At 44.3% G+C, this 144179-nt stretch overlaps 1 protein-coding gene across 2 annotated transcripts; it reads left to right on the plus strand.

The window, feature by feature from the left end:
• The first annotated feature begins 3544 nt into the window (after positions 1 to 3544).
• LOC135876770 (centromere protein F-like) lies at positions 3545 to 95268 on the plus strand. Of its 2 annotated transcripts, XM_065402105.1 has the most exons (5): positions 3545 to 3626; positions 8440 to 8575; positions 84748 to 84951; positions 91166 to 91267; positions 95182 to 95268. In XM_065402105.1, exons 1-3 carry the CDS (start codon positions 3558 to 3560, stop codon positions 84900 to 84902), a joined length of 360 nt encoding a protein of 119 aa, XP_065258177.1. In that variant the 5' UTR covers positions 3545 to 3557; the 3' UTR covers positions 84903 to 84951; positions 91166 to 91267; positions 95182 to 95268. The 2 variants fall into 2 exon arrangements, 1 of the variants encoding a protein (XP_065258177.1); XR_010561312.1 differs by lacking the exon at positions 8440 to 8575 and having other exon boundaries at positions 3548 to 3626.
• The last annotated feature ends 48911 nt before the right edge of the window (positions 95269 to 144179 follow it).

Here is a 144179-nt window from a genome sequence, read left to right on the forward strand (position 1 = left end):
GGAACAGGCTGTGGGGGTACTTGAGGACATGGGATGGAGCAGGTGTCTTGCTGGAGGATAGGAGGGTGCTTAGGAGAAAGCAGAGGGGAAGCACTAGCACTTCACTACCTTCTCCATCTGACAAACCTGCTGTGATTTGTTAGAGGGGAGTCCTGCAACTGCTGCCAAGAGAAGTTTGGCAGAGAGGTTTGTTGCCAGGAGACGCCACTAGTGCTTTCCCTTCCCTATCTTCCTCCACTTTCTGCTCCCCCACTTAGCTCTCTCTTTTCCTTACCAACCTCAACACCCTCTACTAAAAGTCCTGTGCCCCTCATAGCCCTATTCCCCCACATAAATCCCCTCTCAAATTCATGTAGAGCCCCAACCATAAGGACCGTGGGGCTGGGAAGAAGCCTCAAAAACTAATTATACCTGGATGGATATCTACTTTGCATCTCCTAAAGATTGCAGGAGATGGGCTAGATTCCTAAGGATCTTAGGAGGTGTGCATTAGTGAAGTTCTGCTCCCCCAGAACTGAGGCGGGAGGAGTGAATGCCCCTCTACCAAGCTTCTGTTGCTACTCAGTCTTATGGTAAGTCAAAATGAAAAAAACTAAGGCAGTTTCCTCACAAAAAACATTTTTACAGCAGTAAGTTAAACATGTAATCATAGCAAAGAAGGGAATTTTTTCCCCCAAAGGATCATGATTATTGGGGATTAGTCTGGTTGCTTAGTTGTAATGCTCAATGTTGTTATGGAGATCTACTTTTGAATTGATATATAAGCTTCATTCCATTATTTGCTAGTATTTTTTTGATCCACCTGTATTGGTGTAACAGATTCAGTAGGCTACTCTGATTGGCCAAACTGAGTCATGGCCATTAGTGGCCATAACAGAATTTATGCTTTACTTAAAAATGGTTTTTAAACTCTTTTTGCTTCTGTAAGAGAGGGCTTTAGTGTAATTAGTAACTATTTACAGAGACTATTTACAGTCCCTCCCCCATGTTTTCCAGTGTTAATAGTTATAGTAACTTGACTAGAAACATGTAACAGGAGTGTGTTTCTCTCCCCTCCTCCCTCCCCCTCCCCCATCTTCTACATTTCTAGGAAGTATTACGTCAGCTCCGTGCCTTAGAGACAGTGGCTCAGCAGGCCAAGGAGATCATACTGAACCAGGACTTGCAGCAAGCCAAGCATGAGTACCGTGGTCTACGGGCAGAATTTGACAACGTAGGATTTTTAATATCTGAACTATTCAAATGGAAGTGGTGATGCTGAGTTTTTATTTTATGTAAAATTTTAACTGTCCTCTTTTTTGTGTTTAAAGCTCTAGACATGACTAATATTTAAGTGCAACTAAATACATCCCAGGTCAGAGCAAGCTGCGATATGTTCCTGTCACAGGGTGAGCTGGTCCATTAAAAGACTGGGGCACAGCTGCACTTTTTCTCAGGTTTAGCCCATCTCCCTGTATGATGGGAATGAATACAAGGGTCATGTGACAGAAGCATGCATCTAAACCAGGCCTGCTGGTTTAGATGCATGGCAGCCTGTAGTCATTCAAGAGAGAGACCCCTCCCCCCCCACGCCCCAAAAGTTCAGAGAGACACTCTCTCTCTCCTTAGTTCCCAGGCAGAGAGCCTGTGAAGAGGACAGGTGACAATTTTCCAGAACTCTAAGGCAGAAGACTTTTGGGGGAAGAGATTTACAAGGAACTGGAAACTGTGCAGGGATAAGCCTCCATTGATGGACCTGCAGGATGCAGAAATCCCAGCTAGGAGAGGGGCTGGACTGCAGGGATGGGCATGTTCTGATAAAGACCTGGAAAAACTTGAGGCATTAGAAATGGAAAGGAATAATTGAGGCTGGTAAGGGTATGTTTGAGTGTTGTGTTATGATAATAAACCAAACTGGAAGAGAGCACTACTGTAAAATCGCCACATGTGATAGCTGGTTTGATGCAAGATTGAAGGTAAACTGAGGTAGCAGATGGGCCCAAAGGCAGTTTGGGGGTAATGCCCTGGAACCGTTCCCTTTAGCCTTGTTCGGATTTGAGCACTGCTTCTTTTCTACCCACACTCTCTAATAGAAAACTGCTTTTTTATTTTTGATACACATGGTTTACACTGACTTAATACAGAGGTTCTAAATTTGTCCACGATAGCTGTCCGGCATAGCTATGTGTCATCCTAGCTGTGTGAGCACATTAATCAAACATTTTCTACAGAGGAGAAAATACTAACCACTACACATACTCTTCTTTCCATGTTTACTCTTGAAACACTCGATTCATACTGAAACTTGGACGTCTAAAGGTTTTTATCCAGAAAAGCGTACTCCTTTCTAGAATGGAACTAAATTATTTCATTCTCATTTTTTTCTCTCTTGATGTTGGTAATAAATTTACTTCCTTTTTAATTTGGAGTACTATAGAGCTCTTATGACAGATATAAAACAGATTAAAAAGGTTGAAAACCAGTTAGAATTTGGTGGTGTTACAGTTATGGTCTTGTTAACTTCCTGGTTTAGATAGTGATATAAAGTCAGGTGATATATTTAAGATTGAGCATAGCACTACACTAATTTCCCTTACCCCCGAAGAATGTAGTTCTGGAGACAGAGGTGCAAGCTGAATGTCTTTGTTGGTCCATAAATACGGGGAATTACGGTGTACCAATACTGGTTTTTAAGAACATGTAACCTATTCCTTGAATATATAGTAAGTGGAAAAGGTAGAGTAATTTGTCAATCTCTTGATATTTGGATTGTATAGAATTGAGTCTAGTTTGGTATTGATCCTTTCTGTTTGTTGGCTGTTCAATGGCATATTTGGTGATAGCTGATCATCAGTCCAACAGCTAAATGTTACCTCTCAAATGAGCAGTTGAGGACTGAGTGGGAATGGGGAAGCATCTTCTAAACCTAATAGGTGCTTGCTTTGACAAAATATGTTACGTTAAAAAAAATTGAGAGCAAGTGTTAAATCTGCTGCCCTTATGATTGAACTTAAAAGAAAGCTCTGGTTAGGATTCCCAATGATTAACAGACTGTACTATAAATATTGCTTAAATTATGAATATATTTATACATTACAACTATATACTTGAAAATGTGCCTGAAAATATTTTTCATAACCTTGCCCAGTCTTGAGTTAAAGATTTGTGTTACCTTAACATGTACTGTTTTTGGTATGATACAGAATCTAGAACCCGGGACTGGACAGTGAAAGGAGGATGGATTTTTCAGATATCTGGGCTATTTTTAATTGTCCTTTTTTAAAGCCATCATGCTGAGTTTCAAGGATTAGGGCCAAATTCTGCTCTTAGTTATACAACGCAGAAGTCAACAGTTACTCCAAAGTTCTCTTTCTGTAAGAGGAAGCAGAACATAGCTTATTCTTTTTGCTTTGTTTTATAACATATCTTTGGAGCTCATCATTTAAAGGGACATCAGGAATTTTTAATTTTTTCAAATAGATTAAATATGACTACAAATAAAATGTGATGTGTTTTCCTCATAGGCAATAGCCGAGAAACACGATTTGGAAAACAACTCCAATGAGCTGACACAGAAGATGTGCAGAGCAGCACGGGCTTTACTGGCAAGCCAGTCAAAGGAAAATGAGCTGAGGAGAAACTTTGAGGTAAAGAAATCAGAGGGGCAACTGGAATAATTAATAAATTAAACTGGAAATCAGTAAGAACTGGTGCCATTTAGGCCTTACTGACTCACAGGGGAACTCTGCAAGCTGTGTGTTGGAGAATAGTGTATTTCCACCAGAAGTTGTGTTTCGATACTGTCTTAATCTGGCTGTCCTTTTTTGGACCATCTTAAGACTGTGACAATGTTCCTCCTCTGCCTTGGTGGGCCCTGCGCTTATTGGCGGATTTGCTCACCTCAGAGATTCACGGCAGCCCTCAGTTTGGACACTTTTGTGGCTCAAACCTGCCGTTCATTCAACTAACCTCATCACTGGCCAGCATGGGGAAAAGGAAGGAGAACAATCCCCGCAGTCTCTGCTGACCCACCTTGGGTCAGGGGGACAGGCCAGGGACCTTCCCCTCTGGTGGGACTCACAGTCCAAGTCAACTCCTCTTAGGGTGACCAGATGTCCCGATTTTATAGGGACAGTCCCGATTTTTGGGTCTTTTTCTTATATAGGCTCCTATTACTCCCCACCCCCTGTCCCGATTTTTCACACTTGCTGTCTGGTCACCCTGACTCCTCTTATATCCAATAGGGGGGAGGGGGAAGGGGGGAACCTGGGCCTGCCCTCTACTCTGGGTTTCAGCCCAGGGCCCTGTGGATCGCAGCTGTCTACAGTGTTTCATGTAACACCTGTGTGACAGCTACAACTCCCTGGGCTACTTCTCCATAGCCTCCTCCCAACACCTTCTTTATCCTCACTACAGGACCTTCCTCCTGATGCCAGATAGCATTTGTACTCCTCAGTCTTCCAGCGGCACGCCCTCTCACTCTCAGCTCCTTGCGCACCCTTCACTGACTGAAGTGAGGTCCTTTTTAAACCAGGTGCCCTGATTAGCCTGCCTATCTTAATTGATTCTAGCAGCTTCTTAATTGGCTCCAGGTGTCCTAATTAGCCTGCCTGCCTTAATTGGTTCCAGAAAATTCCTGATTTTTCTGGAACTGCCCCTGTTATCTTACCCAGGGAAAAGGGACCTGCTTAATCTGGGGCTAATATATCTGCCTTCTCTCACTCTCCTGTAGCGGGCCCCTGCCCTGTGGACCCAACCGGCCTCCCCACCCTTTCACCGTAAGCCGGCTACACGACTTGAAGCCGGTTCGTTTCCAGACTGCGCCAAGGAAACATCTATACACGCTCGTGCTCCACACCCTGCACTTCCTCACTCTCGCGTCACACCCCGACACAAAGTGGCGGGACCTCCTGCCACTTCTAGAGGGCGAGGAGCCCCGGTGGGCCAGCCTATACTCCACCCTGCTCCCAAGGCCTGCCGGGGATGTCAGTTGGCAGCTCCTTCATGGGGCCGTGAGCATGGGCATGTACTTGGCGTGGTTCACCCCTGTCCCGGGACACCTGCCTCTTCTGCGGCGTGAGGGAGACCCTGGCGCACGTTTACCTGGAGTACGCCAGGCTGCAGCCCCTATTCCGGGTCTTCACAGATATCCTGTTGCGTTTCTGGCTGCACTTTTCCCCTCACCTCCTTATTGATGCACTCTCTATCCGTGGCCCCACAAAGTCATGGGACCTCCTGGTCAACCTCCTCCTGGCCCTGGCTAAAATGCCATCTATAAAACCAGGGAGAGGAGGTTGGCCAATGGAGTCTCCTGTGACTGTGGGGCCTCTTTCTGATCCTCCGTCCATTCATGCATCCGGGCAGAGTTCCTCTGGGCGGCATCCACTGACTCCCTTGACGCCTTCGAGGAGCAGTGGGCGCTGTCCGGGGTTCTCTGCTCAGTGTCCCATTCAGGTTCCCTTCGGACCCTTTGACCGCACTCCTGTCCCTGTTATTTCATTAGTTGTCCCCCAAAATCACTTGGTTTCCAGGTCTTGTGGATCCCCCGCTAAGGCTGGGGGGATCTTTTAGCAGTGGGCGGGCTTTGGCCGGCTTTGGCCCGCCCACTTCCTGGATCCCAATAGGATCACTCTCCTGTAGCCCTCTGGCCCGACCCTGTCACAAGACCTATAGATGTGATACAAAATAAGGCCCTGATCTTGTAGTTTTTGCAATTGATTCCATGTGGACTGACCCCAGGCACAAAATTGGTTGTATGGTCAGGGTTTAAAAAAATTATTTTGCACCAGCATACTACAGATAGGGTTACAGTTCATATGGAATTATTTGTCTAATCTAATTATGTCGTATGGTTCAAAAGACTCTTTGTTTAGTCCTAAAAATAAAATATATTAAATATCTGTTTGAGTTCATTTGGAAATTCTAGAATCATTAGCTGCTTCCTAAGTATAAGTGTGTTTTGCCTAATTCCAAGATTTCGTGGAGGAATGGGTACTTTTTTGGTCACACAATCAATTTAAAGCAAGAGAAAATCCCCAAAATGATTTGTACATTTTTACTTTTTCAAGCACTATAGACTAGCATTATCATCAAAATTCTAACTATGAAGCCAGATCCTGACCTGGAATATATCAGCATAGCTCCATTGAAATCAATAAAGTTATTCCAATTTACACTAAAAGTATTTGGCTGTAAATTTTGATTTAAAAAAAACCTTGATTGTAGATTAAAAGATTTTCCTTTTAATTTGGAATTAGAAGGAAAATGAAAGGGAAGAGAAGTCAGAATAGTCATAGAAGCAAGATCAGAGTTTTTTTTTTTTTAAGTTCTTATATTGTGCCAGTTGCTGTTGTATCGGAATGCTTTCCAGAGTTAAGAATAATTAAGGTGACTAGCATCTGTTATTTGAGGTTTCTATTTCTCCCATATCCCCCAGAGCAGTGGTTTTCAACCTCTGGTCCACAGACCCCTGGGAGTTTGCAGACTGTCTAAGGGGTCCTCGAAAGGTTGTCGTTACAACAGAACAGTGGTTTTCAACCCGTGGTCTGTGGGGATCCACAGACTATGTCTAAGATTTCCAAAGAGGTCTGCGCCTCCATTTGAAATTTTCTAGGGTCCGCAAATGGAAAAGAGGTTGAAAGCCATTGTCCCAGAGGGTAAAGGGTGTGTGTGTGGGGTGGGGTGGCGGGAGTATAAATATGAAAAATGGTGATGTTAGTTGTCATTCTAAGTTTTTGCAGGAGTGAATTTCATAGTATTGGGCCAGCTCCTGAAAAAGCCCTGTCTCCTGCATATGCTAGTTTTACTTCTGATGTGTAGACAGTTGTTCCTGAGGAACACAGCTACTGAAGTCGGAGAGAGTAAGATGGTATTTTGGGCCCATGGTCTTTATAACTTCGAAAATAAAGACTGAGATTTGATTGAGTGTTCTGTTGGGGAATCAGCGGAGTGAGTGAAACATAGGACTGATGTACTCAAGTGAACCTGTATTACCGAGGGGGTGTGCTGCTGTGTTCTGTAACTGTTGCAGATTTTTCAGGGCAGATGCATTTGAGTCTAAATACATTGGATTTTGATTATTCAAGCAAGAGTTAATGATGGCCTATGTGATTGAGGCCAAATTGTAATTGCAAAGGATGGGATGGGATGTACGTTAAGGTGGGAGAATGCATGTCTTGTAAATGGTTTTGTGAAAGTCCAGCATCAGAGCATGGGATTTTTTTGCAGCTATGTTAGGTTGTTGGTTCCAGATTTTTGTTGAATGCTTCTTAATCAGAGCCACTTGTGCTGAGTCACAGCAAGAGGGGCGGGCCTTTCAGCCATTTAAACCCCTTGAATTTCATTGGTATTTTGAACACAGGAAGCTCAGAATTCATGCAGCTTTGAGACATTTGTCATCCATCAGCACTGTCTAAAAATTTTGTCTCTTGACAACTGTGTATTTTAGAATGATTGATGATAGAGTGTGTGTGTGTGTGTGTGTGTGTGTGTGTGTGTGTGTGTTTCGGTATAACAGTTGGATATTTTGGACTAGGAGGTTGTGAAACAAAAGGAAAATAACTAGAAGCAGCAACGGTTTTATTCATGTTCTTTGGGTGACTTGTTTAAATAGCTGAAAATACAGACGTGCTGTGCCAGCAAGGATTTAAGTTGTTTTCCATCCAGACCCTCCCTTTTCTTGAATTTGGCTTCTGTGCACTGGTGCCCATCTGCTAGTAGTAAGTAGATGAATAAATGATGGCTTGCTTCCAAGAGAGTCCCACCAGTGCCATGCCATCTGTTACCCAGCAATGCAGGAGTTTGGGTGGAAGGAGTTAGTTTCTTAGAAATAACTTTTATTTTAAGTTCCCAGGTAGGACATAGTTGTATGGGGTATTTTAACTTTTCTTAACTTATTTGGAAAAAAGATGCTTAGAAAATTTTCTATCCCGAACCCCCAGGTATTACTGAGTAATAATACTTTGCATCTAATGCTATCTTGCTAACAAGAGCAACTTCATATATTTGAATCATCCACACAGAGATGGGTGGTCTGAGAACAGGAGCTGGAACTGGAAACTTCTCCTGTGTTCTGATCCTGGCAGTGAAATTGACTCCCCTCTGTGGCTTTGGGCAAGTCACTTAACTTCACTGACTCTGTTTTTGTGGGCTGGATTCCATCCTGTGTCAAGATCTGCTATGGGCAGGCAACAGAGAACTGGTTGCAGCTCCCTGGTTCCATATCCTGAGCCAGCTAAGTACTGCTGTGATCTGTGCCAGCTGGGAGATGTCCCAAAAGGATTGTCTGCCCTCTGAGGATTGCCAAGAGTGCAGTTTGTGTTCCTAAGTCATGTAAGTGCTTAGAAACCAAGGCCCAACTTTCCAGAGTCTTCATGGGACTCAGAGGGGTAGTATGCCACATCACACTACTCTCAGTTTATTGACTTAATTGACTGTTTTGTAACTAATGTTTTGTTGTAGGAAATGAAGAAGGAAAAAAACCACCTGTGCCGCCAGTCTGATGAAAAATCAGAAAAAATCCATCAGCTGGAAGAAGCACTAAAAATAACCCAACACCTTCTGAAGGAGACCCAGAAGAATTCTGAAGAGATGAAAAGTGAGTGACACATTTCTACCTATTTAAATCCCGTTACAAAGTATTACTTCAGTGTGGGGGATCTGTAAACTTTATTATAAATGGTGATTTGAAGCATCCCCAAGAAATAAAAAGTTCCCACTGTGTGATATAGTTAAATTAACTTTCAGCTAATACACGCAATTCTCTTTCCAAACTGAGATGGAACTTCTTTATACAAATATACTAACTCATAAAATTATATGGTTTTAAAGCGATTTAAAATGAGGAATAAATACGTCCCAAACAAAACTATATGGTCAGCAAATTAAATACTACAATGTGCTCCTGTGTTTTAAAATCCCAAGCAAACCAATATACCTCAAACTATTATCCTTTAGCTTGTATATGGACTCCATCAAGCTAAAACGTGATGAAATGTTACCCGCCGAGCCCTAATTTGACTTTTCCCTACATTTGTCTATCTGGTTGGGAAAATGCATTTTGCAGACTGAGGTTTAAGAGAACAGGTCATTCTGCTAAATAGCCATTGTAAAGAAGGAGACTGCTCCCACTTATCGCTGTAGAAGTCTAACCTCACTTAATGAGATTTCAAAATTAAATTTATGGACCTAGTCCTGCTCCCATTTTAATCAGTATTTCTGCACTCTCCAATCCACGAGGCCATCCAAATAACTGCTTTGCGTTTTGATCTTATTCTTGGCAAGTGGCAGCACTTTCGGCTAGCTAATAAAATGTAATGCCTTCGAAGTCCATTTTCTTGCTTTCGCTATCTTTTATCTGTGGTTCTTAAGGTGTCAAATGGGAGCATTATCTCAGTTTTCTGGAGGGACTAATTATGAACAAAAAAATAAGTCAGAAGATGTTTGTGCTGTAGCTCTTCACTGCAACCAACAATAACTTGTCCTAATTGAAACATAACTGAATGTGGGTGCCCAGAGTCCTAGGCTGTCACCCTTAACCCCCGGACGGTTCTTCCTCTCTAAGAAGTCTCTGATTATCCTCTCTAGTTATACCTTTTCCCCCTTGTAACGGTGTGGGACTCACCCCTGCGGCGCCTCCTTCTGGTCATCCAGGGACTTAGCTCATTTCTAGCCAGAGCACCCTCTGATGGTCACCATCCTGCTCGACATTAGCCCCCGTGTCCCTCCCGGACCCTGGTGTCCTCCCCTGTCAGGGTCCTGCCCGCAGCAGTAACCCACTATCTGGGGATTCCCACCCAGGGGAATCCCCACCCCCTATCCTCCACCTTGCCTCAGTGGCTACTGCCAGTCACCATCTAGCCCTGTTTCACTGGGGCCGACTGCAGTCTGTAATGGCCACTCATCATTGGCAGGGGACTTTGGACCTGCTGCCTTTCCCTACAACTCAGTACCTCTCTGGGCCTTGGACAAGGCCCTGCAGCCTGGGGAGTTGCCAGCCTGGAGCTCCCCAGCTCCTCTGGCCTTTCCCTAGCCCTGCTTCACTCCAGTACCCTTAGATCCCCAGCAGCTAGGTCCCTCTCCCTTCAGAGCTAGAGGAAGATTGACTGAGTGTTTGGCTCACAGCCCTTTTATAAGGGCCAGCTGTGGCCTGATGGGGGCGTGGCCCAGCTGTAGTTGCCTCCCCAATCAACCCAGGCTTGCTGCTTTCCCCAGCCACAGCCCTCTGCAGGGTTGTTCCAACCCCTTCAGGGCTAGAGCGGGCAACCGCCCCGCTACACTCCCCTTTGAATCACCACCCTAAATAATCCTTCTCCATCCTATGTGTTGACATATTTCAAATAACTGTTGATTGCGATCATTTCCCTTCCCCTCTCTGTGCCCCTCTTTCTCACCAAGTTCTGGGTCTTGGAGACATTGAATTTTCCTTGTCCTGTAGGAAGGGAATGCGTAGTCTTGTTTTATATGGTAAGTTGGTGTTATTCAATAGAATTCTCTTTGCAATACGGGAAATCTCTTGTATTGTCTGTGTCTCTTAATTTTACTCCATACATCAGTCCATCAAACACCTTGATCATTTTTATATATTCTGGATTTTGAAGATAGGAAAATGGACAAATAGGGCACCAAAATTCTTTATCTAGCCATTGATACTGTTACCTGTCAACCATGAGTTTCAGAGTACAAGCCATCAGACCTCAGTGAAGATGGGCTGAAGAAACAGAGTTACAATTGTGAAGCATAGAGCGGTTTGACTAGCAGTATGTTCTTTCAGCAAAACTGAATTCTGGCAATGCTAAAATTGTCTCAGCTATACAATTTCATGGTTTGGGAATAAAGGCAGTTTTAGAACACATACGTAATTATATTCTGAAATACTAAGAAAATTTATTGCTAGGTGAAAAATTGAAAATTGTCAATATTGCCATTTTATAGTGTTACCCATAAAAGCTAATATTGCATATTTGACATAGTTTGCTTTCACAAATTAACCACTTAATTTTTTTTATTACTATAGATAAGAGTTTGTCTCAGAAACTAGAATTGGAAGCACTACAAGCCGAGCTTCAGCATTTAAAAAGCGACAATAAATTGCTCCAGGATTCAGTCCAGGAGCTACAACTTGAAAATGGAACCCTTAAGAATCTGAACAAGGCTTTAGAAGAAGAAAAAGTAGACTTACTAGAAACAAGCATAAGTTTTTCATATAGTTTAATAAGGCATTTTATACTTAAGCTTTTAAGAGCCAAAATATTTATTTGTGTCCTTTTTAATATCTAGTCTCTATTCTAATATAACATGTGCTATAACTTCTCCATTAGTAGCATGGAAATCTCATTAAATCTGTTATCTTATAAACTTCTGGCTATCAAAGATACAGGAGGTCTTTAGCGGGACACCTGAAAACATGATAAAATGTGCACGTTTGGCTGTTCTGTGGCCCAGCTTTTCTCCTCATTCGGAACAAAGAGGTGATTCCTCTCACCTGTAGAACTGGGAGGTGGACCAGTGTTGTTGCTGAAGGCTCCAGGACTAAGCTCCATCCTTCACCTCAGGCCACCAGAAATTGTGTCCACCAGCAGAACAAGTTGGCGGTTCAGTTTCTCCCAACAACTTTGTTTTATCATTAATTTTTGTTCATTTTTATGCAATATTGATTTCATTTCAACTTCTTGCACCTCTTTCTCTCTCCTCAAGTAAGTTCTCTGGATCCGCAAACCCAGCACTTCTCAGTAACTCCCTTTGACCACTAGTGCAGTGGTAGAAAAGCCCTGCAAGATCAAGCTAAGTCCAAGTAGTTCAGTGGGCAGCTTTTTAGGGGTCTTAGAGGGTAACCTACGTCTTGCTGCTACAAGCCACCAACCCTTGCTGTGTGAGGGGATGGGGCTTTGTTGGACCAGCGCACTAGTGCCCTGCATGCGCACGTAAACACACCCATTTGAAGCCCTGACTCCATTGTGAGAAGGCTTGATCAGGAGCATGAGGATTCTCAAGGAGATGAGAACCCCACATAGTCTGCTCAGGAATAACACTTGGAAACTCCATATGCTCTGGGTCCCAAAAAGACAAACGGAATTGTCCCCTTTGTAAGGAAGTAATATGTATAATTAATGAGCAGGTCGTATAAACATCAGGCTTTAAATCTTTTCTCTTGCCTTCCCACTCTTAGGATGTGTTTGCTGGGGTTTTCTCCGATATGCGGGTCTCCTGGAGTGCTCTGTATCAGACTCACTGCCCCCTCCCACCCTGGAGTATATCTGGGTGTGCAGAGACACGTGTTACTTCTGTGAAGCCCTGTCTCAGGTGGCAGGGTAATGTAAATTGTTCATCTCTGCTTTTCAACCTGGGATCCTCTTTCAACCAGGGAAGGGGGCCCAAATTTGAGGTCACAATGGAGTGGGAATTGTCCCTGTCCGTTTATCAGGTCAAGGACCCAGGCTTTACCAGGGAAAGGAGTTTGGAGTCTCCTCCCCCTCTCCATAGGCTTGCTCAGCGTTGAAGGATTAAAGAGCACTTTAGACAGTGTGTGCCCAGAACAGAGGCACATAAGAATTCCATTCCTTATGTAGCTGCACCATCAGGGGATTACAGAGGCATCAAGGAGAAATCCCTTCCCATGTTCAAAATGGCTCCCGCTTTACTGAGTAAAAAGCCCCAAGTGGTACTAATTCTCTTCGGAAAGGTGTAGACAGACACCCTTTCAGGCACCTGGGGCCATCTAGCAAGCTATTCCAACAATCAGCATTTGTCTCAGTACCCCTACTTAGTTGAGCGATGCCCAGAGCAGGGTGATTAGCGTGCTACCTCACTTCTGTAAACAATCGGGGGAAGTACCCCATGTACACAACCACACAAAAAACAAATCCCAAACCCACATGACTCTCTCAGCACTGGAAGCCAGTGTCTTGAAAAAAACCTCAATAATAATAAACTATCTAGTTTCTCATGCTTTCCTCCTTTGAGATCATCATTTCCGGTTAAAAGTAGATGTTAAACTAAAATGTAAGGAAAATTTGAAAGTTTGGGGAACCTAAGTGCAGCAGTAGTCCTACCAGAGAGAGACATCGCCATGCCTCCACTTATGGTGCAAAGGAAACAATACCTTACTTGCCAGGGTCTGTACTTCCAAATTAGACCGTGTTTAAACATGTCTTTTCACTCTGCCCCTAAGGTTAACCATAACTGACTGATGTGATATTAAACATAACAGTGCAGTGTCTACACTGCATGTTGTAACATCATGTTAATGAACACATTAATTAATACCTTGTGAAACTTCCCACTGTAGACGTGCCCCTATTGTCTTGAAACTGCTTCTACTACCTCATTATGTCACACTCAACTTGTGAGAGCATATCAGTTCTGATGTATGCAGAATTTCCATCTAAATTATTAATTAAGTGATTCTTCTTATGACAGCACTATTTTTGCTAATAATTTAGATAGGCGTTTTTAGTTTTTAAACCTGTCCATCCAGGTGAATTTTTTCTTATCAATTCCCTCTGCATTTTCTAGCCTGCAGTCTTTTTCTACTTCCATTTGTGGTGAATGACGGACTGTAGTTCTGTGCTCTCGCTTCAGAAATAAACACATGAAAAAGCAATCATGTAGCACAGTGTGGAGCCCGTATTGTGGCAAGCAGGCACTGAGTTACAGTGCTCACTCCATGCCCAGCTAATGGAGCACTGTGCTTGATATTTACGTTCTCCTGAAGTGTGTTTTATAAGGCTGCCAGATATCCACCATCCATTTCTTTTGGCATTCCAATGCACATAGGGTGGACAAACATGCCTGGACCACATGCTTTTCAGCTGGGTTTTGTCATTGGGTTATTTTGAATATTCTATTTAGATTATTATTTCTCTATCAAGGAAATCTACACACATGTAGCTTTCCAATAAACATGACTTTAATGTTTCTCTGTTGGAATTAGAAGCTGCTATAATTCAATTGTATATTACTAAGTGAATCTACTATACAAATGCATATTATAACTTTTGTCTGGTTTTTTAGTTGCACTGAACTTTTAATGACAGGTGAGATGCCATTTGTGATAGTATAATGCTTATACAGAAGAATGAAGTTTCCTATTAGCAACTAAAAACAATTTTTTATTTTATAGTTGGACAATCTGAAGTCTACAGTTCAACAGAAGAAGCAAAATGGATTTGCTCACAGTAAAATGAAGACGTGGATGAAATCCTGTAAGCAGCTAGAGAAGGAAAAAAAAATGTTGCAGAAACAAATTGCTGAACACGGTGCTCCATTAAAGGAGCAAAAGCCAAGTATGGGGTAGTTTAAGAAGGAAATGCTATACTAGAATGTTATTATAAGGCTGCAAATCATTCATGGAAGTCACGGTTTCCGTGACCTCTGTGAATTTTGCAGTGCTGGTGCAGCTGATCCCAGGACCACCCCATCAGCTGGGGAAGCCCAGGAGCCAGCCGCACTGGCCGTTGCTCCGGCAGCACTAGGCATGGTCCCTGGTGCTGCCCTGGAGCAGCAGTCTGGGACTAGTGGCAGCGGGGTCCTGGGCATCCCCCCAGCAACAGCGTCGCCCTGTTCTCTCTCCCCCACTCCCCAGCAGTCTTCAGGAGCGTCCCCCCTCCCAGTAGGTAAGATTTAGTCACGAGTATTTTTAGTAAAAGTCATGAACAGGTCATGGGGCCGTGACTTTTTGTTTATTGCCCGTGACCTGTCCATGACTTTTACTAAAAATACCCGAGACTAAAACATAGCCTTAATCATGATCCTGTTTCTAACCTTAATGCATTTATTTATACAGTATGTTTTCAAAACATGCATTATTACGTTTGATTCAGATGAGGCGCCAGATCCTCAGCTGGTGTAAATCAGTATAGTTTCTGAAGCTCTGCCATTCACACCAGCTGAGAATTTGGCCCAAGATCTGTCTCCTCAAATTTCAGAGTCTCCTTATATGTTATGAATATAGATTTCCAATGCCTATGTTTTGAAATCAAAAATGACCTTAGGATGAAGGGGAGGCTATTTTTTAAAGAACATTAGAGTGCTGTGTATAACTTCTTACAATGCTTTGTTTGAGACATGAGAGTGTAAAATGTTGGAGTGTGTCTGTTCTTTCCGTTGCTGGCCATCACAACAAAGAAAATTCACATTCTGGGTATAGATGGCTGATAGTTCAGCATCCACCATGGAGAAATTGACATCTTTTAGAGTTTATACATATGTCCTTCCAAACAGCTCTTGGTGTCCTTCTGGATTGTAGACAGGGAGAGAGGAGCAGCTCTTAAAGTGTTATGCTTCAGACAAGTATCAGAGGGGTAGCCGTGTTAGTCTGAATCTGTAAAAAGCAACAGAGGGTCCTGTGGCACCTTTAAGACTAACAGAAGTATTGGGAGCATGGGTAAGAACCTCACTTCTTCAGATGCAAGTAATGGAAATTTCCAGAGGCAGGTATAAATCAGTATGGAGATAACGAGGTTAGTTCAATCAGGGAGGGTGAAGTGCTCTGCTAGCAGTTGAGGTGTGAACACCCAGGGAGGAGAAACTGCTTCTGTAGTTGGATAGCCATTCACAGTCTTTGTTTAATCCTGATCTGATGATGTCAAATTTGCAAATGAACTGGAGCTCAGCAGTTTCTCTTTGGAGTCTGGTCCTGAAGTTTTTTTGCTGTAAGATGGCTACCTTTACATCTGCTATTGTGTGGCCAGGGAGGTTGAAGTGATCATCAGTGATCTACAACCCATCCTGGACAATGATCCCTCACTTTCACAGACCTTGGGAGGCAGGCCAGTCCTCGCCCACAGACAACCAGCCAACCTTAAGCATATTCTCACCAGCAACCACGCACCGCACCATAACAACTCTAACTCAGGAACCAACCCATGCAACAAACCTCGATGCCAACTCTGCCCACATATCTACACCAGCAACACCATCACAGGACCTAACCAGATCAGCTACAACATCACCGGCTCATTCACCTGCACGTCCACCAATGTTATATATGCCATCATGTGCCAGCAGTGCCCCTCTGCTATGTACATTGGCCAAACTGGACAGTCACTACGCAAGAGGATAAATGGACACAAATCAGATATCAGGAATGGCAATATACAAAAACCTGTAGGAGAACACTTCAACCTCCCTGGCCACACAATAGCAGATGTAAAGGTAGCCATCTTACAGCAAAAAAAACTTCAGGACCAGACTCCAAAGAGAAACTGCTGAGCTCCAGTTCATTTGCAAATTTGACACCATCAGATCAGGATTAAACAAAGACTGTGAATGGCTATCCAACTACAGAAGCAGTTTCTCCTCCCTGGGTGTTCACACCTCAACTGCTAGCAGAGCACCTCACCCTCCCTGATTGAACTAGCCTCGTTATCTCCATACTGATTTATACCTGCCTCTGGAAATTTCCATTACTTGCATCTGAAGAAACATGCTTCAGACAGTTCCTCCATTTTCTAACTATCATCAGCCTGGTACTAGTTGCAGCTTTCTGGGACCAGGAAGTGCTGGGGTTGATTAACTTTAACAAATATTTTTTAAGACACATACATTGGGGTTTTATTGATCACAAGCTTCAGTCATTTCAAGAGTTGTCAGGGGCTAAGTATAGAGCTAATAGGACAACCGTTTAAAGTGGTCACCACAGTGTGTAAAATATACTACAACTTGTCTGCCATTAGCTAGGGTAAGTTAGGCTAGCAAATATTCATGAGTGTCCAATAAGCAGAATCACTAGCGGTATAAAAAGAGATCCATATTTCTGAGACGAGCTATATTCAATTATATACACAACAATTGTTAAAATAATGGTAAGGTGGTAATGTTAAGCACTTCAAAGTTAGGAAATGCCAGAATTAATGTTGCCCATGCATTGTGTGTCCAGGGGCAGATTCCAAAGAATCGGGGTACCTGGCACCCTGACAGTAAATATGGTATCAACAGAGATCTCTTCTGTAAAGTAACCTTTACATGATGTCTGTTTTGTTTTATTTGGTATAGTTTACTGTGGTTGCACAAGCACACATCTTATGTACTTAATTAACAAATGAATGATTGAGATCATTGCATTCTAAACTCATCTTTCCAAAGTCTCCTTAAAGTTATTTGTACAGGTAATGACTCTTTCCTTTGGTCAGGTGCTGATGAGGTTGCCATCTCCCTACATGAGAATGAGCCAGAGTATCATCCAGACGGACACCCAGAGGTGGTGAAAAAAGGTAATTGTTACCTCTTTAGAGGAGAACAGACCACATTGGTGGGGAGTGTGTGCGCACACGCTTATCTAGAGAATCGTGTTGTCATATGTGTGACTTGGAAGCATTGTAAAAACTTGGACATCATCGGCCAGATTCAGCCCTCGTATAGGTTGCATAAGTCCATTTAACTCAACTGCTTGTCAGAGCTGAGTTTAGCCGCATGTGCTTTAAAAAAAAGCCCTAGTATACAATTGAGGCTATAGGGGGCTAGTATATTTTGTTGTAGATGTATGTAATTTCTAGTGGTTTTGGTTTTTGGTCTGTGTGATGTCTTCCCATCTGTACAGTTTTGTAGTATTTGATGACAAAAGCAAAACAGCCAAAAATTCTGAAATCCAGAATCCTAATATCAGGTTGTAGTTTTGAAAATCAGTCTAGATACATGCTGTTGACTTTGGGACTCCTCCAAAAACTTTGCAAAAGACCTCTGGCAAAAAGAGAGGGATTCTAGGCCCAGCCATTCCCAGTATAAAACACCTTTTTCTTCTGGTTGAGAGGAAGGGGGGAAATTTTTGCTTAAACATTTTTAACTAAATGTTTTTTCATTGAAATGTGCTGCATTGTCAAAGCCGAAATGTTTCACGGAGATGTATTGATTCAGACCAAGTTTTTGCTGGGAAGGTTTCTGAGGTGCAAAGTGGACTCTTGCAAGGAGGAAGGCCCCCAAATTGAAAACCTGATGTTTTTGATTCAATTTCATTTTGTGAAAGCCTTTGAAAGGCTTATGTTTTCATTCCAATCTAGAATAAAAACAAATTTTGAAACCTCGAAAGGTGTCGCAAAACAGAATTGTCGCCCTCTGGCCAGCTCCACTTAGAACAGTAGAAGAGACATCATTTTCAGATGGAAATGATTTTCCAGTTAATGGTGTTCCTTTAAAGGAAAAAGAGAACATTTTCTTGGGGAAAACGCTTTTTGCCATTTTAGTAGAGCTGCTGTTGCACAGATCCACACCCTTGCCTGAGTTCACCTATAAAATTCTAGGAACGCAAGATAGTCCTAATAATTCCCCCATTATATTTTATTCAGTGAGTAAATGCCATTTTACTTTCTTAAATTATTACCAGTTGTCATCTCCATCTTGAAATGAGCAAGATCAGATTGATTAGAACAATAAAGTAATTTAAGCAACTGTGGTTAATAGAAGCTGTTTATTTTTTAGGGTTTGCTGATATTCCTATTGGGAAAACCGACCCTTACATTTTGTGCAGAACATCTCTACACCTAAGGACCAGTCCCCGTCTTGCTGCCCAAAGGCAAAAATTGTCACCATGTTCCCAACTTTTACAAAAAGGCAGGTCAGATAATCTTGGGGAGATCTGTAAACCGACCGCTGGTGGCAGCAAATCACAAAAGGTAACTGATCTTAAAAATGTATCTGAATGTGCAGGGCATGGGCAATCCACATAATGTATTTATCTCTCCAAGTGAGTTTGAAGATATGCCATGTTATTCATACCTCCTTTATATCTGCCCTGAATATAGTGAAGACAAGGTCATCAATGTAAATACAATCAATAAAGCGTGGCATATAACAAAGATCTGGACATAATGGTAAACTTTAAATTGTTGGTATGATCAAATCTGTGATCTCATGCCAAGTGCTCATTAACTTGGTAAATAGAAATGAGGTAAATCTTCCCACTTGAATGCTCATCACAAATATTTGATTATTTCTTGAAAGACCTGGCTGCCTAGAGCAGGGGGTGCGTGTGTGCGTGCATAGATGGATTACACACAAAAGCACTCAAAAGTTCGGATATGCTGGAATGAAGGCTCCTTGTCCCAATCTCTCTGTTCAGCCAGCCCCAGTTCTCTTCTCCTCCTCCTCTTAGCTCTGTGTCTTCTCTCAGTGTCTCCTACACATTCCTTTCCCCCTACCCCCACCTTCTCTCATAGTCTTCTAGTCCTAGCCTCGCCTACTGGCTCCCTGTCCTTGGCCCCCTCCCGTCACCCCCGTTCCAGTCCCAATCTTGGCATACTCCTTGTCCCAGTCTGCCCTCCCACCCCCACCCCCACATTTGCCTTTTGTCCCCTCTGCATTTGAGTCCAGTATCTTCCTCCACCACCGTGCATGTGCACCAGCTTGGAGGGGTCATTGGGAGTACAGGAAAGAAAGGTTCCTGTCTCAGTTCTGGTGCTTGGCCCAAAGCAGCTGGGAAGGACCGTTGCAGGGAAACTCTGGCGTTGACCCCTGTAGGCCTGGGTTGGAGCATATCAGTTGCTCTGTGAGGATGGCTCAGTGCTGTGTTTTCATATCCAGGAGCTGTGGGGAAATGGCACATGTGCAGTCACTCTGTGGGGAATAGCTCATGCGCAGTTTGGTTAGCACTAAGAGCTGTGCGAGATCCAAGTATACGCAGCGAGGATGAAATCTTCAGAGATTTTAGCTGCTAAAAATCGAAGAATTCTCTCTACTGAGCGTCTGTGAACTGTGATTTTTTTCAAAGGCTTCTAATTTGGCCAAATTTGGGCAGGTTTTCCTGGGGATGGCAAAAAGCACATTCTCTGACACAAAGGCCACTCCCTGCCAAATTGCAAGTCCCTGCTCCAACACATGGAGCTTTTCAAAGAAAAGTTGCCAGAATATTTTAATATGAGAAAAATGTAGATTTCCCTAGCCTTGCTCTTGGGAATAGCTTAACCATTTTGGCTGAAATTCTGCCTCTGTCCCCCACCCCCGAAGAAAAAGAGCATGAGGCAGACATACAGCATGGAAAATTTCAGCCCAAGCAATTAAAGTTTGTAAAGTTATAAGCAGCAGAAAACAGGGTCTTGTAATGGGAGGAGACAGGTAACCTTAATAATAAATGATCCTACTAGCTTTCCCAGTAATATATGTTGGTAACAATTTTGTTTTTGCTGTCGCATTGCTGTGAACTTAGCCAATTTAAACAACACACAAAATCATTCTTTAAATAACAATCTCTACAAAAACAATCATGCTTCAACAAATTGTTTAAAGAGATATTCTGTTCCCAGAGTTTTCATTTTTTAGGGCCAGACCCTGAAGTCGTTTCTCAGTCCTTATGCAAACTTGATCTGATTTTTTTCCTTTGCTTTTAATTATTGAGGACACTGGAATGAAAATTGATCTCATTCTTTAGAAGTTCTGGTACTGAACTTTGTCTTAATGCTTGTATTGTGATAGCCTCAACCAGACACTGGTAACTGCATGTCCACAATCGGAGATTTTGCCCATTGCTAGAAAAACACTGTTAGAGTGAAGGAACAATTAGAGAGGTGGCACACTATCTCCACAACTCTTAGGTCTAAAAAGGAATGCTTCCACAGTCTCTGCTTTCAGTGGTAAAAATCATTTATTTTTAGACGTAGCCTTATATTTCTCAAGCTACTATTACAATTACGGAACTGTAAGGACTGTCTTCCCTTTTTCCACTTGACATCAACATTTTAACAGCTTTTATTTTGATAAGTATTGGTGCTAGAAGGATAAGCCCTGATGCTCATCTCTCACACAGGACCCACATCAGTGTAAGTGGGATGAGAATTGAGACCAATTACCTACACTATCAGAAGCTGTGGCATTTGGGATTTCAATTGTCGTGAAGCACACATTTATAACTACTTAAGTTTTAACTAATTGATGCTAAAATCATGTCAGAATTTGGTGGGAAGTGCAGGAGAGACAAGGATGATTGTAATAGCAGTGGGGACTGGAATTTGAGATAACCCCAAAGGTATAAATATTGTGAAATTTTTCAACAGTTTTACAAAGCTAGTGTTGAACAGCAGAACATCTGGACAAGATATCCTCTGCAGGCCAGTGTAAATGCTTCAGGACAAAACAACTTTTTCAAGTGCTAATATAGTTACAGAATAAACTATAGGACATTTACAAATTCATTATGAAATATCAGTAATTAAACTTAAATTACATATCTCAAAATACAGTTCTGCAGATTAGTGATTGAGCAAGAATAGACTAGAAAAGGAATTACTGTGTACTACTCCTTAGCTTTGCCTATACCTTGTTATATTATGTGACTTGCGATTTGTAAAACTTGAACGTGGTGAGGAGTAGGTAGTTGCTGTAAAGCATTCTGCATAGCACTGTTGTATTTTCAAAGTGATAAATATAAACACTGAAGATTCTTGCATTTAGCGGGTGTCTGCTAATTCATGGTATTCGGTTGCTTGGAATGCGTCTCTCACTTCCTGCTGCTACTTAACAAGACTATTGTTTGTTGTGTTGCAGGTAGATGATTCTCAAGAGGGCCAAGCAGAAACAGCTATTGAACCCAAGGAAACTAGTTCAAGATCTCTTGGCATAAATGAGCAACCCACAAAAACTGTTGCTGAGACCTCTAGGGAGAATCTTAACATCATTGAAGAAGGCAAAACCTGTATAATCCTGTAAACCTGAGTAGTATAAGGGCCCTACCGTCAATAAAACCCTAACCCTGCCTCTTGACCCCTTAACCCTGCCCCTTGACCCCTTAAACCCCACCCACCTGTCACAGGAAGTCCCGCCCCAGGGGGTGTTACTTCCGGGGTCAAGGCGGCCACATGACTAGAAGCAAGGTGCCTTATGTGACCCCTCTAAGAACTCCTCCCACCGTCCTCTACCAATCAGGAGGGGTTTCAGCTGCTGGGGACCACCCTGAGAGGAGCTTTGACCAATCAGGGCGAGATCTGGGACGGTGTGAGCCATCTGGAAGTGGCTTTAAGAATTCCTCCCACTTCCCTCTACCAATCAGGATGGGTTTTGCCCTGATAGGACCTCCCAGAGAGGAGATTTGACCAGTCAGGGTGAGTGATGGGGCGGGGTGACCTGTTCGGAAGTGGGTCGTGTGACCCCTCTAAGAACTCCTCCCAACACCCTCTGCCAGTCAGAGTGCATCACCATTACCCCATAAGTCCCAGCTCTGGGCAGAGGAGGCCATCTCTTACCAAGGACACGTGTTTTAGAAATTGTGGAAAGGCTGCTGAGAGGAAACGTGGACTCCTTTACCACCCGTGTGAGAACTTCAGATTTTGTTTTAGCCCCGAGCACCTTTGGACTTGAGTGGAGAAAGCGCTATATCAGTGACAGTCCTGAGGAGGACCCTTTGACTCAACCGTTGATGGATATGTTGGAATCCGACCCCGAAACCCTTGTGAGGCACCCCAATGAGTGTGACGGCCTCTCATTGTTCAACCCCCTAGAGGTGGAAGGCGATCATGGCTTAGGGGAGTCACCAGCTGACAAGGTGAACGGAAAAGACGTCACTCAGGTAAATGAATGATTAAGAAGCGACGGTCGAGGATGGGGTATAATGGGGCTAGGAACCAGGGATTGCGTAAATTAACAACAAGCAGTGGGGTGCTTACACTGTTTCTTTTCTGAAAATCTCTCAACAGCTCGACGATGCTGTGACGGTACCTCCCATAAGGCTTTATGGAAATATGCTTAGAATGTGATTTATGGAAATATGCTTAGAATGTTTTTTTTCTACATATTCCATGTAACATATCTCTGTAAAGCTTATGATCTACTGAATGTATTAATCCTATTTGTATGCATGTATCATTTTTGTATTCGAAGTTATGAATGTTGACTGTGTACTGGCTTGATTTCTAAATAACCTTAGTAGAGCATTTGGTCAGTTCCTGGAGAAAGGAATGTTGAAATTAAGTACGTAATCAAGAAACACTTAAAGGACAATGGATCTTGGAATGCTCCAATCTACATAAGAAGTCTACTTGAGGACGTTCAAGGTAGCATGTAAACAATGGATGCTCCCTGTAAAAACTGAGTCATGCATGGACATGTGACTTGCCCAGGTGACTCCAAAACTCCATCTTGGAGCTGGATTTTGCATAGGAGTGAGGAGGGGGTCTCCACCCACAAGAGAAAGTCGGTTTAAACCCCTGGGAGACCCCTCCATTTTGTCTTCAACTGGCTAAAGAGAGAGCCTCTCCACCCCCACCCCCTCCCAGGATACCTGAAAGAAAGTGGAACAAAGGACAGTGACTGCAAGGGGTGTGAGTGATTGCTGGACCCAGGCTAAAAGGAGACTAATCTGTTAAAGGGAGCATTCTGGAACTGGTGAGGATCTTATCTGTATTCAGTTTGATTAGATATAGATTTGCACATTTTATTTTATTTTGCTTGGTGACTTACTTTGTTCTGTCTGTTACTACTTGGATCCACTTAAATCCTACTTTCTGTATTTAATGAAATCACTTTTTACTTATTAACTCGGAGTTTGTATTAATACCTGGGGGAGCAAACAACTGTGCATCTCTCTCTGTCGGTGTTATAGAGGGTGAACGATTTATACAGGGTAAAACGGATTTATTTGGGTTTAGACCCCATTGGGAGTTGGGCATCTGAGTGTTAAAGACAGGAACACTTCTGTTAGCTGCTTTCAGGTAAACCTACAGCTTTGGGGCAAGTAATTCAGACCCTGGGTCTGTGTTGGAGCAGACGGGAGTGTCTGGCTCAGCAAGACAGGGTGCTGGAGTCCTAAGCTGGCAAGGAAAGCAGGGGTAGAAGTAGTCTGGGCATATCAGGTGGCAGTTCCCAGGAGGTTTCTGTGATCCAACCTGTCACAGTGGCGTAGTCGACAGGATCTGTGCACAGCTGATTGCTTTGAGGTACTGCTAGTGATTTTAAGTGAGTTTTAAATGTGGTGGCTGGAGAACAGACAAAGTGGTTATTGGTTTGTTATTTTCTGTTTGCTTATTTTGGGTAAGGGAAGTAGGGACAGAAAAGGAAGCAAAATAAGTAAGAAGGAAGATCTGAAGAAGCTAAAACTGCACAGGGTGCAAATTGCCCAGAAAGGCTGAACACTGGGCACTGTGAAAGTCTCTGTTAACTAAAAATCCCCTGAGCTGAGTGCATCCCAGTTTCAGTGAACTGCAGAGGGGGTGTGGCCCAGAAGAAGAAAGCAGGAAAAGGACTACCAGTGAAGCAGCTAACAAACTAGAGCTGGCTAGACTGGAAGCAAAAGAGAAAGACAATGAACATAAAAGACTGAGGGAGAGGGAGGAGGCTGCCCACAAGAGAGCTACGTAGGCAGAGACAGCAAGGGTGGAGGCAGAGGCAGCTTCCCACAAGAGAGCTATGGAGGCAGAGACAGCAAGGGTGGGTGCAGAAAAAGCCAGGGAAGAGGCTGCCCACGAGAGAGCTGTGGAGGCCCAGAAGCATGAACTGGCTGTAATGGAGTCGAAGAGACAAAACCTTCCACCTGCTGGCTCCACTTCCCCAAAAATCCGTAAATAGGAGCGACTGCGTCTACAGTATGTGGAATCCAGCAATATTGCTGAATATTTCATCACCTTCGAGAGGCTGTGCACCCTCCATGCCATCCCTGAAGATCAAAAGATGACCACATTGATAGCAAAATTGGCACGGCACGTCGCTCGGAGGGGGGCGCGGCGCTTGGAGGAGGCGGGGCTTCGGGCGGTGCGGCGCTGGGGGGGCGGGGGCTTGCTCGGGGGTGGGGCTTCGAGCGACGTGGTGCTGGGGGGGCGAGGATTTCGGTGGCGCTGGTGGGGGCAGGTTCAGCTGTGCGGCTCTCACGGGGGGGGTACGGCGGGGCGGCGCTCTTCTTTTTTGCCTGGGGCGGCAAAAAAGTTAGAGCCGGCCCTGCTTGTAACAGGGGGGCCACCACAGCTGCTGACTGCCAGGAAGTTGCAGGTCAGCAGGGGGCAGGGCCTGCCCTGGAGTGCACCGAGGGGTCTGTCCCAAAGGTGGAAGTTGGGGTCCTGGTGAACACTGTGGTGGAAACAGGCCCCAAGATCTCTTTAGCTGGAAGCAAACCCAACCTGAGTGAAAAGGGGGGAATTTTGCTGGCCAGTGAAGAGTCTGCCCTAGCTGGTAGCTGTGAGCCCACAGCTGGACCAGGGTCACCTTCCCTTTCGGGGGACACAGGAGTGTCTGACCCAGAGGGGAGCCCAGAGAGGGAAGCCCAGATGGAAGGTGAGGTGGGGGGCAGAGAGTCCGCCCACCTTTTGTAGGAAGGGACTTTCCCAGGAGGAGGGTGAAAAGTCTGCATTTAAAATGCCAGCCCCTTCTCCTGTGGATCAGGTTTTAAGGGAAACCTGGGGGTCAGGTCTCCTGGAGGGGGGAGTCCATCCAGCTGACTGTTGGGAACAGAAAGTGGGGTGCCCACAGGGGTCCAGAGCACCCCATTGAAAGATGTTGTTCTTGCTAGACTTGTAAGAGATAAAACTCTCTCTCCAAGATAGGGATGGGGGGGAATCTCTGCATGGGTGGAACTTCACAAGGGAGTGGGGTCCAGCCCAGAGAAATTCCAGAGGGAGGGGCAGGCATGATTGCAGTACACCCGCTCCTTGCCAAAGCCTCAAACACATGCCTGAATTAAAAGTCTTCTCCAAAGAGGCAGAAGAATCTGCATCAGAGGGCCTACCAGAGGGTACAGAGAACTGGGAAAATGCAATAGACACTAAACGAGTCAAATTGAGGGAACGAAGCCTGTCCACCGTAGATTTGCTGTTAACCTTGTGTCTTTTGCTAATTTACCTATGGGATAAAACAAAGGAATTCATACTAGTGGTAAACCCTTTAAAGATGTGGGACATAACTGCTTCGTGGAAGAAACTGTTGTACATGCTAGGGATGGTGACAGGACAGCCCCACAAGCATGTTACTTTTCAGCCTATACCTGTAAACAGACTGGAAGCTTGGCACAGCAGCAAAAGCATAAAGGGGAAACTGAGGCACACCGCCTCATGGCATTGGTGGCTAAATGCCCAAACACCTCCACTTTAACAGATATTGCTGTCTGCATTCTGGTAACAATATTACACCCCAACCTGTTTTCAGACATCTGGGGACCAGGAACCCCAAAACTGGCTAGGACCCTTAGGAATGACATCATATGGTTTAAAGGTACTGAAAAGGAGTATGACCAAAGACAAACAGGGATTTTACATGTACTGCCTCTGCCTGCACAGTGTCCAAGTCTCTGGCAGTAAGCTCAGGGGGAGGGTGTGACACTACCTCCCATAAGGCTTTATGGAAATATGCTGAGAAAGTGTTTTATGGAAATATGCTTAGAATGTATTTTATGCTACATATGCCATGTAACATATCTCCGTAAAGCTTATGATCTACTGAATGTATTAATCCTATTTGTATGCATGTATCATTTTTGTATTCGAAGTTATGAATGTTATGAATGTTGGCTGTGTACTGGCTTGATTTCTAAATAACCTTAGTAGAGCATTTGGTCAGTTCCTGGAGAAAGGACTGTTGAAATTAAGTACGTAATCAAGAAACACTTAAAGGACAATGGATCTTGGAATGCTCCAATCCACATAAGAAGTCTACTTGAGGACGTTCAAGGTAGCATGTAAACAATGGATGCTCCCTGTAAAAACTGTGAGTCATGCATGGACATGTGACTTGCCCAGGTGACTCCAAAACTCCATCTTGGAACTGGATTTTGCATAGGAGTGAGGAGGGGGTCTCCACCCACAAGAGAAAGTCTGTTTAAACCCCTGGGAGACCCCTCCATTTTGTCTTCAGCTGGCTAAAGAGAGAGCCTCTCCACCCTCCCAGGATTATTGAAAGAAATTGGAACAAAGGACAGTGACTGCAAGGGGTGTGAGTTATTGCTGGACCCAGGCTAAAAGGAGATTAGTCTTTAAAAGGGACCATTCTGGAACTGGTGAGGATCTTATCTGTATTCAGTTTGATTAGATATAGATTTGCACATTTTAAGCTTTATACAGGGTAAAATGGATTTATTTGGGTTTAGATCCCATTGGGAGTTGGGCATCTGAGTGTTAAAGACAGGAACACTTCTGTTAGCAGCTTTCAGGTAAACCTGCAGCTTTGGGGCACGTAATTCAGACCCTGGGTCTGTGTTGGAGCAGACGGGAGTGTCTGGCTCAGCAAGACAGGGTGCTGGAGTCCTGAGCTGGCAGGGAAAGCAGGGATAGAAGTAGTCTGGGCACATCAGGTGGCAGCGCCCAGGGGGTTTCTGTGATCCAACCTGTCACAGATGCCTTTCTAGAGGCCTTTGAGAACTTACACATCGGTATCCCCATGGGAGTAAGCATATCATGCATCAGCTGTTTTTGCTCATGTCTGAGTCACAGATCTCAAGAGGAAAATCTGGAAAAGGACAAAATGGAAGAATGAACCAGCTCAGACTTCCTTACGGTAGGCGTCATGGCGTCCATTTTTACAGGCGGCTGTAAAGGGTTGTGTTAAACCAGGCGATTCATAAAACTTATTTAAATGTGTCAATATGAATGTGTCCCCCTCCATACTTGTGTTAGTAAACGACGGTACATGATATGTCTCCACAGATGGCTCTGTTAAATAAATATATTACATCCCCGGGGAAGTTGGGAGCTTTGGCGGGGTTGCCCCTTTTTCTAAAGCTCCTTTGGTTTTAGATACTCTCACGTGGTCGCCTTTTCTGAAAGGGGCAACAACCGGTTTTATTTTAAAACCATCTCCGTAAACCGTTTTCCATACCTTCAGAGAATTTGAAGGTTTAACATCAGCGGGTCTGGTACGTATAGTTCTGTGAAAACTCTGGTTGTAACTCTTTATAAAGTCAGGTATCATGTCGATGTAGCGAAAGGTGTTATGGGCTGTAAAATATCTCCACATCCTAGTTTTTAAAGTTCTGTTAAATCGCTCCACAACCCCTGCTTTGACTTCATTATTAGTAACAAAATGGTGAACGCCGTGCCGCTTTAACAATCTGCTTGAAGGTTTGTTTAAAAATTCTTTCCCCCAATCGGTTTGTAATTTTTGAGGCACGCGCCCTTTGCTAAAAATAGCTTTAAAGGCCTTGGATACCTCACCACTTGTCTTTTCTTTTAGGCCTAAGGCCCAGGCATATTTGGATAGAATGTCTATCACTGTTAAGATGTACTTAAAACCGCTGTTGTGTTTGGAGAACCGGTGCATATCCACCAAATCTGTCTGCCATTGCGCATCTACATCTGAAACAACGGTCTTGTTTTATAACGTATTCGAGGCAATTTGTGTAAAGTGTAAGCATCCTGGTCTGAAAACCAAGCTGTTACCTGTCTTCTATTTAAAGTTTTACTATGCTTTTTGGCCACTTGAAAAAGAGGGTTCACCCCGCCGAAGCTCCCAACTTCCCCGGGGGTGTAATATATTTTCTTTAACAGAGCCATCTGTGGAGACATGTCATGTACCGTCTTTTACTAACACAAGTATGGAGGGGGACACATTCATATTGACACATTTAAATAAGTTTTATTAATCGCCTGGTTTAACACAACCTTTTACAGCCGCCTGTAAAAATGGACGCCGTGACCCATACCATAACGGAGTCTGAGCTGGTTCATGTTGTCAGTAGCTACCGGTGTGGTGCTCTTCTCTTGTTCAATGATTATAAAAGTCGGCTGCGTGCGTATTCCCTGTGTGTGCTGCCCGGGCTCTGCACAGATAGCTGACACAGCAGACCCGAGAGAACCCCCAAAGACCACAGACTCTAGTAAGGTTCGAAGGCACCCGGCCAGGTTTATTGTTGAACAAAACACAGTCTCTAGCTTTAGCTGGATTAGATATCGACGGGTCTGCTAGTACATATGTGCTCCCTGACAATGGACACAGCTCAGTCAGTGGCGGGGCTTTCCACTGCCCCCTAGGCCAGACAAAGATGTGCTCTCCGGGACGTATTCTTATACACAGATGCAGAACAGATTACTCATCACTCCTGACACATTGAGGTGCAGCCCCTTTACGCATTACTGCCATTCTCCTGGCACAGGTGGTTTCGAACAAATCTATCCATTATACTATCTATCCATCCATCATACTGTCCTTTCATATTGTCTATCCATCATATTGTCTATTCATCATATTGTCCTTTTATACTGTCATTAGGCTGGGTCTGCCTGTTCCTTGTTATCTGTGTGGGATGTGTTCGTACCCAGCTGTTCTGGTGCCGTCTTGGCACACGTTCCTCTTCTAGCAGCCCTCTTCTTGACAATTTCTGTGAGCAGGGCCTGCCTCTGGCTCGCAGCCTAATTTGCTTAGCAACAGCTTGACCCTTACTTCAGATCAGGCCTCATCTTACTACAGTTCATTCTTCCATTTTGTCCTTTTCCAGATTTTCCTCTTTTGATCTGTGTTTCAGACATGAGCAAAAACAGCTGATGCACGATATATTTACTCCCACAGGGCTACCGATGTGTAAGTACTCAAAGGCCTCTAGAAAGGCATCGTCGAGCTGTTGAGAGATTTTCAGTAAAGAAACAGTGTAAGCACCCCACTGCTTGTTGTTAATTTACGCAATCCCTGGTTCCTAGCCCCATTACACCCCATCCTCGACCCAGGGCCGGCTCCAGGCACCAGCCGACCAAGCAAGTGCTTGGGGCGGCACCTTAGAGCGAGGCGGCGCTAGGATTTTTATTTATTTATTTATTTTGGTTCGGCGGCGGGGCGCTCGGGGGGCTTGGCGCGGCGCTCGGAGGGGGAGCAGGGTCTTGGCATGGCGTGTCGCTCAGAGGGGGGCGGGGGCGCATTGCTCGGAGGGGGGCGGGGGCTTCGGGCGGCGCGGCGCTTGGAGTGGGCGGGGCTTCGGGTGGCGCGGTGCCGAGGGGGCGGGGGCTTGCGCGGCGCACGGGGGGTGGGGCTTCGGGCAGCACAGCGCTCGGAGGAGGGGCGGGGGCTTGGCGCGGCGCTCGGAGGGGGGGGCGGGGGCGCGGCGCTTGGAGGGGGCGGGGCTTCGGGCGGCGCGGCGCTCGGGGAGCGGGGGCTTGTGTGGCGCTCCGGGGGTGGGGCTTTGGGCAGCATGGCGCTTGCAGGGGCGGGGGCTTGGTGCGTCGCTCGGAGGGGGGGCACGGTGCGGCGCTTGGAGGGGGCGGGGCTTCGGGCGGTGCAGCTCTGGGGGGCGGGGGCTTGCTCGGGGGGTGGGGCTTCGGGCGGCGTGGTGCTGGGGGGGCGGGGATTTTGGCGGCGCTGGTGGGGGCGGGTTCAGCTGTGCGTCACTCACGGGGGGTATGGTGGGGCGGCGCTCTTCTTTTTTGCCTGGGGCGGCAAAAAAGTTAGAGCTGGCCCTGCCTCGACCGTCGCTTCTTAATCATTCATTTACCTGAGCAACGTCTTTTCCGTTCACCTTGTCCGCCGGTGACTCCTCCAAGCCATGATCACCTTCCACCTCTAGGGGGTTGAACAATGAGAGGCCGTCACACTCATCGGGGTGCCTCACAAGGGTTTTGGGGTTGGATTCCAACGTATCCATCAACGGTTGAGTCAAAGGGTCCTTCTTGGAACTGTCACTGATGTAGCGCTTTCTCCACACACGTCCAAAGGTGCTCGGGTCTAAAACAAAGTCTGAAGTTCTCACAGGGGTGGTAAAGGAGTCCACGTTTCCTCTCAGCAGCCTTTCCACAATTTCTAAAACACGTGTCCTTGGTAAGAGATGGCCTCTTCTGCCCGGAGGTGGGACTTCTGGGGTAATGGTGCTGCACTCTGACTGGCAGAGGGTGTTGGGAGGAGTTCTTAGAGGGGTCACACGACCCACTTCCGAACAGGTCACCCTGCCCCAGCACTCACCCTAATTGGTCAAATCTCCTCTATGGGAGGTCCTATCAGGGCGAAACCCATCCTGATTGGTAGAGGGAAGTGGGAGGAATTCTTAAAGCCACTTCCAGATGGCTCACACCGTCCCAGATCTCGCCCTGATTGGTCAAAGCTCCTCTCAGGGTGGTCCCCAGCAGCTGAAACCCCTCCTGATTGGTAGAGGACGGTGGGAGGAGTTCTTAGAGGGGTCACATAAGGCACCTTGCTTCTAGTCATGTGGCCGCCTTGACCCCGGAAGTAATACCCTCTGGGGCGGGACTTCCTGTGACAGGTGGGTGGGGTTTGAGGGGTTAAGGGGTGGGGCTTAATGGGTCAAGGGGCGGGGTTAGGGTTGGATTGACGGTAGGACCCTTATGCTACTAGCCTGCATGTAGTGACTCGGTGTGGCTCCCCTCCTGCCCAGCAGAGGGAGAGCCCTTAGAGACACCCAAGTGGGCAGAGTCACCGACGCCTGTTCCCGCCCCCCGTAAGTCAAGGGGCGGTACAGGAAGTATAAAAGCTGGTCGCCAGAGCTCAGTGAGGCCCCAGCCACCGCAGGGAGCAGACGTGCGGCCGGGAGCTCCCGGCCGGGAGACCTCCGAGGCCTGAAGCTGTTGCCCTAACTGGCTGGAGCTACCCCGAGCACACTATGAGGAGGAGCCGCCGGAGCCCGTCCGCTCCCGTCATTGGGAGGAGCCGTCGGACCTGCCCCGCGCCAACTACGAAGGCGAGGAGCCCCCAGAGCCCCTCCGCCCCTGCTGTTACCCGGAGGAGCCGCGGGAGCCTCAGTGGCCGGATTTCCCCGAGGAGCTGCCACACCTGCCCCCCAAGCCCCGGACCAGAGGAACCGATGTTGCTGGACTGGCCCGAGCCCGGCGTCACCAACGAGATAGGCCCCGAGGGGGAACACGGAAGTAGCCCGGGGGTAGCCGACCCCGGTCAGGCTGCAGATGCATGTGAGCCGATGTCAGTGTGTTTCGGGCAGGATACCCCACTGACCAGCAGCTGTGATAGCCGCTGCTAGGGCCCCGGGCTGGGACGCAGTGGAGTGGATGGTCCTGCGTCCCCACCTGCCACCCCCGCTCACGGGTGGTAGGCTTCCCCCTCACCCAACGCTCAGGTGTAGGAGCCTGCGCTTACCTCAACTGGGATATTGTTTGCTCAGCCCCTGCACCAAAGGGCCTGAGCTGTGACTGTTTGTGCCCCGCCCTGCTCCAGGGCCTGGGCCCTACCTGAACTTGCTGCTTGTTTGCTCAGCCCCTGCACCAGAGGGCCTGAGCTACCAAACTGATTGTTGCTCAGCCCCTGCACCAAAGGGGTCTGAGTTGTGACTATTTGTGCCCCGCCCTGCTCCAGGGCCTGGGCCTACCTGTTGTGTAATGTTTGCTCAGCCCCTGCACCAGAGGGCCTGAGCCCTGAACTAACTGTTTGTTTGCTCAGCCCCTGCCTGAGGGCCTGAGCCCCTGAACTAACTGGTTGTTTGTTCCACCAGTAGTGAGTCGGTGTGGCTCCCCTCCTGCCCAGGAGGGTCGAGCCCCGGCACGAACCTTCTACACTGCAGTTATGTCACTTCAGATCAAGATAGCCTTTGGAAGATAAATAGTTTTCATGACTAGGTGTGAAAACTATATGCTCACTATTTTTTGTCAAAATAATTTGTATAATACTTTGAACACTAAATCATTTTTACAGGTCTTGTTGTTAAACATTTCCTGATAACTATGTCAGGAAAGCTATGTTGAAAGAATGGTCATATCCATTTTTATTTCACAACATGTTGGTAATATAGTTGATCGTTGTACAATGTTCTGTAAATAATTCTGTGGAAACTTGTTTGAGATAAAATTTAATAGAAATGCAGTTAAATACCAAACCACACATTACATTTGCAGTATTCCTTCTGTATATAGATGTTTCATTAAATTTCCAAAACACATTTCTGAGACTATTCATTACTAGAAGTTCACCTTGATCGATTGGTCCTTCAGCCCTCGTCTCGATTGCACCAATCACAACACGTCTTCCATTCTTCTTGTATCATGGCCTTCCTTCTCCATGTGCGACCATGTGTTTTCATGGTAACATCTCCCCATCTCTTTGGAGTTTGGCCGAGTGCAGCTGCTAGTCCATCGATTGTCAGTGAGCCTCACTATATGCCCGGCCTATCGCATTTTACTATGCCTGCTCTCAACAACGACGTTCAGCGCTCCACTCTGCTGTCTGATCTCTTCATTAGGGACTCGGTCGTGGATTGAAATTCCCAGAATTCTTCTTTCCATCGCCCTCTCCATGACAGACAGTTGCTGCTCCTCTGTCAGCACCCATGTTTCACTACCATACAATATTGCAGTACAGTAATTCCTCGCTTAACGTTGTAGTTATGTTCCTGAAAAATATGACTTTACGCGAAACATTGTTAAGCAAAACCAATTTCCCCATAAGAATTAATATAAATGGGTGGGGTTAGGTTCCAGGGAAATTTTTTTCAACAGAGAAAAAACTATACACACACACACACACCACATTTTAAACAAACACTTTAATACTGTACACAGCGATGACAATTGTGAAGCTTGGTTGAGGGGGTGGAAGAGAGTGAGATATTTCCCCAGGGAATGCCTTACTGCTAAATGATGAACTAGCTTTTGGCTGAGCCTTCAAGGGTTAAAATGTTGTTAATGTAGCATCACATTCTACAAGGCAGCACCAATGGGGGGAGACAGCATGGCAAACAGAGACACACACCCTGTGTGTGGGAGAGAGAGAGAGAGAGAGAGAGATGCACATTGCCCCTTTAAGTATGCTGAACCCACTCGTAAGTACATTGTCTTTTTAAGTCTATTGGGAGTTGAGACAGCAGCTGCTGCCCCAAGCTCTCTCTGTCTCTCTCCATCAGTGTCCCCACCCTGCTCTATATGGAGAAGGGGTAAGTGGGGTTCAGGAGCAGGGGAGAGGGGGAAACTCTGACATTAGTACCCCCCCCCTTGCACAGCAAGCAGGAGGCTCCCAAGAGCAGCTCCAAGGCAGCGGGCAGGAGCAGCACATGGCAGTGGGCGGAGGGACAGCTGAACTGCCCGCAATTGATAGCCTGCTGGGCAGCTGCTGCACAGGAAACTTAGGGGAGCGGGGAGCTGAAAGGGGGGGGCTGCTGGTCCACCCAGATTCTAAGCCCCCAACAGCTAGCTGCAACAGGCTGCTCTTCCTGCAAGCAGTGGACAAAGCAGGCGGCTGCCAAACGACGTTATAAGGTGTCATAAGTTTCATCCCCACTCTGGACTTTAGAGTACAGATATGGGGGCCTGCATGTGAACCTCTAAACTGAATTACCAGCTTAGATCTGGTTTTGCTGCCACCACTCCCAAGTGCTAACTCCCTTCCTGGGTACCCTTGAGAGACTTCTTCACCAATTCCCTGGTGAACACCGATCCAAACCCTTGGATCTTAAAACAAGGAGAAATTAACCATTCTCCCTCCTTTCCCCCCACCAATTCCTGGTGAGTCCAGATCCAACCCCCTTGGATCTTAAAACAAGGAGAAATTAACCATTCCCCCTCCTTTCCCCCCACCAATTCCTGGTGAGTCCAGATCCAACCCCCTTGGATCTTAAAACAAGGAAAAATCAATCAGGTTCTTAAAAAGAAGGCTTTTAATTAAAGAAAAGAAAGGTAAAAGAAAACCCTTTGGGAGAGATTAGCATACCAGCTACTCTCACAGACAACAGATTCAAAACACAGAGGATGTTCCCCTGGGCAAAAACTTAGTTACACAAAAAATACCCAATTTGATTATTCCCTAATGCCCAAGACAAGTTACAAAGAAAATAAACATAAACCTATTTATTTCCTTCACTAATACTCACTACTTGATAAGAGGCTGAATTCTGGAGCTTGCCCACTCCGGTCAAAACTGAAACTAAACAATGGAAACTTCCCTCCTTCCTTTTGAAACATCTTATCCCCCCATTGGTTGCTCTGGTCAGGTGTCAGCTAGGCTAGGTGAACTTCTTAACCCTTTACAGGTAAAAGAGGCATTAACCCTTAACTATCTGTTATGACATAAGGCAGCATTGCACAACTTTAAACGAGCGTGTTCTGTAATTGATCAGCAACGTAACAATGAAACACTGTTAACAGGGATGACTTTAAGTGAGGAGTTACTGTACTGTTTAGTTGAAGAGGCTGGCACGTGTTGCCTTGTTGATTTTTCCTTGGAGGACATCCTTGATAGAACTGAATGCACACCAATGTGCGTTCTTTCTTCGCGAGAGTTCAGCTTCCTGATCGTGGCGCATGTTAATTCCTTGGCCCAAATAGACATATTGCTCAACTTCTATTTGTTCTCCCTTCATTGTTATTTGGGCTTTTGGCAAGGTATCAGATCGTATAAATTTTGTTTTGGAGCGGTTAATTTTCAGTCCGACTTGGCTGCTTTTTGTGTTGAGTTCTCGCAGCATTTTCTGTAGTTTGGTAGTATTTTTGGCAATCAACACAATATAGCCCACGAATCCAAGATGGTAAAACTGCTCTCTGTTGATGTTGATTCCACCCTTCCAATTCATCTGCCTCATTACTATTTCGAGGCAGGCTGTGAAGAGTTTCGGTGAAACCATGTCGCCTTGTTTCACACCGTTCTTAACTGGGATGGGGAGTATCAAATAAGGTTGTATCAGTTGTGCCGTCAATTTGCTTCCTTTAATAGTTTGATATAGTTTGTGTCAATGCCCTGCTCTGCAAGAGCATTCAACACTGTATTGATCTCTATGCTGTCCAACGCTTTTTCATAGTCGACAAAGGCAATACATAAAGGGAATATAGTGAAAATAGGGTCCATGTGAATGACTTTTCCCAAAGCAGTGCTGATCATGTTTCCCTATCCAGGCCATGTATTAGAAAAATCAGATCGGCTATGACACTAATATTAACACTGTAAGACTGTAACTAGCATAATCTATATAGATGATTTCATTTTTTCATTTTTTCTTTGTATCTTCTACTTTTTACAGTCTCTTCTTCAGTTGTTACTGATCTGAGTTGGAAGAAAAAAATCGATCTTTCAAGAGCTTTATTAACTAAGCAAACAGTACAATTTTGCTCTAAGCTAAACTGGTGTTAATGGTTCATTTGTTCAGTTATCATGAAGGTACTAGTATTGACAGCATAATTAAGGTTGAGCTTTAGACTCAAATAAGGATTCAACGTCTTTTATGTATGGAAAACACAGCATTATCCTGCCTGCTCAAACTTACAGTACTTTCCTTTTGAGCACAGAATGAATTTTCTGAGAATTACAAGAAAATAAATTAATTAGTTAAATTAATTGAAAACTGGGACCCTTAAGAAATTTAGCATTTGTATCACTCTTTTCTATGTCCCAAATGATCTTAACACAAACTCTTCAAATGTTTTATATAGTTAAAATTAATTGAAAACTTGTGTGTAGGCTATATTGCAAGAAATTAGGTTGCAATTAAGCTATCTTAAGGATTTTTTAATCTAATTGTTCTATAGACTACACACAGGGTCAGTTCAACCGGTCAGATAACTTTTAATTGGGACCATTGTGACATCAGATGCAATTTCACCAATCCCACCCCCCTTTCTCTCAAGTTATTTTTCATGCAATAGTTCTATGGGGTGTAATGACTCTGGATGAAGGAGACTGGACATGAGTGGAGTGCTCATTGGTAGATTAGTTGGCCCAATTTCACAGCTCTTTGAAGGTTCCATGCTGGCACACTAGCTTGGGTATCAATGCCTGAAAGGCTCCCGATGACACTGCTCCCTTAGCTCTATTGTGCACCCAGGCAGCCCCTGCAGGGAAACTGAGGTGCATAGGAGGAGTCTTTAAATTTCACAGATATTGAGACTTGCAGACTGTGCTTTACCCACCCCCTTTTCACATAGCATGAATCTCAATAATACCGCTCTCTAAAGCAACAAGTCAATTGCAAATTAAGAGACAGATTCACCAGTACACTTTATCAGCTTTGTGTTGTTCTAGTGATGCCAATTAGCATTAAGTTTAAATGGCCAATGCGTCCTGGCTGCTTTAGGCTGTTCTGGTATACCAGCAAATCTGACCTTGAAAGTTAAAATTAAAATGAAATGATTAAAGATTGACACTGCATATCTTCTAATAATTAGAAATATCAGAGTAGCATTTTCTTTTGATTCCTTGTTTGGTGATCATGTGTGAAATTTTCGGTAATTAAAAATTAACGAAACTCATACAAAATGTACATTAAGATGAAGTTATGGTTGTGAGTATATATCAGTAATGTAAGGGTAAAAAAGATTATAGGGGTTTTATAATTTTTCCCAACCCATCTTGACTTTGTAGTGACGACATGAGGGAGACAAGTTTGGAAAAAAGTCTTTAAAAAAATCAGTTCTAGCTGAACTGAGGTCACAAAAACTAAAACATTTATTGTCCTTCGGTTATTGCATGGTGTCACTCCAGGGAAGAGTTAAGGTTGTGTTAACTGTGTATTTTCATTTCTTAACCTATTTGTACTACTTTTTAAATGTAACTTTAATGTTGAATTTCCTGCATTTGTGGTGCTTAGTTTTGGGAAAATTTAAAGCATTCCTGTAATGTGTTTTAGTGCTATGGACTCTCTACCTTAACTCCCTCTAAACTTAATTTTTTTGTATGATAAAATTTTCAAAGGCTCCTAAATTGCTTAGGAGCTTAAGTCTCTGGAAATAAACGGGACATGATCTCCTGAGTTGTTTAGGTGATTTTGAACATTTTACCCTCAGTTCTTAATTTCTAATCTATCTATAATCAGGTGTGTGGTACATAAAACAAGAAGAATTCCTAGAGTAAATTCCTGGTAAGATGGTTGTATAAATTAAGGCAACTTTCTGAGCCAGGGCTGATAAATCATCAGTGAAAGCACACTTGTCCTTAGCACTCCATTTTGATTTATGAAAGTCTCCATACAAATGCTGTCATTGGCACTCCAGTATTGTTCTGTGCACAGTAACCTGACTATTACAACAGTGATATTAAACAATTGTATATTCTGTTGCAGAGAATGCATTGGCTGGATTTTTCCTTTTTGTGCAAGGCTCGCAGTACAATTCATGCTAATATAGTCTAGTTTGCTGTCTTTCTATGTTTGTCTCCTGAAGTGTCTGGAAATGGAAAAAAAATCAATGTGACTTGATAGTAATACGCTAAAAACATGTTTTAAAGGTGCTGGTATCACTATGCTGTATGCCAGTGTAGCTGATGGAAGGGTCTAGTTGATAAGTGCGGTTCAGCTCATCCTTCAGGTCTTGAAATAGTCTTCTCATTTTTACCTAGTAATGAAAGAAAAAGCACAAAACTGAGAGTTGTTTGGCTGCTGCTCCTTTGTAGGATTATTACCAAGGATGAATGTTTTGAGTTAGATTCTAGTACTTTGGATTTTTAAAGTTCACTAGGCTGCTCTACTCTGACTTCTTTGCAACCCATTCGACACCATTGATTTCAATGGGATTCCAAACTAGAAAAGCACTAGGAACCCTCTGTCACAAAACTTCCATAGGGTTACACGTACTCCAAGGGCAATGTGTCAGTGACCACACTGTAAAGGCACTCAAGGCTAGCTCAGTGGACCTCTTGTGAGATACCCTGGTGACCTAGTGCTTGGGTAATACAGGACAACTGCATAAAGAAAAGGAGACAAAGTTGTTGCATATGGGGATGAAAGAACCCTTGATGTACAGTGAGGACCTGACCTGTTCCCATTGAAATCAATAGAAGATTTGTCCCAGGATTGAGCAATAGTGAAGTAATTAGGTTTTGCCATGATTAGTGAGTTGACCTATCATAAGAACGGCCATAGTGGGTCAAAACCAATGGTCCATCTAGACCAATATCTGGTCTTCTGACATGGCCAATGCTCCCAGCTTTTGGAAGTTAGTGGCTAGGAACACCCAGAGCTTGGGGTTGCATGCCTGACCATCCTCGGTAATAGCCTATCTTCCATGACCTTATCGAATTCTTTTTTGAACACCTTTATAGTTTTGGACTTCAACATCCCTTGCCAATGAGTTCCATAGGTTGACTCTTCACTGGGTGAAGAAGTATTTCCTTTCATTTGTTTTAAACCAACTGCCTATTAATTTCATTGGGTGATCCCTGGTTCTTGTGTTAGGTGAAGGAATAAATAACTCTTCCTTATTCACTTTCTCCACATATCATGATTTCTCAACATTTGCCATGACAGCTACAGTCCACCTAGCAACTCAGTTCATTCATGTCCAACAGTATACATATTTAGCTCTCAACTGAACTAGCCGCATTTACCAAACCTCATCCTATGCTGCTTTTTGAAGCGCCGGTGTTCAAAGGGAACACTGGGCTGCCCTGTTGTGTACACCACTGCAGTAGTTAATGCTAGCTATACATCACACTGTTCACAAGAATTTACTAGTCCTGTAAGGATTTTTCTTGAGAAGGGGAAGAAATGCCTCAACACCATCCATCTTGTTGCTTTTTCTGCTTCTCTCTGTTGTCTGCTGCTGGTATTGATTGCACACAATTGTGTCACATGTTAAGGAGAAAATGTTAATAACATATTAGGTGGAGCTGCTATCTATATCCAAATCAGATTCAGACATGTACATTGGAATATAATTCCACATAGTCCTACAATTCTTAGAAGAAGATCAGAGAGGGAACTAGAACATGTGTACTAAACTGGATTTTCTTTGCATTATGAATTACAAATGTGCTCATTTTACAAATGAAATCTTGACAAACTAAGGTAAATGTGCCCTGTCCTGAAGAAAAACATTGGCCCTTGGTGTAGATTACAGCCCTTCTCTATAGATTTGCCCCTGTGACTGGTTTTGCCTGGCTGCTTCATGTTCCTGTTCATAAGGATTTAGGCCAACTTGACCCATGTAATGGCTTTAATTTCCATCACCACTCTGAAGGAAAACATGTCCTACCTAGCATCAGCCTTATTAAGCAAGATATACTAAGACTTTCAATCCTCTGTGGAGAGTTCAGTTGTTCAAAACAATTTTTAAAACTTTCTGGCAATGCTGATGAGTATTTATTTGGTTGTCTTCTATAAAATGTGGATTACAATATAATCTCAACCACGATAGTACTGAAATTGATTTTATAAACCCATGGTAAATTCCTGGATTTGCATCAAAATGGAACTGGTAAGACTGCAGTTCCAAAGATGGTATGGTTATATATAAACCTTTTTTCAATGTGTAATGTGCTCAGAAACTGAACAGCACTTTGAAAAGCTAGAGGGTAGCTTGAAAACAATTCAGTGTCCTCAAATATATTTGCATTGTTTTGTCTTCTTTGAATGCCTGACAAATCAGTCTATATTCATAATACAAGCTTTCAGATGTTTATGTGAATGCTTCTGAGATTGATCTGTGCACTGCAAAATCCGCAGCCCTCAATGTTCTCTCTGTGTCCCATTTTATAAATTAAATAGAAAAATGACAGATTAGTGAGAGTCTGTTTTCAATATTCCATACTGTCTTCTGAGAGTTGAGAGTTCCTTGAAGGGAGTCACTTAGAGTAGGTGTGGAACATGATGTATATGCTTCTAATAACATTGCTGAAAAGACAAACATTTAATTTACAGACATTTAGGCAATCAATCCAGACCAGATTAACATGTTCTACATTCTGGGTTTCATTGTCCTACATCTTTTAGAGGCAAATGAGGCAGAATTGTTTTTTTCCATTGATTTGCACTGAAATAAGTATTTGTTTTTATTCTTTCAGCCTTGTGCTAAGTAACTCTCAATACACTGTGCTACTACTGATTTTTAAAAGTATGAATGGCCTGGATTTATTATATAATTGAGAAATAACCTATCAGTAGTTTCGGTCAGCAGCGATCAATTAGGGTCCTCAATTCTTCTGAGAAAGTCAAAAAGAAATGTAAGCAAAACACAAGAAGTAATTCTACCACTCTATTCAGCACTGATAAGACCCAACTGGAGTATTGTGGCAAGTTATAGACACCACACTTTGGCAACGAAGTGAACAAATTGGAGAAAGTGCCGAGGAGAGCAACAAAAATGATTCAAGGTCTAGAAAACGTGACCTATGAGGAAAAATTGAAAAAATTGGGTTTGTTTAGTCTGGAGAAGAGAAGACTCCCATGGAGGCGCCACTCCAGGGGTCATTGGGGCGCTCCTCCCTACAGGTATTGCTAGGAGGAAAACTTCCGGTGCACGTGGCGAGCACGCACACCTATTGTAGAATAGACATGAGCAACACATCTCGAAGAACATCAGTTACGGAAAAGGTAACTGTCTTTTCCCCTCTATTCGGCATTGGTGAGGCCTCATCTGGAATACTGTGTCCAGTTTTCGGCCCCACACTACAAGGAGGATGTGGAAAAATGGGAAAGAGTCCAGCGGAGGGCAACAAAAATGATTAGGGGGCTGGAGCACATGACTTATGTGGAGAGGCTGAGGGAACTGGGATTGTTTAGTCTGCAGAAGAGAAGAATGAGGGGGAATTTGATAGCTGCTTTCAACTACCTGAAAGGGGGTTCCAAAGAGGATGGATCTAGACTGTTCTCAGTGATACCAGACGACAGAACAAGGAGTAATAGTCTCAAGTTGCAGTGGGGAGGTTTAGATTGGATAGTAGGAAAAACTTTTTCACTAGGAGGGTGGTGAAGCACTGGAACGGGTTACCTAGGGAGGTGGTGGAATCTCCATCCTTAGAGGTTTTTAAGGTCAGGCTTGACAAAGCCCTGGCTGGGATGATTTAGTTGGGAATTGGTTCTGCTTTGAGCAGGGGACTGGACTAAATGACTTCCTGAGGTCCCTTCCAACCCTGATATTCTAGGATTTCCCATTTATGTGTGTGCAACTGTTTGTTCCTTCATAAATGGAGTACTTTGCATTTGTCCTTATTGAATTTCATCCTATTTACTTCAGATCATTTCTCTAGTTTGTTCAGATCATTTTGAATTTTAATCCTAACTTCCAAAGCACTTGCAAACTGTGACGCCCCTAGGACAAGGGCAGCACAGCCCAATGGTGAGAGTTTATTAAGCAGTCCTTAGTGCAGGGCAGCACAGCCTAATGACCAGAGTCTATTGAGCAGCCCTTAGTGCAGGGCAGTGAGGCCTATTGGCCAGAGTCTATCAAGGGTGGAGTGCCCACCAAGGGGTGCGGTGGCCCCGGTATGGGGGCCCAGGCCTACCCGACTCCACCAGGCCCCTAACCTAACAGCTGTGTAGCATCCTGCCACTGACTCAGCAGGGGGTGCTACCGAAACATGCTGAGTTTTCCCGGGCGGGAGGTACCACTCCATCACCCTCCCTGGGTCACTTCCTACTGATCTCTGTGTTGGTCTCCCATGAGCCTTCGGAGTCTCCCTGGACAGCTGGGCTGGCCGCCTTCTCTGGCTCCTCCAGTTGCCCGAGTTCAATCGGGCCCGGGGAGGCTCTGATTCCCGGTGCAGTCAGGGGCTGTGGCTGGCCTACTGCAGAAGCTTCCCAGACAGGTCCTTCCTCTGCAGCTGCCAGCCCAGAATGAGCCGGGCTTCCTCCCTTTACACTACTAGAGCATTTCGAGCATGCCCAGTCCCGCCGAGGAGGCGGGACTTCCGCTGTCAATAATATGGGCCTAACCCTGTCTGGGCTAGTGCGGGGGTAAGCAGACTCTGTCACACAACCCCTCCCAGCTTGGTATCATCTACATACTTTATAAGTGAATTCTCTATGCCATTATCTAAATTATTGATGAAGATATTGAACAGAATTGGACCCAGAACTGATCCAGCTTGACTATGAACTGATAACTACTCTCTGGGAATGGTTTTCCAACCATATACACCCACCTTATAGTAGCTCCACCTAGGTTGTATTTCCCTAGTTTGTTTATGAGAAGATCATGCAAGATAGTACCAAAAGCCTTACTAAAGTCAAGATATACCACATCTACTGCTTCCCCCCATCCAAAAGGCTTGTTACCCTGTCAAAGAAAGCTATTAGGTTGGTTTGACGTGATTTGTTCTTGATAATTCCATGCTGACTGTTGCTTATCACCTTATTATCTTCTAGCTGTTTGCAAATTAGTTCCCCCATTATCTTTCTAGGTACTGAAGTTAAGCTAACTGGCCTGTAATTCCCTGGGTTGTCCTTACTTCCCTTTTTATAGACAGGCACTATATTTTCCCTTTTCCAGTCTTCTGGAATCGCTCCCATCTTCCATGACTTTTCAAAGCTAACCAAAGATATGTTCCAACATGTTCTGAAGGGCAGTCACAAACAAGTCCCCCAGAGACAAAAGGCTAGCCAATGGCTCAGCCAGCTGTTAATGAGCGCAAATGGACCACCACCTGTGTAAGTGGCCACTCTTTGGCAGAAGAGAGGTATGGGGAAAAACATCTACATTTTGACAACGAAGTAGTTTGTTTCCTGGCCAGACATCAGCTGGAGATGATACTTGAGCAAGAGACAGGGCTATAAGAGGAGAGGGTCGATGCCTCAAATCATCTCTCCCTTGCTCTCTGCCCCGGCATCATCCACCGCTGAAGAACAAAGGAAGTAGCACTGGACTGGGGGAGAGATCCTGACTGAAAGAGGTTCACCCAGTAAGACTGCTGGAACATGTGGTGAGAGAGAGATCTTTGCTTTGTATTCACTTAGCTTGTTAAAAGGTAAAGCAACCAATTCCTAACTTGTAACCAATTCTGATTTAGATGCCTCATTACTTGTAGTAATTTAAAATTTATCTTTCTGTTGTCAGTACATTAGTTTTGTTGTTTTATCTAAGCCAGTGTGTTTAGACTGAAGTATTTGGGAAGCTACCTAATCAAAATGTTTAGGATTTCTTCACAAAAAAACCCAGCAGTTCTCTTCTCCTTATGATTTGCTGGGGACAAGAGGGTTTAATATACTCGCTTTTCATGACTGCTGAGCTGGGGAATTTGGAGAAGTAAGTTTCTCACTTCAATTGGACATGATTGGCAGTCTGTGCATAGGGGGCCCAAAACTGAAACTGCAAGTCAGGATGGAGGTGTACTGCTAGAACAGTCTGGGGAAGCTTACACAGCAGCTGGCTGGTGCCTTGTATGAAAAGCATATTTTTCAGTTATTAAAGTCACATGAAAATAGAAAGGCTACTGAATTGACTAGAATGAGGTTATGTCCTTAGCATGGCTGCGAGAGTCTCTAAATGTAAACGTGGCTTTGGGTCGAGCTCCTTTGTATTTGGGTAAGCTGAATTTTGGGAGGCAGCATTCTGAGACTGACTCTGCATAAACATCTGGCAAGTCATTATGCCTGTTTATCCTGTGCTACAACTGAGATTGATACCAGTACTCTCCTGTCTCTGAGGGTGGAGAGAGGCTCAACTTGTCAGAAGCTTTGAGCTGCTAAAATGAAAGATGCTGTAACTGTGAAATTTCATTGGGCATTTCCTTCCTTTTTGTTTTCGAGCACATATACTTTACTGTGAGTGGAAATGATTTGATTACAGCCTGCCTAGGAACTAATAGACCATTTACTGTCACTTAAATATCTTAGAAACAGTAGCCAATCAGTTGTTTTAATTGTCATATTTGACATCAGCACATCAAAATACATAATAAATAGCACATTTTATCTCTGAAGCAGACGACTTCTCAAAAATTGTAGACCAGTGTAACGCAGTAAGATTTTTTGGCTCCCAAGGACAACGTTTTATCGGGGTAGAGGTGTACTATTTTTGCCCTCACCATCTCATTAATTTATATCTTTTAGCTCATTAAAAGGCGACTCAGTGATTGATATCTTTCTTTTTATTCAGCACCTTTCATCTACAAGCCTCCCAAAGAGATTTGCACCCCACTATTCAGACTACATAGCCCAGGATCACTTCAATCAGTAACAAAATGCAGCCAGTGCTGGGGTGAAATATAATAGCCGTTTAACAGAGTACAGCAGCGCTATGCAATAGCGTGGTGTGGAAAGTGAAAAGTTCTACCGTATCAAGTTGAAACTGCAGAGTGAGTTTAAGTAAGCCAAATGTAACTACTTGTGGCTGAAGACTGTCCTCATGGCGTTTTCTAACCAGAGAATAACCGCAGCATGGTGATGAAAGAATTGCAGGACATTCTGTGATTGTTCTGGGGGAACCAATTTTAACAGTCTATCAGCACCAATGTGCTTTCTATCTACACTAGAATGGCAACACGGCTAGCAGCAAGAATTCCTTTAAAGAGGTGTAATTGTAACTGCTGGCATCGCTTGTGAACCACTTCAAGCATTTTTTTTTTTTTTTTTTTGTGCACAGACGCATGGTTTCTTACAAGCATGGCAGATGTTTGCAATTCCAAAATTCTCTAGTGTAATCAGATTTTTCTGTGCTATCCTGTGACCGACTTTCATCCACTGCAACCTTACAAGTTATGGGATATGTGCTAAATGCATCTGTGATCCAGCATAATAGGTGAGCAAGAGAAAAGATTGATTTGAAGACGTGTCAACAGAAGGTTAGATTCCTTCTAGTAAGTGGACCCATCAATAGGTTATTCTTACAGACTAGTAAGGAGCCCTACTCATAGCACTATTCCGTATTTAAATAGTGCCTTTCATCACACAGGCATTCACATATCGAGCTGATCAGTGCTATTTTAAATACATAGAGTGACAGATTCCCAGAGAATCAGAAAGTGCTCTGCAAATGTAGAGTCTGATCCTACAACCTTTACTCAACGTGCAGGGCACTACTTGCATGAACTCATGTGGAGAGAAGGGTTGCAGGATTGGGCCTGCAGGGCCTGATCCCACTGAAGTCAATGGGAAAACTGACTGCAATAGTAATTGAATGACAGAGAGGGATCACTACGTCCACCAACAAAATGGTATGCTGTACTTACAAACATATTGCAGCAGCTAGCTTAGGGCTAAGAGTGACATTTTCCACCTTGTTGAATTCCTAGAAGCACTTTTTTTTTACTCCTAACGTGAGAAGATACGTTTTTTTAAAGAAAATTTCCCATGGAATTTATGGCTTCTTGAATTGAATCTGAGCATGGAACAGATTTTGAGAATGATCTTCTGCATCACTAATGTACTTCTAAGGGTTAATGGACTCCCAGATTTATTTTTTGATCGGGGGAAAGGTAAGCAGCCCTTAAGGCAGTAATCTCCAATCAGGATGATCCTTACTGCAGAAAATGGAGACAATGTCTCTCCATAAAAGGCTGTCAGAAAACTCCTGAATTCCTTAATGTTAAAGATAAAAGGCTGTGATAAAGCCCAAGGAAATATTTATGAACGTCCAGGGTTGGATAGGTGCAAATAGCTTGGAGTTATGCGTTCCTCATGCAAGAACATTAATTCCAAATGCAAACAAAATTGCTCCTCTGAAGTATTTGGCTGAGCCTGGGATGAAAGTGATGTCAGGGTGGAGACTAGTGAAGGGACTGAACTCCACCAGAGAGAGTACTTCCCTCTGTGCCTCCACTTGCCACTGATAAATACATATTCTATATAAATCAGCCACTATGGCACTATTCGTGGGTGTTTTATTTTAACACTTCTTAAATATTATAACTTCCTGTTGCTCCAGTGTTTCTCCTTCCTTCACTTTCCTTCCCAGGGTACCTTGTAGTGCATCGTTCCCTGTGTCATTCTACACACGTTCCCTCCCTCCCAGCTTTCCCATTCTCCTCTTTCTTTTCTAACCTATCTGTTCAAACTCTCATCTCCCCAACATCCACTCAAGCACATAATCTCCTTCCCTAACGTGCTATGATTCTGCTCTATCTTGCCTCTTCTCCAGAGATTGGGAGGAGGCTACTGCTGCTGCAGATGCTTGTTTCCTCATATAATATGGCTCCACTCACCACACTGGTGGCTGATGCTGTTATATTGGGGATTAGCTCCGCAGATCAGTACGCCCACTCCTGGTGGTTCCTCGCCTGCCATCACTTCTGCTCTCAGACGCACATTACTCCAAGGACTACAGCGTTGTCTTCATAACACAGCCCTCCAGTCGCGTCATGATCTGTGTTACCCCAATCCAAGGGCAGGGGTTGCAGTCCAACTGTCCCGCCGTTTCCGCAGTGGTGACTTCAGCCAATTGTTCAGCCACTTCCTTGTGGCCCCAGCACCCTCTTCACCCTTGCCTCAGCCTGCAAACCCCAGCAACCAGCCAGGAGTTCTTCTCTAGCTCCCCTGGTCCTTGCTAGGAGCACTGCTCTGTCCAGGGTGATCGCTTCCTTCTGCCTGCCAGGCACTTAGTTCTCCCTCCGTGAGCTCCAGGGAGTAGCTGATCCTGCTCTGCCCTGCAGCTCTTCTTATATGGGCCTGCTGTGCCCAGATTGGCTGATCCTTGCAGCTCCTCTTGCACGCTACTGTGGGGTGGATGCCCTATCACACCTAGTAAATAAGAGGAAGAGCTTCAAGCCAAATTGGGTGGCACATGAGGCTCAGCAGAGGCAAGTTAAAAGAACAGTGGGCAAGGCCACCCAATTCACCTTAGCTCCCTGGTGATGCACACTTAGCAAGGGTCCATAGTAGGTGCTGTTTCTATGTTTAGGTCTGAGGCGTTGTGCTGTACATTCAGCTGCCATCAGGAATAGAGAGATCAACACTGACTTTGGAGAGTATCAGGGCTGGCTCTAGGTTTTTTGCCGCCCCAAGCAAAAAAAATTTTGGCTGCCCCCCACCTCCTCCTGATGCCCCAGCCCTGGGCTCACCCCCCCCCCCCCCGCACCCCCCTGCCGCCCCAGCTCTGGGTCACCAGTAACTCACTCCCAGTGCGGGTCATTCAGCAGGAATTTTGGTTGTGCACAGAACACAGACAGGATTGGTTCCCATATGGTTACAGAACTGCCATAAAGTGGAACAATTTTCAGCTTGTGTGATTGAAGTATATCTGGATGCATATTATAAGACTGTCCTACATAAATGAGGAAAAGTTGAGGTGCCTTTACTATTTTTTTGTTCCACTCTTTGTTTCTATGGGGAATTTGCCAAGGCAATATCACTGTCTTCCTTTTAAACAAATGAAACGAAAAAAAAAGAAAAAAATGGCAGTGGCTATTGAAAATAGCAATTCCAGTCCTAATAACCACTGGGAAGCATTTCTTGCTCAATTTTATCCTACTTTTTCTACAGCACATTACAGTGGATCAGTATATTTGATTTGGGAGAAATGAAGTAACAGTTGCCCAAATTGAGCTTGAGCACTCCTGAATTTTGAGGGTGTTCAACTCTGGAAGGCAGGTGCTAGATTCCCTTTCTGAATATTAGCTAAATCTGGACAGGAAAAGTCAATTTATGCATCCATGGCTCAGAAGTGGAAAGCCTCCTACATGCCTGGTACTGTATCTAAAGCTGCCCGGGTCCTAGTAGATCCTCCTCTCTATTACGTTTCATTTTAAATTCTAGTGGGATCCACATACCTCCCTTGCTAGGCTTCAGATAGAGAGGCGCACTGTCCATTTAGTGCACCCAATTCTTTCTTTTGGGGCTGCAAGGTGGGGTCACACCAGTATCCCTAATCCAGTCTGGGGATGTCTTCTGAAGGAGATATCTGGGCCAAAGCTGCCTACTCCTTGGGCATACTTGTTCCCCGTTCCAGGGTTACTTACCATACAGCCGTATTTTCATGGACACGTCCGGCTTTTTGGGTTTTAAATAGCCGTCCGGGAGGAATTTGTAAAACTCTCAAAAGGTCCGGGATTTCCCTCCCAATGCAGAGCGCGGCACGGCTGACAGGGCGGCCCGGCCAGATTGAGCCACTCGCATCGGGGCCTCCAGCAGCCAGAGCCCCTCCCCTGCTCCCCCCACTCCTCCCCTGCAGCGTCAGCGTGCCGCGCCGCGCCGGCAGCACTCTGGGGGGACGGGGCTGTGCACTCCACAGAGGAGCGCAGCAGCGTGTCTGTGGCAGAGTGTCTGGCTCCGTGTGGAGCCAGACACACTGGTCTGAGTGGCACGGTAAGGGGACCGGGGGGTTGGAGAAGGGTCATGGGATCCCGGGGGGGTAGTCAAGGGACAGGGAGCACGGGGGGTTGGATGAGTCAGGGGTTTGGGGGGGCTGTCAGGGGGTGTGTGTGGAGAGGGGTCAGGGCAGTCAAGGGACAGGGAGCAGGGGAGTTTGGATGGGTTGGGGGTTCTGCGGGGGCTGTCAGGGGACTGGGGTGTGGAGAGGGGTCAGGGCAGTCAGGGGACAGGTAGGGGGTAGGGTCCTGGGGGGCAGTTAGGGTGTGTGTGGGGGTCTCAGGAGGGGGAAGTCGGGAGAAGGAGAAGAGAGGCTTAGATAGGGGGTGGGGTCCCGGGGGGCGATTAGGGTGTAACGATGCGGTTCTGGCGGGACCCAACTGAGAGTGCCAATGCAGGACAAATCGCTTAAAACAGGGCAGTTTCAGCCCAACGCTAGGGGTTTTCCACCTCTAAGCCAAACCAAACCAGCCAGACAGTGAAGACTTTGGTCTCACCCCACTGGCTAACCACAAGTCACACAAGCAATTCCCTTAGACACTCCAGTTTCCCAGTATCACTACCAATGCCACTCGTTATGGGGACAAATGGTTATGAAAACCATTTACCCCAGTAAAGGAAAAAGGTTCTCTCGATCCCAAAGGACCAAGCCCCAGACCCAGGTCAATATACAAATTACATCTTACCCACAAATCACGCTGTTGCCAATCCTTTAGAATCTAAAATCTAAAGATTTATTCATAAAAGGAAAAAGATATAGATGAGAGCTAGAATTGGTTAAATGGAATCAATTACATACAGTAATGGCAAAGTTCTTAGTTCAGGCTTGTAGCAGTGATAGAATAAACTGCAGGTTCAACTCAAGTCTCTGGAGTACATCCACAGCTTGGATGGGTTATTCAGTCCTTTGTGTAGAGCTTCCATTTGTAGCAAAGTCCCTCCAGAGGTAAGAAGCAGGATTGAAGACAAGATGGAGACGAGGCATCAACCTTATATAGTCTCTTCCAGGTGTAAGAACACCTCTTTGTTCTTACTGTGGAAAATTACAGGAAAATGGAGTCTGGAGTCACATGGGCAAGTTCCTGCATACTTTGCTGAGTTACAAGCCGTATTTGCCTTCTCTCCATGGGTCAACTGTATAGCTGATGGTCCTTAATGGGCCATCAAGCAGGCTAGGCAGAGATAACACCAACTTGTCTGGGACGTCAGCCAGAAGCATAGCATAAGTTTGAAATACAGACAGTATAGAGCCAATATTCACAACTTCAACTACAAAATTGAGACACACATATAGACAGCATAATTATAACTAGCAAACCCTAACCTTGTCTAAGACACCTCATTTGACCCCCTTTATACAAGATTTGGTGCCACTACAGGATTTGGTTGCAACCATGTTCTATATGGTCCCAGATTATATCAATAACGTCACATAGGGGCAGGGGTCCCGGGAGGGGGTGATCAGGGGACAAGGAGCAGGGGGCTTGGAGGGGTTGGGGGTTCTGTGGGGGGCAGGCAGGGGGTGGGAGGGAGTGGATAGGGGGTGGGGCTAACCCCCCCCCAGTGGAGTGTCCTCTTTTTTGAGTGTTAAAATATGGTATCCCTACCATTCACAGTGCCACCATGAGCTCTCCATTCACAGCAAGCTGCACCATGAGGTCTCAGCTACCTCACTCCCTCCCCCTCCCTTTCCTGTTGATAGCTGCCAAGGGAATGCTGGGAAATGTAGTTCTTTCCCTGCTCCAGGGCTGGCTCTATAGGCAGGGAGCTAACCAAGGAACTACAGCTCCCAGGGCCCCCTGTTGGTTCTCAGCTCCCATGCTGGATCCCTGCCACCCCTGCAAATGTGCCACCCCAAGCACCTGCTTGCTTTGCTAGTGCCTAGAGTCGGCCCTGGAGAGTATGTGTATGGGAAGAACAGATCAGCCTTGCAGCTCAAAGAAGTAACCACCCCCACCCTACTAGTCAAATGTCTAGTTGCCCAGAAGTCCAACTGGGCTTGCAAACATCCTCTGGAAAGGGTTGTGTGTTATTTTCATCCTACTGCTTTGTGTACCCAGGTCTAAAAGAAGATGTTAAGTGAAAACAAATGCTTTGTTTTAAAGACAAATAGAAACTAGAAGTGGAGAAGATCTAGTAGATCATCCAGGCCCTGCCAATGCAGGATTCTTCTATAAAGAGCTGATAGGGACAATGCATTAAAGTCTCAAATTATTTGGGCTTCCATCACCTCCCTTGTGTGGGGATGGAGAATAAGGGAAACTATTCTCCAATCTTACCTGTGTCAGCAAGTTTCTGACAATCAGAGTCATTTCTCATTTATTTAACCTAATCCTTATTTATACCTCTTTGTACCCTTCTATATGATACCTCTCCCTCCTTAGTGTTTACACTTTTCAAACTCATCTAGATGATCTTGCCGTGCCCCAGCAATCGCTGCTTAGCCAACCTCAGTTATATCTGGCATTTTAAAAACTCTTCCTTATAAATCGATTCCTCCTCTGCTCTAATCATTTTTGTTGTTTTCTGAATTCACTCTAGTTAGTTAATAATTTTGACTGGAATATGCCCAGATCTCAAATTTTTAGTCCTGGGGACAGTACAGTAAATTCTTGGGTAACAAATAGAGTGCAGTGGCATAGAATAAAAATATCCACTACCATTTAAGGACCCTATCTTTAGAAGTGCTGAGTGCCTCCTGTGAGGAATAAAGCCCCCTCCAGCTCCCATTGGAGTTGAGGGCGCACAGTACCACAACATATGGCATTCAGGATCCGGTAGGATTAGACCTTAAGCAGTATACACTCAACATTGTCTAGTCAAGACTAAATTACAGATCCTTTCAATTTAATGCATCACTTCAGAAAGTTCCTTTGGGCTGGTCTACACTGGGGGGGCGGGGGATTGATCCAAGATACGCAACTTCAGCTACGCAAATAGTGGAGCTGAAGTTGAAGTACCTTGGATCGAATTACCTGGGGTCCACATGGCGCGGGATCGACGGCCGCGGCTTCCCCGTCGACTGCGCTACCGCCGCTCGCTCTGGTGGAGTTCCGGAGTCGACGGTGAGCGCGTTCGGGGATCGATATATCGCGTCTTAACGAGACGCGATATATCGATCCCGGATAAATCAATTGCTACCCGCCGATACGGTGGGTAGTGAAGACGTACCCTGAGTCTATGAAATTAACCTAGAATTCACTAACTTCAGCTTTGATTGTTCTTCAATAGATTTTCACCTGCCTACTGACTGTCACTCAGACTAATGTCTAAACTGCTACCAAAAACACCCATTCTAGCTGAATTGAGGCATTTCAAAAGACACAAAATCACGTTTTGCATTCCAATTACTTTGTAAATATCTAGATTGCTATTTAATCTTCATGCAAGTCACATGGTTTAACTCCCACAAAACCTACTGCTTAAGAGAGTACACCAGACAGCACTCCTACGTTATGGAAACAAGTAAGCAAAGACAGCCCTCAGTTTTAAAGGACATTTCATGCCAATTCCTCAAAAACTGATTCTACCTGAATCTATTGCAGCAGTGTGAGTTTTAAACAGCAATGTCCTAAGCCTCACGCAATTAACTCCTGTTGATCATTAAACCCTAGGAAATTCCCTGTAGTAAGGTCTTAGTCATTATAAATCACACATTGTTGGTTTGTGTGACACTCAGTTTAGCTCTGTTGTGTATATATATTCTTATAACATACCCAGTATTTCTGAAGAATGAATGCCCGGTGCATCAATAATAAATACTGTTAATTTATATGTCTCTCTCTTCCTTTCATCTAAAAAGATGCCAAAGCACAGTACATAAAGTCATACTGAAGAGGGCACACTACACACTGAACTATAAGGGACTTTGAGGGTGTAGAGTGTTGGTCAAGGATACAGTGACTAATCTTTTCTCCTGTGAAAGGAGCCATGAAGTCTTAGTTGTCCACTCAAAAGAGAAAGAAACTCAATTTTTAAATTTCTCACCCAAGGGAACCCCATGCAGTGAGCTGTATAAATACCCTGTTATATTTTACTACTTTGTGCCTAGCAAAACAGGGCCCTATTAATTGACTGGCAACCTCCAGATGCTACCAGAATGCAAATAATAATACCTATATATCAATGATGGAAAGATACAGAAAGCCAGTCTGACTCTGCTAATCATTTAGGACCTGGGCATCCTGACCACTAATGCAAGTGCAGAGGACACAGATTAGAGGAGATGGGCCTAGGGGAATGCGGTCTCTTTGACATTCTCCCTTTTCATTCCCCCCACACACCTCTCCCAGCCCCTCTATATCGGTACTGTCTCTCTGACTGAGCAAGTGGTGCGCTACATGCAGTGCCCCTCTCACATTGTATTCATGGGGCTGACTGGTGGAAATTAACAGTACAAGGTGCAGGACAATAGTGAACCAGACCCTTAGTGAGCATGCTGGTAGCTTACAGAAGGAAATCCAATTACTCATCCAGAATAATGCTTTAACAAGCAACAGATTTGAGTCTCATTGGAAAGCTGTTTCTTCCAGGGGCAGAGAATTGAATACTAAAATATTTCACGTCTGTGAGAAAGTTTCTAACGCAAATGTTTCAGTGGCGTAATGTGAGCGACATGGATCTCCTGGGTCAGATATATGCACGAAGGAAAACAAAAAAAGCTGAAGTTAGTGTGCAGCAGTCAGCAGTACCGCCGACGAGAAGGACCCAGAACTTTGATTTCCATAAAGGTAAGTACCACAAGCTAGTGCAAGAGAAGCAAATGACAGCTGCTTTTCTCTAAATGTGACGTTCACCAGTTTAGTAAGGATCCAGGTGTTTTGGGGGGTCCCAGGCCCAAGTTTTAGTCAGGGGTATATAGTACAAGTCCTGGACAGGTCACTGGCTATGAATTTTTGTTTACTGCCTGGACTTGTTCATAACTTGCACTAAAATGTAGTGACTAAAATGTAGCCTTAATAATAGTTCCCTGAAGGGTGATGTGTAAGGTGTCCGCCAAGAGCCAGAAGCCGACTGGTTGTCAAAATCATTGTGAAATGTACGTACGGATAATATTTAAGGAGGTATGTATCTCTACTGAAAATTATGTACTTAAGGTCTTGGAGTTAAGGCAGGTCACCAGGAGGTGACATACCTTGGAGATGATCCTTTCAGGCCGGAGGTAACAGACACCTATCTCCCTGACTGGCCGTTTGTGTACTGTATGCCTCATAATGTATGACTATCTGCATACTGAGCCAGCTGCCAAATAAGAGACAGTGAAATCTACAGGATGGAACAAACAGAGGGAGGGAGGTACCCTCTTTATGAATAAAGACAAAGGACTGATCTGATCTATCATGGCGTGCAGAGTGACATACTAAATCCTTCACCGAGGAAGCAAGCTGATGGGATGCTTGTCTTGTGAAAGGAGGGTCATAGCCAGCCTGGTTGTAAAGTGCTGCAAGGATTTTGGACGAGCAATACTTTACACGACATGAGAATATCTTGTTAATTAAGTCTAGGCTCTCAAATGCCTGTTATGATTTTATTTTATATGTGACCATTTGTTTCCAGTCCTTCTACTTGCTACAACTTGAGTCTCTCCGCTATGTTTTGCCAAATAAACTTAGAATTGATTTCACTATATACACATCTAAGTGCTGTGTGTTGAGCAGAGGTGGAACTGGTAAGGTGGGGTGTACTGTTTCTTAAAACATATTTAGGTTTTCCTCTTCGCTGCTGCTGCTGAAGGCAGATGTCCCGGCTCCCTTATCCTGAAATCAGATATAAATCAAGTGCAGTGTGCATTAGAGGCCTACAGTATGCTCCTGTGCATTCTTCTCTTTGTAACGGTTTTCTTCCTGAGGTGATGTGATAGGTCAGTACGTTGGTTCCAGGGCGTTGTAACCTGATGTAACTTGTGTGCCAGGAAAAGCTGTAGGCTAGAGGAAGTTATAATATTACAGCAATTACTAGAGGGCTCATCAGGGATGGGGGGCCCATTGTCCTAAACATTGTACAAACATAGTGAGAGACAGCGCTGCCCAGAGATCTTACTATATAGACTAGAGTGACCGAGGAGGTGTTCTCCCCATTTTTCAGCTAGCCAGCTATGGAATGAATGAGTTATTTGTTCAAGGGTCACATGGGAAGCCTGTGGTAAAGCTGAAAATTGAACCCAGATTTTTTGAGTTCCCATTCAGGGACTTTACCTCAAGACCATCCATCTGTTCTAACTTATTTTGTTGTGTATGTAGCTATGAAAGGGTGATGCCTTCTGTTTGCTGTGTACTGCATCTTTCATTCTCTAAAATTTGTCTGTATGCAGAACTTGCCTCTATTTTGTTCTCCTGAATTTCTGCAGTCCATACAGGAGAGACCTTACTTGTCTTCCTTCTTGTTGTTCTCCTGAATCTAAGTCATTCAGTGTCAGATTGTGGCTACCCCTAACACAGCTACATGCATAGTGGCACCAGGAGTAAGAATACTCCTCTCTCCCCTTGTATGGCACTCCCTGAATCTTGAGTCTAGACCTGTGGAGGCGCGGTCTAGAGTCTGTGTTGGTGGCTATTACCCTCCTCTTACCAGCAGGTAGGCAGGGACGGTCTATAGTATCTGCTTTGCTCCCCCAAATACCAGCCAGCAGAGCTAAGATGGTCTAAGGTGGGGAGAAATTAACATTGTCCTTCATAGCCCAAATAATCTTCATATATGAACCAAATCTCCTGAAATGCTGGATCCAAGTCCTTCTAAATCAATGGAAAAACTGCGCAGTTTGCAGCAGCTCTAATTTACCTTAGGGATTGGCTACACTTACATTTTATAGCGCTCTAACTTGCTGGCTCAGGGGGGTGAAATATCACCCCCTGCGCGCAGCAAGTTTGAGCGCTTTAAAGCGCTAGTGTGGACAGGCTCTGGGTGCTAATCCCCTCATGGAGGTGGATTACTAGGATTAAACCAGGTGGATTACCACGCTCGCACTTCAAAGCGCTGCTGCGGGAGCATTCCTGCAACAGCGCTTTAAAGTTTTCAGTGTAGCCAAGCCCTTAGATGCTTTGAGCAAGTCCGGCACAAAATTAACCAGGCTCACACTTTAGGGCTCAGTTTATCAAGTCTATATAGCAGTGACTGGAAATTGTATGCTGTTTACTCCTCCCTTATGTCTGCTGGTAAAGACTGTAATAGGTCTGGGACAAAGACTCTAATGCCTCTTGTTTAATTGCCAAGGAGCAAGTTCTGACACTTTTGGATATTGAGTGCTAATCCCAATGTAGGCAAATAAAGCAACAATTTCACATATATATATCAAGAAGGAATATCGGCCAGGTCATTCCCCTAATCACTTTGGACTGTCCCATGGGATACTTGCATTTCTTCAGAGAGAGGTAAATGGGATGCTCTTCACAATACCACGGAGTACTGAAATCTATGGGAGAGTTCCTATTAACATCAGTAAGGTGAGGATTTCAGTCAAGGTGCCTAGGACTTTAACAAGAATTGTGGCTGCTCCTCTCAGCAGCCTAATTCATCTTGTTATACCAATAAAAACTAGCAGGATTTTATTAAAGGGGACAAGATAAAGATGCCACATTTATTATTAATCTGTAACTATTAGCAAATACCTTAATGCTTATACACATACTCTTACATTCACACACACACACCAAAATGTTCTGCAGCTGCTGGATAGTTACCGGTCCTGATTGTAGTTTGAGTTCGCAGCTTGGGATAGGAGCTCGTGGCAGCTAACTGGCCAGGAAAGCTGAGCACGAGGAGGAGCTGGGTCTCTGTCGGGCGCGCACCGATGCTCCTTGATGTTGATAGCAGAACGTTACCCAAAGTCTCTCATTTCACCCTTCCTTTTTTATAGGCTTTTAGTTTGGATTTAAAGTCTCTAGGTCTTGCTGTGTCACGCCGCCTCTGGGTTTGGTGCTTGATTACCCGTCAATTGCAGGTGTGACTGTTAACCTGGGACCTGGCTTTGATCTTCCTTCTGTTGTTTTTTTTCTTCTTAGGGTGGATGCTTCTTGCTTGAGTTAGGGCTGTTGTCTAGTTCTTCAGCCGTTGGTATTTGAACTTTATCTCATCAGGACGGGCTGGTACTGGAGGTTGATTCTATCACCCATACATACCTCATTCACACATCTCAACTAGACTAATAAAATTACAGTATGGCTTGCAAAAATGGAGGCTGCAGCACAAGCCTTTTACAAAATGGAGTTAGCATTTTAAAATGGGTTTTGAATTACAATATTGCACAGAAGTTACAATGTTACAATGTAGGCAAAATGGCAAGTGTAATGAAATGGTGAACAGAAGTTACAATGGTACAGTGAATAACTAAAAACAATTTCATTCACATTGGTTCTACAATCTACATCCATGTCAATAAGACAGTAAACCAGGGGTTCTCAACCTTATTTCTGAGCCCTCCGCCCCCGCCCCCAACACGCTATAAAAACTCCATGGCCCATCTGTGCCATAGTAACTGGTTTTTTTGCGTATCAAAGCCAGGGCCAGCATTAGGGGGTAACAGGCAAGGCAATTGCATGGGGACCTTGCAAACCTACATTGTTCAGGCTCCAGCCCCAGGTGGCAGGGGATGGGAAATAAAGGCTAAATTCATGCTGGATTAACTTCATCGATTTCAACAAGATTACCCCAGGGATACATTTTACCCAACACATTTATTCAAAACTATGCAATAAACCTGTTCATTCACAGAAAACAGGGTTCTGTGCAAGACAGAGATGGCAGATTTGGGTTCTAGGTGATGCAGTGGGAAGAAGACAACCCATGTTCCTAAAGAAAATCACATTGTGTTCAGATTACTGAATCATACTGTCAGTTTTGGGGCTTGGCTACACAGGGACACTCAGGAAAATTAATTCAAATTAACTAAAGGTGTGAATTGAAAGTAGATTCAATTGCATTTTACCCTGTGCCTCTCGTTTAGAATTAAACTGAATTAAGGCCACTTTATCTTAATTCACTTTGGAAGGGATTAGTTAATTTTGATTAATTTTCCTGAATATGCCCATGTTGACAAGCCTTTAGAAATGGCTTCTATTAGTCTACACCAGGGGTCAGCAACCTTTCAGAAGTGGTGTGCCGAGTCTTTATTTATTCAGTTTAATTTAAGGTTTCGCGTGCCGGTAATACATTTTAACATTTTTTAGAAGGTCTCTCTCTATAAGTCTATATATTATATAACTAAACTACTGTTGTATGTAAAGTAAACAAGGTTCCGTTCACCTAGGCCGGCAGGGGGCTTGCGGGGCCTGCGGCCAGGACCCCGGCTGGCAAGGGGCTGGCAGCCAGAATCCCAGGCTGGCAGCGGGCTGAGTGGGGCCAAGACCCCAGTGGGCTGAGGGGGGCCGGCACCCCAGGCCGGCGGTGGGCTGAGCGGCTCAGCCCGCTGCTGGTCTGGGGTTCCATCCGCTGGCTCCTGCCAGCCAGGGTCCTGGCTGCTGGCCCCGCTCAGTCCTCTGCCGGTCTGGGGTCCCGGCCCTACCCACATAGAGTGGGTACCTACCTTCTCCCTGGTTCTGGCCCATTCGCTTCCTCTCTTTCTGCACTGAGCTGAGGGTGGGGGTGCACTGAGCACAGGGCTGAGGGTGAAGGAGCAGGCTGGGGGTTGGGGTGCAGGGTTTGGCCAGGAGCTAGAATGAGGGATGGGGCTCAGGGATGGGGCAGGAGGTTTGGGTGTGGAGCGCTTACCTGGGCAGTTCCCATTTGGTGCTCAGGGTGGGGGGTGGGATGTGGGGAGTGTAAGAGTCAGGGCATGGGGTGTGGGGGGGCTGGGTATATGTGGAGGGTACAGGAGTCAGGGCAGAGGGCATGTGAGGGGCGTGCAGGAGTCAGGGCATGGGGTGTGGGCCAGCTGGGTATGTGTGGGGGGTGCCAGAGTCAGGGCTGGGGTCGTGGGGGGTGCAGGGGGCTGGGGGGTGAGGGGGGTGCAGGGGTCAGGGCAGAAGGCTGGGGGGTGGGCTGGGATTGGGGGGGTGCTCCCAGCCCCCAGCCCTGAGAAGCTCACAGCAGGGGGCTGGAGGGATACGCCCTGATTCCATCCCCCTTCTCCAAGGCCCCGCTCCTGCCTCTTCTCCGCCTCCTTCCTGGTCTGAGCAGTGAGGGCGCTGGGGCTCCTCTTCTCCCCTCCATCGCGAGGGCCATCGGAGGCAGGGAAGGAGAGGAGGCGGGGCACGACGCAGCACGCTCAGGGAAGAGGCGGGGGAGGGGGAAGCTTGACTGCCGGCGGAGCCTGCCCTACAGCAGCAGCCGGCAGGACCAAGTTTGCTTCTGCCCCCGCCAGAGAGAGCGGTAGGCGGGGGAGGAGAAGAGGGGGCTGGGCCGGGCAGGATTTTTAATGGCAATCTGCCATTAAAAATCTGCCATTTAATGGCATGCTGCCTACCGGGGTCCCGGCCATCGGCTCCACTCAGCCCGCTGCCGGGGCCAGCGGCAGCCGCACTGTGCCATTAAAAATCAGCTTGCATGCCGTCTTTGGCACGCGTGCCATAGGTTGCCGACCCCTGGTCTACACCTAGCTGGAGGCTATGCAAACAACACCTAGCTGGAGAGTGAGCAAACAGTGACTTCTCCTCCCTCCGTCCCAGTGATTCTAACTTCTGAATGAGAAGGACTCTGAATTGTATTTGATTTTTGGTGTTGCTGTGCCAATGCTTTCTTGATGCCATACGTGTCGCTGTCAGTTTACATAATTATAAACATTAAAACTAAATTAGACTGAACATATTTTCTGGAGCTAAAGATCATTGCTATCCCTCTGTCTTGGGAACATCTCCTAGGGGATTCTTCACTACAAGTTCTTGGGGGAACAAATATTATTTCTTCTTTGAGTGATTGCACATGTTTATTCCACTAGCTGTGAGCATGACTCATGTGCAGTTGTCAGAGAAGTTCTTCACTGAGCGGTACCTGTCTGGGTGGCTCGATTGCCCTCTGCCGTTGTGTGCCACTGCATGCTGATATAAGAAGATGGAGCCTCCCCCAACTCCCCTCAGTTCAGGGGTGGCTCTATGTTTTTTGCCACCCCAAGCACGGCAGTCACGCGGATTCGGCGGCGTTTCTGTGGGTGATCTGCCGGTCCCGCGCCTTCGGCGTGCCCTCCGCCGAATTGCCGCTGAAGCCGCGGGACCGGCGGACCTCCCGCAGGCATGCCGCCGAAGGCTGCCTGACTGCTGCCCTCACAGCGATCGGCAGGCCTCCCCGCATGGCTTTCCGCCCCAGGCATGCACTTGCTGCGCTGGTGCCTGGAGCCGCCCCTGCCTCAGTTTCTTCTTGCCATGAGTGACTACTGTTGGAGTGCTCCCAGGCTTGCTATCACTATTTATAGCCCACCAGCTATGCTTCTTTCATGGCAGGACATGACAGCAGAGGCCTTGTGGTGGGAAGACTGATGCTTAACATCAAACACCAATCAATTCCCGTCACAGACCCTACTGCCCATGCTCCCCGCTTTGCGACGTTGTCAGTGGGCCCTTCTTAACTGATTCCAGACTGGGCATGGCCTCTGTGCAGCCAACCAGCACTGTTGGGGTTTTCGAGACAATCCAAGCTGCAGCTGTGGTGCAGATCAAACAATGATACGTGTTGTCGAGGAGTGCCCGCTAGCCAAATGTAGAGGCGGGCTCCGAGAACTCCACTTGACCATTAAGAATGCTATTTCTTGGCTCGGCGAATATGCAAATGTTAAATAAATAAGTCACAAGTTTATTTCCCTCACTCTTTCTGTATATAGTCTGTTTTGTCATTTAATGGCTAGTCGTTAGTTAGATATAATGTACAGTTAGTGATAGGCTTCAGTTTTTAGGTCCTTTTTGGACCAAATTTGATTCATGGTACCTGGACTTGTGCTGGAGGCATACCTCACTCTCTGGGGTTCAAGTCCTGCTGGTCATGTGCCAGGCCATTGTCAGTCAGTGACCCACATCCCAACTGCCTAAAGTGTTTGGAGGCGCTCCATATCAGTGACAAGTGTCACACTTTTGTAGAGGGTTTAAGCCTTGCTTTAAAAGAGAGAGCAGTGAAACTTAAGTGTCTCCTTATGGGGGTGGCCCTTTGCCCTCCAGTGGAGCCATCAGGTTCAGAGAGTACTCTGAGTGTGACACCATCAGTACAGAGCACACCTCCCGAGAAAGGCAGACTCGAGACGTGAGTTCACTCTGATGGCAGAGGAGGGCAAGCTCGTGGCAAGGACAGCTCTCCAGGACAGCTTGGATGTGGCAGACTCAGTAGCTTGATACATGGCATCTGCCATATCTATGAGGAGAGATCTGTGGCTGCAGTCGTCTTGTCCTTTGAGGGGGGGTCTCCTTCTTTTTGGAAAACATGGACCATAGGCTGCATAGTCTAAAACATTCCAGGGCAACACTGAAGTTGCTTGGAATCTACATATCGGTGACAACTAGGAAGCAGTTCTGGCCCCAGCAGGCTCCCAGCTATCAGAACTTTATATCTCTGTCCCCCAAGAAAAAGAGGCAGGAATTACAGGAGGCAACCGCTGCACCATGCCTCTCCCCCACCCCCCATCATCTGCAACAGCAGGTTCTTCTGAACCAACAGCCCAGTCTAACCATGCATTTTGTTGGGTTTGTCAAGGACACCATACCAATATTACAGACCAATTTGTTCCTACCCCTACATTTGCCAAACATCTCTCCCACTTTTTTCATGCATGGACTCAGGCTGTTGGCTTTTCCTCCACCCCATTGCTCTCCCCTGGGAGCTCTGAAGTTAGCGCCCACCAGACTGGGATTTATCTTTCCTGCACGGACCTCTTCTCTTCACCCCCTTTTCCCCCCCTTCATCCCTGCAGCATCTGCCTCAGCCTAGTTCTTGCGCTGCCGAGCGAAGGGGCCGTGTAGAAATGCCGAGCAGCTCACCGAGATGAGGGTGCAGCTGCCCCTGGTGCTGGAGCAGGCCAGGTAGAGGGAGGGAGGGTGGAGGAGACGCACCCAGCGGTTGGGATACACTGGGGGAAAGAGAATGAGGAGAGGAGTGGGCGCCCACACACACACACACAAGCGGAGAGCAAGGACACACACACACACAGAGTTCTCGAGGCACACAACTGCACCCAGAGTCAGGCACCCCATGCCTGGTGCCTGAGACAAAGTGACAGAGCGGGGGCACAGACACTGTGTGAGAACCAGGCACCGGGGCTGAGAGGAGACAGGCCCCCGCCCACACTGACAGAGGGAGGGATGTGGATATATATACACGCACACCCCCCCCCCCACCGAAAGACACAGACACACTGAGATTGTGACAGACACACCTCAGGGACTGGCAGCCACACACAGAAAGAGGCTGATACAAGCACCTGGCGCCTGAGTGAGTCTCACACACACAGACGGTGATCACACACACAGATAGGGTGATCTATCTGTAAGATTCTTACACACACAGCCAGGGCCATCACACAAAGAGACAGGGTGATCTCACACACACCCCCTCTCCCTCTCTCTCACAGGGTGATCTCTCTCACTCTCACACACACTGTGATCGTTCACATCCCTCCAGTGACAGGGAGAACGCCAGGCTCTGCTCCCCGTGGAATCTGAGCTCAGCAGCAGCAAATCCGCCCTGGGTCTGGTCCTTTTCTCTCTCTCTCTTTCTTTTTCCATTTGGTCAAACGGCACCTAGCCAAGCCCTGAAAAAATGCCTGCCCATGCAGCGAGGAGAGGGCGCCGGGTCTGTAAATAAGAAGTGAGTACTGGCACAATAGCGTGCGTTTCTAGATCAAAGTCTGTCTGAATGCTGCATGCTCCCTTGCTTTCCCAATGCCTCCTCGCAGGAGGGACTCAGGGCTGCTCAGTCCCTCTTCACCCCTTTCCTTCCTGCGCCTCCGTCCCGGATTTTGCACGCTCGGTTAAACACCCGCCTGGCTTTTGTTTCTAACACTTCTCCTTTGTCTAAGGTGGGTGTAGCTCCCCCTGTCCGGGAGGGTCAGGCTGGGCTCCGGGCTCCCACCCGGACCATTTCGCCAGCCAAACCCCGCTCTGCAAGGATGCCTTTTGCAAGCGCTTTAAATCCAGCGCATCTTTGCGAGCTGGCTGCTGGGGGCGGGGGAGAGGAAAGGGGCCAGGGCCCGTTCTGGCTGAAGCGTCCACATTTTGCTCCTCTCAGGGGTGTGAAAATGTCCTTGTCAACTGCATTATGGATGGGTGTCAGCAGGGGGCTGGGGAAGTTGATGGGAGGGATGCGGAGCATCACTTGGTGGATCAATTTAGGGCGCCTCACAGCCGTCCTGTTCTCCTTTGTTAGCTGCATTCAGCGGGCTGCAGGGGAAGTGTAGCAGGAGAACTGGGGGGGCAGGTCTGCCCTTCTTCATGGTGCTAGGATGCGTGTGTGTCTGTCTGCAAATGTCGAAGCCAGGCAGAAAGAGGAGCAGTTTCCTAGTCTATAGCATGAGGCTTGGCGTAGCCTGAGGTGCCCCCAGTTTTGGGTTTGGACAGAGGGTCGTGATAATATAATAGGAAAAATTCCGACTGGCAAGCGGAGCTCTGACTGAAAGGAAAACGTGATGGCTCTCTCCTCCCCCCGCCCCCATCACAAATCGTGTCAATCCGAGGAGAGAGCACAGCTTGAAGGAGCAGTTATTAAATCAGGCGTCCTTCCCAAACTTAGCCTCACACATCGATTTTTGTCCAGGGGCATATCAATAGCCTCATACAGTGTTCCATGCCCACTACACTTGAAGGGTATTTGCATGCTGGTCTGGTGCTCCCGGTTAGTTAGAACCAGATTCTAGTTTTCTACTAGTTGAACAGTAACTATTTCATAGCCGTGCACCGAGGCACGAGTGGAGCTTTTTCATTTGGGGCTGCCTTTTCATCCTCTAACCTGCCCCCCCCCCCCCGGGTTCAGGTCCAGTGTATTAATTTCCTAGGTCTGCCTTTCTTCTGACCTGTATTGCATGATTCTTTTCGAATGAGAGTTCCTGTAACCCTGTAGGTTAACCTCCAGCGGGTGCTCAAGAGAAGCTCCTATCCCTGTGGAAAATGACACTCCCTCCCTCCTCTGGGGGCATTCCCAGCTTCCAGAGACCTGGGAGAGAGACTTTTGAATCTACATTTAGAAGTAGGCTTTCCCCACAACAGCTGAAAGTGGTGTTGCAGCCATTCAAAATATATTAATAATTTTAAATATTGTATTGTTGTTGCAATCTTCCCTCAGGGGACCTTTAAGTGTACGTGATGTGGATTATTCTTATATAATTACTAGTGTAGTTACTTGTAATCACATGCGTTATGGGGCTACTTGATAACACACGCAGGTGATCATTACTGCCCCAGTGGGTTTCTTGTAGCAGTAAACAATCAAATATCCTATAATAAGATGATTGACTTTTCCAACAGGCATGCACATGTGTTCCTGGTATTTCCTAAACAGGTTTAGCCAACACTTTCAAAGTGTTAGAATTAATAATGAATCATTTTTATAGTTACCTGTGTGGGGAATTTGAAAGTGAACTCCAAATATTCTAATGAGTGTCTGAATGCAGAGTTGAGCGTATGTAAGACTTAAGGAAAGAGTCCTGTTTTCCTGATAGTTTTTTAACGCTGACTAAAATGTAGTCTGAGAAGCATATTAGCAATGCCTAAGATTGTTCAAGATGTGAGGACGCTCTACAGAAAAATATCTTTTTATACTGATTCAAAGGAACAGAAGAAAATAGGGAAAATACTGCATGTTAGAACAACACTTGCAGAGTATTTATATATATATAAATATTTATATATTTAGTAAACAATGCAAGTGTGTGTATGCATGTGTGTTCATATAAATAGCATATTATTAGTCCTAGCAGTAGCTGAAACCAGTCATTCTGTAGTAATATAACATGGTGTACAAGAGAAATGCATTTATAACACAACTATCTATGAACTCTATTTTGAATTAATAGGATCTCTGTAACCTTCTGGCAAGAAGGGTGTACAGCTAAATACACCTCTGTCCAACGCTGTGGACGTTAACATTCTTTTTCTGTTTTATTAGTGGCGGCACCTGACTTGCTGGATCCCAAATCTGCCACTCAGAACTCCAAACCACGGCTATCGTTTTCTACAAAACCCACAGTGCTCTCGTCACGAGAGGAATGTGATTCGGCTATTAATGTTATGAAATGGAGGACGGTCTCAACGATTTTTCTGGTGGTTGTTGTATATTTAATAATTGGAGCTACTGTCTTCAAAGCCCTGGAGCAGCCACGTGAAACTTCCCAAAGAGCCACCATTGTGATTCAGAAGCAGACGTTTGTATCTGAGCGTTCCTGTGTGAATGCATCGGAGCTCGATGAACTAATTCAGGTCATTCATGCAAAAATGTAACTTGTTCCTATGTTTTAGAAGAATGAATTCTTCTATAGCAATGGTTCTGTAATAAATGGGACACGGCTGTATGTAGCAAGAAGGCTAACTTAAGAGAGAAAGGTTGGCAATAGCATTTTTAAATGAGGCTTCAGCTGAAAAGTCATTGCTAATTTTTTTTTATGTTCAGTGTGCATTATAGACAACTTTTAAATTGAAGGCTCCTGTGCTAATTAAATGACTATTCATTAGCAATATGTATAATTTAATAGTTCACAAAGGAATGGGTGTATTGATTGAGCCTTACTTGCTTTGTCTATATTGGGAAAGCAGAGCATTGCCAACCATTACCTTAAGAAAGTTCAGATTTATCATTACTTTAGCAAACAATTCTCTCTTTTAGCTGGACATTTATTTCCACAGTTTTTTGTTTTAAATACAGCAAAATAATATTAGCTAGCTATTTCCATTACAAATCTTGTGGGGGTTTTTTTGTTTTTGTTTTTTTAATTTCAACATCGAAAGGCTAAATCCTCAGCTGATATAAATCAGCATCACTCTGTTGAAGTCAGCTTATACCACCTGATGATCTGGCTCATCATATTCTCAGGTGTTTCAAATGGCACCGTGAACTCAGGGGTTGTACCTTATGACTGGAGAATTGCAAATGTAATACTTCTATTTTAGAAAGGGGAAAAAAGGTGATTTGGGAAAGTACAGGCCTTTTAGTTTGGCCTCAATTGTATGCAAGCTCTTAGAACAAATTTTGAAAGTAGTTAATGACATAGAGGTAAAAAAGGTAATTGGGATAAAATACATGTTTTTACAAAAAGTAGATCGCTGAGAAGATAACTGATTTTCTAGACAAAGGAAATGCATTAGATGTAATCTACCTGGATTTCAGTAAGGCATTTGATTCAATTCCACAGGAGAAATGATTAGTTAAATTGGAGAAGATGGGGATTAATACAAGAATCGAAAGGTGGGTAAGGAGTCGGGTAAAAGGAGACTACAACTGGTCATAGTGAAAGGTGAACTGTCAGGCTGGAGGAGGTTACTAGTTGAGTTCCTCAGGAATCATTCTTGGAACCAATCTTATTTAACATTTTCATTAATGACCTTGGCACAAAAAGTGGGAATGAGCTAGTAAAATTTGTGGAGGACACAAAATTGGGATGTATTGCCAATACAGAGAGGACTGGAATGTCATACAAGAAAATTTGGATGACTTTGAAAATTGGAGTAATAGGAATGAGATGAAATGTAGTGGTATAAAGTGCAAGGTCATGCACTTAGGGACTAAGAGCTAGAATTTTTGTTATAAACTGGGGACGTATCAGTTGGAAGCAACAGAAGAGGAGAAAGACAGGGATGACTATGTGCTGTCAATATGATGCAGCTGTAAAAAAGGCTAATGCAATTCTAGGCTGCATCAGGCGAGGTATTTCCAGTAGAGTTAGGGAAGTGTTAGTACTGTTATACAAGGCACTGATGAGACCACATCTGGAATACTGTGTGCAGTTTTGGTCTCCCATGTTTAAGAAAGATGAAATCAAACTGGAACAGGTGCAGAGAAGAGTTACTAGGATGACCAGAGGCCTGGAGAAGCTACCTTACAAGAAGAGACTTAAGGAGCTTGGCTTGTGTAACCTAACCAAATGAAGGCCGAGGGGAGATCCAATTGCTCTCTATTAATAAATCAGAGGGATAAACACCAGGGAGGGAGAGCAGTTGTTTAAGTTAAGGGCAATATTGGCACAAGAACAAATGAGTATAAACTGGCCATCAATAAGTTTAGGCTTGAAATTAGATGAAGGTTTCTAACCATCAAAGTAGAGCCCTGCAGTGGGACTGGGATCCCGTAGGATTGGCTGTCATATTAATGGGAGCGGGTAAAATGTTTTGTTATGGATGGGATTGGGTGGGCAAAAAAATCAGACTATGATATTTTGTGGGAAAACATTAAATCTCTCATCAGTTGGTCATAAATAGAATTTCAGCAGTGTAAAGCAAGTTTTTCTTTTTTATTAAATAAAGGTTTTAAAACTGAAATTTAAGCGAGAGATTGAAAGAGATTAATGTCTATTATAAGAGGAGTTAAAGTGTTTTTTTACATGGTTAAAGCAAGATTTGTTTTATTCTTTTAGTGGTAAAAATTGTGTCTGAATTCCATTTATATATATAACATATTAACCAATTGTGGTGGGTTGGGTTTTTTTGGTAGCACGGGGGAATCGGCCTCTCTTGTGGGATTTGCAGAATCTAAGTTTTTTGCGGCTGGGACTGGGATAAATATAAAAGAAACAATGCAGGAGCAGGTGGGAGTAGATATTGGAGGCAGGATGGGAGTGGGATTAAAAAAATAGTCCCATGTAGGGCTTTACATCAGATGAGTGAAGTTTTGGAACATCTTTCCAAGGGGAGTAGTGGGGGACAAAAATCCTAACTTGCTTTAAGACTGAGCTTGCTAAATTCACGGAGGAGATGGTATGATGCAATTGCCTACAATGGCATATGGCCCATCCGCAATGGCTATTAGCAAATATCTCCAATAGCACTAGACGGGGAGGGCTATGAGTTACTAGAGAGAATTCTTTCCCAGGTGTCTAGCTCAGGAGTGGGCAAACTTTTTTTTGGCCCGAGGGCCACATCAGGGTTCAAAATTGTATGGAGGGCCGGGTAGGGAAGGCTGTGCCTCCCCAAATAGCCTGGCCCCTGCCCCTATTCACCCCCTCCCACTTCCCGCCCCCTGACTGCCCCCCTCAGAACCCCCGACCATCCAACCCCCCCGCTCCTTGTCCCCTGACTGCCCCCTCTAGTGATCCCCCCATCCTAACTGCCCCCCCAGGAAACTGTCCCCTGACAGGTCCCCCAGGACTCCCATGCCCTATCCAACTGCTCCCTGTCCCCTGACCGCCCCGACCCATACGTACACCCCTGCAGTGTGACTGCCTATGGCAAATGGCAGGGTGGGGGGCAGTCAGGGAACTGCATTGGATGGGGCGGAGACTCAAGGGGAGGGCGGTCAGGGGAGGGGGAGCGGGGGAAGTGCTGGGGCTCGCCTCCCTGGCCGGGAGCTCGGGCGCGCCAGACAGGACGGTCTTGTGGGCTGGATGTGGCCCGCAGGCCGTAGTTTGCCAACCCCTGGTAGAGATCAACCTCCCTGAGCCACCCGCTGCAGCCCTGGCTTCAGCTGCGTGTGTAAGCGTGGCCCATAGCAGGCCGCCTGTGCTCACAGGGAGTGTGCTGTGCTGGCCCCAGCCTGCACAGGGCACTGGCCAGTAGGAATAGATTTGCGGCAGACACTCCATAGCAAGTGCCAGCAGGTCACTGTTTCTCAAGCCCTCTTGTGCACACTCCTCCTTGGAAACCTGTTTGTTTGTGTGCAGATCTTTGTTTAGCATCTTCTGACTCCTGTTGCACTGTTTTTTCTTGTGACTGCTGTCAACTGTTGTAAGAAAACTTCTTTCTTTGTAGCAAATGGCGAGCTATTTGGTCTGCTGGTAGGATGTTCTCTCTTTTTCTGGTGCCACCTTGGATGACTTGGCTCCATGTCTAATTGGCAGCCGGTATCAAGCGGAGTGCCCCAAGTGTCGGTCCTGGGGCCGGTTTTGTTCGATATCTTCATTAATGATCTGGAGGATGGCGTGGACTGCACTCTCAGCAAGTTTGCAGATGACACTAAACTGGGAGGAGTGGTCGATACGGTGGAGGGTAGGGATAGGATACAGAGGGACCTAGACCAATTAGAGGATTGGGCCAAAAGAAACCTGATGAGGTTCAACAAGGACAAGTGCAGAGTTCTGCCCTAGGACGGAAGAATCCCATGCGCTGCTACAGACTAGGGACCGAATGGCTAGGCAGCAGTTCTGCAGAAAAGGACCTAGGGGTTACAGTGGATGAGAAGCTGGATATGAGTCAACAGTGTGCCCTTGTTGCCAAGAAGGCTAACGGCATTTTGGGCTGTATAAGTAGGGGCATTGCCAGCAGATCGAGGGACGTGATCATTCCCCTCTATTGGACATTGGTGAGGCTTCATCTGGAGTACTGTGTCCAGTTTTGGGCCCCACACTACAAGGAGGATGTGGAAAAATTGGAAAGAGTCCAGCGGAGGGCAACAAAAATGATTAGGGGGCTGGAGCACATGACTTATGAGGAGAGGCTGAGGGAACTGGGATTGTTTAGTCTGCAGAAGAGAAGAATGAGGAGGGATTTGATAGCTGCTTTCAACTACCTGAAAGGGGGTTCCAAAGAGGATGGATCTAAACTGTTCTCTGTGGTAATAGATGACAGAACAAGGAGTAATGGTCTCAAGTTGCAGTGGGGGAGGTTTAGGTTGGATAGTAGGAAAAACTTTTTCACTAGGAGGTGGTGAAGCACTGGAATGGGTTACTTAGGGAGGTGGTGGAATCACCTTCCTTAGAGATTTTTAAGGTCAGGCTTGACAAAGCCCTGGCTGGGATGATTTAGTTGGGAATTGGTCCTGCTTTGAGCAGGGGGTTGGACTAAATGACCTCCTGAGGTCCCTTCCAACCCTGATATTCTATGATTCTATGACTTGTCCAAAGTCTTTACAAGTTTGTATGATTCAGGTTCAGTGATGTACACTTTGTATTAAGGAAAAAAGCTGATATAAAATGAGCTGGGTTGTGGAAGAGTGGTAAAAGGCCTTTCCACGAGGGCCCTTCAGAAGATTCAAGAGCTTGAAAGTCAACTAGACAAGCTTAAAAAAGAACGACAGAAAAGACAGTTTCAGCTTGAATCACTGGAGGCAGCTTTGCAAAAGCAGAAGCAGAAGGTCATAGTCTTAATGCACCATGTAACTTTTAATACAATTTTGTTCTGCTCATATCCATTCAGAGTGCTGCTGCAAAGATTCCCCTGCCTGTCACTTTGACCATGTCACCTCTCTCGGCGCCCCTCCATTCTCTATTGCAACAAACAAGCTGCTTGTCTTCACCTCCTAGCTCCTTCATGGCCTACCCCAACCTAGGCATCCTTTTTTTCATTCACTATTGAAATGTCAACTCCCGCCTCTGACTAGCCCATAACACATAAATTTTGTTAAATATTTAAACACTCACCTTTGTGTTTTCTCCCATGCTGTCAACTTGTGCTTGGGAAGAGCCCCCCATAACCATCTGCAAAGTCACCTCATCTTCTTTCAAAGTCCTCCTTACAACTCTCCTTTGCTGTGATGCCTACAAAAAACTTGACAACAGTTAAGCTGTGGTCTCAGTACGCAAGCTGCCTATCCTAGTGACCAATGGTGTCTCATTGTTTCCTTGTACTCTCCCCTTTTTCCTTGTCTTGTACTTAAATTGTAAGCTCTTTGGAGTAGGGACCGTCTTTTTGTTCTATTTGTACAGCGCCTAACACAGTGGGGTACTGGTCCAAGACGAGGGCTCCTAGGTGCTACGGTAATAGCAAACAGTCACTTATACAATGCGTCTAGAATGCTGTGCAAACGTTAATCTTATGAGGCACAGTGGAAAAAGAATTTTTTTTTAAAAATACCTTTATGTAAATTGTTTTGATAAATTGATTGTACAGGGTGCTTTGTAAAACAAATTATTTCTACAAATGGACATCTGTGAACACTATATAAAAATATAATTTTTGTAAACATACTGAAATTGTCATGTTGATAATTTGCACCCAGTTTCTCATATCAGATACTCATTGGTATTTTGTGAACGATTAGCTCAACTTTTTTTGTACCCAACAACAGGCTCGTTCAGAATTTACAGCAACTTGTCTATATGAGCGTGGTGGTTTTAAAATATTGGAGTACGTTCTGTTGTAATGGCTTATTAAAAATTGCTGCTTTTATTTTCATGGATTCTTAGGCCAGAAGGGACCACTGTGATCATCCGTTCTGATCTTTTATATAACACAAGTCACAGAACCTCCCAGAAATAATTCCTAGAGCAGATCTTTTAGAGAAATCTTGACTTAAACATTTAAAAATATTATGTACAACAGTAAGAATCCCCCACTTATGCATCATCAGCATAGTTTGAACCCCAAACCTTCATCATTGTAGCACAGCCTGCTATCGCTTGAGCTAAAAGGACATAACTCTTAGGTACAGAGCTTCCAATTTAATCAGGGCTTTAGTCACAAAAAAGCCATAACACCTAGGTTTATAGCTGATAAGATTAATATCTGCATAACATCATTGCTGCCATCAAAAAATTGACATACCAGTAAAATGTAGACTACTCACTAACAGTTTTTGTGCTAATACTCACCCTGTGAGCGGTGATTGACACCTGTGTAAAGTAGTGAAGGAAAATGACACTAGCCCACTATCCAGGCCTTGCTGTGTATTCAGTCTTAAACTGTCACTAGCCTCTTGCTCTGGTAGTACGTTTTTGGGATCATTCTAAGTCCAATATCTCATAAACTGTCAGGGATAGGAATGCATGCCGTATACCTTGCAAAGGCTGGGGATATCAAATCTGTTTTCCAATGCTACATAACGCAACACAGATCATGAGAGAGAGGATCTTGAAATTGCATTATTCTGATTACTATCTTGCATCCCTCCTTCAGATCAGAGATGGCTGTTCCAGCTGCTATCTTGAGGAAACGCAACTTGAGCATTGATCTCTTACTCTAGTCATTCTGGAAATACTGGGTGCTAACATTGACAGATTTGAAGGGAGAGGAGCAAGATGATGATCAGAGTCATATGGCTTTTAAGTTTAGCTCTTCTGATGATGTGCAAGGGTCTGGATAGGTGCTTTTTATAGCCAATAAACTCTTCCAAGAACAGGTGTGGGGCCACTGATTAGAGAAATCGTTTTAATATTAATACCTAGGTGGAAATTAAATGACTTGTGGTGACTATGTATTTTGATTTTAAATGTTACACAGGGAAGCCTTGCGATACGGACATTGGTAGAATAGCAATATAGCTTTGCGTGTAACTAAAATGTTCAGTGCTGTCAGGGCTTTGAAATGTAGTGAATAAAAATATTCAAATACCGCTTTTTTATAAAGCAGAAATTGTTTATTTTGTAAGTGCTCTCCACGCTTCACTCTGAATAAAGATGTGTATTCCCAGGCTTGATCAAAATCTTAAAATATATATATATATATATATTATAATTGACTAATCAAATTAGGTTGAAAATGGAAAAAAATGAAGGAGCAACACTAAAAAGAGAAAACCAGAGCTTGATGGAATTGTGTGATAATCTTGAGAAAACAAAGCAGAAAATTTCGCATGATCTTCAAGTAAAAGAATCACAAGTTAATTATCAAGCAGGACAACTAACTTCAAGCAAGAAACAAATTGAAAGACTAGAACAGGAACTTAAAAGGTGAGACCAAACTGTTCTGCTTTAACTGAAGTGTGGCTGTTATCCCATTTAAGTATTATTTTGCTTAGACATGTAAATGACTGTCAAATTACTGTCTTTGTCCACTTTATCTTACTTTAACTGTACTCCATATTTAAATAGAAGTTTGAGTTTGTGGCCAAAATTTTCAAACCTGGGTGCCTAAAACAAGGTTCCTGAGTCCCACGTTGTTATACTTATAAGAAGCACAAGAGATCTTTATAGGGAAGAAGGCAGCACGCCGCATTTATTGAGAATACAACAGTTAGCATATGCTTTTCAATCTCTCTCACCAGGGCCGGCTCTGGCTTTCTGGCCGCCCCAAGCAAAAAAAACCCAAACAAATACCTGCGGCGCGGCCGGAGCCAGGGTGCAGGGGGACTCCTGCCCCGGCTAGTGGGGGCAAGGGGAGGGAGCGGGGGGGAGAGAGAGAGAAGGGGGGCGGCCAGGGCTTCAGCGGGGCGCTGCCACGCGGCCCCTCCCGCCATGCCCCCTGCGGGCTGCCCTGCCGGGCTTGCTGCAGGGTGCTCCCGTCCTCTGCGCCGCCGCCCCCTACAGGGCGGCCGGAGCGGAACAAACAAACAAACAAAAAAAGCGGCCGTGCCGCCCTAGGATTGGGCCGAATGCCGCCTCCTACAAGCTGCCGCCCCAAGCACCAGCTTGCTCGACTGGTGCCTGGAGCCAGCCCTGTCTCTCACACACACACATACCATGCACACAGTCCTGCCAGTTGATGTTTATAGTTATCAGTCCAGAGTCTGGATCAATCTAGTGGCCAGCCAGATTGGTCGCAGAGGGGAGCAGGGCTCTGTCGGTCGCGATCCAATGCTCCGGGAGTGTGGCAAGACGAACCCCCAAAGTCTTATGGCCAAGCACCCTGTTCTTATAGTCCTTTTTCTTTGTTGAAGTCTATGGATTTTGCTGTGTCAGTTTGTGACCGGGTTACTTCTTAATTGGTGTATCTTTTCATGTAAACATTCCAATACACCTCCAAGAGGGTCATCCTGTCCTGGTTCCGATTTAATCAGCTGTCTTCACCTCAGGGTTGTCAATTTGCCCTTCCTCAATCATGGATACATGTTGATGGTTCTTTGGCATCAACAAATCTCGATAAGTGTCTTCGCTCCTCCTTTCTTGACCATCTGCTTAACAATGGCCTTCCCACCTTATCTTTTCCTAATGCGTACATTCCTTACTCACACAAACAGATTGGGAATACAAACAGTAGTATTTTATATTGAGCAAAAAGGCATTGCAAATTAAACCTTGCTAAGGTTTACAATCAATAACCAAGACAATTTACATTGAGACCCAGGCCTTCAATGGTCCTCTAATCTACTTAACATAGACACAATACAGAATCCTGTCTCTAAGGCCTGGTCCACACTACCCCCCCACTTCGGACTAAGGTACGCAAATTCAGCTACGTTAATAACGTAGCTGAATTCGAAGTACCTTAGTCCGAACTTACCGTGGGTCCAGATGCTGCAGGCAGGCTCCCCCGTCGATGCCGCGTACTCCTCTCGCTGAGCTGGAGTACCGGCGTCGACGGCGAGCACTTCCGGGATCGATCCAGGATCGATTGCCTGCCGTCGGACCCGGAGGTAAGTGTAGACGTACCCTTACTAACTACATCTTAAAACAAAGAGCTAAAGAGGGCCCAATCTGTAATGCATATTGGAAAACAGAATCTCATAGTCCCAGAGGATCATTTCTTTCTGCTATTCAAAAAGGGTGGCTAGCAGGATGAAATCAAATCACACATTAATTCTTATAGTGCTATATAAAATCCTGCTCCTACAACGTTTAAGCTTCTAAATAAAGTTTTTTGATTATCTGATGTGATGCACACCTGAAACTCCCACTAAGCCCAGTGGAATTCATAGATACTCAGCACATTTGAATATTTGGCCCTTTCTTTGTTGGGCAAAAAAGTTGTGTTTCAAACCTGTTAGCTTAACAGGATTGAAAAAAATATATACTTTTTGCCTGTCAAGATAAGGCCTTTTATGTAAGGCCCTTGCTTACACTGAAATTTTGCCAAGACAACTTTCCTTTTTTTTTTTTTTTTTTTTTTATAGCACAGCTTGGTGTGTGTCCACATTTAATTTTCTACTCCAACAAAGCCTTCTGTTTTTTACGGCATTAATTATTTCTCTTTTCAGAGTGACAAGTCCGCTGCCAGTATAGTTGTCATGGATGCACATGTACCTGTACCAGTATAAGCAGTCCCTAGCTGCAATCCCACAATGCAACTTTCCCTTCCAGAGTTACTGTCTGGTAGCACTCTTGAAGTCCACTGTCCAGGATGCAGCGACCTGGAAGTTGTCCATACCTCACTTTTATATGCCAGCGTGTTTCTTCACAGCGACATCTGTTCCTGTTCCCTGCTACATTTTCACTGAATGTAGGTTCCTAGCACTGTCTCATGCTGCTGTCTATTCCAAGAGAGGGGTGCTCAGTTTCCTTGCACTGTGGGGGAAGGAGCATGTGCAGGCACAGCCACAGCACTCCTGATGGAACAAGAATATTTACAGCAATTTGCTGAAGACTGTGGCAAACTCAGCCTCTTCAGAGAGGGGTTTCACTGCCACACAAAGGAAAAGCAGCTGAGGCAGTGGTACCAGAAGGTGAAGAAAAGAGAAATTTTGGAGCCACCTGCATGACCTCTCTCATAGTGAGCTGGGTGCTATATTCTGGAAGGATCTTACCTCCTCCCTTTAACTCTGTAGATACTCTGTGTGTTCTGGTGAGGAGAAAGAAATCCCTCCCTGGAGCAATGGATGAGCAAGAGGTATCTGGCCCTGACCTGGAAGGGGACAACAAGGAGGGATACAGCAAGGCGGGTGACAGCCAGGGGCTATTTCATACCTAGCCATGACATGCACCAATATGTTTCCTCCTTGGGTGAAGGGAGATTATGGTAGGTGAGAATGATTATCGCATTAAATAAACTACTGAAAACGATTTTTACTGGGAAGGTTCTAACTGCATCAATAGCAGAGGCCGAGAACGGAAGCAAGTAAACACACGTCAGTTGGCACTCCATCAGTTGGTGTCTTGCGGTACTTTGAGGTACAGACAGAGCAGCCTGTTAATTTTTACACACAAAGCTTTCTGGTTTGTGGGCACAATTTCACAGAACTTTTTTTCAGTGAGTAGTATGTAAGACTTGCCCAAACATTATGTTGAAGATACGCTTTGGCCAGCCCACCGTGATATGGCACATCCCCGTGCCACTTTGCCAGGACCTCTGAGGGGGATCATTGCAGAAAACAGCATGACTGCATACTTCCATGGGCAGACTAAGGCCTCTTAAACAGCTCTTTCTTTGTCTCTTTAGGATCATCAAGGAGCATGACTTCCTGAAATAAGTGCAGTTGTCTTTATGAAATACTATCCTTTTTCTATATCAGAATGAACCCCATCCCCTCCCCAAGGCATTGGGTTAAGAAATCCTGATCTACTCTTCATGTAAGGTCTAGCACTCATTATGCCTTAGTAATTTGGAGGCAATCCACATAGTTATGCTGTACAGGGTGGGAAAATCTGAGTAGCTGCAACAGTTATGTCAGGGAAGGCTGCCTCCCTTCCTCTCCACCTAACAGTTCTGTGTTTATCACTAACCTTGATAGTGGGGCTCTCCTCAAGATTCTCCCTAACACCTCCACAGCTGTCTGGTCACTGTCAGAGCCAAGAGGAAGCGCACAGAGAAGGACATGCTCTGTGAGGTTATGCAGGTCTAAAAGTGAAATGCAAGGGCAATGAGGCAGGGGTGTGAACAGCTGCTGAAGGGGTAGAGGGAGGACAAAAATCAAAAATAAATGCTGCTGCTGCTGACCCAGCTGCTCAAATGAATTGTTGATCAATTATTGATTAAGAATCTCACTGCATTAGTTCACCCACTCCAAAGCATGGATAAATATGGGGTGTTGGCAGGGATATAGATACCTCATCCCCTTGTGTCAGTTCCTGGTGTATTCTACTCCCATGGACAACATGTCAGGGAACAAAGAACTTTGATTACACGTACAGTCATCTGTGATGCACTGACATCCAGTCTGCATGTTGTATTTGTACCTAGTCAAGTTATATAGCTAGTAAAGTCAATTATAAGTTATCTTTCTTTTTTTTTTGTATGTCTAGCATGCCGTGGTGGTAATAACGTACATACTTGAAAGTTGGTGCAACTTTATTGTGACTTTTTGGTATTGCAGTGCTAGAAAGTAATATAACCAGAAAGGCTTCCATACCTCTTAAAAAGAAAGAAAGAAAAAAAAAAGTCAATGCATGTATATTACAGAAGTGCTAGCCTTTATTGAGTCTAGAAATACACCACCTGTACTATGCTGATGGTCATAGAAACTACTGTCAATTAGTCCGGTCATTTTCCATACTTCAATAACAAATTCCTTAAAAGTAATGTATATCACAAAAAACACACCTGTTCTATTAATAGTTTCATAGAAACAGGATTAGGCCATTTCCTACTGTCGAAGTAAGCTTTTAAGGCTTCCGTTACCTGAACTGTGTTAGCAATGCAACTGTTAGCTAGCCTATTTTAGATCCAGCCCGTCCACCTCACTCATCCACCCTGGCAATAGGGTCTCTCAGATAGTGCTGCATGCTGTGCATTGCATAAGAACTGAGAATGTTTTACTTGTTGATATGGAGCTTTGGCATGAGACCCCTCCACCTATCCTGTTGTCTTCCAACTCTGCCCACTTCACATTCCTTCTTCAGCTGCACAGGTGAGAGTCAAATCTTTCCTTGCTTCTGTCTAGCTTGCTAGTTGATGGTTTCTTAAGCCAGGGAATTAAGGGTAGGCAGTTTCCATAAACTATGATCGGCACAGAAATGTCATTAATTCCAGTTGGATGGAGCGGGGAGTCTGCTTTCAATATGTCAAAAAGCACAGTGTTTCTAAAGCCATGGTTGTCCTGAATTTCTCTGAACCAGCCAGTGTTTGTCAGTAACGTGTCCCTTCTGACCTACCAAGGCCTGCATAAATTTTGAAGGTACCTTTTTTTAATATGCTCAGAAGCTGGGAAGGGGGAGCACAGAATGGGGATGCTTTTTTGTCTTGCATACCTCAATGATGAGTGTCCTTACCATTGATCTTTTTTTGTAACACCAAATTGATTACCCCACTAATTGATAGCAAACTGGTGTTGTAAGATTCCATAGGGCAATCACCACTTGTTTCCCCTCTGTAAGGGCAGCTCTCGCCTTGCTGTTTCTGTGCTGGGGGAGTGGGGTGAGCTGAGCATGCAACTCTAGAAATGAACTTCTGCGTCTAAAAGTTCTAGAACCACTGATTGTCCCACCACTCATTAGACAGGCTCAAAACTCCCACTCCACCAAATGTGGTTGTTCCATGAATAGCCTCTGCATTTATTTTCCAGTTAGACTCAGCTGAGTCTTTGAATGCTGAGTCTTTGGGAATATAACACTAGAATGCCTATCCAGAGTGCAGCATGTTTTTGCCAATACAATTGAATGCTATGTAGACATCATGCCAACAGAAGTGGTAGAGTGTAAAATACACTTTACCAAAATAGTTTTGACAGTGTCACCATGACAACAGAATTTTTACCACTGCAACTTTCTAGTGCAACTTTTTAGAGAGACAGGCTTGAAAGTCTTCACCTAACACTCTATATTATATTAATGAGAGTGATAAAGTTAAAGAGTTTGGAGGTTATATGACCCTTAGGGGGATTGTTGTACATATAGCAGTAGCTTCATAAAATGGACTCTTAATAAAACAATTGAATTATGAACATTTGGGGAATCTGCCTATGTACAGTTTACAAATTGTTTGATATTGGAGACCCTGTGTCAGACTGCAAACTCCATTTTGAATGTGGGTCTTTTAGCCTCTGTCTTTTCACCTCCATCTTGGACTAAAATTCCAAGTGGTGGGGGCATGGAGCTATCAGTGATAGGCTGTTAAATTTTGATGATCATTTAAATGGAGCACCCTGGGACAAAGCAAGGGCTACCATCCAGGCTAAACTAGTTTTTCAAAATCTGAATTCTAGGAGTGATGGTAACTAAGCAACAGAATCTGTGGTAAGGTACTTTCATTAGCTGATGAGGCTGATTGGGAGTCACCTGACAAAGAAGGGGGAGATAATAACAGAGGGTTTCTAACGAACCCTGGGGAGGGGGGCAAGGAGAGAAAAGACTACAGATACTCCATGATTCAGGGGAGAAACCATGTGCAGGAGGGCAGAGAGAGAGAGGAAGAATCCTGAACTAGAGGACTCTGACCTAAGTCCAAAGAATGCTCTAAGAGTGGTGAGGAAATTGAGGCAGGGAATTGTGTATAGGGTTTTATTATTTTTTTGTCCAGATCTGTATACTTATTGTGCTTGCCAACAGAGAGTGGTTTTTGGGAACCCTTGTAAAGTCTGTGTGTCTGTGTTCAACTACTACATATCATTGAAGAGGTGAACTGTGTACCCAGAGTGCCCACAATGTTGAAGCTTTGGGAAAGGGGTGTGTTTAAGTCTGCGGGGTCAGTGCTGGCCTGGGTGCTTAAGACAGCTAGGTCGTGTGGTCCTATTTCTGGGAAGTGGAACTAGGAGCCTGTGCCCTGGAAGTGTACCAGAGAAGCCAAGGGAAAAGGCAGTTGCTGCAGCCTATTCAGGCCAAGGGTAGCTTAAGAGCACAAATCAAGCATATTGGGACCCAAACACAGCAGTCTTGTGAATGTCCAGCAGAGGGAGCTTTCTCAGAGCTGTGACTGGATAATCCTTGGAATTGCTGTTCATCCATGTGTCCTTTTTGTGTATAATTCCTTTCGTTTTCAGTCTTCTGAAATATTAAACCTTGAGTGTATATATAAAATATAACAACAAATTTAAACAACAACCCAATATCACTAGAAGTGAAAGTACAGATTCCAATATTTAGTTGAAGGTGTCGTATTGTCATGAGGAATCCTATTTTTAGTGATATATCTTTATTATGCCTAATTTTATATTTCTTGAGGAACCCAAATTGCCATTCAATGTGCATTTGGGGCTCTTAAAAATGTATGATTGGGCCCTATTTGTTTCTGTAACTAATTAATTGCACTTCTAATTCTCTTTTAAACAGGTACAAATCTGAACTTGAAAGAAGTTAGCAAACATTGATTACAGGAGACTTATCATTCAGGAGTACACCACAGAAGAATTTTGCTGCTCCTTTAACACCAAATCAAAATCACAATGGTAACCCCCACCCCCCGTGTCTAGTATGCAATTGAATAAAATGTAAATTCCTTTGCAAGTACATGTCACTCCAGAAAGCATAAAAGAAAACAAAAGGTGAACGAAGAAAACAGCTGACCATGTGTTTGGCTTATAATCTGCTAATGTCTATAATTTTCCAGTATTTGAAAATTAATTCCCATGAGTGAATATGTAGGAATTTAAGTGAGCATGCTTTATGAGTCCGAGAATATGCTTTGTCTTGATTCAGGGGAGGTACAAATGCAGATACTAATATGGACATAACATATGTACATCCTAACTAATTATGTTCTATAACAAAATATTCAGGTGAAGTTTTCATTAAAAACAATTGAAATTCAGTTTTGCTGGCTGGCGAATCGGGGGCTTGAGGGATTTAGTAGTAAGTGCTCAGAGTTCAAAATGCTTACCAGTGACAATGTACCATCGCAAAATTTGCTTGAGTTTAGGGTTGTGAAATTCAGAATCTACAATACAAAACAAAACACACAAATTTCATGGACACTAAAACAAGGTACTACCATTTGACTTGCATTTGGCTACCTGACTAACTGGAGTTGGAGATCAGTCCTTGTTCTCATTTGAAAGCTGAGATTTCAGATGCTTTCGGAAGATGCAAAGCATTCTGGCTATGGTGTTCCTTGAGAAAGTGGCTGCTACAGTTATGAAGGAAGTGGAGAGAAGCAAGATAGGAATCTGAGTGATGTGACTTTAGGCTGAGTTTTCAAATGTGTGGTGAGTCTCATTAGCAAGAAGTTAGGTGTCCAACTCCCACTGACTTTTCTTTTTAAGCTCCTTTGAATCTCAATGCCTGATTTTTCAGTCATGCTACAAACGAATGTTAATGCCAGGGGAACGGTGGGAAAACATTCTTCATTCAGGCCATATTACAATATACATTTGTACCCCTGGTATTGGTCCCTCAGTCTAGTGGTTGCATTTTCATTGTGGCACTGAGTTCCAGATCTCAGTTTTCAGTTCCTGAACTATTCAGTTTTATTGGTTTTAGAACTCCCTTTGAGTCATTGTCTTAATATATCACTAGAGATTAATGAGGGCTGTTGCTTTTATCACCCTTGTCTAATATTAGACATAAGAAATGGAATAGGAAAGATATTATGTATAAGATGAACCAGATTATTAGCAAATATTCCTTGTCAATTTGTAGATTCTAAGTTTGAAGAACTCCAAGAAAAATACAATAAAGAAGTTGAAGAAAGAAAAAAACTGGAGGCAGAGCTGAGAAATATCCAGATTAAAGTATGGGTATAGAGTATCTCAGCATTATAATCTCATTTAATGTGTGAAATGGAGAAAGGTGCAGTTCTTCAAAATTAGCCATATGATTTTTCAGGGAAACTGGTAAAATTAAATTTGCTCACTGTTCATGCCATTGAGATTAAAGTATAGATTTAAGAAGAGTAAGCAGTGGGTATGGTTAATTTCCTGGCAGCATTTCTGAAAAGTTAGTACTAATTAGAATACACAAAAAGGACTTTTTAAACATATTGTTGTCATGTAAATAATCACACAGTATTGGGGCCCTTAGTGCTTTAGTCAAAAACCCCATTCAAATGTTAGATGTATTGGAAAACCAAGTTCTGTAAGTACCAATAGCAGCTTTTTTGTATTTTTAGAACATAAGACTGGCCCTACTGGATCAGACCAATGGTCCATCTAGCCCATTATCCTGGCTTCCGGATGGTGCCAGATGCTTCAGAGGGAATGAACAGAACAGGGCAATTTATTGAGTGATCCATCCCCTGTCATCCAGTCCCGGCTTCTGGCAGTCAGAGGTTTAGGGACAGAAAAATATCAGATATTAGAGCCAAAACATGTTTTTTGAGTCCAGGTATTTTGTAAAAGTAAGTGCAAATAAATGAGTCTCTCTCTTGTGTGTGGAATGATTTGCATGTAGAATTCTTGCTAATGGGATCACCACACATTTGGAGATGAATAGAGCCCATAGTCTAAAATGTAGCTACATTTGTCCACAGAACACAAATGAGGATCAGAACTAATTTACAGTAAGTCTAGAATGAAGTACAAAAATGAATATTATGCATGTCAACAGCTAGCTTTACAAAACTGATCTGATCGTGAGGAATGTGCAGGGAAGGTACCTCAATGTTAATTGATAGGATGCCTCTCTTAAAAAACAAAACAAAAAACTTGCTCTACTAAATATAAGGAACCACAAGTCAAACTTCTTGTCCTTGAGATGCTGGCCAGCTTAGATATATTTGAATTGCAGATAGTACTCTCCCAACGCTCTTCAGCTGCCTGTGATGTTAATCGGCAAAGTATTCCAGTCAGTTGACTGCTGGGGGTATAAAAGCAGACTCGTGTGAATCATATAGTACTTTGTGTTGATGGATGATCTGTGTCGCTGACTCTGTTATCAAAAATTGTAACTGACAGTTTGACCAATTGCCCTATCTTATTTCCACCATACAGTAGTGAATTAATTCTCTTATGAATTGTCAGCTGTGTAAAGGTAGATATGCTTTCCCCCCCTCTTTTTAAATGGAAAATAAATCATTCTCATCCTCAAAGTACTAAGAGTCACAGAGAGATTGCTCGGCATCAGGCTTCTTCATCGGTGTTCTCGTGGCAACAAGAAAAGACACCAAGCTGTCCTTTATCCAGCAGTCAAGAAACCCCTTTAAAGAGAAGTTTTACTTTTCCCATTCTCCATGGGAACAAGAGGCAACTCCTAGCCACCGTGGCTTAAGATCAAAGAAGACAGATTTCAACAACAGTTTCTTTGACAATTGTAATAATTCTTCTGTCATCGAGCAATTAAAAACACAGAACCAAGGTATCTTGCAAGTGTAGTTATGACTTTAAATCTATTTTGTAAATAAGAACATCTTATTTTTTTAAAGATAATTAAAACCCTCTGTGTTTAAGGACTTCACTGAAGACTGTTTTATATATAAAATAGGGGTAAAATACCTACTCAACTTGTAAGATGTTTTGAGATCTCTGGGTAAAAAACACTATGTACATGTTTATTAATTATTTTATTGATTTATAAAGTTTTTCCAGTATGAAAAAATTAACTGAGCTAAGAAACTGACTTGTTTTATTGTGTTTTTGAATTTAATTCTTTGGAAGATCCTGTAGAGTAATCTGTTCTATCAAGAAGTCATTTTTCATGGAGATCCTTGCCTGGTTAAACTAAAACCATAGTAGAATGAGCATCTGGAGCTTCTTCAAATGAGAAGTCTTTCCCCCCACCATCCCCCCTACGGCTACACTAGAGAGCTTAAGCTTAAGCTCTCTAGTGTAGCCACTCTAAGCCGATGGGATAGAGATCTTCCGCTGGCTTAATTACTCCGGGCCCCGCAAGCGGTGGTAGCTATGTCTCCTGCCGACACAGTGCTGTCCACACTGATGCTTAATTCTGTGTAAGTTATGTCGCTCAGGTGGGTGACTAATTCACACGACTGAGCAACACAACTTATGTCGACTTAAGCTGTAGTGTAGCCATAGTGTCAGTGCAGCTGTGCAGAATATCCCCTTGGAAGTCTTTGTAAACATTTAATGAACACTATAGGATGAACTTTATCTTCAGCAGATAAGGTGACCGGTGACTTAAGGCCATTTCATGTCTTCTGCTCTGCCACCTGTCTTTGGTCTTCAGATTTTCTGTCAGTAAATTTTGTTACATTGTTGGAAGTGTTTGGGACAGTGTCTGTATCCTCCATTTTTTTTTTCAGTGAATGGATGGGTCTCCTTTCTTAGATTTCTACTTTAATCCAATTAAGCCAAAATCGTTGGCAAATGGTCTTTGGAAAAGATAATTTTTTAAATGGTAATGCTGTTCTGCAGGATAGTTGTCTCAATTCAAACACTCACCCTTTGCTTACCGTTAGTTTAAATGGGAAGAGTTTTCATTCAAGGCTTAGTTTATATGCACGGTCACATCGTAAAGTTAATTGCAAACCTAAGATGAAGTTTCAGCTTTGGAAGCCTGAAGGTTGTTGGTTTTTGTTTGGTTGGGGGGGGGGTGGGGGGTTGGGCGGGGGAGGAGGAAGGGGATGGGGCAGGGTGAAGGGTCAATGACTGAAAAAAGGAAAATTCTCAACTGCTATTGGCTGCCATCTGTTTGTTTGCAGATAGAGTACCAGTGGAATAGGTCTTCATAAAAGAATGATCAGATCATTTATTTCACATGCTAATAATCTGAAATTGATGATTACTGTTCTTCATGTGCAAAATTCCATTGAAGTCTGTGGAAAAGAAACTATAGATTCTGAGCCTCCCCAAACACACACACGTGTATCATGACAAAAGCAGTTTTGATTTTTAGATACGCAGTGTTTTAGTGATGTGAAAAAAAGACCCTATATTATATTTACTAAAGCCCCTTCCAAAAAGGGAGACATGCATTGAATAAGTTAAATGAACACTATTTGGTTACATTTGGCCCAAAACACAGGTTTGTAATAGTTTTTCTTAAGAAGCAGCTTTTTCAAAACTTAAGACCAAATAGAAATATTTCAATAACGTTTTAGAAAATTCCAGTGGAGGTAGTTCTTATAAACAAAGAGCAGTGATTCTCAAACTTTTGTACTGGTGACCCCTGCCTCTGAGTGTGCCCCCCCCCGTATAAATTAAAAACACTTTTTAATATATTTAACACCATTATAAATGCTGGAGGCAAAGCAGGGTTTGCGGTGGAGGCTGACAGCTTGTGACCCCCCACATAATAGCCTCAAGACCCCCTGAGGGGTCCCGACCCCCAGTTTGAGAACCCCTGACAAAGAGCCTCTGCAAAATTTGTGGCCTAAACGCTGCGATGTTGTGCCAATGCATAAGAATCAGAAAATGAAGCTAGTAAAAAACAAAGTGAAACTGATCTACAGTCACTATCCAAGCTCAAAAAATAAACCTAAATTGTGCCAACTAGACTTTTAAAGGCCTTTCAATTTTCCTAATTTGATAATAGATGTTTAAAATTTTTTATATTGCTACATATTTAACCTGATAAGCAGTTATTAAGTAGTTATTTTTTTATTTGCATCTTATCAAGTGCATAGAATATGTCTAATTAGAATGTGTAGGCTGCTTTAAAGTACTAATACAGTAAATACCTTTTTAAGTAGAAGGCATCATATTAATCCTTTTTCTTTTAAATTAAGAATTAAGCTTTAGAGTTCAAGAACTGGAACATCTGCTACAAGATCAAGAAAAAGAAAAGAAATTCCATATGAACAAACTTCAAGAAATTCAACTCCAGCTGGAGAAAACAAAATTGGAATGCACAGAAAAAAGATTCTGTTTTGCACAAAATTAGAGATGAATTGAATAGAATGACAGCACAACATGATCAAGGTACTGCCCAGGTACTGTACCATGTTGCACCAGGCCTCTTCTGGCTGCTTTTATAATTATTGTTAGCAGTAGTGTGTGTCAAACATTCAGTCATATTTACAAGATTCAAGATACTTGAATAATGTTTCTTAGAACATCCTGAGGATAATGAATTGAAAGTATGCATTATGTTGGACAACCTTCAGTTCTTAATTAGCTTGCCATTTTCTGCAAGGGTCCAAGCACTTCTTAGCAGGTACTTAGCATCTTGCAGACTCATGCCTTTGGGCATGATTCACTGAAGATCTGGAACATCTTCTCCAGTAGGGCCCTACCAAATTCACAGCCATGAAAAACGCATCACGGACCATGAAAAGTGGTCATTTGTGTACTTTTACCCTATTCTATACAGATTCATGGGGGAGACCAGTGTTTCTCAAATTGAGGGTCCTTACTTCTGTGCTACCTTCAGAGCTGGGCAGCCAGAAAGCAGTGCCTGTTGGCCAGGCACCCAGTTCTGAAGGCAGTGCCCCACCTGCAACAGCGCAGAAGTAAGGGTGACAATACCATACCATGCCATCCTTACTTCTGTGCTGCTGCTGACAGTAGCTCTGCTTTCAGAGCTGGGCTCCCAGCGAGCAGCTACCACTCTCCGGCCTCCCAGCTTGAAGGCGGCGCCGCCACCAGCAGCAGCACAGTGGTAAGGGTAGCAGCACCGCAAACGCCCCCTCCCACAATAATATTGTGACCCCCCCCCCCCCACACACACACACACACACACAACAGCTTTTTGGATCAGGACCCCTACAATTGCAACACCATGACATTTCAGATTTAAATAGCTGAAATCATGAAATTTATGGTTTTAAAAATCCTATGACGGTAAAATTGACCAAAATGGACCGTAGTCCCTACCAATAATATTACATAGAGCAAGAATGACACCTGGTGGCCAATTGTGACCTTAAAGGGACACTGTCATATAGTTTAACATTTTCAGCCTAAACTACCATAAATTCAGGGGAAAGTTACTTGGATTCTAAACTATCGCAGGCTAAATACTTGGGTAAACTCGAGTTAAGAATGAGAGTGCCTTACAATAAATTTGTAGTAATTAAAACTAACAAGTATTAACTTTGAATTTCCTGTATTTTTAAGTTAAACGTAAATCGCAACCCAACATTTAAAAATTTGGAAATGTATCATTAAGGCTCTCAAACAACCTCAACTCTGCCTCGTCAGTGACTCTAGCCTCTAATCTTTCTTCCTGGAAAATGTGTTGTTTTCAAGTCCTTCACATAAGAGTTTGCAAGATTAGGTCTCCATACTGAACTGGTGTTTTGATCAAGGGCTTTTTGTACTGGCTCTAGGACAATTTGTAAAAGCCAGTGTATTATCGGTTTAGTGAACAGACCACTGCTATCCCTTTGTAACTTTTTCCCCTTCGAGTGGTTATCCATATGCACAGTTTGCTGACGGTGTGCAATGTACCCCACTCACCCATGTTCAGAGTCTCATGCACCTTGAGCGGCCTCATGTCCTGCACCAAGGGCATAAAAGGGTGGAGCAGGCCAGCCGCCACTCAGTTCTTCTCATGCCTCCTGGCTTCGAGAAGAACATGGGCAGTGAGCAGTGCTAACAAAATAACTGGCTCTTTTCAAATTTGTGCATAGTATAGATAGGGCTGGTTAGTTGTTGCCCATTGGCATTTTGGTTTTTTAACCAGAATAGCTATTTCTTTCTGGTGCCAGGATGGCTTCTTCTAAGTCCCCTGGATTTACATACTGCCCATCAAACAAGGGCACTATACCCTTTAATGTTTGGCATTTAAAATATTTATTTTGTCTGGGGGAATATCCCTGGAAAATGTGCTATTTGCAAGTCCTTCACTTGCAGGACCTGCAAATCTAGAGAAGCCCTGCTCCAGCTGTACTTAATGGGTAAAGCAATGAGACTAGCTTCAGGCCCTGGGTCATATCATCATAGAATATCAGGGTTGGAAGGGACCTCAGGTGGTCATCTAGTCCAACTCCCTGCTCAAAGCCCAACTTATGCTATCTTATGTCCGGACAAAGCGTCTTTAGGACACATCCTGTGTTCCTACTGACAGTTGTCACAGACTTACATCTGAACTAGCAGATTCATCTGCCTATATTTTTCTCTGAACCACCCGCTTCTAAGGCTGCTGCTATGCTCTCTATGTTGAATGTCAGACGTGCTTTGGCATGTTAATTTGCAAAGGCTGAAATCTTTTAGATCTTCATCCAGTTAGGTGCATATATGACTGTGTGAGGGCCTGTTTAATAAGTGGTTAATATGGATTCTCCTGCTTCATTCAGCATTTATTCTACCAGAGCTTAGGCATCATGGCTGATATATTTCTGTTGTGGAAATATGTAAAGCAGCTAGGCTGTTTGGGGAGGCACAGTCTTCCCTACCCGGCCCTCCATACAGTTTTGCACCCCGATGTGGCCCTCGGGCCAAAAAATTTGCCCACCCCTGCTTTAGGGGCAGAGGGACTTGCCTACTTTCAAATGTTAGGCTGTCTTTTATTTTGATCTTAACTCTGAATTACCTTGGTTTCTAATGCTTGATTTTGTTTGTTTTTAATAACTGCAGCATTATTATGAATGTAAAAAAACACTTACATGTACTGTCAACTTTACTCACAGATTTTAATGATTTGTTTGGTTTGGTTTCTGCCTGGGGATTTTCTTCATTATTTTTTTAAGACATTTTGAAATCTTTTCCATGCAAAGAAAGAAAGCTGGCAGAGAGCCCCCGGTGTTATGCAGAGAACAACGGGGGAGCTAAGTAACAGGAAACATTGTAGTGCTTAGAAGTACGATAGGGGTTAACCAGTCTGTATTCCTCAGGTTCTGTTGTTACCAGGAGCACTGCAGGTTCTGGTGGAGCTTCTGAACTTTGCAGGCACTCTGAGTTGAGATTAGAGGAGAAACTCTGAGGGGCTACAGGAATTCCTGAGAACATGGGGAAGTTCAGCTGAATGTTTTGGCCTCTGCCAATTGCTGCAGCTCCACAATTTTCCTGTGCATTTGGTAGAACATTGTAGCTCATGCAAGTCATGGATTCCATGATTCTTCATATTTATCTTTAGCTTAACTCTTTTCCCATCCCCTTTGTGCCCCTCCATACACACTTAGATTAAAGAAGTTATGTTGCCATGGGGAAAGGGACCACCACATGTGTCTTCTGTAGATGTGATGGTTGTCACCTACCCTTTGCTGTCAGGGTTTTTATATATGCATGCAGATTCTGCTGCCTACTTAAGAATGTTAGAAAATTCTGCTGCTTCCTACATCCTATATACAGGATGCTGAAGATTATACCATCATATGAATGGGGGTTAAGAATTTCCCTCTGGAGAGGTACGGTAATGGCTGTTCTTTGCTACCTCTGTGAGGCCCCCATTGAGAGAAGGTCTTGGCTGGGAGTAGGTTGAGGCCAGGGACATTGAGCCAATCCAGTGTTATTACCATGTTTGTATACAGATGTTCAAGTAATTTAACAATGAGAACTTTTGACCTGTGAATAGGCCCTCTCCACTTCAGTGACTGATAGCAAATTGCAGAGGAAAGATTGATTGGTTGCTACTTCTGATGTCACAATGATGCTACTTATGAATCACCTGAGTTACTGAGCAAATTGCAGAGGAAAGATTGATTGGTTGCTACTTCGGATGTCACAATGATGCTACTTATAAATCACCTGAGTTACTGGCATAACTCTGTCACCATAACCTCTAGGTGTGACTGTTAAGAGCTTTTCTTATTACAGTCTAGCTTCTTTAAATGAGTTGGAAATCTGACTGAATTACAAATTATATTATTAAATATGGAATATATGAAGAGTCTGGGGTGGGTTGCCACCGGAATATTCAAAACCCAGAAAAAGGTGAGAGAACAAGTGGTGAATTTTATTAATATTGTGATTTTTTTTTAAATTGTTTTCTTTGGCAAAGTAAGAAACTATTTGATGCAGAAACTTAATGTCGTCTAAAGTGTAACTCTGCTAAACTTGGAAAGTAGATACATTTATTATACTGTGAAACAGGGATTTTTAGTTCCACTTTAAATGCCAATGTCAACCTGTTGGGTGAGAACCAAATCCACTTCAATTTAGGCTGAAACAATTTATTTTAGCCTTTATTATATATGTTTTCAGAAAATGCTACTATCACCTATGAATTACATAAACATTCAAAAAAAGATAAGGCAAGAAAAGGAAATGCTCAAGTTATCTTTCTTGGGGACAGGGTGACTCTTTTCAAATCTCTGCTATGCTTGGCTATTTTTCCTCTGTATCTTCTCCACTATTATGTCAATCATCTATTTTTTTAATCCTCTGTTCTGTAACTTTGCGCAGACTCAGTATAGCAAGCTACCTCATCTGTGTCTTTATCCGTATATATTCCACTCTAACCCCCTAATTAAAAGATTCTCCTGCATAAATCACAATAACTAACCCAAATTAATACATTTTTTGCTTATTCTGCTAAAACTTACTTATATCTGTGTAGTTCCCAATGCATCTATTCCTTGCTGTCACGCTCACTGGCTCCATGCAGTTGTACTTACATTACAGCAATTTTTGTTCTTTTTACTCATCTGTTTTTGTGGTCTTGAGTTTTTACTTGTTAGCTGGTCGAATGGACGGGTGGAGGATGAGGGATTGTACCTGGCTTACTGAAAGCTAACAGCTCTCTTCTCTATCCTGCTATCTGCTTGGTCAAGAACTTTATATATGAAACACACAAACCAGTTTTCTGATTTACAGACTGTTTCAGCAAAATCTGATGATCTAAAGCAGCAGAAATACATACAAAAAGCAAAAATTCCTTCCTATTTTCTTATAGTATTATATATAATAATTTCTCTAACATTACTTAGTACATATTTGACTAACACAATTCATTACACAGTTCTCCAACAAAGCTTAACTATGTATGTGCTTGCTCATGGTGGCTCCATAATGTACAGTAGAACTTCAGAGTTACGAACACCAGAGTTACAAACTGATCAGTCAACCACACAAATCTCATTTGGAACCAGAAGAACACAATTAGGCAGCAGCAGAGACACCCCCTTTCCCTTCCCCCCCCCCCACAAGGCAAATACAGTACTGTACTGTGTTAAACTACTAAGAAATAAAGCAAAAGCAGCATTTTTTCTTCTGCATAGTTCCTCACTTCAATAAAGCATAAATTAAAATGAAATATATCTCCACATATGCCAGTAGCATTTTTCACATCCTTTAAAAATTATATTCAAGTAAATTGTTCATCTTTTGCTTTAAAAGCATCCAACCATGAAGATGATTTAAATCTTATCAGCAGTTCACTTTTTTATTACCTTTAAAAATAGTTACTTGTCTTAAAGAAAAGATTTCAGAAAATAAAAATGTGTTCTGTAGAGAGAAAAACAGTTATTCTGCTAGGACAGCTTTCTGGTAAATTGGTTGTAAGTCTCCCTAACATGCTGTGAATACAATGAAACTGTAAGAGGCAAAGGAGCGACGGTAGTATTGTGTTCTGAGAAAATGTATAGTAGTGTGCTTTGGGCAACTTTCAGACTTTTATCAGCAGATTGTTTTCACAATAGAAATTACACTGGGAATTTATTAAATGGGGTTTCAGTGTACTCTAGTTCTTTATAAACCACCAAAATTACAAGCAATATATTATTTTAATAAAATGACAGATAAACTGAAACACTTCTAATAGGAGAATTTCCTCTAAAAAGGACATTCTTAGCATATTGATTTTCAGTTTAAAATTTCAGTCTAACCTACTTTAAACAATGAAAATTGTTCTGTTCTTGCTGTTCAAAATAGTTCACTAATTTTTTTCAGTTGAATCAATGTGCTGATTCACTGTAAATTGAAAGTTGCATTGAATTTATCTCCTGTGCCTAAACACTTCTAGTTTTTGCTGCTCATTTATTGAAACTTAGCACACACTTGTACTATAGCCAAGTGTAATCTGTTATCAGTTTGGGATGGGATACCTGTGTGGGTGTTCACTAGGTCATGGAAGACTGTAAGCAGTTTGGGGGCAGAGACCATGACTTCCTTGTATGTATGTGTTTTTTTTTTTTTTTTTTTTTTTTTAACAGTGCCTACTAAAGTGGGGTTTCAATCCTGATTGCGGGGGCGGGATTGCTATTGTAGTACAAATAATAAATATTCCCCTTGCATCACTGTGATTTATGATTAAACTTTTTATAGACTGAAATGATGGAGGAAAACATGAAAAGATTACTGAAATGGCAAAGCGAAGTTGAAATTAATCGTCGCTCCTTAGAAGAGAAAAGAAAAGAACGGGAAAAGGTAAGACAAGACCCATTTTTTCACAAGTTTAAAGTTGCCTCCAGACTGCTGTTACCAGAGTGAACAAGTTGTTCATTGAGTATTTGTCCATGTAGATCCCACTCTAGGTGCATATGTGCCTCAGGCACGCAAGATTGGATTCTTCTTCTTTGAGTGCTTGCTCATGTCGATTCCATATTTGACGTGTGCGCGCCCCCTAGGGCCGGCTTTGGCAACCTCTGGAGCCCTGTGCTTATGCGCTGGTACATTGGGCCCTGCTGGCCCCATGCCCTCTCAGTTCCTTCTTTCCACCAGTGACGGTTGTTGGAACGCTTCTTGTTTTCACAAGTCCGATAGTGGTTTCTCTAACTTTGGACTCTGAGTTTTTCTTGTATATCGTTACTGTAGTGTTAGTAGTTAGTATTTAGGAGCGGAGTCCCATTAGGGACATAGCCTCAAGGACGGGGTATGCCCCGGTCCCTGGGGTTTAAGCCATGGGCTGGGTGCAGCAAACCTATGTCTATTAGTGACCTGAACACGAGCTGCCTTAAGTGCCTCAGAGAGGCGCATATTAAAGAGAAGTGTAGGATCTGCAAAAACTTCAGACCTCGCACTCTTAAAGACAGGGATATCTGATTAAAAGCCATGTTGATGGAGGCTGCCCTGTGCCCTGCGTTGGAACCATGCCGCTCCAACTCTGCATCGAGCACCTCGGCATCATCAGCACTGGTCTTATGGGCCAGAGCCCTCAGCAGGCCCGCCATCGGGTCCCTGGCCATCCACCCAATGGCCACCCCAGTGTTGTATTGGACCCTTTGGGGGTTCCCTCCCATGCCGTGCTCATATTCTCTCCAGGCACCCTTGGTAGTTTCTGAGGGCCAGGCCTTGGCTATGCCGAGGATGAACCAGCTGCAACACTCATGGCTGCCTCGTTCCCTGACGAGGCGGTGGCTGGACCTGCCAACCTTTTGCTACCCGACGATTTCCGTGCCCACCAGGAGCTGCTTGAAAGAGTGGCCTCCAACTTGGGGCTGGAGATTGTGGTGCTCAAGTGTAGTTGGCTACAGCAACTACACTTCCCCAAGTGAGGGACCTTCCTGGGACCAAAGTATTGTATTCCTGGACCTAATGATCTCCCCCCTGTCCCTGTTAGAGCCTTTATCACCTCTCTATCAAGACAGGATTTTTGGTGGCTGTTATCTCCGCTCAAAGGATAAGCTAGATTTAGGCGTTAATGGCAGGACCTCTTTTACTATATTTCACAAAGACAAGATGACTGTTCTTTGATCTTGCCCTAGGTTCTTATTCAGAGTGGTCTCAGGCTTTTGTTTGCATCAGTGCATACACCCTCAGAGTTCCCCCCAAACCTCATTTGACTCCTGGAGAGGCAAAACTTCATATGAGTGGTGTCTTTAGGGCACTTTTCTACCACCTCCATAGAACAAAGCCTTTCCATAACTGGCCTAGAACTTTTTTTGTAATATTTGGGATAGGTCTAGAGGGCTCATTATTTCAACCCAGAGACTTTTGAAATGGATATTTGACTGTGAACTAAATAAATTAGATCCACCTTCTCATATTAAAGCAAACTATACTAGGCCCCAAGTGACATGGGCATGCTTGAGGAAGGTTCCTATGTCAGAAATTTGCTAGGGAGCCAGTTGGAGCTCATTGCATACTTTTATTCAGCACTACTCACTAGTTGCAACTACTAGATCTGATGCCCAGTTTGTTAGGGCAGTCCTGCAGTCTTTATGTAAATTAGACTCTTGACATCCCCCTCCATAGGGAGATAACTGCTAGTCACCTAAAGTGAGATCCATGTTAACAGATACTGGGAGACAAAACTCCAATTACTTACCTTACAGTAATTCTGGTTCTTCTGGCTGTTCTGCCCACATGGACTCCATGACCAGTCCTCTTCCTCTACTATTGTGAAATCCATTAGTTTTGGGATTCTGTATTGGCAAAGAAGCTGAGAAGTGGCTGGGCCTGCTTTGCCCGCAGGTGTTATGTGTGTGTGAGGGGGGTGCGTGTGTGTGTGCGTGCATATTAAGATACCTGCTGATGCTACACTGTGCACTGTCAACCCAAAAGAACTCAATCTCATGCACATGGGGCACATGCACACCTAGAGCAGGATCCATGTAGCCAAAACATCTCAAAAGAAACCAGTTAGTGTAAGGAAAATAACTTTTTTGTAACATGATATTCTGATTTTGCTACTAAGGGGCAAATTTTAGTAGCTCGTATTCAAATTGAGGGTAAGTTAGTGGGAAAATATTTTCAGTATTTTCCTCCACTCTGACCTTCCCGCTTTCATTTTTTTCTCCTTTGTCACACTCTCCCTTGCTACTTTTATTTGGATTTTTTCTTTTCTTTTAGTTTGGCAGCTGGATGGATCTGCATTTGTTAGTGAAACAATTTATTGGCCTACCACGAATTAAATTGACTAAAGCCATGTTCCCTACCTGTTGATAATAGTAGTCTGGTGGTTATAACTTGGTAAGAGGAAGTGAATCCGTATTTCTTCAAGGTAGGCTGGGCAGGCAGGCTACCAATTTGTTCCCCCCCAAATTATTGTTAGATGATAAAAAAAATCAGAAAAAAAGTGTGAACATTTTGCTAGTAATTGGCTCACTTATTCCTGAGTGTGACCCTCCCCACCTGCATTCTTCTGCTCCTGGCAGGCCAGCCCAGGGTAGGAGTGGGCCTTTGGAAAGGGTATGAGGGCAGAGAGGCTGGGGGTAAGTGGGGGAGACATAAAGATTTGGGGAAATGGATCACTGGGATCCAAAAGGGTTGGGGACTTCATAGGATGGGTCTCTGGCTGGCAATGAGAGTGGGAACAGGCTGTGGGGGTACTTGAGGACATGGGATGGAGCAGGTGTCTTGCTGGAGGATAGGAGGGTGCTTAGGAGAAAGCAGAGGGGAAGCACTAGCACTTCACTACCTTCTCCATCTGACAAACCTGCTGTGATTTGTTAGAGGGGAGTCCTGCAACTGCTGCCAAGAGAAGTTTGGCAGAGAGGTTTGTTGCCAGGAGACGCCACTAGTGCTTTCCCTTCCCTATCTTCCTCCACTTTCTGCTCCCCCACTTAGCTCTCTCTTTTCCTTACCAACCTCAACACCCTCTACTAAAAGTCCTGTGCCCCTCATAGCCCTATTCCCCCACATAAATCCCCTCTCAAATTCATGTAGAGCCCCAACCATAAGGACCGTGGGGCTGGGAAGAAGCCTCAAAAACTAATTATACCTGGATGGATATCTACTTTGCATCTCCTAAAGATTGCAGGAGATGGGCTAGATTCCTAAGGATCTTAGGAGGTGTGCATTAGTGAAGTTCTGCTCCCCCAGAACTGAGGCGGGAGGAGTGAATGCCCCTCTACCAAGCTTCTGTTGCTACTCAGTCTTATGGTAAGTCAAAATGAAAAAAACTAAGGCAGTTTCCTCACAAAAAACATTTTTACAGCAGTAAGTTAAACATGTAATCATAGCAAAGAAGGGAATTTTCCCCCCCAAAGGATCATGATTATTGGGGATTAGTCTGGTTGCTTAGTTGTAATGCTCAATGTTGTTATGGAGATCTACTTTTGAATTGATATATAAGCTTCATTCCATTATTTGCTAGTATTTTTTTGATCCACCTGTATTGGTGTAACAGATTCAGTAGGCTACTCTGATTGGCCAAACTGAGTCATGGCCATTAGTGGCCATAACAGAATTTATGCTTTACTTAAAAATGGTTTTTAAACTCTTTTTGCTTCTGTAAGAGAGGGCTTTAGTGTAATTAGTAACTATTTACAGAGACTATTTACAGTCCCTCCCCCATGTTTTCCAGTGTTAATAGTTATAGTAACTTGACTAGAAACATGTAACAGGAGTGTGTTTCTCTCCCCTCCTCCCTCCCCCTCCCCCATCTTCTACATTTCTAGGAAGTATTACGTCAGCTCCGTGCCTTAGAGACAGTGGCTCAGCAGGCCAAGGAGATCATACTGAACCAGGACTTGCAGCAAGCCAAGCATGAGTACCGTGGTCTACGGGCAGAATTTGACAACGTAGGATTTTTAATATCTGAACTATTCAAATGGAAGTGGTGATGCTGAGTTTTTATTTTATGTAAAATTTTAACTGTCCTCTTTTTTGTGTTTAAAGCTCTAGACATGACTAATATTTAAGTGCAACTAAATACATCCCAGGTCAGAGCAAGCTGCGATATGTTCCTGTCACAGGGTGAGCTGGTCCATTAAAAGACTGGGGCACAGCTGCACTTTTTCTCAGGTTTAGCCCATCTCCCTGTATGATGGGAATGAATACAAGGGTCATGTGACAGAAGCATGCATCTAAACCAGGCCTGCTGGTTTAGATGCATGGCAGCCTGTAGTCATTCAAGAGAGAGACACCCCCCCCCACGCCCCAAAAGTTCAGAGAGACACTCTCTCTCTCCTTAGTTCCCAGGCAGAGAGCCTGTGAAGAGGACAGGTGACAATTTTCCAGAACTCTAAGGCAGAAGACTTTTGGGGGAAGAGATTTACAAGGAACTGGAAACTGTGCAGGGATAAGCCTCCATTGATGGACCTGCAGGATGCAGAAATCCCAGCTAGGAGAGGGGCTGGACTGCAGGGATGGGCATGTTCTGATAAAGACCTGGAAAAACTTGAGGCCTTAGAAATGGAAAGGAATAATTGAGGCTGGTAAGGGTATGTTTGAGTGTTGTGTTATGATAATAAACCAAACTGGAAGAGAGCACTACTGTAAAATCGCCACATATGATAGCTGGTTTGATGCAAGATTGAAGGTAAACTGAGGTAGCAGATGGGCCCAAAGGCAGTTTGGGGGTAATGCCCTGGAACCGTTCCCTTTAGCCTTGTTCGGATTTGAGCACTGCTTCTTTTCTACCCACACTCTCTAATAGAAAACTGCTTTTTTATTTTTGATACACATGGTCTACACTGACTTAATACAGAGGTTCTAAATTTGTCCACGATAGCTGTCCGGCATAGCTATGTGTCATCCTAGCTGTGTGAGCACATTAATCAAACATTTTCTACAGAGGAGAAAATACTAACCACTACACATACTCTTCTTTCCATGTTTACTCTTGAAACACTCGATTCATACTGAAACTTGGACGTCTAAAGGTTTTTATCCAGAAAAGCGTACTCCTTTCTAGAATGGAACTAAATTATTTCATTCTCATTTTTTTCTCTCTTGATGTTGGTAATAAATTTACTTCCTTTTTAATTTGGAGTACTATAGAGCTCTTATGACAGATATAAAACAGATTAAAAAGGTTGAAAACCAGTTAGAATTTGGTGGTGTTACAGTTATGGTCTTGTTAACTTCCTGGTTTAGATAGTGATATAAAGTCAGGTGATATATTTAAGATTGAGCATAGCACTACACTAATTTCCCTTACCCCCGAAGAATGTAGTTCTGGAGACAGAGGTGCAAGCTGAATGTCTTTGTTGGTCCATAAATACGGGGAATTAAGGTGTACCAATACTGGTTTTTAAGAACATGTAACCTATTCCTTGAATATATAGTAAGTGGAAAAGGTAGAGTAATTTGTCAATCTCTTGATATTTGGATTGTACAGAATTGAGTCTAGTTTGGTATTGATCCTTTCTGTTTGTTGGCTGTTCAATGGCATATTTGGTGATAGCTGATCATCAGTCCAACAGCTAAATGTTACCTCTCAAATGAGCAGTTGAGGACTGAGTGGGAATGGGGAAGCATCTTCTAAACCTAATAGGTGCTTGCTTTGACAAAATATGTTACGTTAAAAAAAATTGAGAGCAAGTGTTAAATCTGCTGCCCTTATGATTGAACTTAAAAGAAAGCTCTGGTTAGGATTCCCAATGATTAACAGACTGTACTATAAATATTGCTTAAATTATGAATATATTTATACATTACAACTATATACTTGAAAATGTGCCTGAAAATATTTTTCATAACCTTGCCCAGTCTTGAGTTAAAGATTTGTGTTACCTTAACATGTACTGTTTTTGGTATGATACAGAATCTAGAACCCGGGACTGGACAGTGAAAGGAGGATGGATTTTTCAGATATCTGGGCTATTTTTAATTGTCCTTTTTTAAAGCCATCATGCTGAGTTTCAAGGATTAGGGCCAAATTCTGCTCTTAGTTATACAACGCAGAAGTCAACAGTTACTCCAAAGTTCTCTTTCTGTAAGAGGAAGCAGAACATAGCTTATTCTTTTTGCTTTGTTTTATAACATATCTTTGGAGCTCATCATTTAAAGGGACATCAGGAATTTTTAATTTTTTCAAATAGATTAAATATGACTACAAATAAAATGTGATGTGTTTTCCTCATAGGCAATAGCCGAGAAACACCATCTGGAAAACAACTCCAATGAGCTGACACAGAAGATGTGCAGAGCAGCACGGGCTTTACTGGCAAGCCAGTCAAAGGAAAATGAGCTGAGGAGAAACTTTGAGGTAAAGAAATCAGAGGGGCAACTGGAATAATTAATAAATTAAACTGGAAATCAGTAAGAACTGGTGCCATTTAGGCCTTACTGACTCACAGGGGAACTCTGCAAGCTGTGTGTTGGAGAATAGTGTATTTCCACCAGAAGTTGTGTTTCGATACTGTCTTAATCTGGCTGTCCTTTTTTGGACCATCTTAAGACTGTGACAATGTTCCTCCTCTGCCTTGGTGGGCCCTGCGCTTATTGGCGGATTTGCTCACCTCAGAGATTCACGGCAGCCCTCAGTTTGGACACCTTTGTGGCTCAAACCTGCCGTTCATTCAACTAACCTCATCACTGGCCAGCATGGGGAAAAGGAAGGAGAACAATCCCCGCAGTCTCTGCTGACCCACCTTGGGTCAGGGGGACAGGCCAGGGACCTTCCCCTCTGGTGGGACTCACAGTCCAAGTCAACTCCTCTTAGGGTGACCAGATGTCCCGATTTTATAGGGACAGTCCCGATTTTTGGGTCTTTTTCTTATATAGGCTCCTATTACTCCCCACCCCCTGTCCCGATTTTTCACACTTGCTGTCTGGTCACCCTGACTCCTCTTATATCCAATAGGGGGGAGGGGGAAGGGGGGAACCTGGGCCTGCCCTCTACTCTGGGTTTCAGCCCAGGGCCCTGTGGATCGCAGCTGTCTACAGTGTTTCATGTAACACCTGTGTGACAGCTACAACTCCCTGGGCTACTTCTCCATAGCCTCCTCCCAACACCTTCTTTATCCTCACTACAGGACCTTCCTCCTGATGCCAGATAGCATTTGTACTCCTCAGTTTTCCAGCGGCACGCCCTCTCACTCTCAGCTCCTTGCGCACCCTTCACTGACTGAAGTGAGGTCCTTTTTAAACCAGGTGCCCTGATTAGCCTGCCTATCTTAATTGATTCTAGCAGCTTCTTAATTGGCTCCAGGTGTCCTAATTAGCCTGCCTGCCTTAATTGGTTCCAGAAAATTCCTGATTTTTCTGGAACTGCCCCTGTTATCTTACCCAGGGAAAAGGGACCTGCTTAATCTGGGGCTAATATATCTGCCTTCTCTCACTCTCCTGTAGCGGGCCCCTGCCCTGTGGACCCAACCGGCCTCCCCACCCTTTCACCGTAAGCCGGCTACACGACTTGAAGCCGGTTCGTTTCCAGACTGCGCCAAGGAAACATCTATACACGCTCGTGCTCCACACCCTGCACTTCCTCACTCTCGCGTCACACCCCGACACAAAGTGGCGGGACCTCCTGCCACTTCTAGAGGGCGAGGAGCCCCGGTGGGCCAGCCTATACTCCACCCTGCTCCCAAGGCCTGCCGGGGATGTCAGTTGGCAGCTCCTTCATGGGGCCGTGAGCACGGGCATGTACTTGGCGCGGTTCACCCCTGTCCCGGGACACCTGCCTCTTCTGCGGCGTGAGGGAGACCCTGGCGCACGTTTACCTGGAGTACGCCAGGCTGCAGCCCCTATTCCGGGTCTTCACAGATATCCTGTTGCGTTTCTGGCTGCACTTTTCCCCTCACCTCCTTATTGATGCACTCTCTATCCGTGGCCCCACAAAGTCATGGGACCTCCTGGTCAACCTCCTCCTGGCCCTGGCTAAAATGCCATCTATAAAACCAGGGAGAGGAGGTTGGCCAATGGAGTCTCCTGTGACTGTGGGGCCTCTTTCTGATCCTCCGTCCATTCATGCATCCGGGCAGAGTTCCTCTGGGCGGCATCCACTGACTCCCTTGACGCCTTCGAGGAGCAGTGGGCGCTGTCCGGGGTTCTCTGCTCAGTGTCCCATTCAGGTTCCCTTCGGACCCTTTGACCGCACTCCTGTCCCTGTTATTTCATTAGTTGTCCCCCAAAATCACTTGGTTTCCAGGTCTTGTGGATCCCCCGCTAAGGCTGGGGGGATCTTTTAGCAGTGGGCGGGCTTTGGCCGGCTTTGGCCCGCCCACTTCCTGGATCCCAATAGGATCACTCTCCTGTAGCCCTCTGGCCCGACCCTGTCACAAGACCTATAGATGTGATACAAAATAAGGCCCTGATCTTGTAGTTTTTGCAATTGATTCCATGTGGACTGACCCCAGGCACAAAATTGGTTGTATGGTCAGGGTTTAAAAAAATTATTTTGCACCAGCATACTACAGATAGGGTTACAGTTCATATGGAATTATTTGTCTAATCTAATTATGTCGTATGGTTCAAAAGACTCTTTGTTTAGTCCTAAAAATAAAATATATTAAATATCTGTTTGAGTTCATTTGGAAATTCTAGAATCATTAGCTGCTTCCTAAGTATAAGTGTGTTTTGCCTAATTCCAAGATTTCGTGGAGGAATGGGTACTTTTTTGGTCACACAATCAATTTAAAGCAAGAGAAAATCCCCAAAATGATTTGTACATTTTTACTTTTTCAAGCACTATAGACTAGCATTATCATCAAAATTCTAACTATGAAGCCAGATCCTGACCTGGAATATATCAGCATAGCTCCATTGAAATCAATAAAGTTATTCCAATTTACACTAAAAGGATTTGGCTGTAAATTTTGATTTTAAAAAAACCTTGATTGTAGATTAAAAGATTTTCCTTTTAATTTGGAATTAGAAGGAAAATGAAAGGGAAGAGAAGTCAGAATAGTCATAGAAGCAACATCAGAGGTTTTTTTTTTAAGTTCTTATATTGTGCCAATTGCTGTTGTATCGGAATGCTTTCCAGAGTTAAGAATAATTAAGGTGACTAGCATCTGTTATTTGAGGTTTCTATTTCTCCCATATCCCCCAGAGCAGTGGTTTTCAACCTCTGGTCCACAGACCCCTGGGAGTTTGCAGACTGTCTAAGGGGTCCTCGAAAGGTTGTCGTTACAACGGAACAGTGGTTTTCAACCCGTGGTCTGTGGGGATCCACAGACTATGTCTAAGATTTCCAAAGAGGTCTGCGCCTCCATTTGAAATTTTCTAGGGTCCGCAAATGGAAAAGAGGTTGAAAGCCATTGTCCCAGAGGGTAAAGGGTGTGTGTGTGTGGGGGGGGGGTGGCGGGAGTATAAATATGAAAAATGGTGATGTTAGTTGTCATTCTAAGTTTTTGCAGGAGTGAATTTCATAGTATTGGGCCAGCTCCTGAAAAAGCCCTGTCTCCTGCATATGCTAGTTTTACTTCTGATGTGTAGACAGTTGTTCCTGAGGAACACAGCTACTGAAGTCGGAGAGAGTAAGATGGTATTTTGGGCCCATGGTCTTTATAACTTCGAAAATAAAGACTGAGATTTGATTGAGTGTTCTGTTGGGGAATCAGCGGAGTGAGTGAAACATAGGACTGATGTACTCAAGTGAACCTGTATTACCGAGGGGGTGTGCTGCTGTGTTCTGTAACTGTTGCAGATTTTTCAGGGCAGATGCATTTGAGTCTAAATACATTGGATTTCGATTATTCAAGCAAGAGTTAATGATGGCCTATGTGATTGAGGCCAAATTGTAATTGCAAAGGATGGGATGGGATGTACGTTAAGGTGGGAGAATGCATGTCTTGTAAATGGTTTTGTGAAAGTCCAGCATCAGAGCATGGGATTTTTTTGCAGCTATGTTAGGTTGTTGGTTCCAGAGTTTTGTTGAATGCTTCTTAATCAGAGCCACTTGTGCTGAGTCACAGCAAGAGGGGCGGGCCTTTCAGCCATTTAAAGTCCTTGAATTTCATTGGTATTTTGAACACAGGAAGCTCAGAATTCATGCAGCTTTGAGACATTTGTCATCCATCAGCATTGTCTAAAAATTTTGTCTCTTGACAACTGTGTATTTTAGAATGATTGATGATAGAGTGTGTGTGTGTGTGTGTGTGTGTGTGTGTGTGTGTGTGTGTTTCGGTATAACAGTTGGATATTTTGGACTAGGAGGTTGTGAAACAAAAGGAAAATAACTAGAAGCAGCAACGGTTTTATTCATGTTCTTTGGGTGACTTGTTTAAATAGCTGAAAATACAGACGTGCTGTGCCAGCAAGGATTTAAGTTGTTTTTCATCCAGACCCTCCCTTTTCTTGAATTTGGCTTCTGTGCACTGGTGCCCATCTGCTAGTAGTAAGTAGATGAATAAATGATGGCTTGCTTCCAAGAGAGTCCCATCAGTGCCATGCCATCTGTTACCCAGCAATGCAGGAGTTTGGGTTTCTTAGAAATAACTTTTATTTTAAGTTCCCAGGTAGGACATAGATGTATGGGGTATTTTAACTTTTCTTAACTTATTTGGAAAAAAGATGCTTAGAAAATTTTCTATCCCGAACCCCCAGGTATTACTGAGTAATAATACTTTGCATCTAATGCTATCTTGCTAACAAGAGCAACTTCATATATTTGAATCATCCACACAGAGATGGGTGGTCTGAGAACAGGAGCTGGAACTGGAAACTTCTCCTGTGTTCTGATACTGGCAGTGAAATTGACTCCCCTCTGTGGCTTTGGGCAAGTCACTTAACTTCACTGACTCCGTTTTTGTGGGCTGGATTCTATCCTGTGTCAAGATCTGCTATGGGCAGGCAACAGAGAACTGGTTGCAGCTCCCTGGTTCCATATCCTGAGCCAGCTAAGTACTGCTGTGATCTGTGCCAGCTGGGAGATGTCCCAAAAGGATTGTCTGCCCTCTGAGGATTGCCAAGAGTGCAGTTTGTGTTCCTAAGTCATGTAAGTGTTTAGAAACCAAGGCCCAACTTTCCAGAGTCTTCATGGGACTCAGAGGGGTAGTATGCCACATCACACTACTCTCAGTTTATTGACTTAATTGACTGTTTTGTAACTAATGTTTTGTTGTAGGAAATGAAGAAGGAAAAAAACCACCTGTGCCGCCAGTCTGATGAAAAATCAGAAAAAATCCATCAGCTGGAAGAAGCACTAAAAATAACCCAACACCTTCTGAAGGAGACCCAGAAGAATTCTGAAGAGATGAAAAGTGAGTGACACATTTCTACCTATTTAAATCCCGTTACAAAGTATTACTTCAGTGTGGGGGATCTGTAAACTTTATTATAAATGGTGATTTGAAGCATCCCCAAGAAATAAAAAGTTCCCACTGTGTGATATAGTTAAATTAACTTTCAGCTAATACACGCAATTCTCTTTCCAAACTGAGATGGAACTTCTTTATACAAATATACTAACTCATAAAATTATATGGTTTTAAAGCGATTTAAAATGAGGAATAAATACGTCCCAAACAAAACTATATGGTCAGCAAATTAAATACTACAATGTGCTCCTGTGTTTTAAAATCCCAAGCAAACCAATATACCTCAAACTATTATCCTTTAGCTTGTATATGGACTCCATCAAGCTAAAACGTGATGAAATGTTCCCCGCCGAGCCCTAATTTGACTTTTCCCTACATTTGTCTATCTGGTTGGGAAAATGCATTTTGCAGACTGAGGTTTAAGAGAACAGGTCATTCTGCTAAATAGCCATTGTAAAGAAGGAGACTGCTCCCACTTATCGCTGTAGAAGTCTAACCTCACTTAATGAGATTTCAAAATTAAATTTATGGACCTAGTCCTGCTCCCATTTTAATCAGTATTTCTGCACTCTCCAATCCACGAGGCCATCCAAATAACTGCTTTGCGTTTTGATCTTATTCTTGGCAAGTGGCAGCACTTTCGGCTAGCTAATAAAATGTAATGCCTTCGAAGTCCATTTTCTTGCTTTCGCTATCTTTTATCTGTGGTTCTTAAGGTGTCAAATGGGAGCATTATCTCAGTTTTCTGGAGGGACTAATTATGAACAAAAAAATAAGTCAGAAGATGTTTGTGCTGTAGCTCTTCACTGCAACCAACAATAACTTGTCCTAATTGAAACATAACTGAATGTGGGTGCCCAGAGTCCTAGGCTGTCACCCTTAACCCCCGGACGGTTCTTCCTCTCTAAGAAGTCTCTGATTATCCTCTCTAGTTATACCTTTTCCCCCTTGTAACGGTGTGGGACTCACCCCTGCGGCGCCTCCTTCTGGTCATCCAGGGACTTAGCTCATTTCTAGCCAGAGCACCCTCTGATGGTCACCATCCTGCTCGACATTAGCCCCCGTGTCCCTCCCGGACCCTGGTGTCCTCCCCTGTCAGGGTCCTGCCCCCAGCAGTAACCCACTATCTGGGGATTCCCACCCAGGGGAATCCCCACCCCCTATCCTATCCTCCACCTTGCCTCAGTGGCTACTGCCAGTCACCATCTAGCCCTGTTTCACTGGGGCCGACTGCAGTCTGTAATGGCCACTCATCATTGGCAGGGGACTTTGGACCTGCTGCCTTTCCCTACAACTCAGTACCTCTCTGGGCCTTGGACAAGGCCCTGCAGCCTGGGGAGTTGCCAGCCTGGAGCTCCCCAGCTCCTCTGGCCTTTCCCTAGCCCTGCTTCACTCCAGTACCCTTAGCTTCCCCAGCAGCTAGGTCCCTCTCCCTTCAGAGCTAGAGGAAGATTGACTGAGTGTTTGGCTCACAGCCCTTTTATAAGGGCCAGCTGTGGCCTGATGGGGGCGTGGCCCAGCTGTAGTTGCCTCCCCAATCAACCCAGGCTTGCTGCTTTCCCCAGCCACAGCCCTCTGCAGGGTTGTTCCAACCCCTTCAGGGCTAGAGCGGGCAACCGCCCCGCTACACTCCCCTTTGAATCACCACCCTAAATAATCCTTCTCCATCCTATGTGTTGACATATTTCAAATAACTGTTGATTGCGATCATTTCCCTTCCCCTCTCTGTGCCCCTCTTTCTCACCAAGTTCTGGGTCTTGGAGACATTGAATTTTCCTTGTCCTGTAGGAAGGGAATGCGTAGTCTTGTTTTATATGGTAAGTTGGTGTTATTCAATAGAATTCTCTTTGCAATACGGGAAATCTCTTGTATTGTCTGTGTCTCTTAATTTTACTCCATACATCAGTCCATCAAACACCTTGATCATTTTTATATATTCTGGATTTTGAAGATAGGAAAATGGACAAATAGGGCACCAAAATTCTTTATCTAGCCATTGATACTGTTACCTGTCAACCATGAGTTTCAGAGTACAAGCCATCAGACCTCAGTGAAGATGGGCTGAAGAAACAGAGTTACAATTGTGAAGCATAGAGCGGTTTGACTAGCAGTATGTTCTTTCAGCAAAACTGAATTCTGGCAATGCTAAAATTGTCTCAGCTATACAATTTCATGGTTTGGGAATAAAGGCAGTTTTAGAACACATACGTAATTATATTCTGAAATACTAAGAACATTTATTGCTAGGTGAAAAATTGAAAATTGTCAATATTGCCATTTTATAGTGTTACCCATAAAAGCTAATATTGCATATTTGACATAGTTTGCTTTCACAAATTAACCACTTAATTTTTTTTATTACTATAGATAAGAGTTTGTCTCAGAAACTAGAATTGGAAGCACTACAAGCCGAGCTTCAGCATTTAAAAAGCGACAATAAATTGCTCCAGGATTCAGTCCAGGAGCTACAACTTGAAAATGGAACCCTTAAGAATCTGAACAAGGCTTTAGAAGAAGAAAAAGTAGACTTACTAGAAACAAACATAAGTTTTTCATATAGTTTAATAAGGCATTTTATACTTAAGCTTTTAAGAGCCAAAATATTTATTTGTGTCCTTTTTAATATCTAGTCTCTATTCTAATATAACATTTGCTATAACTTCTCCATTAGTAGCATGGAAATCTCATTAAATCTGTTATCTTATAAACTTCTGGCTATCAAAGATACAGGAGGTCTTTAGCGGGACACCTGAAAACATGATAAAATGTGCACGTTTTGTCTGTTCTGTGGCCCAGCTTTTCTCCTCATTCGGAACAAAGAGGTGATTCCTCTCACCTGTAGAACTGGGAGGTGGACCAGTGTTGTTGCTGAAGGCTCCAGGACTAAGCTCCATCCTTCACCTCAGGCCACCAGAAATTGTGTCCACCAGCAGAACAAGTTGGCGGTTCAGTTTCTCCCAACAACTTTGTTTTATCATTAATTTTTGTTCATTTTTCTGCAATATTGATTTCATTTCAACTTCTTGCACCTCTTTCTCTCTCCTCAAGTAAGTTCTCTGGATCCGCAAACCCAGCACTTCTCAGTAACTCCCTTTGACCACTAGTGCAGTGGTAGAAAAGCCCTGCAAGATCAAGCTAAGTCCAAGTAGTTCAGTGGGCAGCTTTTTAGGGGTCTTAGAGGGTAACCTACGTCTTGCTGCTACAAGCCACCAACCCTTGCTGTGTGAGGGGATGGGGCTTTGTTGGACCAGCGCACTAGTGCCCTGCATGCGCACGTAAACACACCCATTTGAAGCCCTGACTCCATTGTGAGAAGGCTTGATCAGGAGCATGAGGATTCTCAAGGAGATGAGAACCCCACATAGTCTGCTCAGGAATAACACTTGGAAACTCCATATGCTCTGGGTCCCAAAAAGACAAACGGAATTGTCCCCTTTGTAAGGAAGTAATATGTATAATTAATGAGCAGGTCGTATAAACATCAGGCTTTAAATCTTTTCTCTTGCCTTCCCACTCTTAGGATGTGTTTGCTGGGGTTTTCTCCGATATGCGGGTCTCCTGGAGTGCTCTGTATCAGACTCACTGCCCCCTCCCACCCTGGAGTATATCTGGGTGTGCAGAGACACGTGTTACTTCTGTGAAGCCCTGTCTCAGGTGGCAGGGTAATGTAAATTGTTCATCTCTGCTTTTCAACCTGGGATCCTCTTTCAACCAGGGAAGGGGGCCCAAATTTGAGGTCACAATGGAGTGGGAATTGTCCCTGTCCGTTTATCAGGTCAAGGACCCAGGCTTTACCAGGGAAAGGAGTTTGGAGTCTCCTCCCCCTCTCCATAGGCTTGCTCAGCGTTGAAGGATTAAAGAGCACTTTAGACAGTGTGTGCCCAGAACAGAGGCACATAAGAATTCCATTCCTTATGTAGCTGCACCATCAGGGGATTACAGAGGCGTCAAGGAGAAATCCCTTCCCATGTTCAAAATGGCTCCCGCTTTACTGAGTAAAAAGCCCCAAGTGGTACTAATTCTCTTCGGAAAGGTGTAGACAGACACCCTTTCAGGCACCTGGGGCCATCTAGCAAGCTATTCCAACAATCAGCATTTGTCTCAGTACCCCTACTTAGTTGAGCGATGCCCAGAGCAGGGTGATTAGCGTGCTACCTCACTTCTGTAAACAATCGGGGGAAGTACCCCATGTACACAACCACACAAAAAAGAAATCCCAAACCCACATGACTCTCTCAGCACTGGAAGCCAGTGTCTTGAAAAAAACCTCAATAATAATAAACTATCTAGTTTCTCATGCTTTCCTCCTTTGAGATCATCATTTCCGGTTAAAAGTAGATGTTAAACTAAAATGTAAGGAAAATTTGAAAGTTTGGGGAACCTAAGTGCAGCAGTAGTCCTACCAGAGAGAGACATCGCCATGCCTCCACTTATGGTGCAAAGGAAACAATACCTTACTTGCCAGGGTCTGTACTTCCAAATTAGACCGTGTTTAAACATGTCTTTTCACTCTGCCCCTAAGGTTAACCATAACTGACTGATGTGATATTAAACATAACAGTGCAGTGTCTACACTGCATGTTGTAACATCATGTTAATGAACACATTAATTAATACCTTGTGAAACTTCCCACTGTAGACGTGCCCCTATTGTCTTGAAACTGCTTCTACTACCTCATTATGTCACACTCAACTTGTGAGAGCATATCAGTTCTGATGTATGCAGAATTTCCATCTAAATTATTAATTAATTGATTCTTCTTATGACAGCACTATTTTTGCTATAATTTAGATAGGCGTTTTTAGTTTTTAAACCTGTCCATCCAGGTGAATTTTTTCTTATCAATTCCCTCTGCATTTTCTAGCCTGCAGTCTTTTTCTACTTCCATTTGTGGTGAATGACGGACTGTAGTTCTGTGCTCTCGCTTCTGAAATAAACACATGAAAAAGCAATCATGTAGCACAGTGTGGAGCCCGTATTGTGGCAAGCAGGCACTGAGTTACAGTGCTCACTCCATGCCCAGCTAATGGAGCACTGTGCTTGATATTTACGTTCTCCTGAAGTGTGTTTTATAAGGCTGCCAGATATCCACCATCCATTTCTTTTGGCATTCCAATGCACATAGGGTGGACAAACATGCCTGGACCACATGCTTTTCAGCTGGGTTTTGTCATTGGGTTATTTTGAATATTCTATTTAGATTATTATTTCTCTATCAAGGAAATCTACACACATGTAGCTTTCCAATAAACATGACTTTAATGTTTCTCTGTTGGAATTAGAAGCTGCTATAATTCAATTGTATATTACTAAGTGAATCTACTATACAAATGCATATTATAACTTTTGTCTGGTTTTTTAGTTGCACTGAACTTTTAATGACAGGTGAGATGCCATTTGTGATAGTATAATGCTTATACAGAAGAATGAAGTTTCCTATTAGCAACTAAAAACAATTTTTTATTTTATAGTTGGACAATCTGAAGTCTACAGTTCAACAGAAGAAGCAAAATGGATTTGCTCACAGTAAAATGAAGACGTGGATGAAATCCTGTAAGCAGCTAGAGAAGGGAAATTTTTTTTTGCAGAAACAAATTGCTGAACACGGTGCTCCATTAAAGGAGCAAAAGCCAAGTATGGGGTAGTTTAAGAAGGAAATGCTATACTAGAATGTTATTATAAGGCTGCAAATCATTCATGGAAGTCACGGTTTCCGTGACCTCTGTGAATTTTGCAGTGCTGGTGCAGCTGATCCCAGGACCACCCCATCAGCTGGGGAAGCCCAGGAGCCAGCCACACTGGCCGTTGCTCCGGCAGCACTAGGCATGGTCCCTGGTGCTGCCCTGGAGCAGCAGTCTGGGACTAGTGGCAGCGGGGTCCTGGGCATCCCCCCAGCAACAGCGTCGCCCTGTTCTCTCTCCCCCACTCCCCAGCAGTCTTCAGGAGCGTCCCCCCTCCCAGTAGGTAAGATTTAGTCACGAGTATTTTTAGTAAAAGTCATGAACAGGTCATGGGGCCGTGACTTTTTGTTTATTGCCCGTGACCTGTCCATGACTTTTACTAAAAATACCCGAGACTAAAACATAGCCTTAATCATGATCCTGTTTCTAACCTTAATGCATTTATTTATACAGTATGTTTTCAAAACATGCATTATTACGTTTGATTCAGATGAGGCGCCAGATCCTCAGCTGGTGTAAATCAGTATAGTTTCTGAAGCTCTGCCATTCACAGCAGCTGAGAATTTGGCCCAAGATCTGTCTCCTCAAATTTCAGAGTCTCCTTATATGTTATGAATATAGATTTCCAATGCCTATGTTTTGAAATCAAAAATGACCTTAGGATGAAGGGGAGGCTATTTTTTAAAGAACATTAGAGTGCTGTGTATACCTTCTTACAATGCTTTGTTTGAGACATGAGAGTGTAAAATGTTGGAGTGTGTCTGTTCTTTCCGTTGCTGGCCATCACAACAAAGAAAATTCACATTCTGGGTATAGATGGCTGATAGTTCAGCATCCACCATGGAGAAATTGACATCTTTTAGAGTTTATACATATGTCCTTCCAAACAGCTTTTGGTGTCCTTCTGGATTGTAGACAGGGAGAGAGGAGCAGCTCTTAAACTGTTATGCTTCAGACAAGTATCAGAGGGGTAGCCGTGTTAGTCAGGACCAGACTCCAAAGAGAAACTGCTGAGCTCCAGTTCATTTGCAAATTTGACACCATCAGATCAGGATTAAACAAAGACTGTGAATGGCTATCCAACTACAGAAGCAGTTTCTCCTCCCTGGGTGTTCACACCTCAACTGCTAGCAGAGCACCTCACCCTCCCTGATTGAACTAACCTCGTTATCTCCATACTGATTTATACCTGCCTCTGGAAATTTCCATTACTTGCATCTGAAGAAACATGCTTCAGACAGTTCCTCCATTTTCTAACTATCATCAGCCTGGTACTAGTTGCAGCTTTCTGGGACCAGGAAGTGCTGGGGTTGATTAACTTTAACAAATATTTTTTAAGACACATACATTGGGGTTTTATTGATCACAAGCTTCAGTCATTTCAAGAGTTGTCAGGGGCTAAGTATAGAGCTAATAGGACAACCGTTTAAAGTGGTCACCACAGTATGTAAAATATACTACAACTTGTCTGCCATTAGCTAGGGTAAGTTAGGCTAGCAAATATTCATGAGTGTCCAATAAGCAGAATCACTAGCGGTATAAAAAGAGATCCATATTTCTGAGACGAGCTATATTCAATTATATACACAACAATTGTTAAAATAATGGTAAGGTGGTAATGTTAAGCACTTCAAAGTTAGGAAATGCCAGAATTAATGTTGCCCATGCATTGTGTGTCCAGGGGCAGATTCCAAAGAATCGGGGTACCTGGCACCCTGACAGTAAATATGATATCAACAGAGATCTCTTCTGTAAAGTAACCTTTACATGATGTCTGTTTTGTTTTATTTGGTATAGTTTACTGTGGTTGCACAAGCACACATCTTATGTACTTAATTAACAAATGAATGATTGAGATCATTGCATTCTAAACTCATCTTTCCAGAGTCTCCTTAAAGTTATTTGTACAGGTAATGACTCTTTCCTTTGGTCAGGTGCTGATGAGGTTGCCATCTCCCTACATGAGAATGAGTCCGTCCGTCCCCATCCAGACGGACTCCCAGAGGTGGTGAAAAAAGGTAATTGTTACCTCTTTAGAGGAGAACAGACCACATTGGTGGGGAGTGTGTGCGCGCACGCTTATCTAGAGAATCGTGTTGTCATATGTGTGACTTGGAAGCATTGTAAAAACTTGGACATCATCGGCCAGATTCAGCCCTCGTATAGGTTGCATAAGTCCATTTAACTCAACTGCTTGTCAGAGCTGAGTTTAGCCGCATGTGCTTTAAAAAAAAGCCCTAGTATACAATTGAGGCTATAGGGGGCTAGTATATTTTGTTGTAGATGTATGTAATTTCTAGTGGTTTTGGTTTTTGGTCTGTGTGATGTCTTCCCATCTGTACAGTTTTGTAGTATTTGATGACAAAAGCAAAACAGCCAAAAATTCTGAAATCCAGAATCCTAATATCAGGTTGTAGTTTTGAAAATCAGTCTAGATACATGCTGTTGACTTTGGGACTCCTCCAAAAACTTTGCAAAAGACCTCTGGCAAAAAGAGGGATTCTAGGCCCAGCCATTCCCAGTATAAAACACCTTTTTCTTCTGGTTGAGAGGAAGGGGGGAAATTTTTGCTTCAACATTTTTAACTAAATGTTTTTTCATTGAAATGTGCTGCATTGTCAAAGCCGAAATGTTTCACGGAGATGTATTGATTCAGACCAAGTTTTTGCTGGGAAGGTTTCTGAGGTGCAAAGTGGACTCTTGCAAGGAGGAAGGCCCCCAAATTGAAAACCTGATGTTTTTGATTCAATTTCATTTTGTGAAAGCCTTTGAAAGGCTTATGTTTTCATTCCAATCTAGAATAAAAACAAATTTTGAAACCTCGAAAGGTGTCGCAAAACAGAATTGTCGCCCTCTGGCCAGCTCCACTTAGAACAGTAGAAGAGACATCATTTTCAGATGGAAATGATTTTCCAGTTAATGGTGTTCCTTTAAAGGAAAAAGAGAACATTTTCTTGGGGAAAACGCTTTTTGCCATTTTAGTAGAGCTGCTGTTGCACAGATCCACACCCTTGCCTGAGTTCACCTATAAAATTCTAGGAACGCAAGATAGTCCTAATAATTCCCCCATTATATTTTATTCAGTGAATAAGTGCCATTTTACTTTCTTAAATTATTACCAGTTGTCATCTCCATCTTGAAATGAGCAAGATCAGATTGATTAGAACAATAAAGTAATTTAAGCAACTGTGGTTAATAGAAGCTGTTTATTTTTTAGGGTTTGCTGATATTCCTATTGGGAAAACCGACCCTTACATTTTGTGCAGAACAGCTCTACACCTAAGGACCAGTCCCCGTCTTGCTGCCCAAAGGCAAAAATTGTCACCATGTTCCCAACTTTTACGAAAAGGCAGGTCAGATAATCTTGGGGAGATCTGTAAACCGACAGCTGGTGGCAGCAAATCACAAAAGGTAACTGATCTTAAAAATGTATCTGAATGTGCAGGGCATGGGCAATCCACATAATGTATTTATCTCTCCAAGTGAGTTTGAAGATATGCCGTGTTATTCATACCTCTTTTATATCTGCCCTGAATATAGTGAAGACAAGGTCATCAATGTAAATACAATCAATAAAGCGTGGCATATAACAAAGATCTGGACATAATGGTAAACTTTAAATTGTTGGTATGATCAAATCTGTGATCTCATGCCAAGTGCTCATTAACTTGGTAAATAGAAATGAGGTAAATCTTCCCACTTGAATGCTCATCACAAATATTTGATTATTTCTTGAAAGACCTGGCTGCCTAGAGCAGGGGGTGCGTGTGTGCGTGCATAGATGGATTACACACAAAAGCACTCAAAAGTTCGGATATGCTGGAATGAAGGCTCCTTGTCCCAATCTCTCTGTTCAGCCAGCCCCAGTTCTCTTCTCCTCCTCCTCTTAGCTCTGTGTCTTCTCTCAGTGTCTCCTACACATTCCCTTCCCCCTACCCCCGCCTTCTCTCATAGTCTTCTAGTCCTAGCCTCGCCTACTGGCTCCCTGTCCTTGGCCCCCTCCCCATACCCCCGTTCCAGTCCCAATCTTGGCATACTCCTTGTCCCAGTCTGCCCTCCCACCCCCACCCCCACATTTGCCTTTTGTCCCCTCTGCATTTGAGTCCAGTATCTTCCTCCACCACCGTGCATGTGCACCAGCTTGGAGGGGTCATTGGGAGTACAGGAAAGAAAGGTTCCTGTCTCAGTTCTGGTGCTTGGCCCAAAGCAGCTGGGAAGGACCGTTGCAGGGAAACTCTGGCGTTGACCCCTGTAGGCCTGGGTTGGAGCATATCAGTTGCTCTGTGAGGATGGCTCAGTGCTGTGTTTTCATATCCAGGAGCTGTGGGGAAATGGCACATGTGCAGTCACTCTGTGGGGAATAGCTCATGCCCAGTTTGGTTAGCACTAAGAGCTGTGCGAGATCCAAGTATACGCAGCGAGGATGAAATCTTCAGAGATTTTAGCTGCTAAAAATCCAAGAATTCTCTCTACTGAGCGTCTGTGAACTGTGATTTTTTTCAAAGGCTTCTAATTTGGCCAAATTTGGGCAGGTTTTCCTGGGGATGGCAAAAAGCATATTCTCTGACACAAAGGCCACTCCCTGCCAAATTGCAAGTCCCTGCTCCAACACATGGAGCTTTTCAAAGAAAAGTTGCCAGAATATTTTAATATGAGAAAAATGTAGATTTCCCTAGCCTTGCTCTTGGGAATAGCTTAACCATTTTGGCTGAAATTCTGCCTCTGTCCCCCACCCCCGAAGAAAAAGAGCATGAGGCAGACATACAGCATGGAAAATTTCAGCCCAAGCAATTAAAGTTTGTAAAGTTATAAGCAGCAGAAAACAGGGTCTTGTAATGGGAGGAGACAGGTAACCTTAATAATAAATGATCCTACTAGCTTTCCCAGTAATATATGTTGGTAACAATTTTGTTTTTGCTGTTGCATTGCTGTGAACTTAGCCAATTTAAACAACACACAAAATCATTCTTTAAATAACAATCTCTACAAAAACAATCATGCTTCAACAAATTGTTTAAAGAGATATTCTGTTCCCAGAGTTTTCATTTTTTAGGGCCAGACCCTGAAGTCGTTTCTCAGTCCTTATGCAAACTTGATCTGATTTTTTTCCTTTGCTTTTAATTATTGAGGACACTGGAATGAAAATTGATCTCATTCTTTAGAAGTTCTGGTACTGAACTTTGTCTTAATGCTTGTATTGTGATAGCCTCAACCAGACACTGGTAACTGCATGTCCACAATCGGAGATTTTGCCCATTGCTAGAAAAACACTGTTAGAGTGAAGGAACAATTAGAGAGGTGGCACACTATCTCCACAACTCTTAGGTCTAAAAAGGAATGCTTCCACAGTCTCTGCTTTCAGTGGTAAAAATCATTTATTTTTAGACTTAGCCTTATATTTCTCAAGCTACTATTACAATTACGGAACTGTAAGGACTGTCTTCCCTTTTTCCACTTGACATCAACATTTTAACAGCTTTTATTTTGATAAGTATTGGCCCTAGAAGGATAAGCCCTGATGCTCATCTCTCACACAGGACCCACATCAGTGTAAGTGGGATGAGAATTGAGACCAATTACCTACACTATCAGAAGCTGTGGCATTTGGGATTTCAATTGTCGTGAAGCACACATTTATAACTACTTAAGTTTTAACTAATTGATGCTAAAATCATGTCAGAATTTGGTGGGAAGTGCAGGGGAGACAAGGATGATTGTAATAGCAGTGGGGACTGGAATTTGAGATAACCCCAAAGGTATAAATATTGTGAAATTTTTCAACAGTTTTACAAAGCTAGTGTTGAACAGCAGAACATCTGGACAAGATATCCTCTGCAGGCCAGTGTAAATGCTTCAGGACGAAACAACTTTTTCAAGTGCTATTATATTGACAGAATAAACTATAGGACATTTACAAATTCATTATGAAATATCAGTAATTAAACTTAAATTACATATCTCAAAATACAGTTCTGCAGATTAGTGATTGAGCAAGAATAGACTAGAAAAGGAATTACTGTGTACTACTCCTTAGCTTTGCCTATACCTTGTTATATTATGTGACTTGCGATTTGTAAAACTTGAACGTGGTGAGGAGTAGGTAGTTGCTGTAAAGCATTCTGCATAGCACTGTTGTATTTTCAAAGTGATAAATATAAACACTGAAGATTCTTGCATTTAGCGGGTGTCTGCTAATTCATGGTATTCGGTTGCTTGGAATGCGTCTCTCACTTCCTGCTGCTACTTAACAAGACTATTTTTTGTTGTGTTGCAGGTAGATGATTCTCAAGAGGGCCAAGCAGAAACAGCTATTGAACCCAAGGAAACTAGTTCAAGATCTCTTGGCATAAATGAGCAACCCACAAAAACTGTTGCTGAGACCTCTAGGGAGAATCTTAACATCATTGAAGAAGGCAAAACCTGTATAATCCTGTAAACCTGAGTAGTATAAGGGCCCTACCGTCAATAAAACCCTAACCCTGCCTCTTGACCCCTTAACCCTGCCCCTTGACCCCTTAAACCCCACCCACCTGTCACAGGAAGTCCCGCCCCAGGGGGTGTTACTTCCGGGGACAAGACGGCCACATGACTGGAAGCAAGGTGTGTCATGTGACCCCTCTAAGAACTCCTCCCACCGTCCTCTACCAATCAGGAGGGGTTTCAGCTGCTGGGGACCACCCTGAGAGGAGCTTTGACCAATCAGGGCGAGATCTTGGACGGTGTGAGCCATCTGGAAGTGGCTTTAAGAATTCCTCCCACTTCCCTCTACCAATCAGGATGGGTTTTGCCCTGATAGGACCTCCCAGAGAGGAGATTTGACCAATCAGGGTGAGTGCTGGGGGGGGGGTGACCTGTTCGGAAGTGGGTCGTGTGACCCCTCTAAGAACTCCTCCCAACACCCTCTGCCAGTCAGAGTGCATCACCATTACCCCATAAGTCCCAGCTCTGGGCAGAGGAGGCCATCTCTTACCAAGGACACGTGTTTTAGAAATTGTGGAAAGGCTGCTGAGAGGAAACGTGGACTCCTTTACCACCCGTGTGAGAACTTCAGATTTTGTTTTAGCCCCGAGCAACTTTGGACTTGTGTGGAGAAAGCGCTACATCAGTGACAGTCCCGAGGAGGACCCTTTGACTCAACCGTTGATGGATATGTTGGAATCCGACCCCGAAACCCTTGTGAGGCACCCCAATGAGTGTGACGGCCTCTCATTGTTCAACCCCCTAGAGGTGGAAGGCGATCATGGCTTAGGGGAGTCACCAGCTGACAAGGTGAACGGAAAAGACGTCACTCAGGTAAATGAATGATTAAGAAGCGACGGTCGAGGATGGGGTATAATGGGGCTAGGAACCAGGGATTGCGTAAATTAACAACAAGCAGTGGGGTGCTTACACTGTTTCTTTTCTGAAAATCTCTCAACAGCTCGACGATGCTGTGACGGTACCTCCCATAAGGCTTTATGGAAATATGCTTAGAATGTGATTTATGGAAATATGCTTAGAATGTTTTTTTTCTACATATTCCATGTAACATATCTGTGTAAAGCTTATGATCTACTGAATGTATTAATCCTATTTGTATGCATGTATCATTTTTGTATTCGAAGTTATGAATGTTGACTGTGTACTGGCTTGATTTCTAAATAACCTTAGTAGAGCATTTGGTCAGTTCCTGGAGAAAGGAATGTTGAAATTAAGTACGTAATCAAGAAACACTTAAAGGACAATGGATCTTGGAATGCTCCAATCCACATAAGAAGTCTACTTGAGGACGTTCAAGGTAGCATGTAAACAATGGATGCTCCCTGTAAAAACTGTGAGTCATGCATGGACATGTGACTTGCCCAGGTGACTCCAAAACTCCATCTTGGAGCTGGATTTTGCATAGGAGTGAGGAGGGGGTCTCCACCCACAAGAGAAAGTCTGTTTAAACCCCTGGGAGACCCCTCCATTTTGTCTTCAACTGGCTAAAGAGAGAGCCTCTCCACCCCCACCCCCTCCCAGGATACCTGAAAGAAAGTGGAACAAAGGACAGTGACTGCAAGGGGTGTGAGTTATTGCTGGACCCAGGCTAAAAGGAGATTAGTCTTTAAAAGGGACCATTCTGGAACTGGTGAGGATCTTATCTGTATTCAGTTTGATTAGATATAGATTTGCACATTTTAAGCTTTATACAGGGTAAAATGGATTTATTTGGGTTTAGATCCCATTGGGAGTTGGGCATCTGAGTGTTAAAGACAGGAACACTTCTGTTAGCTGCTTTCAGGTAAACCTGCAGCTTTGGGGCACGTAATTCAGACCCTGGGTCTGTGTTGGAGCAGACGGGAGTGTCTGGCTCAGCAAGACAGGGTGCTGGAGTCCTGAGCTGGCAGGGAAAGCAGGGATAGAAGTAGTCTGGGCACATCAGGTGGCAGCGCCCAGGGGGTTTCTGTGATCCAACCTGTCACAGATGCCTTTCTAGAGGCCTTTGAGAACTTACACATCGGTATCCCCATGGGAGTAAGCATATCATGCATCAGCTGTTTTTGCTCATGTCTGAGTCACAGATCTCAAGAGGAAAATCTGGAAAAGGACAAAATGGAAGAATGAACCAGCTCAGACTTCCTTACGGTAGGCGTCATGGCGTCCATTTTTACAGGCGGCTGTAAAGGGTTGTGTTAAACCAGGCGATTCATAAAACTTATTTAAATGTGTCAATATGAATGTGTCCCCCTCCATACTTGTGTTAGTAAACGATGGTACATGATATGTCTCCACAGATGGCTCTGTTAAATAAATATATTACATCCCCGGGGAAGTTGGGAGCTTTGGCGGGGTTGCCCCTTTTTCTAAAGCTCCTTTGGTTTTAGATACTCTCACGTGGTCGCCTTTTCTGAAAGGGGCAACAACCGGTTTTATTTTAAAACCATCTCCGTAAACCGTTTTCCATACCTTCAGAGAATTTGAAGGTTTAACATCAGCGGGTCTGGTACGTATAGTTCTGTGAAAACTCTGGTTGTAACTCTTTATAAAGTCAGGTATCATGTCGATGTAGCGAAAGGTGTTATGGGCTGTAAAATATCTCCACATCCTAGTTTTTAAAGTTCTGTTAAATCGCTCCACAACCCCTGCTTTGACTTCATTATTAGTAACAAAATGGTGAACGCCGTGCCGCTTTAACAATCTGCTTGAAGGTTTGTTTAAAAATTCTTTCCCCCAATCGGTTTGTAATTTTTGAGGCACGCGCCCTTCGCTAAAAATAGCTTTAAAGGCCTTGGATACCTCACCACTTGTCTTTTCTTTTAGGCCTAAGGCCCAGGCATATTTGGATAGAATGTCTATCACTGTTAAGATGTACTTAAAACCGCTGTTGTGTTTGGAGAACCGGTGCATATCCACCAAATCTGTCTGCCATTGCGCATCTACATCTGAAACAACGGTCTTGTTTTATAACGTATTCGAGACAATTTGTGTAAAGTGTAAGCATCCTGGTCTGAAAACCAAGCTGTTACCTGTCTTCTATTTAAAGTTTTACTATGCTTTTTGGCCACTTGAAAAAGAGGGTTCACCCCGCCGAAGCTCCCAACTTCCCCGGGGGTGTAATATATTTTCTTTAACAGAGCCATCTGTGGAGACATGTCATGTACCGTCTTTTACTAACACAAGTATGGAGGGGGACACATTCATATTGACACATTTAAATAAGTTTTATTAATGGCCTGGTTTAACACAACCTTTTACAGCCGCCTGTAAAAATGGACGCCGTGACCCCTACCATAACGGAGTCTGAGCTGGTTCATGTTGTCAGTAGCTACTGGTGTGGTGCTCTTCTCTTGTTCAATGATTATAAAAGTCGGCTGCGTGCGTATTCCCTGTGTGTGCTGCCCGGGCTCTGCACAGATAGCTGACACAGCAGACCCGAGAGAACCCCCAAAGACCACAGACTCTAGTAAGGTTCGAAGGCACCCGGCCAGGTTTATTGTTGAACAAAACACAGTCTCTAGCTTTAGCTGGATTAGATATCGACGGGTCTGCTAGTACATATGTGCTCCCTGACAATGGACACAGCTCAGTCAGTGGCGGGGCTTTCCACTGCCCCCTAGGCCAGACAAAGATGTGCTCTCCGGGACGTATTCTTATACACAGATGCAGAACAGATTACTCATCACTCCTGACACATTGAGGTGCAGTCCCTTTACGCATTACTGCCATTCTCCTGGCACAGGTGGTTTCGAACAAATCTATCCATTATACTATCTATCCATCCAACTGTCTATCCATCATACTGTCCTTTCATATTGTCTATCCATCATATTGTCTATTCATCATATTGTCCTTTTATACTGTCATTAGGCTGGGTCTGCCTGTTCCTTGTTATCTGTGTGGGATGTGTTCGTACCCAGCTGTTCTGGTGCCGTCTTGGCACACGTTCCTCTTCTAGCAGCCCTCTTCTTGACAATTTCTGTGAGCAGGGCCTGCCTCTGGCTCGCAGCCTAATTTGCTTAGCAACAGCTTGACCCTTACTTCAGATCAGGCCTCATCTTACTACAGTTCATTCTTCCATTTTGTCCTTTTCCAGATTTTCCTCTTTTGATCTGTGTTTCAGACATGAGCAAAAACAGCTGATGCACGATATATTTACTCCCACAGGGCTACCGATGTGTAAGTACTCAAAGGCCTCTAGAAAGGCATCGTCGAGCTGTTGAGAGATTTTCAGTAAAGAAACAGTGTAAGCACCCCACTGCTTGTTGTTAATTTACGCAATCCCTGGTTCCTAGCCCCATTACACCCCATCCTCGACCCAGGGCCGGCTCCAGGCACCAGCCGACCAAGCAAGTGCTTGGGGCGGCACCTTAGAGCGAGGCGGCGCTAGGATTTTTATTTTTTATTTATTTTGGTTCGGCGGCGGGGTGCTCGGGGGGCTTGGCGCGGCGCTCGGAGGGGGAGCAGGGTCTTGGCACAGCGTGTCGCTCGGAGGGGGCGGGGGGCGCATCGCTCGGAGGGGGGCGGGGGCTTCGGGCGGCGCGGTGCTTGGAGTGGGCGGGGCTTCGGGTGGCGCGGTGCTGAGGGGGCGGGGGCTTGCGCGGCGCACGGGGGGTGGGGCTTCGGGCAGCACAGCGCTCGGAGGGGGGGCGGGGGCTTGGCGCGGCGCTCGGAGGGGGGGGGCGGGGGCGCGGCGCTCGGAGGGGGCGGGGCTTCAGGCGGCGCGGCGCTCGGGGAGCGGGGGCTTGCGTGGCGCTCCGGGGGTGGGGCTTTGGGCAGCATGGCGCTTGCAGGGGCGGGGGCTTGGTGCGTCGCTCGGAGGGGGGGCAGGGGCTTGGCACGGCACGTTGCTCGGAGGGGGGGCACGGTGCGGCGCTTGGAGGGGGCGGGGCTTCGGGCGGTGCGGCGCTGGGGGGGCGGGGGCTTGCTCGGGGGGTGGCGCTTCGGGCGGCGTGGTGCTGGGGGGCGGGGATTTTGGCGGCGCTGGTGGGGGCGGGTTCAGCTGTGCGTCACTCACGGGGGGTATGGCGGGGCGGCACTCTTCTTTTTTGCCTGGGGCGGCAAAAAAGTTAGAGCTGGCCCTGCCTCGACCGTCGCTTCTTAATCATTCATTTACCTGAGCAACGTCTTTTCCGTTCACCTTGTCCGCCGGTGACTCCTCCAAGCCATGATCACCTTCCACCTCTAGGGGGTTGAACAATGAGAGGCCGTCACACTCATCGGGGTGCCTCACAAGGGTTTTGGGGTTGGATTCCAACGTATCCATCAACGGTTGAGTCAAAGGGTCCTTCTTGGAACTGTCACTGATGTAGCGCTTTCTCCACACACGTCCAAAGTTGCTCGGGTCTAAAACAAAGTCTGAAGTTCTCACAGGGGTGGTAACGGAGTCCATGTTTCCTCTCAGCAGCCTTTCCACAATTTCTAAAACACGTGTCCTTGGTAAGAGATGGTCTCTTCTGCCCGGAGGTGGGACTTCTGGGGTAATGGTGCTGCACTCTGACTGGCAGAGGGTGTTGGGAGGAGTTCTTAGAGGGGTAACACGACCCACTTCCGAACAGGTCACCCCGCCCCAGCACTCACCCTAATTGGTCAAATCTCCTCTCTGGGTGGTCCTATCAGGGCGAAACCCATCCTGATTGGTAGAGGGAAGTGGGACGAATTCTTAAAGCCACTTCCAGATGGCTCACACCGTCCCAGATCTCGCCCTGATTGGTCAAAGCTCCTCTCAGGGTGGTCCCCAGCAGCTGAAACCCCTCCTGATTGGTAGAGGACGGTGGGAGGAGTTCTTAGAGGGGTCACATAAGGCACCTTGCTTCTAGTCATGTGGCCGCCTTGACCCCGGAAGTAATACCCTCTGGGGCAGGACTTCCTGTGACAGGTGGGTGGGGTTTGAGGGGTTAAGGGGTGGGGCTTAATGGGTCAAGGGGCGGGGTTAGGGTTGGATTGACGGTAGGACCCTTATGCTACTAGCCTGCATGTAGTGACTCGGTGTGGCTCCCCTCCTGCCCAGCAGAGGGAGAGCCCTTAGAGACACCCAAGTGGGCAGAGTCACCAACGCCTGTTCCCGCCCCCCGGAAGTCAAGGGGCGGTACAGGAAGTATAAAAGCTGGTCGCCAGAGCTCAGTGAGGCCCCAGCCACCGCAGGGAGCAGACGTGCGGCCGGGAGCTCCCGGCCGGGAGACCTCCGAGGCCTGAAGCTGTTGCCCTAACTGGCTGGAGCTACCCCGAGCACACTATGAGGAGGAGCCGCCGGAGCCCGTCCGCTCCCGTCATTGGGAGGAGCCGTCGGACCTGCCCCGCGCCAACTACGAAGGCGAGGAGCCCCCAGAGCCCCTCCGCCCCTGCTGTTACCCGGAGGAGCCGCGGGAGCCTCAGTGGCCGGATTTCCCCGAGGAGCTGCCACACCTGCCCCCAAGCCCCGGACCAGAGGAACCGATGTTGCTGGACTGGCCCGAGCCCGGCGTCACCAACGAGATAGGCCCCGAGGGGGAACACGGAAGTAGCCCGGGGGTAGCCGACCCCGGTCAGGCTGCAGATGCATGTGAGCCGATGTCAGTGTGTTTCGGGCAGGATACCCCACTGACCAGCAGCTGTGATAGCCGCTGCTAGGGCCCCGGGCTGGGACGCAGTGGAGTGGGTGGTCCTGCGTCCCCCCCTGCCACCCCCGCTCACGGGTGGCAGGCTTCCCCCTCACCCAACGCTCAGGTGTAGGAGCCTGCGCTTACCCCAACTGGGATATTGTTTGCTCAGCCCCTGCACCAAAGGGCCTGAGCTGTGACTGTTTGTGCCCCGCCCTGCTCCAGGGCCTGGGCCCTACCTGAACTTGCTGCTTGTTTGCTCAGCCCCTGCACCAGAGGGCCTGAGCTACCAAACTGATTGTTGCTCAGCCCCTGCACCAAAGGGGTCTGAGTTGTGACTATTTGTGCCCCGCCCTGCTCCAGGGCCTGGGCCTACCTGTTGTGTAATGTTTGCTCAGCCCCTGCACCAGAGGGCCTGAGCCCTGAACTAACTGTTTGTTTGCTCAGCCCCTGCCTGAGGGCCTGAGCCCCTGAACTAACTGGTTGTTTGTTCCACCAGTAGTGAGTCGGTGTGGCTCCCCTCCTGCCCAGGAGGGTCGAGCCCCGGCACGAACCTTCTACACTGCAGTTATGTCACTTCAGATCAAGATAGCCTTTGGAAGATAAATAGTTTTCATGACTAGGTGTGAAAACTATATGCTCACTATTTTTTGTCAAAATAATTTGTATAATACTTTGAACACTAAATCATTTTTACAGGTCTTGTTGTTAAACATTTCCTGATAACTATGTCAGGAAAGCTATGTTGAAAGAATGGTCATATCCATTTTTATTTCACAACATGTTGGTAATATAGTTGATCGTTGTACAATGTTCTGTAAATAATTCTGTAGAAACTTGTTTGAGATAAAATTTAATAGAAATGCAGTTAAATACCAAACCACACATTACATTTGCCGTATTCCTTCTGTATATAGATGTTTCATTAAATTTCCAAAACACATTTCTGAGACTATTCATTACTAGAAGTTCACCTTGATCGATTGGTCCTTCAGCCCTCGTCTCGATTGCACCAATCACAACACGTCTTCCATTCTTCTTGTATCATGGCCTTCCTTCTCCATGTGCGACCATGTGTTTTCATGGTAACATCTCCCCATCTCTTTGGAGTTTGGCCGAGTGCAGCTGCTAGTCCATCGATTGTCAGTGAGCCTCACTATATGCCCGGCCTATCGCATTTTACTATGCCTGCTCTCAACAACGACGTTCAGCGCTCCACTCTGCTGTCTGATCTCTTCATTACGGACTCGGTCGTGGATTGAAATTCCCAGAATTCTTCTTTCCATCGCCCTCTCCATGACAGACAGTTGCTGCTCCTCTGTCAGCACCCATGTTTCACTACCATACAATATTGCAGTACAGTAATTCCTCGCTTAACGTTGTAGTTATGTTCCTGAAAAATATGACTTTACGCGAAACATTGTTAAGCAAAACCAATTTCCCCATAAGAATTAATATAAATGGGTGGGGTTAGGTTCCAGGGAAATTTTTTTCAACAGAGAAAAAACTATACACACACACACACACCACATTTTAAACAAACACTTTAATACTGTACACAGCGATGACGATTGTGAAGCTTGGTTGAGGGGGTGGAAGAGAGTGAGATATTTCCCCAGGGAATGCCTTACTGCTAAATGATGAACTAGCTTTTGGCTGAGCCTTCAAGGGTTAAAATGTTGTTAATGTAGCATCACATTCTACAAGGCAGCACCAATGGGGGGAGACAGCATGGCAAACAGAGACACACACCCTGTGTGTGGGAGAGAGAGAGAGAGAGAGAGATGCACATTGCCCCTTTAAGTATGCTGAACCCACTCGTAAGTACATTGTCTTTTTAAGTCTATTGGGAGTTGAGACAGCAGCTGCTGCCCCAAGCTCTCTCTGTCTCTCTCCATCAGTGTCCCCACCCTGCTCTATATGGAGAAGGGGTAAGTGGGGTTCAGGAGCAGGGGAGAGGGGGAAACTCTGACATTAGTACCCCCCCCCCTTGCACAGCAAGCAGGAGGCTCCCAAGAGCAGCTCCAAGGCAGAGGGCAGGAGCAGCACATGGCAGTGGGCGGAGGGACAGCTGAACTGCCCGCAATTGATAGCCTGCTGGGCAGCTGCTGCACAGGAAACTTAGGGGAGCGGGGAGCTGAAAGGGGGGGGCTGCTGGTCCACCCAGATTCTAAGCCCCCAACAGCTAGCTGCAACAGGCTGCTCTTCCTGCAAGCAGTGGACAAAGCAGGCGGCTGCCAAACGACGTTATAAGGTGTCATAAGTTTCATCCCCACTCTGGACTTTAGAGTACAGATATGGGGGCCTGCATGTGAACTTCTAAACTGAATTACCAGCTTAGATCTGGTTTTGCTGCCACCACTCCCAAGTGCTAACTCCCTTCCTGGGTACCCTTGAGAGACTTCTTCACCAATTCCCTGGTGAACACCGATCCAAACCCTTGGATCTTAAAACAAGGAGAAATTAACCATTCCCCCTCCTTTCCCCCCACCAATTCCTGGTGAGTCCAGATCCAACCCCCTTGGATCTTAAAACAAGGAGAAATTAACCATTCCCCCTCCTTTCCCCCCACCAATTCCTGGTGAGTCCAGATCCAACCCCCTTGGATCTTAAAACAAGGAAAAATCAATCAGGTTCTTAAAAAGAAGGCTTTTAATTAAAGAAAAGAAAGGTAAAAGAAAACCCTTTGGGAGAGATTAGCATACCAGCTACTCTCACAGACAACAGATTCAAAACACAGAGGATGTTCCCCTGGGCAAAAACTTAGTTACACAAAAAATACCCAATTTGATTATTCCCTAATGCCCAAGACAAGTTACAAAGAAAATAAACATAAACCTATTTATTTCCTTCACTAATACTCACTACTTGATAAGAGGCTGAATTCTGGAGCTTGCCCACTCCAGTCAAAACTGAAACTAAACAATGGAAACTTCCCTCCTTCCTTTTGAAACATCTTATCCCCCCATTGGTTGCTCTGGTCAGGTGTCAGCTAGGCTAGGTGAACTTCTTAACCCTTTACAGGTAAAAGAGGCATTAACCCTTAACTATCTGTTATGACATAAGGCAGCATTGCACAACTTTAAACGAGCGTGTTCTGTAATTGATCAGCAACGTAACAATGAAACACTGTTAACAGGGATGACTTTAAGTGAGGAGTTACTGTACTGTTTAGTTGAAGAGGCTGGCACGTGTTGCCTTGTTGATTTTTCCTTGGAGGACATCCTTGATAGAACTGAATGCACACCAATGTGCGTTCTTTCTTCGCGAGAGTTCAGCTTCCTGATCGTGGCGCATGTTAATTCCTTGGCCCAAATAGACATATTGCTCAACTTCTATTTGTTCTCCCTTCATTGTTATTTGGGCTTTTGGCAAGGTATCAGATCGTATAAATTTTGTTTTGGAGCGGTTAATTTTCAGTCCGACTTGGCTGCTTTTTGTGTTGAGTTCTCGCAGCATTTTCTGTAGTTTGGTAGTATTTTTGGCAATCAACACAATATAGCCCACGAATCCAAGATGGTAAAACTGCTCTCTGTTGATGTTGATTCCACCCTTCCAATTCATCTGCCTCATTACTATTTCGAGGCAGGCTGTGAAGAGTTTCGGTGAAACCATGTCGCCTTGTTTCACACCGTTCTTAACTGGGATGGGGAGTATCAAATAAGGTTGTATCAGTTGTGCCGTCAATTTGCTTCCTTTAATAGTTTGATATAGTTTGTGTCAATGCCCTGCTCTGCAAGAGCATTCAACACTGTATTGATCTCTATGCTGTCCAACGCTTTTTCATAGTCGTCAAAGGCAATACATAAAGGGAATATAGTGAAAATAGGGTCCATGTGAATGACTTTTCCCAAAGCAGTGCTGATCATGTTTCCCTATCCAGGCCATGTATTAGAAAAATCAGATCAGCTATGACACTAATATTAACACTGTAAGACTGTAACTAGCATAATCTATATAGATGATTTCATTTTTTCATTTTTTCTTTGTATCTTCTACTTTTTACAGTCTCTTCTTCAGTTGTTACTGATCTGAGTTGGAAGAAAAAAATCGATCTTTCAAGAGCTTTATTAACTAAGCAAACAGTACAATTTTGCTCTAAGCTAAACTGGTGTTAATGGTTCATTTGTTCAGTTATCATGAAGGTACTAGTATTGACAGCATAATTAAGGTTGAGCTTTAGACTCAAATAAGGATTCAACGTCTTTTATGTATGGAAAACACAGCATTATCCTGCCTGCTCAAACTTACAGTACTTTCCTTTTGAGCACAGAATGAATTTTCTGAGAATTACAAGAAAATAAATTAATTAGTTAAATTAATTGAAAACTGGGACCCTTAAGAAATTTAGCATTTGTATCACTCTTTTCTATGTCCCAAATGATCTTAACACAAACTCTTCAAATGTTTTATATAGTTAAAATTAATTGAAAACTTGTGTGTAGGCTATATTGCAAGAAATTAGGTTGCAATTAAGCTATTTTAAGGATTTTTTAATCTAATTGTTCTATAGACTACACACAGGGTCAGTTCAACCGGTCAGGTAACTTTTAATTGGGACCATTGTGACATCAGATGCAATTTCACCAATCCCACCCCCCTTTCTCTCAAGTTATTTTTCATGCCATAGTTCTATGGGGTGTAATGACTCTGGATGAAGGAGACTGGACATGAGTGGAGTGCTCATTGGTAGATTAGTTGGCCCAATTTCACAGCTCTTTGAAGGTTCCATGCTGGCACACTAGCTTGGGTATCAATGCCTGAAAGGCTCCCGATGACACTGCTCCCTTAGCTCTATTGTGCACCCAGGCAGCCCCTGCAGGGAAACTGAGGTGCATAGGAGGAGTCTTTAAATTTCACAGATATTGAGACTTGCAGACTGTGCTTTACCCACCCCCTTTTCACATAGCATGAATCTCAATAATACCGCTCTCTAAAGCAACAAGTCAATTGCAAATTAAGAGACAGATTCACCAGTACACTTTATCAGCTTTGTGTTGTTCTAGTGATGCCAATTAGCATTAAGTTTAAATGGCCAATGCGTCCTGGCTGCTTTAGGCTGTTCTGGTATACCAGCAAATCTGACCTTGAAAGTTAAAATTAAAATAAAATGATTAAAGATTGACACTGCATATCTTCTAATAATTAGAAATATCAGAGTAGCATTTTCTTTTGATTCCTTGTTTGGTGATCATGTGTGAAATTTTCGGTAACTAAAATTAACGAAACTCATACAAAATGTACATTAAGATGAAGTTATGGTTGTGAGTATATATCAGTAATGTAAGGGTAAAAAAGATTATAGGGGTTTTATAATTTTTCCCAACCCATCTTGACTTTGTAGTGACGACATGAGGGAGACAAGTTTGGAAAAAAGTCTTTAAAAAAATCAGTTTTAGCTGAACTGAGGTCACAAAAACTAAAACATTTATTGTCCTTCGGTTATTGCATGGTATCACTACAGGGAAGAGTTAAGGTTGTGTTAACTGTGTATTTTCATTTCTTAACCTATTTGTACTACTTTTTAAATGTAACTTTAATGTTGAATTTCCTGCATTTGTGGTGCTTAGTTTTGGGAAAATTTAAAGCATTCCTGTAATGTGTTTTAGTGCTATGGACTCTCTACCTTAACTCCCTCTAAACTTAATTTTTTTGTATGATAAAATTTTCAAAGGCTCCTAAATTGCTTAGGAGCTTAAGTCTCTGGAAATAAATGGGACATGATCTCCTGAATTGTTTAGGTGATTTTGAACATTTTACCCTCAGTTCTTAATTTCTAATCTATCTATAATCAGGTGTGTGGTACATAAAACAAGAAGAATTCCTAGAGTAAATTCCTGGTAAGATGGTTGTATAAATTAAGGCAACTTTCTGAGCCAGGGCTGATAAATCATCAGTGACAGCACACTTGTCCTTAGCACTCCATTTTGATTTATGAAAGTCTCCATACAAATGCTGTCATTGGCACTCCAGTATTGTTCTGTGCACAGTAACCTGACTATTACAACAGTGATATTAAACAATTGTATATTCTGTTGCAGAGAATGCATTGGCTGGATTTTTCCTTTTTGTGCAAGGCTCGCAGTACAATTCATGCTAATATAGTCTAGTTTGCTGTCTTTCTATGTTTGTCTCCTGAAGTGTCTGGAAATGGAAAAAAAATCAATGTGACTTGATAGTAATACGCTAAAAACATGTTTTAAAGGTGCTGGTATCACTATGCTGTATGCCAGTGTAGCTGATGGAAGGGTCTAGTTGATAAGTGCGGTTCAGCTCATCCTTCAGGTCTTGAAATAGTCTTCTCATTTTTACCTAGTAATGAAAGAAAAAGCACAAAACTGAGATTTGTTTGGCTGCTGCTCCTTTGTAGGATTATTACCAAGGATGAATGTTTTGAGTTAGATTCTAGTACTTTGGATTTTTAAAGTTCACTAGGCTGCTCTACTCTGACTTCTTTGCAACCCATTCGACACCATTGATTTCAATGGGATTCCAAACTAGAAAAGCACTAGGAACCCTCTGTCACAAAACCTCCATAGGGTTACATGTACTCCAAGGGCAACGTGTCAGTGACCACACTGTAGAGGCACTCAAGGCTAGCTCAGTGGACCTCTTGTGAGATACCCTGGTGACCTAGTGCTTGGGTAATACAGGACAACTGCATAAAGAAAAGGAGACAAAGTTGTTGCATATGGGGATGAAAGAACCCTTGATGTACAGTGAGGACCTGACCTGTTCCCATTGAAATCAATAGAACATTTGTCCCAGGATTGAGCAATAGTGAAGTAATTAGGTTTTGCCATGATTAGTGAGTTGACCTATCATAAGAACGGCCATAGTGGGTCAAAACCAATGGTCCATCTAGACCAATATCTGGTCTTCTGACATGGCCAATGCTCCCAGCTTTTGGAAGTTAGTGGCTAGGAACACCCAGAGCTTGGGGTTGCATGCCTGACCATCCTCGGTAATAGCCTATCTTCCATGACCTTATCGAATTCTTTTTTGAACACCTTTATAGTTTTGGACTTCAACATCCCTTGCCAATGAGTTCCATAGGTTGACTCTTCACTGGGTGAAGAAGTATTTCCTTTCATTTGTTTTAAACCAGCTGCCTATTAATTTCATTGGGTGACCCCTGGTTCTTGTGTTAGGTGAAGGAATAAATAACTCTTCCTTATTCACTTACTCCACATATCATGATTTCTCAACATTTGCCATGACAGCTACAGTCCACCTAGCAACTCAGTTCATTCATGTCCAACAGTATACATATTTAGCTCTCAACTGAACTAACCGCATTTACCAAACCTCATCCTATGCTGCTTTTTGAAGTGCCAGTGTTCAAAGGGAACACTGGGCTGCCCTGTTGTGTACACCACTGCAGTAGTTAATGCTAGCTATACATCACACTGTTCACAAGAATTTACTAGTCCTGTAAGGATTTTTCTTGAGAAGGGGAAGAAATGCCTCAACACCATCCATCTTGTTGCTTTTTCTGCTTCTCTCTGTTGTCTGCTGCTGGTATTGATTGCACACAATTGTGTCACATGTTAAGGAGAAAATGTTAATAACATATTAGGTGGAGCTGCTATCTATATCCAAATCAGATTCAGACATGTACATTGGAATATAATTCCACATAGTCCTACAATTCTTAGAAGAAGATCAGAGAGGGAACTAGAACATGTGTACTAAACTGGATTTTCTTTGCATTATGAATTACAAATGTGCTCATTTTACAAATGAAAACTTGACAAACTAAGGTAAATGTGCCCTGTCCTGAAGAAAAACATTGGCCCTTGGTGTAGATTACAGCCCTTCTCTATAGATTTGCCCCTGTGACTGGTTTTGCCTGGCTGCTTCATGTTCCTGTTCATAAGGATTTAGGCCAACTTGACCCATGTAATGGCTTTAATTCCCATCACCACTCTGAAGGAAAACATGTCCTACCTAGCATCAGCCTTATTAAGCAAGATATACTAAGGCTTTCAATCCTCTCTGGAGAGTTCAGTTGTTCAAAACAATTTTTAAAACTTTTTGGCAATGCTGATGAGTATTTATTTGGTTGTCTTCTATAAAATGTGGATTACAATATAATCTCAACCACGATAGTACTGAAATTGATTTTATAAACCCATGGTAAATTCCTGGATTTGCATCAAAATGGAACTGGTAAGACTGCGGTTCCAAAGATGGTATGGTTATATATAAACCTTTTTTCAATGTGTAATGTGCTCAGAAACTGAACAGCACTTTGAAAAGCTAGAGGGTAGCTTGAAAACAATTCAGTGTCCTCAAATATATTTGCATTGTTTTGTCTTCTTTGAATGCCTGACAAATCAGTCTATATTCATAATTCAAGCTTTCAGATGTTTATGTGAATGCTTCTGAGATTGATCTGTGCACTGCAAAATCCGCAGCCCTCAATGTTCTCTCTGTGTCCCATTTTATAAATTAAATAGAAAAATGACAGATTAGTGAGAGTCTGTTTTCAATATTCCATACTGTCTTCTGAGAGTTGAGAGTTCCTTGAAGGGAGCCACTTAGAGTAGGTGTGGAACATGATGTATATGCTTCTAATAACATTGCTGAAAAGACAAACATTTAATTTACAGACATTTAGGCAATCAATCCAGACCAGATTAACATGTTCTACATTCTGGGTTTCATTGTCCTACATCTTTTAGAGGCAAATGAGGCAGAATTGTTTTTTTCCATTGATTTGCACTGAAATAAGTATTTGTTTTTATTCTTTCAGCCTTGTGCTAAGTAACTCTCAATACACTGTGCTACTACTGATTTTTAAAAGTATGAATGGCCTGGATTTATTATATAATTGAGAAATAACCTATCAGTAGTTTCGGTCAGCAGCGATCAATTAGGGTCCTCAATTCTTCTGAGAAAGTCAAAAAGAAATGTAAGCAAAACACAAGAAGTAATTCTACCACTCTATTCAGCACTGATAAGACCCAACTGGAGTATTGTGGCAAGTTATAGACACCACACTTTGGCAACGAAGTGAACAAATTGGAGAAAGTGCCGAGGAGAGCAACAAAAATGATTCAAGGTCTAGAAAACGTGACCTATGAGGAAAAATTGAAAAAATTGGGTTTGTTTAGTCTGGAGAAGAGAAGACTCCCATGGAGGCGCCACTCCAGGGGTCATTGGGGCGCTCCTCCCTACAGGTATTGCTAGGAGGAAAACTTCCGGTGCACGTGGCGAGCACGCACACCTATTGTAGAATAGACATGAGCAACACATCTCGAAGAACATCAGTTACGGAAAAGGTAACTGTCTTTTCCCCTCTATTCGGCATTGGTGAGGCCTCATCTGGAGTACTGTGTCCAGTTTTGGGCCCCACACTACAAGGAGGATGTGGAAAAATGGGAAAGAGTCCAGCGGAGGGCAACAAAAATGATTAGGGGGCTGGAGCACATGACTTATGTGGAGAGGCTGAGGGAACTGGGATTGTTTAGTCTGCAGAAGAGAAGAATGAGGGGGAATTTGATAGCTGCTTTCAACTACCTGAAAGGGGGTTCCAAAGAGGATGGATCTAGACTGTTCTCAGTGATACCAGACGACAGAACAAGGAGTAATAGTCTCAAGTTGCAGTGGGGAGGTTTAGATTGGATAGTAGGAAAAACTTTTTCACTAGGAGGGTGGTGAAGCACTGGAACGGGTTACCTAGGGAGGTGGTGGAATCTCCATCCTTAGAGGTTTTTAAGGTCAGGCTTGACAAAGCCCTGGCTGGGATGATTTAGTTGGGAATTGGTTCTGCTTTGAGCAGGGGACTGGACTAAATGACTTCCTGAGGTCCCTTCCAACCCTGATATTCTAGGATTTCCCATTTATGTGTGTGCAACTGTTTGTTCCTTCATAAATGGAGTACTTTGCATTTGTCCTTATTGAATTTCATCCTATTTACTTCAGATCATTTCTCTAGTTTGTTCAGATCATTTTGAATTTTAATCCTAACTTCCAAAGCACTTGCAAACTGTGACGCCCCTAGGACAAGGGCAGCACAGCCCAATGGTGAGAGTTTATTAAGCAGTCCTTAGTGCAGGGCAGCACAGCCTAATGACCAGAGTCTATTGAGCAGCCCTTAGTGCAGGGCAGTGAGGCCTATTGGCCAGAGTCTATCAAGGGTGGAGTGCCCACCAAGGGGTGCGGTGGCCCCGGTATGGGGGCCCAGGCCCACCCGACTCCACCAGGCCCCTAACCTAACAGCTGTGTAGCATCCTGCCACTGACTCAGCAGGGGGTCCTACTGAAACATGCTGAGTTTTCCCGGGCGGGAGGTACCACTCCGTAACCCTCCCTGGGTCACTTCCTACTGGTCTCTGTGTTGGTCTCCCATGAGCCTTCGGAGTCTCCCTGGACAGCTGGGCTGGCCGCCTTCTCTGGCTCCTCCAGTTGCCCGAGTTCAATCGGGCCCGGGGAGGCTCTGATTCCCGGTGCAGTCAGGGGCTGTGGCTGGCCTACTGCAGAAGCTTCCCAGACAGGTCCTTCCCCTGCAGCTGCCAGCCCAGAATGAGCCGGGCTTCCTCCCTTTATACTACTAGAGCATTTCGAGCATGCCCAGTCCCGCCGAGGAGGCGGGACTTCCGCTGTCAATAATATGGGCCTAACCCTGTCTGGGCTAGTGCGGGGGTAAGCAGACTCTGTCACACAACCCCTCCCAGCTTGGTATCATCTACATACTTTATAAGTGAATTCTCTATGCCATTATCTAAATTATTGATGAAGATATTGAACAGAATTGGACCCAGAACTGATCCAGCTTGACTATGAACTGATAACTACTCTCTGGGAATGGTTTTCCAACCAGGTATACACCCACCTTATAGTAGCTCCACCTAGGTTGTATTTCCCTAGTTTGTTTATGAGAAGATCATGCAAGATAGTACCAAAAGCCTTACTAAAGTCAAGATATACCACATCTACTGCTTCCCCCCATCCAAAAGCCTTGTTACCCTGTCAAAGAAAGCTATTAGGTTGGTTTGACGTGATTTGTTCTTGACAATTCCATGCTGACTGTTGCTTATCACCTTATTATCTTCTAGCTGTTTGCAAATTAGTTCCCCCATTATCTTTCTAGGTACTGAAGGTAAGCTAACTAGCCTGTAATTCCCTGGGTTGTCCTTACTTCCCTTTTTATAGACAGGCACTCTATTTTCCCTTTTCCAGTCTTCTGGAATCGCTCCCATCTTCCATGACTTTTCAAAGCTAACCAAAGATATGTTCCAACATGTTCTGAAGGGCAGTTACAAACAAGTCCCCCAGAGACAAAAGGCTAGCCAATGGCTCAGCCAGGTGTTAATGAGCTCAAATGGACCACCACCTGTGTAAGTGGCCACTCTTTGGCAGAAGAGAGGTATGCGGGAAAACATCTACATTTTGACAACGAAGTAGTTTGTTTCCTGGCCAGACATCAGCTGGAGATGATACTTGAGCAAGAGACAGGGCTATAAGAGGAGCGGGCCGATGCCTCAAATCATCTCTCCCTTGCTCTCTGCCCCGGCATCATCCACAGCTGAAGAACAAAGGAAGTAGCACTGGACTGGGGGAGAGATCCTGACTGAAAGAGGTTCACCCAGTAAGACTGCTGGAACATGTGGTGAGAGAGAGATCTTTGCTTTGTATTCACTTAGCTTGTTAAAAGGTAAAACAACCAATTCCTAACTTGTAACCAATTCTGATTTAGATGCCTCATTACTTGTAGTAATTTAAAATCTATCTTTCTGTTGTCAGACATTTGTTTTGTTGTTTTATCTAAGCCAGTGTGTTTAGACTGAAGTATTTGGGAAGCTACCTAATCAAAATGTTTAGGATTTCTTCACAAAAAAACCCAGCAGTTCTCTTCTCCTTATGATTTGCTGGGGACAAGAGGGTTTAATATACTCGCTTTTCACGACTGCTGAGCTGGGGAATTTGGAGAAGTAAGTTTCTCACTTCAATTGGACATGATTGGCAGTCTGTGCATAGGGGGCCCAAAACTGAAACTGCAAGTCAGGATGGAGGTGTACTGCTAGAACAGCCTGGGGAAGCTTACACAGCAGCTGGCTGGTGCCTTGTATGAAAAGCATTATTTTCAGTTACTGAAGTCACATGAAAATAGAAAGGCTACTGAATTGACTAGAATGAGGTTATGTCCTTAGCATGGCTGCGAGAGTCTCTAAATGTAAACGTGGCTTTGGGTCGAGCTCCTTTGTATTTGGGTAAGCTGAATTTTGGGAGGCAGCACTCTGAGACTGACTCTGCATAAACATCTGGCAAGTCATTATGCCTGTTTATCCTGTGCTACAACTGAGATTGATACCAGTACTCTCCTGTCTCTGAGGGTGGAGAGAGGCTCAACTTGTCAGAAGCTTTGAGCTGCTAAAATGAAAGATGCCGTAACTGTGAAATTTCATTGGGCATTTCCTTCCTTTTTGTTTTCGAGCACATATACTTTACTGTGAGTGGAAATGATTTGATTACAGCCTGCCTAGGAACTAATAGACCATTTACTGTCACTTAAATATCTTAGAAACAGTAGCCAATCAGTTGTTTTAATTGTCATATTTGACCTCAGCACATCAAAATACATAATAAATAGCACATTTTATCTCTGAAGCAGACGACTTCTCAAAAATTGTAGACCAGTGTAACACAGTAAGATTTTTTGGCTCCCAAGGACAACGTTTTATCGGGGTAGATGTGTACTATTTTTGCCCTCACCATCTCATTAATTTATATCTTTTAGCTCATTAAAAGGCGACTCAGTGACTTGATATCTTTCTTTTTATTCAGCACCTTTCATCTACAAGCCTCCCAAAGAGATTTGCACCCCACTATTCAGACTACATAGCCCAGGATCACTTCAATCAGTAACAAAATGCAGCCAGTGCTGGGGTGAAATATAATAGCCGTTTAACAGAGCACAGCAGCGCTATGCAATAGCGTGGTGTGGAAAGTGAAAAGTTCTACCGTATCAAGTTGAAACTGCAGAGTGAGTTTAAGTAAGCCAAATGTAACTACTTGTGGCAGAAGACTGTCCTCATGGCGTTTTCTAACCAGAGAATAACCGCAGCATGGTGATGAAAGAATTGCAGGACATTCTGTGATTGTTCTGGGGGAACCAATTTTAACAGTCTATCAGCACCAATGTGCTTTCTATCTACACTAGAATGGCAACACGGCTAGCAGCAAGAATTCCTTTAAAGAGGTGTAATTGTAACTGCTGGCATCGTTTGTGAACCACTTCAAGCATTTTTTTTTTTTTTTTTTTGTGCACAGACGCATGGTTTCTTACAAGCATGGCAGATGTTTGCAATTCCAAAATTCTCTAGTGTAATCAGATTTTTCTGTGCTATCCTGTGACCGACTTTCATCCACTGCAACCTTACAAGTTATGGGATATGTGCTAAATGCATCTGTGATCCAGCATAATAGGTGAGCAAGAGAAAAGATTGATTTGAAGACGTGTCAACAGAAGGTTAGATTCCTTCTAGTAAGTGGACCCATCAATAGGTTATTCTTACAGACTAGTAAGGAGCCCTACTCATAGCACTATTCCGTATTTAAATAGTGCCTTTCATCACACAGGCATTCACATATCGAGCTGATCAGTGCTATTTTAAATACATAGAGTGACAGATTCCCAGAGAATCAGAAAGTGCTCTGCAAATGTAGAGTCTGATCCTACAACCTTTACTCAACTTGCAGGGCACTACTTGCATGAACTCATGTGGAGAGAAGGGTTGCAGGATTGGGCCTGCAGGGCCTGATCCCACTGAAGTCAATGGGAAAACTGACTGCAATAGTAATTGAATGACAGAGAGGGATCACTACGTCCACCAACAAAATGGTATGCTGTACTTACAAACATATTGCAGCAGCTAGCTTAGGGCTAAGAGTGACATTTTCCACCTTGTTGAATTCCTAGAAGCCCTTTTTTTTTACTCCTAACGTGAGACGATACGTTTTTTTAAAGAAAATTTCCCATGGAATTTATGGCTTCTTGAATTGAATCTGAGCATGGAACAGATTTTGAGAATGATCTTCTGCATCACTAATGTACTTCTAAGGGTTAATGGACTCCCAGATTTATTTTTTGATCGGGGGAAAGGTAAGCAGCCCTTAAGGCAGTAATCTCCAATCAGGATGATCCTTACTGCAGAAAATGGAGACAATGTCTCTCCATAAAAGGCTGTCAGAAAACTCCTGAATTCCTTAATGTTAAAGATAAAAGGCTGTGATAAAGCCCAAGGAAATATTTATGAACGTCCAGGGTTGGATAGGTGCAAATAGCTTGGAGTTATGCGTTCCTCATGCAAGAACATTAATTCCAAATGCAAACAAAATTGCTCCTCTGAAGTATTTGGCTGAGCCTGGGATGAAAGTGATGTCAGGGTGGAGACTAGTGAAGGGACTGAACTCCACCAGAGAGAGTACTTCCCTCTGTGCCTCCACTTGCCACTGATAAATACATATTCTATATAAATCAGCCACTATGGCACTATTCGTGGGTGTTTTATTTTAACACTTCTTAAATATTATAACTTCCTGTTGCTCCAGTGTTTCTCCTTCCTTCACTTTCCTTCCCAGGGTACCTTGTAGTGCATCGTTCCCTGTGTCATTCTACACACGTTCCCTCCCTCCCAGCTTTCCCATTCTCCTCTTTCTTTTCTAACCTATCTGTTCAAACTCTCATCTCCCCAACATCCACTCAAGCACATAATCTCCTTCCCTAACGTGCTATGATTCTGCTCTATCTTGCCTCTTCTCCAGAGATTGGGAGGAGGCTACTGCTGCTGCAGATGCTTGTTTCCTCATATAATATGGCTCCACTCACCACACTGGTGGCTGATGCTGTTATATTGGGGATTAGCTCCGCAGATCAGTACGGCCACTCCTGGTGGTTCCTCGCCTGCCATCACTTCTGCTCTCAGACGCACATTACTCCAAGGACTCCAGCGTTGTCTTCATAACACAGCCCTCCAGTCGCATCATGATCTGTGTTACCCCAATCCAAGGGCAGGGGTTGCAGTCCAACTGTCCCGCCGTTTCCGCAGTGGTGACTTCAGCCAATTGTTCAGCCACTTCCTTGTGGCCCCAGCACCTTCTTCACCCTTGCCTCAGCCTCCAAACCCCAGCAACCAGCCAGGAGTTCTTCTCTAGCTCCCCTGGTCCTTGCTAGGAGCACTGCTCTGTCCAGGGTGATCGCTTCCTTCTGCCTGCCAGGCACTTAGTTCTCCCTCCGTGAGCTCCAGGGAGTAGCTGATCCTGCTCTGCCCTGCAGCTCTTCTTATATGGGCCTGCTGTGCCCAGATTGGCTGATCCTTGCAGCTCCTCTTGCACGCTACTGTGGGGTGGATGCCCTATCACACCTAGTAAATAAGAGGAAGAGCTTCAAGCCAAATTGGGTGGCACATGAGGCTCAGCAGAGGCAAGTTAAAAGAACAGTGGGCAAGGCCACCCAATTCACCTTAGCTCCCTGGTGATGCACACTTAGCAAGGGTCCATAGTAGGTGCTGTTTCTATGTTTAGGTCTGAGGCGTTGTGCTGTACATTCAGCTGCCATCAGGAATAGAGAGATCAACACTGACTTTGGAGAGTATCAGGGCTGGCTCTACGTTTTTTGCCGCCCCAAGCAAAAAAATTTTTGGCTGCCCCCCACCTCCTCCTGATGCCCCAGCCCTGGGCTCACCCCCCCCCACCCGCACCCCCCTGCCGCCCCAGCTCTGGGTCACCAGTAACTCACTCCCAGTGCGGGTCATTCAGCAGGAATTTTGGTTGTGCACAGAACACAGACAGGATTGGTTCCCATATGGTTACAGAACTGCCGTAAAGTGGAACAATTTTCAGCTTGTGTGATTGAAGGATATCTGGATGCATATTATAAGACTGTCCTACATAAATGAGGAAAAGTTGAGGTGCCTTTATTATTCTTTTGTTCCACTCTTTGTTTCTATGGGGAATTTGCCAAGGCAATATCACTGTCTTCCTTTTAAACAAATGAAACGAAAAAAAAAGAAAAAAAATGGCAGTGGCTGTTGAAAATAGCAATTCCAGTCCTAATAACCACTGGGAAGCATTTCTTGCTCAATTTTATCCTACTTTTTCTACAGCACGTTACAGTGGATCAGTATATTTGATTTGGGAGAAATGAAGTAACAGTTGCCCAAATTGAGCTTGAGCACTCCTGAATTTTGAGGGTGTTCAACTCTGGAAGGCAGGTGCTAGATTCCCTTTCTGAATATTAGCTAAATCTGGACAGGAAAAGTCAATTTATGCATCCATGGCTCAGAAGTGGAAAGCCTCCTACATGCCTGGTACTGTATCTAAAGCTGCCCGGGTCCTAGTAGATCCTCCTCTCTATTACGTTTCATTTTAAATTCTAGTGGGATCCACATACCTCCCTTGCTAGGCTTCAGATAGAGAGGCGCACTGTCCATTTAGTGCACCCAATTCTTTCTTTGGGGGCTGCAAGGTGGGGTCACACCAGTATCCCTAATCCAGTCTGGGGATGTCTTCTGAAGGAGATATCTGGGCCAAAGCTGCCTACTCCTTGGGCATACTTGTTCCCCGTTCCAGGGTTACCTACCATACAGCCGTATTTTCATGGACATGTCCGGCTTTTTGGGTTTTAAATAGCCGTCCGGGAGGAATTTGTAAAACTCTCAAAAGGTCCGGGATTTCCCTCCCAATGCAGAGCGCGGCACGGCTGACAGGGCGGCCCGGCCAGATTGAGCCACTCGCATCGGGGCCTCCAGCAGCCAGAGCCCCTCCCCTGCTCCCCCCACTCCTCCCCTGCAGCGTCAGCGTGCCGCGCCGCGCCGGCAGCACTCTGGGGGGACGGGGCTGTGCACTCCACAGAGGAGCGCAGCAGCGTGTCTGTGGCAGAGTGTCTGGCTCCGTGTGGAGCCAGACACACTGGTCTGAGTGGCACGGTAAGGGGACCGGGGGTTTGGAGAAGGGTCATGGGATCCCGGGGGGGTAGTCAAGGGACAGGGAGCACGGGGGGTTGGATGAGTCAGGGGTTTGGGGGGGCTGTCAGGGGACTGGGGTGTGGAGAGGGGTCAGGGCAGTCAAGGGACGGAGCAGGGGAGTTTGGATGGGTTGGGGATTCTGCGGGGGCTGTCAGGGGACTGGGGTGTGGAGAGGGGTCAGGGCAGTCAGGGGACAGGTAGGTGGTAGGGTCCTAGGGGGGCAGTTAGGGTGTGTGTGGGGGTCTCAGGAGGGGGAAGTCGGGAACAAGGAGAAGAGAGGCTTAGATAGGGGGTGGGGTCCCGGGGGGCGATTAGGGTGTAACGATGCGGTTCTGGCGGGACCCAACTGAGAGTGCCAATGCAGGACAAATCGCTTAAAACAGGGCAGTTTCAGCCCAAGGCTAGGGGTTTTCCACCTCTAAGCCAAACCAAACCAGCCAGACAGTGAAGACTTTGGTCTCACCCCACTGGCTAACCACAAGTCACACAAGCAATTCCCTTAGACACTCCAGTTTCCCAGTATCACTACCAATGCCACTCGTTATGGGGACAAATGGTTATGAAAACCATTTACCCCAGTAAAGGAAAAAGGTTCTCTCGATCCCAAAGGACCAAGCCCCAGACCCAGGTCAATATACAAATTACATCTTACCCACAAATCACCCTGTTGCCAATCCTTTAGAATCTAAAATCTAAAGATTTATTCATAAAAGGAAAAAGATATAGATGAGAGCTAGAATTGGTTAAATGGAATCAATTACATACAGTAATGGCAAAGTTCTTAGTTCAGGCTTGTAGCAGTGATAGAATAAACTGCAGGTTCAACTCAAGTCTCTGGAGTACATCCACAGCTTGGATGGGTTATTCAGTCCTTTGTGTAGAGCTTCCATTTGTAGCAAAGTCCCTCCAGAGGTAAGAAGCAGGATTGAAGACAAGATGGAGACGAGGCATCAACCTTATATAGTCTCTTCCAGGTGTAAGAACACCTCTTTGTTCTTACTGTGGAAAATTACAGGAAAATGGAGTCTGGAGTCACATGGGCAAGTTCCTGCATACTTTGCTGAGTTACAAGCCGTATTTGCCTTCTCTCCATGGGTCAACTGTATAGCTGATGGTCCTTAATGGGCCATCAAGCAGGCTAGGCAGAGATAACACCAACTTGTCTGGGACGTCAGCCAGAAGCATAGCATAAGTTTGAAATACAGACAGTATAGAGCCAATATTCACAACTTCAACTACAAAATTGAGACACACATATAGACAGCATAATTATAACTAGCAAACCCTAAACTTGTCTAAGACACCTCATTTGACCCCCTTTATACAAGATTTGGTGCCACTACAGGATTTGGTTGCAACCATGTTCTATATGGTCCCAGATTATATCAATAACGTCACATAGGGGCAGGGGTCCCGGGAGGGGGTGATCAGGGGACAAGGAGCAGGGGGGTTGGAGGGGTTGGGGGTTCTGTGGGGGGCAGGCAGGGGGTGGGAGGGAGTGGATAGGGGGTGGGGCTTACCCCCCCCAGTGGAGTGTCCTCTTTTTTGAGTGTTAAAATATGGTATCCCTACCATTCACAGTGCCACCATGAGCTCTCCATTCACAGCAAGCTGCACCATGAGGTCTCAGCTACCTCACTCCCTCCCCCTCCCTTTCCTGTTGATAGCTGCCAAGGGAATGCTGGGAAATGTAGTTCTTTCCCTGCTCCAGGGCTGGCTCTATAGGCAGGGAGCTAACCAAGGAACTACAGCTCCCAGGGCCCCCTGTTGGTTCTCAGCTCCCATGCTGGATCCCTGCCACCCCTGCAAATGTGCCACCCCAAGCACCTGCTTGCTTTGCTAGTGCCTAGAGTCGGCCCTGGAGAGTATGTGTATGGGAAGAACAGATCAGCCTTGCAGCTCAAAGAAGTAACCACCCCCACCCTACTAGTCAAATGTCTAGTTGCCCAGAAGTCCAACTGGGCTTGCAAACATCCTCTGGAAAGGGTTGTGTGTTATTTTCATCCTACTGCTTTGTGTACCCAGGTCTAAAAGAAGATGTTAAGTGAAAACAAATGCTTTGTTTTAAAGACAAATAGAAACTAGAAGTGGAGAAGATCTAGTAGATCATCCAGGCCCTGCCAATGCAGGATTCTTCTATAAAGAGCTGATAGGGACAATGCATTAAAGTCTCAAATTAATTGGGCTTCCATCACCTCCCTTGTGTGGGGATGGAGAATAAGGGAAACTATTCTCCAATCTTACCTGTGTCAGCAAGTTTCTGACAATCAGAGTCATTTCTCATTTATTTAACCTAATCCTTATTTATACCTCTTTGTACCCTTCTATATGATACCTCTCCCTCCTTAGTGTTTACACTTTTCAAACTCATCTAGATGATCTTGCCGTGCCCCAGCAATCGCTGCTTAGCCAACCTCAGTTATATCTGGCATTTTAAAAACTCTTCCTTATAAATCGATTCCTCCTCTGCTCTAATCATTTTTGTTGTTTTCTGAATTCACTCTAGTTAGTTAATAATTTTGACTGGAATATGCCCAGATCTCAAATTTTTAGTCCTGGGGACAGTACAGTAAATTCTTGGGTAACAAATAGAGTGCAGTGGCATAGAATAAAAATATCCACTACCATTTAAGGACCCTATCTTTAGAAGTGCTGAGTGCCTCCTGTGAGGAATAAAGCCCCCTCCAGCTCCCATTGGAGTTGAGGGTGCACAGTACCACAACATATGGCATTCAGGATCCGGTAGGATTAGACCTTAAGCAGTATACACTCAACATTGTCTGGTCAAGACTAAATTACAGATCCTTTCAATTTAATGCATCACTTCAGAAAGTTCCTTTGGGCTGGTCTACACTGGGGGGGCGGGGGATTGATCCAAGATACGCAACTTCAGCTACGCAAATAGTGGAGCTGAAGTTGAAGTACCTTGGATCGAATTACCTGGGGTCCACACTGCGTGGGATCGACGGCCGCGGCTCCCCCGTCGACTGCGCTACCGCCGCTCGCTCTGGTGGAGTTCCGGAGTCGACGGTGAGCGCGTTCGGGGATCGATATATCGCGTCTTAACGAGACGCGATATATCGATCCCGGATAAATCAATTGCTATCCGCCGATACGGTGGGTAGTGAAGACGTACCCTGAGTCTATGAAATTAACCTAGAATTCACTAACTTCAGCTTTGATTGTTCTTCAATAGATTTTCACCTGCCTACTGACTGTCACTCAGACTAATGTCTAAACTGCTACCAAAAACACCCATTCTTGCTGAATTGAGGCATTTCAAAAGACACAAAATCACGTTTTGCATTCCAATTACTTTGTAAATATCTAGATTGCTATTTAATCTTCATGCAAGGCACATGGTTTAACTCCCACAAAACCTACTGCTTAAGAGAGTACACCAGACAGCACTCCTACATTATGGAAACAAGTAAGCAAAGACAGCCCTCAGTTTTAAAGGACATTTCATGCCAATTCCTCAAAAACTGATTCTACCTGAATCTATTGCAGCAGTGTGAGTTTTAAACAGCAATGTCCTAAGCCTTACGCAATTAACTCCTGTTGATCATTAAACCCTAGGAAATTCCCTGTAGTAAGGTCTTAGTCATTATAAATCACACATTGTTGGTTTGTGTGACACTCAGTTTAGCTCTGTTGTGTATATATATTCTTATAACATACCCAGTATTTCTGAAGAATGAATGCCCGGTGCATCAATAATAAATACTGTTAATTTATATGTCTCTCTCTTCCTTTCATCTAAAAAGATGCCAAAGCACAGTACATAAAGTCATACTGAAGAGGGCACACTACACACTGAACTATAAGGGACTTTGAGGGTGTAGAGTGTTGGTCAAGGATACAGTGACTAATCTTTTCTCCTGTGAAAGGAGCCATGAAGTCTTAGTTGTCCACTCAAAAGAGAAAGAAACTCAATTTTTAAATTTCTCACCCAAGGGAACCCCATGCAGTGAGCTGTATAAATACCCTGTTATATTTTACTACTTTGTGCCTAGCAAAACAGGGCCCTATTAATTGACTGGCAACCTCCAGATGCTACCAGAATGCAAATAATAATACCTATATATCAATGATGGAAAGATACAGAAAGCCAGTCTGACTCTGCTAATCATTTAGGACCTGGGCATCCTGACCACTAATGCAAGTGCAGAGGACACAGATTAGAGGAGATGGGCCTAGGGGAATGCGGTCTCTTTGACATTCTCCCTTTTCATTCCCCCCACACACCTCTCCCAGCCCCTCTATATAGGTACTGTCTCTCTGACTGAGCAAGTGGTGCGCTACATGCAGTGCCCCTCTCACATTGTATTCATGGGGCTCACTGGTGGAAATTAACAGTACAGGGTGCAGGACAATAGTGAACCAGACCCTTAGTGAGCATGCTGGTAGCTTACAGAAGGAAATCCAATTATTCATCCAGAATAATGCTTTAACAAGCAACAGATTTGAGTCTCATTGGAAAGCTGTTTCTTCCAGGGGCAGAGAATTGAATACTAAAATATTTCACGTCTGTGAGAATGTTTCTAACGCAAATGTTTCAGTGGCGTAATGTGAGCGACATGGATCTCCTGGGTCAGATATATGCACGAAGGAAAACAAAAAAAGCTGAAGTTAGTGTGCAGCAGTCAGCAGTACCGCCGACGAGAAGGACCCAGAACTTTGATTTCCATAAAGGTAAGTACCACAAGCTAGTGCAAGAGAAGCAAATGACAGCTGCTTTTCTCTAAATGTGACGTTCACCAGTTTAGTAAGGATCCAGGTGTTTTGGGGGGTCCCAGGCCCAAGTTTTAGTCAGGGGTATATAGTACAAGTCATGGACAGGTCACTGGCTATGAATTTTTGTTTACTGCCTGGACTTGTTCATAACTTGCACTAAAATGTAGTGACTAAAATGTAGCCTTAATAATAGTTCCCTGAAGGGTGGTGTGTAAGGTGTCCGCCAAGAGCCAGAAGCCGACTGGTTGTCAAAATCATTGTGAAATGTACGTACGGATAATATTTAAGGAGGTATGTATCTCTACTGAAAATTATGTACTTAAGGTCTTGGAGTTAAGGCAGGTCACCAGGAGGTGACATACCTTGGAGATGATCCTTTCAGGCCGGAGGTAACAGACACCTATCTCCCTGACTGGCCGTTTGTGTACTGTATGCCTCATAATGTATGACTATCTGCATACTGAGCCAGCTGCCAAATAAGAGACAGTGAAATCTACAGGATGGAACAAACAGAGGGAGGGAGGTACCCTCTTTATGAATAAAGACAAAGGACTGATCTGATCTATCATGGCGTGCAGAGTGACATACTAAATCCTTCACCGAGGAAGCAAGCTGATGGGATGCTTGTCTTGTGAAAGGAAGGTCATAGCCAGCCTGGTTGTAAAGTGCTGCAAGGATTTTGGACGAGCAATACTTTACACGACATGAGAATATCTTGTTAATTAAGTCTAGGCTCTCAAATGCCTGTTATTATTTTATTTTATATGTGACCATTTGTTTCCAGTCCTTCTACTTGCTACAACTTGAGTCTCTCCGCTATGTTTTGCCAAATAAACTTAGAATTGATTTCACTATATACACATCTAAGTGCTGTGTGTTGAGCAGAGGTGGAACTGGTAAGGTGGGGTGTACTGTTTCTTAAAACATATTTAGGTTTTCCTCTTCGCTGCTGCTGCTGAAGGCAGATGTCCCGGCTCCCTTATCCTGAAATCAGATATAAATCAAGTGCAGTGTGCATTAGAGGCCTACAGTATGCTCCT

Source organism: Emys orbicularis, chromosome 3, assembly GCF_028017835.1.
Source record: "Emys orbicularis isolate rEmyOrb1 chromosome 3, rEmyOrb1.hap1, whole genome shotgun sequence".
NCBI classification, from domain to species: Eukaryota; Metazoa; Chordata; order Testudines; family Emydidae; genus Emys; species Emys orbicularis.

Coding starts and splice junctions, on each gene's coding strand:
- LOC135876770 (XM_065402105.1), top strand. CDS start 3,558: ATGTGCAGAGCAGCACGGGCTTTACTGGCAAGCCAGTCAAAGGAAAAT. Junction 3,627..8,439: donor AGCTGAGGAGAAACTTTGAG/GTAAAGAAATCA, acceptor GTTTTGTTGTAG/GAAATGAAGAAGGAAAAAAA. Junction 8,576..84,747: donor GAATTCTGAAGAGATGAAAA/GTGAGTGACACA, acceptor TTTTAAATTAAG/AATTAAGCTTTAGAGTTCAA.